The sequence below is a fragment of the Muntiacus reevesi genome, chromosome 2 (genome assembly GCF_963930625.1).
Source record: "Muntiacus reevesi chromosome 2, mMunRee1.1, whole genome shotgun sequence".
In the NCBI taxonomy this organism is placed as follows: Eukaryota; Metazoa; Chordata; class Mammalia; order Artiodactyla; family Cervidae; genus Muntiacus; species Muntiacus reevesi.
Genome location: NC_089250.1, coordinates 143688718 through 143797629, shown reverse-complemented (window position 1 = coordinate 143797629; position 108912 = coordinate 143688718). Strand labels below are relative to the sequence as shown.

The 108912-nt window shown below is 38.4% G+C and overlaps 3 protein-coding genes and 2 non-coding genes across 11 annotated transcripts; all 5 read left to right on the top strand.

Moving 5' to 3' along the window:
- The first annotated feature begins 1332 nt into the window (after nt 1-1332).
- CWF19L1 (CWF19 like cell cycle control factor 1) lies at nt 1333-24623 on the top strand. 4 transcript variants are annotated; one of them, XM_065923099.1, is made up of 14 exons: nt 1333-1454; nt 3664-3748; nt 5142-5204; nt 5872-5973; nt 7578-7792; nt 9691-9809; nt 11150-11234; nt 12833-12973; nt 14905-15019; nt 15716-15795; nt 19381-19590; nt 20910-21029; nt 21436-21533; nt 24194-24623. In XM_065923099.1, the coding sequence occupies exons 5-14, from the start codon at nt 7703-7705 to the stop codon at nt 24339-24341; spliced, it is 1206 nt and encodes a 401-aa protein (XP_065779171.1). In that variant the 5' UTR covers nt 1333-1454; nt 3664-3748; nt 5142-5204; nt 5872-5973; nt 7578-7702; the 3' UTR covers nt 24342-24623. The 4 variants fall into 4 exon arrangements, with proteins under 4 accessions (XP_065779171.1, XP_065779169.1, XP_065779170.1 ...); XM_065923097.1 differs by having other exon boundaries at nt 1339-1454; nt 5126-5204; XM_065923098.1 differs by lacking the exon at nt 20910-21029 and having other exon boundaries at nt 1339-1454; nt 5126-5204.
- Nucleotides 20558-20705, top strand: LOC136162319 (small nucleolar RNA SNORA12). Its single transcript, XR_010662121.1, has one exon. It is a non-coding gene; the product is annotated as a small nucleolar RNA SNORA12 (small nucleolar RNA).
- A 2858-nt stretch (nt 24624-27481) lies between the features above and the next one.
- On the top strand, nt 27482-66253 carry CHUK (component of inhibitor of nuclear factor kappa B kinase complex). 2 transcript variants are annotated; one of them, XM_065923096.1, is made up of 21 exons: nt 27482-27644; nt 32171-32265; nt 33842-33956; nt 34804-34873; nt 35702-35790; nt 37709-37798; nt 37944-38068; nt 38234-38341; nt 38954-39089; nt 41250-41444; nt 42398-42500; nt 45074-45197; nt 45598-45749; nt 47478-47539; nt 48730-48839; nt 49624-49673; nt 61096-61192; nt 61484-61631; nt 62155-62253; nt 64228-64327; nt 65066-66253. In XM_065923096.1, the coding sequence occupies exons 1-20, from the start codon at nt 27540-27542 to the stop codon at nt 64294-64296; spliced, it is 2142 nt and encodes a 713-aa protein (XP_065779168.1). In that variant the 5' UTR covers nt 27482-27539; the 3' UTR covers nt 64297-64327; nt 65066-66253. The 2 variants fall into 2 exon arrangements, with proteins under 2 accessions (XP_065779168.1, XP_065779167.1); XM_065923095.1 differs by having other exon boundaries at nt 62155-62270.
- LOC136162009 (U6 spliceosomal RNA) lies at nt 36133-36239 on the top strand. The gene has a single exon (XR_010661861.1). It is a non-coding gene; the product is annotated as a U6 spliceosomal RNA (small nuclear RNA).
- Nucleotides 66254-71107: 4854 nt separating the features above from the next.
- Nucleotides 71108-108616, top strand: ERLIN1 (ER lipid raft associated 1). 3 transcript variants are annotated; one of them, XM_065923093.1, is made up of 12 exons: nt 71108-71239; nt 71473-71596; nt 73580-73661; nt 78387-78433; nt 79855-79916; nt 83474-83599; nt 85625-85698; nt 92424-92482; nt 94808-94899; nt 103763-103852; nt 104730-104809; nt 106368-108616. In XM_065923093.1, exons 2-12 carry the CDS (start codon nt 71484-71486, stop codon nt 106587-106589), a joined length of 1047 nt encoding a protein of 348 aa, XP_065779165.1. In that variant the 5' UTR covers nt 71108-71239; nt 71473-71483; the 3' UTR covers nt 106590-108616. The 3 variants fall into 3 exon arrangements, with proteins under 3 accessions (XP_065779165.1, XP_065779164.1, XP_065779166.1); XM_065923092.1 differs by having other exon boundaries at nt 71111-71596; XM_065923094.1 differs by lacking the exon at nt 103763-103852 and having other exon boundaries at nt 71111-71596.
- The last annotated feature ends 296 nt before the right edge of the window (nt 108617-108912 follow it).

The following is a 108912-nucleotide window of genomic DNA, read 5'->3' as shown; positions in this document are numbered from 1 at the left end:
GTGAGGAAAATCAGAGTTATTGTTGTTCTTTCTTAAACTTAAGTTTTAGTTAATTTTGAATTGCTTAGGTTGCCTTCGATGAGTCTTCCATGCACCTCAGTTATCAGGAGTTCTTTTGTTTCCATTTCACTAAACACTGTTGTCTCCAACCAGTAAGATTGAATTCTCAAAAAAAAAAAAAAAAAAAAGAGTCACTGTCATGAAAAACAAAACTAAAAAGGTAAGTAGGTTATTGTGGATTAAAGGAGATGAGAGAGAGAGCTGAATCCAGGTGTGAAATGTGATTGGATCATGAATGAAAACAAAGGTATAAAATAAACTTGGGAGGACACAAGAACTTTAAATATAAATGTGTGTTAGGTGGATAATTTTGAATTAAGGTTAATTTTCTTAGGTGTGTTAATGGTGGTGTGGTTTTGTAGGAGGGTGTCCATCTTCCAGACCTTCAAGCTGGAATTTTGAACTGTGGTGTTTGAACTAGATGTTTGAACTGTGGTGTTGGAGAAGACTCTTGAGAGTCTATTGGACAGCAAGGAGATCCAACCAGCCCATCCTAAAGGAAATCAGTCCTGAATACTCATTGGAAGGACTGATGCTGAAGCTGAAACTCCAGTACTTTGACCACCTGATGCGAAGAACTGACTCGTTGGAAAAGACCCTGATGCTGGGAAAGATTGAAGGCGGGAGGAGAAGGGGACGACAGAGGATGAGATGGCTGGATGGCATCACCGATTCAATGGACATGAATTTGAGTAAACTCTGGCAGTTGGTGATGGACAGGGAGGCCTGGCATACTGCAGTCCATGGTGTCGCAGAGTCGGACACGACTGAGCGACTGAACCGAACTGTCCTTAAGAAATACATGCTAAAAAAAAAAAAAAAAAAAAGAAAAGAAATACATGCTGAGGTATTCTGCTGTCTTCAATTTACTTTCAAGTGACTCTGGGAATAAAAGTATTAATACTATGCACCTTGAAGGAAAGAAGAGGGAGGGAGGAGTAAATTTGGCAACTTGTTGACACATGAATCTGGGGGATGGCCATTGTTCTTTCAACTTTTTGATAGGTTTAAAACTTACAAAACGCATGTGTGCAGGGAGTCCGTCTTCCCCACAAGAGTGACATGGTTAGGTTGGGGCCAACATTGTGCAGACAGCTTTCTAGCAGCTCACTAATTTCAACTGCCGCCAAATTAAAAAATGACAGTGGGAATGTTTTTCTTCGTTACCTCTTCTACGCTCCTTTTTCGATTCCTCGGTGAGGCGAAACCATCTGAGACAGACCTTTGTCCCTCGGCACTCTCCGTAGGTAACTGAGCTTTCATTGGTTGGGCGCGCTGTCGTCTTATCGCAGTGCAGCCGAGTTTTCCGGAGGCGCGTGGGTTCGCAGTTCCAGTTTTGCGTGGTCGGCCCAACCCAGGGTGTTAATGCAGATGGCTCAGAAACCGCTGCGTCTGTAAGTGACCTTGAGTCCGAAGCCTGTGTGTCTCTGTGTGTGTCTCTGTGTTTGTGTCTGCTGGAGAGGGTTTTTCTAAAGACGTGAAGAAAGGAGGAAAAGCCCGGGGTGGAAGCCCGGCGGCTGCTGGTGAGCTCCTATCGCGTCTTTGCCTGGCCACGGCAGGCAGGCCTCTTCTCCCGATTGTTTTCGCTTCTGAAGAGGGAGACTAGTGTCTACAGTCGCAGAGAGAAGAGGAAGCTGCCAGAGTCAGGCCTACATATTAGGCCTTCCTGGCCTCTGACATCATTTCCCCTTCGTTTCTCCTTGCAGTATGTTTATTAGCCAAAAATTGTAGGCATGGGCCCATTGATGGGCCCTGGGCAGGGTTCGACTAAAGAGAGAGATAGGGCCTTTGCCCTGGCGTGTTTTTTCAGGAGGGTGGTAAGGAGAAGCCTTCCATTTATCCATTCATTCAACAGCATTGATTGAACAGTTGCAGTGCGCCAGGCACTGGTGCTAGGCGTTGCACAGATGGAATTCCTGCCCTAATGAATCTTATAGTTTAGGGGAACAAATATTAATCAGAGAAACCAGATAAATGTTAAATTATGGTCCTGGTGAATGGCAGAAGGAAAAGGTTCACGGTTCTGGGAGGATTTATATAGGATAATTTGGGTTAATGTGAGGAGTCAAGGAAGTGAGGATTGAGCTTTGATTAATAGTCTTTTTTTTTGGTCTTTATTCCAAAAAAAGTCACTGGAATGTTTACAAACACCTTGACATGATCAAATTTTCATTTTGAAAAGCAATTCTGGCTGCAGTGTGAAGAAAAAGTTAGAGCCAAAGTAGAAGACAGCTAGGACTAGGTAAATGAAGAAAATGCAGGAATTCAAGGTCTGTTAAAGAGAGGACATCAACACGGCTTGGAGATGTTTGGTTATGAGTGTGAAGAAGTCAGCATTGTCCGGATCCTAGATTTCTGTTTTTCTTCAGTAGGATTGGAAACTGTGGCAAAGGGCCCAGATGAGGAGATGATGAGTTTTGAGGTGTCTTATGATGTACAGACTGGACGGTGGCTGTCCCCCAAACAATGGTAATCCCATGTGACAGCTGCTGTAAAAGGAAGTGCAGGGTCCTGTGGGAACACTAGGAATTGGTGACTGATAGGGACTGGAGGGCTCTGAAGATAAATGAACATGCCAAATAATTTATTACAGGGTTTGCTCTGAAAAACTGTTTGGGTTTCTAAAGTTTTGAGAAGAGGACTTTCTGAGCTGATCAGGAAGGCTTTAGAGATGTGCTCAGCCTTGAAAGATGGGAAATCTTTTAGATTCAAGATGGGTAGAGTGGGACTGTTAGGAGATGTCACCACCCCAAGGGAATGGCAGAGACAGATAGAGTGATCAGATTGACTGTAGAGAAGGTTTCTGTTTTGGAACTTGGAGAAAGCATTGGGGAAAGAGATCAGGGACTTGTGAAAAGCTGTCATCTCTCTGGCTGTGGAGTTGTCTTAATGTTTTTGAGGAAAGAACATTAAGCTGTTGGCTTTATGTAGGATGGACAGGAAGAAGGGAAGGTATTAGAGGAAATATAAGTATATTCCCTATGTTGTAGCCATTACCAGATTCATTATATTTTTCTCTGATTCTGCCTCTTCAGTAACTACGGGACTCTAGTTGCTCTGCCTTGTAATTGTCCTGAGGCAGAAAATATAAAGAAAATTCCTCTTCTTTATATTCCTTAACATGTCCTCAGCATAGTACTTGGCATACTGCACTTAGCAAAGCATATTGTAGGTGCTCAGCGTGTGTTTGTTGAATGGATGACTGAAATCCTGTGCTAAGATAGTGGCAGTGGAAATGAAAAGTAAAGAGGATCACAAAAGATACTTGTAAAAGGAATTGAAGAGATTGGATGGGGGATTTTTGCCTCTTGGTAATCAAGTTGGCAGTAGACTTATGCACAAAACTTGGCAAGTGAGAAGAAACTGGTTCAATTTTGGAGGAAATGATAAGCTGAATTTTAGATATGGTGAAGATAACTGGTGAGACCTTCAGGTGGAGCCACCCAGCAGTCACTAATAGTTCACATGCCTTGAACCCCTCAGGTAACCTCAGAGAGACTGGAACCCAAATCTCCCTGATCCAGGAAGACTAGTATATATACCAAACCCAGCAGGCCCATTTGTGTGTCCTGAACTGCTTTAACATTTATATATTATTTGCAGCTTGGCATGTGGAGATGTCGAAGGAAAGTTTGATGCTTTATTCAATAGAGTTCGAGCAATTCAGAAGAAAAGTGGAAACTTTGATGTAAGATGTTTCTTTCTACTGCATTTAAAAATTTGATTGTTGTAATCAAACATATTAAAATTTGGGCTTCTTTATACATTTCTGGAACACCTACTCTCTTGTTAGACTGAGTTTCTTTTGTGAGCATGGAAATTTAGTAACTGAAGAGTGGTATGGGAAAGGGGATGTGTTTACTGTAGACTTTTTTTATACTCTTGAATTTGAGTTTTGTTACTTTATTACTTTACACAAAACTGAAAACAGACTAGCAAAACCTTCCTTCAGTTCAGTTTAATTCAGTCCCTCAGTAGTGTCTGACTCTTTGCGACCTGATGAACTGCAGCACTCCAGGCCTCCCTGTCCATCACCAACCCCCGGAGCCTACCCAAACTCCTGTCCATCGAGTCGGTGATGCTATCCAACCACTTCATCCTCTCATCCCCTTCTGCTTCTGCCTTCAATCTTTCCCAGCATCAGGGTCTTTTCAAATGAGTCAGCTCTTCGCATCAGGTGGCCAAAGTATTGGGAGATTCAGCTTCAACATCAGTCCTTCCAATGAACACCCAGGACTGATCTCCTTTAGGATGGACTGGTTATCAGTCCTTCCAATGAACACCCAGGACTGATCTCCTTTAGGATGGACTGGTTAGATCTCCTTGGAGTCCAAGGGACTCTCAAGAATCTTCTCCAACACCACAGTTCAAAAGCATCAATTCTTTGGCACTCAGCTTTCTTTATAGTCCCAACTCTCACATCCATACATGACCACTGGAAAAACCTCCCTTAGTGATTCTGATTACTGGGTTTGGGAAGCACAGATCTATTTCATGGGTGTATGGTGTGGATGAAGTCAGACAAAATATGTGCAAATGCTTCACAAACTAAAGAGCCCTGATTGTTATGTATTGTTGACTACTGGACTCTAAATTCTTAGAGTACAGAAGAGTATTGTAGGTATGGGAATTATTTGTTCATTGGGCTAAAGGTTGAGTAAGACAACAAGCAGGAAATGTGTCCTTTTTTTTTTTTTAATTTTTTTTTTTTTAATGTGTCCTTTATTTCCTATATCTCTCAGGGTACCTAATACCTGAGGGATACCTGAGTTTTGTATTTCACAGAGAGATTCTTCAAAGTTGATTTCTCCATTTTTTCCCTGACCCTCTCATCCCCTTCCCCAGCTTGTATTTGACAGCTAGAGAGCCAAAATTTAGTAATTGGTAGAATCAAAGTAACTACTACAATTGTTAAAGAATTGTTTAGAAATTCTATAAATTAAGGAAAAAAATGGTTAGAGATAATTAAATGGGGTAATTAGCCAAATAATGTTACTGTCAATTAATTATGTACTATTTGATAGTTTTTTAAAAATCTCATATCTGTTTAAAAAACTCATTTTAGCTGCTGTTGTGTGTAGGAAATTTCTTTGGCTCCACTCCAGATGCTGAATGGGAGGAATATAAAACTGGCATCAAGAAAGGTATAGAACTTATTTTTCTTTTTAATATTTTATTTATTTGGCTGTGCCAGGTTTTAGTTGCAGCTTGTGGGATCTAGTTCCCCAACCAGGCAATCAACCCAGGCCCTCCACATTGGGAGTGTGGAGTCTTGGCCACTGGACCACGAGGGAAGTCCCCAGAACTTGTTTTTAACATGGTTTTTAACAAAGTTTTAAGGCTCCCTGGTTCTTGCCAAGTTGTTTTTTACATGTTAGTGATTTAAAAGTTTGCCTTTGAGTTTTGCGTTGATCTGGGAAGAATTTCTATGCATCCAAATGTTCAAATTTTTAATTTGGCTGGATTTAGTTCCAGGAAAAGAATTGTCTTCTCAGTGGGAAAGAATTGAATAATGCAACTGTATGTGTTCTTTCCCTTTTTTCAGTTTTGATGTTTTTTTATGAAGCTCTTTTGGGTCTGCCTTCCTAATTGTACATCGACCATTCGTTCTAAGATGTGATAAGCCTAGTGATGCCATTTAATAATCAAGCCACAAGGTTGGCTGTAGGATGTCCTCTGTGGTGAGCGTGTTCCACGTGGAGGATTGCAGGCTTTACCTTCACTACGAATGTTTTTCCTGCGGGGAAGCAGTTCTCAGGTCCCCAAGCAGATCTGCTAACTAGTGAGTGTCATGTCTGTTTCTCTCATTAGCTCCTATTCAGACATATGTGCTGGGAGCCAATAACCAAGAAACAGTAAAATATTTCCAAGATGTTGATGGGTGTGAGTTAGCTGAGAACATTACTTATCTGGGTAAGTGCATATTTTTTATGTGTTTGTAATGAAGATAATGTGTCTCCGGAATTAGTCTCCCAGGAAATTTGTGGCTGGATTCATCTGCCATTACTGCCGGAGAGAATGGGGATCAGGGGGTTCTTTTCTAAAGTCAGTGTCCATATGCTTAAGACTATGTCGTTTTTCCTCTGTTGTCTCTGGTGTCTCACACCTCTCCCCAATCTCCTTGTACTCCCACAACCCAATATATACTGTTTCAGCCAACTAGAGGAGTAAACTGTTTGACCACAATGTTTGGAGTACCTAAGGTATAAATTGTGTTTTGTTTTGTTTTTTTAATTCCATGTATGTGGTCTCACCGTGTAACATTGCTAGATATATACAGCTTATTTGTTAATAAGACTTCTAATTTTCTATAGCTCTAGGTTTCACTGAGGTTTTAAAAAACTCAAGTTTTTAATGCTGGTTCTTGGGTTTTTCACTACTTTTTTGTCCTTTTTCCAATTCAAGGTCCACTTTTCAATGCCAGGTTAAAGTTGTTCCTCTGCAACCCCCTGAAACTCTTATTTCAGTGTCGGGCTGTTTTTTTGTTTTGTTTTTTAAAAAAAAAAACAACTCAGATTTTGCTTTTCTTCTTCCCGTGCTCCGCTCCTTCTACCATTACTGCTTCTTGCATCATTCAACTCAGTTTTTTCCTGGAGAAGGAAATGGTAACCCACTCCAGTATTCTTGCCTGGAAAAGTCCATGGACAGAAGAGCCTGGCGGGCTGCAGTCCGTGGGATTACATGACTGAGCATGTGTGCACGAGGGTGGAGGGAGATGGGTTGGTAGCAGTAAAGTGGTAGAACTAAAAAAAAACACCTGTTTTTTCTAAAATGGCTCGACTACTCTTCACATTTCCTCTCTCTTGGTCTCTGTTTTCTTTAGAAAGCTTCCACATTTCCTTTGCTATAAATGCTCCTTTATAGTTTTTTTTTTATTAGTATGTGTGTTCTTTATTACCTCGTTATTCTTGTTGGTCAGTATATATGTTCCATAATGAGTCAGTATGTGGAAAGAGCCATGTGAGACTCAGTAGATGAAAGGGAGGTGAAAGCTGATGGAACAAGGTTCCGGAGGCAACACAAAGGAAGAGAATCAAGGGCAGAAGCCAGGAATGAATTGAGAAGATGGCAGAGCCTCTTAACTTTTTCTAAATAATTGCTCTTTCCTAATGTTTTCCTTCATTTGGAAGTGTCTGCCTTCATAAAGTGGACATCTATTCTAGACTATAGTTTACTCAAACCTGCAATTTTTTTTTTCTTCTCAGTGCCACTCCAGATGTCTAAACTTCTTTTATTCCCTATGGAGTCTCTAGAAGGCAGAAAGCCTTTTTCTTAATCAGTGCTTCCAAAGTTTTTTCAGTTGTGAGGCACCTAGAGCAGTCAGCCTGTGGGCTCCAGCAGCTTCCACATAAGGACAGCTCTTATGTACTGAACAGGAATACTGTTGTAACCATCCAGCGTTGAGATCTGGGAGCCAGAAGTGGGCTTTAAAAGAGTTGGGGCATGAAAGAGATTCATCACCAGCATATTACCTTCTGCAGTGTGACTAAAACTTTTCCATTTTTCTCTGAACCCAGGTCGTAAAGGTGTCTTCACTGGAAGTTCAGGACTGCAGATTGTGTACCTCAGCGGGACAGAGTCCTTAAATGAGCCTGTCCCAGGTTACAGTTTCAGTCCCAAGGATGTGTCTTCCCTGAGGACAATGCTGTGTTCAACACCCCAGTTTAAGGGTGTTGATATCTTGCTCACATCCCCGTGGCCCAAGTATGTGGGGAACTTTGGGAATTCTTCTGTGAGTAGTGTTTGTTCAGTTGGAATTTCTAAAAACAAATTGCAGTGGCTTAATTTGAGCTTTTTTGTTTTTTTTTTGCTCTTTGAGTGTTTCAGTTCTTAGTTCCTTTCAGTAGAAATCTTGTGTGAATTTTTTCGGGATACTTAAAGCCTATTGGTTGATGAAAGCAAGTTGATCTTGTGAAAACACAGCTCACGAATGAAATTGCTGAAGTCTTAGTTATAAATGAAAGTTTTTTAAGAATTGTAGTCTCTGCCTCAAGTATCCTTTCTTAGCCTTCTTAAGATGTTTTGAGGAGTCACTAATATTCAGTGAAATATTCATAGCTAGTGGCAGCTCTGCAGTTTTATTTTTCCCTTTCCATTCCAGATTATATCTTTTTGGCTATTAAAATATTTTAAAAGATGGAATCATTATGGGAGTGAAGATAGCAATCTAAAGTTGGGACACAGTATGTTCAAAACTTAGTACGTCTTTAATGGGAATGCTTTAATGTTGGAATGTATTGGACTGTGTCGTTGGATTTGATCTAAATACTTTTTATAAGAAGAGGATGTACACCAGGTTGGTGAGTGACAGCTACGCTGGTGGAAAAGAAGCCTAAGGAAGACCTTGAAAGATTGTCTGTGAGGGCAGAAAGCATCCACTGAGTTTCAGTGAAGGAAAATGTAAAGAGTATATTTAGGGGAAAATCAGTTCCTAGATGCAGAGTTATCAGTGATGATCCAGAAAAGGGCCTTGTAGACTACTCTGTCAGCTTTAGCACAATATGTCTGTGACCAAAAAGGCCAACAAAACACCAGCCATTGTCAGGATATTGAAGGTAGAAGGGACATGCTCTTCCCCTTCCAAAAACCCGTGGTCATTCTGCCACTAGAACATAAGGGGCAGTAGATTCAGAGAAAGACTACTAAAGTGATGATGGGAGGAAGACAAGTGATACTCTATAAGGAAGAATGAAAAGGAGCTAAAAAAAGTTTATAATTTTTGATTAAGGTTAACGTTAGTGAAAATGAATAAATAATCACACAAGATATTTATAGGGGAAAAAACACCAGTCCCTAAGATACTAGCCTCAAGGCCAGTTCCCTGCCCTTCAGCAGATACCTGAAGGAGGCAGGCATAAGACAAAAGGAAAGTGTTGCTTTACTTAGTGGAAAATTAACTCTGATAATTTCTCTCTTTCCAGTTCATACTTTCTCTTAGAATGAAGTTCTAAAAGAAAGTATGAAAAAAAATAAATAAATAAATAAATAAAAGAAAGTATGAACTGGTTATGGGTGAGAGGTCACATAATTTGTTGTTAATGGAAGCTCTGGGAATAAGCCTAACTTTTGACAGACTGAACCAGGGACATGGTTGTGCCCTTCTGCAAGCCATGCCTTCCTTGACTGAAGCAAAATAGAGGGCTGTTTGCTTATGTGATGAAGTCCCTGAATGTTCTAAGGCAAATATTCTGTGGATCCTAGGGGCCCTGATCCTAGGGGCTTTTGATTTTTATCTTCTGTAGTGACTATTACTGCCTGCATTATCAGAAGTACAGGAGCACAGCAAAGCAAATTATAGACACACAGTCTGTGGGCTCCAGAGAGAGAACATTTACCTTCCCAAATGAGATTTTCATAAATCTTATTTTGGGTGTTTATATGGAGGAGTAACCTTCCTCCTTAACTTCTGGCTTCTAATTGTTGTTCCTATTTCTGCATTTGTAATTGGCCCATTTCCCCTTATGTGTTTAGTTTCTCTGATTGCCATAGAGTGGAATTCATGATGCAAATTCTACTGCCACATTGTAGCCACATAAAAATTCCAAAGACATTTCAAAGTGTCTTGTTATATCTCTGCATTTCATGATAACTCCTAGATCTGTTAATGATAACTAAATTTCTGTTTACTAGGGAGAAGTGGATACCAAAAAATGTGGCTCTGCTTTGATCTCCAGTCTTGCCACAGGCTTGAAACCAAGATATCATTTTGCTGCTTTGGAAAAGACCTATTATGAGAGGCTTCCATATCGGTGAGTAGCATTCCATTCTTTTTGGTTTTTTGAAGAATTTGCTTGAATTTTCTGTGTAAACTTCTCTCTTTCATTTCAGCCATATTACATCTTGGTTTCTTTTAGTTTCTCAGGCATGAAATAAGTGACCCTCAAACCATTCCACTTCTCTGAGTTAAGTTTCCTAATTTGAAATACAAAGGATTGGCCAATACAGAGCCCCTTGTTAGGCGTAAGGGTCTGACATTACAGTGCTGTTTAATCATCATAGCTTGATGTATAGTATGTCCTATTTTGATCAGGTTAAATAGTGCTCCTTGTATAGTCTGAAACTCAGGGTAATTACCTAAGAAGCATTTCAATTTAGGAATCAAAAACTTGTATCAATTTTTTTTTCTTCTTTTTTTCAGTATAGTTTGGAAGTGGAGTTTTTAAAGGATATATTGCAGAAAAAATAAAACCAGTGTTTTATAAGTTATAGAGTTGTAAAGTTTATTGTGAATGACCATCACTGTAAAGTGCATGGATAATCCCTAAACAATTTATACTTTTTTTTTTATTCAAAAGCATTATATGTGTTGTTAAAAGTTCAAAAAATATAGGTGAGCAAAAGAAGAATATAACCTGCTCTTTGCCTATAAATCCCACAGCCTAAGGTATAAACATAGATATTACAGATTTTTGTTTTATATCTCCATATATGCCTTCTAGAAAAACCTCTTCTTCTCTGAAACCATACACTAAAAACAGAAAGGTTATTGAAACAAGCCACTCAAAGGCAGTTCAACCTTTAAGGATGCAAATATATATTTCTCTGAAGAACATAAACCAGTGGCCAATAGGTGCGTGAAAAGATGCTTTCACATCATTAGCCCTTAGTGTATTCTACTATATTATTACACAAAAGAAGAGAGAATAGTATAATGAACCCTCTTGAACCCATAACCTACATCAACAATTATCAACATTTTGCCAGTTGCCCAACTCTTTTAAAATCAAGACTTTTTTTGTGCTTTTCAGATTTGTTATCTCGCTTTTTCCTAACAGCAGCCCTGGGAAGTAGGCATGATTATATTCTACTGAATGGGTGGGTAACATCTGAGATATTACTGGTGATGATGTAGTCATGGACTTAGGCCTATGCTCTTTTCATGGACCCATGGAATCTACATATTTTGTAATTGCACATCAAAAGTAAAGTTTGTTGTTGGAAATTCATTGGCAGTTTAGTGGTTAGGCCTCAGTGCTTCCATTGCTGGGTTCACTCCCCAGAAGGGAAGTTAAGAATGCGAAAGCCTCGAGCCACGGCCAAAAAAAGGTAAAGTTTGTTGATAACCTATTATCTTTCAAATATATTACAGAAATCACATTGTTCTACAGGAAAATGCACAGCATGCCACCAGGTTTATAGCTCTGGCAAATGTTGGAAATCCAGAAAAGAAAAAGGTAAATGTTGAGTGTTCGGTGGTTGGTGAGTATTCATTGTTTGCCTGATAAATGTTCCTCTTGCCCAGTTTAGGATTCAGATCTCCTCTTCTTCCCAACTGTAATGTCCCAGTACTTCAGTGACTTTACTCTTTGTAATAATATGGTAATGAAAGGTCCGTTTCCTTGGGTCCTTTGTAGGAGATTTTAGGGAAGGGTTTGGGAAAATAGGCCCAGTGGAACAAAGGCAGATTTTCAAATGAGTTATGTTCTTTCTTCCCACATCCATGTGGTTGTCTCCATGGGTATTTTTCAAGAGTTTGATATCAGATGGTACTATTGCTTTGCTTCTTTTAGCAACTTCATTAGCTCTCCTTGGCTTTGGGCAGTCTTAGTGACACCTGGAATCTGGTTTTATGCTGGAAAACTGTGCAAGTGAATGAAAGAAAATATACCAGAAAAGTATATATATTGGTTTTCTCACTTTCTTGAGAGCATTTCTGATTCTTTAAGGCCAAAAGCCAGGATATTGTGGATTGGGACAGCTAAAAATTAGAACAGTCAGTCAAGTGGGAAAACAGATAAATTATCTGAAGATTTTCTCACTTTAATAGGCCATGAAAAGTGTATATGCAAAAGATAAGCAAATAACTATTTTGTTTTTTCCATAATAGCTTAAGCTTTGGGGCCCAGGGCATTCTTAGCAAGTTTTGATTTGTAATTTCTTTTTTATTAATAACTTATCTGCCTTTCCTCCCCTCTTCCTTCCTTCCTTTTTTAAAATTGCCCTTTTAAGACTGAGTATCTCAGTATTTTTAGTCTGTTGTTTTACTTTGAGGGACCTGTTAGCCTTAGCACTAAGTAATGCATACTTCACTCAGAGTATGCAATTTTGAAATTGGCAAATATTATTAAATTCATCTCAAAATTTTGTTCCAGTCTACACCCCCACCGGCAATGTGTGAGACTGTTTTCTGTCTACATTCTCAATGGGTAGTGTCAAATTTTATTGACATTTTTGCCATCCTGATAGAAGAAGGTTGTGTGTCAGTGTTAATTGATTGTATTTCCCTGATCAGTAGTGAGGTTAAGCATCTATTCATATCTCACATAAAGTTTTCAATATTTGTGTCGTCCATCCAAGATTCTAGATATTTATATATTTAGTTCCTTGCTACTAATCCCTAAGAAAATTTATCTGCATAAATAGCAGAAATTGTATAAAATTAAAGGAAAACACTAAATTGTTTTTCATTGGGAAAAAACAAGGGCAGTACAGTGACTATTGACAAAGTACAAAAAGATAAAGGACTGAGAGACAAAAGCAATTTGTCTTCAAGGGTTATGGAGCAAATCCCTCTAGGCCTTGAAGTTTTAATTGTTTTGTGTAAGGGCTGGGCTTTGATTAGTTGCTTGTTACTTCATCAGCCCTTGGTTAGCCCCTGCAGAGATCACCGAAATGGCATTGTTATGGATTCTCTGAACCACAGATAGGCTGGTTGCTTCTCTTTAGTTTTACTCAGTTTCTGAAGATTTTTGTGCAATTTTACAATCCAAGAGGTTGGTTATATTTGCATAAATAGTATACAAATAATAATATTGTTATTCTTTTTCCAAAGTATCTGTATGCATTCAGTATTGTTCCTATGAAACTAATGGATGCAGCAGAACTGGTAAAACAGCCGCCAGATGTCACTGAAAACCCTTATAGAAAATCTGGGAAGGAAGCATCCACAGAAGAGCAAACTCCTGCCCCTGAGGTGGGTTCTGATTGAGAGGTGACATTTTCTGGGCATGATTACCCATTATAGGTGTCTTTTCCCTGGTTATAATTTAGTTCATAAGGCAACTTTAATCCCTAGAACCTTAATCTCTTATTTTCTCCTTTGGGAAATTGTGGTGGTGATTTAGAAAGCCTTAGTAGATTTCCAGTAGGATCAATGTGTGTGTGTACATTTAATTGTAGTTTGGGGTTAACAGTTTTATATTTTAAGTCTTTCAGTATCTAAAGTTGGTTCAAATATTAGGGTTACATATAGAAAATCTTTCCTGTCTAAAGTTAATTCCCTGTTCCTAACTTTTCAGGCAAGGATCCAACTGCTTGTTAGCAATGTAATTTGTTATTTTATAATGAGTGGTAGGTCAGGAAGCAACAGTTAGAACTGGACATGGAACAACAGACTGGTTCTAAATCAGGAAAGGAGTATATCAAGGCTGTATGTTGTCACCCTGCTTATTTAACTTATATGCAGAGTACATCATGAGAAACACTGGGCTGAATGAAGCATAAGTCAGAATCAAGATTGCCGGGAGAAATATCAAAAACCTCAGATATGCAGATGACACCACCCTTATGGCAGAAGCCGGGAGAAATATCAAAAACCTCAGATATGCAGATGACACCACCCTTATGGCAGAAGGCGAAGAGAAACTAAAGAGCCTCCTGATGAAAGTGAAAGAGGAAAGTGAAAAAGTTGGCTTAAAACTCAGCATTCAGGAAACTAGATCATGGCATCTGGTCCCATCACTTTGTGGCAAGTAGATGGGGAAACAATGGAAACAGTGACAGACTTTATTTTTTGGGGCTTCAAAATCACTGCAGATGGTGACTGCAGACATGAAATTAAAAGATGCTTGCTCCTTGGAAGAAAAGTTATGACCAACCTAGACAGCATATTAAAAAGCAGAGACATTACTTTGCCAACAGAGGTCTGTCTAGTTAAAACTATGGTTTTTCCAGTAGTCATGTATGGATGTGAGAGGTGGACTATAGAGAAGGCTGAGTGCAGAAGAATTGATGCTTTTGAACTGTGGTGTTGGAGAAGACTCTTGAGAGTCCCTTAGACAGCAAGGAGATCGACTAGTCTATCCTAAAGAAAATCAGTCCTGAATATTCATTGCAAGGACTGATGCTGAAGCTGAAAACTCCCAATACTTTGGCCGCCTGATGCGAAGAACTGACTCATTTGAAAAGACCCTGATGCTGGGAAAGATTGAAGGCAGGAGGAGAAGGGGACAACAGAAGATGAGATGGTTAGATGGCATCACCAACTCAATGAACATGAGTTTGAGTAAACTCTGGGAGTTGGTGATGGCCAGGGAGGCCTGGTGTGCTGCAGTCCATGGGGTCTCAAAGAGTCAGACATGACTGAGCAACTGGAACTGAATTGAACTGAATGAGTGGTAGTAGGTCAATAAGATTTACTCTGAAGAGATTTCTTAATAGCACACTTTTCTGAATTCATTTTCCCTTCACTCAAGCAAGGAATGTCAAGTTCCCTTACTAGTATGAATGGTCTGCTTTCTTAGACTTTCTTTATGAGCAGCCTTTTATTTTTTTTAAATTAAAACTCAGTTAAAGTTGTTTGATCTGTGAAATTGTAAGACTACTACAGCCCTACTTTGAGAGGGAAAGGGATTTGGATGGGGTCATGCTATTGTGTTTTAGGCAAGAATTGCTGTATAACTTACATTTTAATTCGCTTTTCCAAAGGGATGAATTTGGTGGTAGCTTAGATAAGTGTTGAGAGGTGTGACTGAGTCCAGGCATCAGGACTGGGAAACTATTTTGCTTCTCTAGATTAGGCAGAAAGGGCTGGGAGGAAGGTAGCAATGTTCCCTTGTGTGTGATGGTTGGCTACTTGCTTAAAGGTTAGTTTAATAACATTTACTCTTCTCTTGGCTGTTCCAGGAAGAATCAGCTTGCCAGTTTTTCTTTGATTTAAATGAAAAGCAGGGAAGGAAGCGTTCATCTACAGGCAGAGACAGCAAGTCTTCTCCTCACCCAAAGCAGCCTCGCAAACCTCGTAAGTACCTTGGTTCCAGAGGTCTCTTCTGTGGGCAATACTGGTTATTTTGGGTCTTGTTTGGGAAGCAGCATTGCTCAGAGGGCCTCTTCTGGCAGAAGATTAATAATAAAAACAAAAGGATGCAAAGATGGCCTGACTTTGACGCTGTCTGAGGCTATTTCTGTAAGAACTATGGAAAAAGTTCCTTTCCTTCATGTCTGTAAAACAGAAGGTTAAAAGCCTACAAACCAGTGCAGGTTTATAAAATAATAATCAAAATGTTAGCAAAGACAGCTATTAATACACTGAGATCTTCTTTTCCACCCACTTGTTTCAAAGATGAAGAAGTTGACATTGTAACTCCTGGGGTCATGTGACTAGCTGGTGGCATGACTGGAACTAGAAATGGGGCTCCAGACACCTAGTTGAATGTTCTCTTATTGCAGTCAGTTGCCAGTTACATGCTGTGGTTATCACTTGTAGATCACCTACCTGTGGACTGGTTACAAATTCAGAATGTCTGTAGACATTTAGTTTCATTGGCAATGGCGATGGGGGCGGGCGTCATGGTGGAAGCACAGCAGACCTCCTGTGGCAGTAGTGTGTGCATACAGTGTTTGCAGGACATAAAGATCAGACAAGGCTGAGTTCTGTCGGTGGTTATGTGCTGTAATGCTTGGACCATGGTAACATTTGTCTTTCTTCCACGTGAAGCTCAGCCTCCAGGACCCTGCTGGTTTTGCCTTGCCAGCCCTGAAGTGGAAAAGCATTTGGTGGTCAACATTGGCACACATGTGAGTTACTTCCATGAACCTCTTGCAGAGAGGAAGACACCTGTTTCTTTTCTGTTGACTTTATGGAGTCATGGTTTCCATATAAAATTTACCTACTTTAAGTGTGCGATTCAGTGACTTTTAGTAAGCTTCCTGATTGTACAGCCATCACATAATACAGGTTTAGAACATGTTCATCACTTCAGTAAGGTTCCTCAGGCCCATTTCCTGTTAATCCCCACAGCCACCCTCAGTTCCTGGAAACCACTTGGCTACTTTGTTTTTGTTTTTGTCTGGGTATTTCCTATAAATGGAATTGTACAACATCTTTGCATCTGGCTTCTTTTACTTAGCATAATATTCTTCTTACTCTGTTGTAGCATGTATCAGTTTTCTATTCCTCCTTGTCAAATAGTATTCCATTGTATGGATAGACTACATTTTTTCTATTTATTCATTAAATGGACATTTGAGTTGTTTCCCCTTTATGGCTGCTAGTGAATATTTGCATACATGTCTGTGTGTGAACATATATTTTTCCTCTTGGATAGCCCTAACCTAAGAAGTGGAGTTGTTTGTAATTTTATGTTTAACTTTTTAAGAAACTGCCAAACTATTTTTCAAAATAGCTGCACCATCTTGTTTTCCCATCAGCAATGTATGAGAGTTCTTGTTTTTCTACATCCTTCCCAACATTTGATATTTTCTATCTTTTTGACCATAGCAACTATAGCAATTCTTTTGTGGTTTAGTAGAATCAGTTTCAAAAGATTCCTCCTTCTTTCCCTCCTCTCTGACAAATAGGTATGGCTTTCCTAGGGTGATGCTTTTATGAAATTCTTGAACTTTATATGTTTTTATTCCATACTATTTGGGGATGATGAGTTGCTTTTTTGAATTACCATTTGAAACAAAGATTTTCTTTGTCCCTGAAAAGGAGTCCTCTGTTGCCTATACACTCATATTTGGCAAAAAATGTTGATATTCTTTTTTTGTATCTTCAGATTTTAAAACTTGAGTTTATTAATTTTTATCAATAGTAACTATGTAATGTTGGGAACTGATTTACACTAATTATAAAAGACTAAAGTGATAAATTCTCATTTTTGCCTAGTAGTAGAGGATATAGCTTTCTGATGACAGGAAGACTCACATCCACATTTCTGGTCTGGGTATATGGGAACCCAAGATGATAATTATAAGATTGCTGGGTAAGCACTGAATCAGACCATGACAACTGGATGATCTTGAGGATTTTATTCAGGCTGTGGAAAGTTCTGATGGACTACGTGTGTTTCACTGTAAAGTCCTCCTATTTCAGACTTCCCCAAATACTTTTCCTTGGGCATGACTTGCTTAGATATTAAATAGTACTTGTTTTTGACCCTCATTTTTCTGGGATACATATAGACCATTATCCTTCTTTTCCATTCACTTAGAATGAAAAGAAGCTTAATTTTTAGAGTTACAGTTGCACCCTAGTCACCCATGACTAGAAATGGCTATTTTCCAAGGCTCCTGAGGATAATATATACAGATCATTTCGTAGTGTGTGATGCTTTTGCAGTCAGATACTTTCATCCATTTTTCATTGATTTATTCTGATTTTGTTTCCTGGGGATGACCTTTTTTTCCTCAGCTTATCCTGATAATGAGGGCCTTTTACTATGAGCCTAGGGGAATTTCAAGGAAAACTCTTTGCTTCTTATCTTGACCTGAAGTTAGAGGGGCAAAAAGCATATCAGATTTTGATTGTGGACCAAATAGGAGGTCACATGATGATTTTAGCTTAGAGCTTACCTACCAATCAAGTTTACCCTTACCTGTACTGTCCTTTATTGGTAGAAATCTCTTGCGAATGTCTGGTGACCTTTGGGTATCTGGCTGAGGACTTGGAGTCCCCTGTCTGCAACCACTCCTTTTGATCCCCTTTCATTACTTTTTTCCCCTAACTTTTCTCTGTCGTTGCCATGCCTTCCCAGAGAAGGAAATGGCAACCCACTCCAGTATTCTTGCCTGGAGAATCCCAGGGACAGAGGATCCTGGTGGGCTGCCATCTATGGGGTCGCACGGAGTTGGACACAACTAAAGCGACTTAGCAGCAGCAGCAGCCATGTCTTCTTCAAGGGATATACATAGAAGTATGCTAATGACCCATGGGTTTACATTGGTAAAAACAGATGCAGACTGCTAAGAGTCCAGAAGAGGTACTGCAAAATCCATGCATTTATGGGAGAAATACTCATTCAGGTCCTACTTATATAGCTAAAATTAGAGATGAATTCAAGTACAGCACAGATTAGAAGTTGAGAGTTTGAAAAGCAGGGAGGAGACTGGGCAAGTTTGAAACGTTACAAAAACTAGAAGGTACTGCCTTAGGGGTGCTGTTTAGACTAGAAGCCATCAGTAGCTTCAAGGCACATCACAGTATAAAAACTGCCATTTATGGCAGTAACCCTCTGACATAAAGGCTAGAAAATGTAATTTTCTAGAGTAACCTTTTAAAACACAATCACATTGGTTACTGTACTTTTTTTTTCTTTCTTTCTTTCTTTTTTTTTTTTTTTTTTACTGTTTTAGTGCTTATGAGGTTTTGATGAACTTTAGTCATCTGGTATATTAACTCTGTAGATGTGTTCAATCCTCTCTGCCAAGGAGATCAAGGATGATAATGCTTTAGTTTGTTGCTGTTACCTATCTTGTCTTTCTGTTGGACTTTCTCAGTGTAGATGAAAAATAAATGACTCTTTCTTTCAGTCTTAACTTTGAACGCACCACACTAAAAGTATACTTTGGATTGTTTTTCTACAGCTCTGGTACCTTCATTTGCCTGGCCCTTTCTCTGCTCTCTTTCCTTCAAAGTATGTCTGAGTGGCAGAACAGTCTTGTGTGTTTGGGTTTTGACAGAAATATTTTTAGTTGCTGTTTAGCTGTCGACAGCCATTGCTGGGAACCATAGTTTTCTTTGGATGTACCTGAGTTTGAAATTTCTTCTTCCTTCCCCGTTAGGTTATGTTTGCTTTCATTTTGTAAAGGTCAGTCAGCAGCTTAAGGCTGTAGGGACATTGGAGGCTAATCATGTCATCTTAGCCTTTTTCGTGAACCCAGGAGGTGTATTTAGGGGTGGGATTAGGTGTCACTGTAGGGGAAGTGGTTCATTTGAAATCAGAAGTGGTTCCTTTGAAATCAGAAGTGGTTCCTTTGAAATCAGAAGTGGTATCTTCCTGTAGCTGAGAGTGATAGTCACTGGAAAATTGTTAAATTGTTTCAAGTTTGGAGCCTGGGAGGAAAAAGGAAGTTTGTTGTTCTGGTCTCCTTCAGCTCTGGTGTGTCTGTAGCCAAAAGCCAGTCTTGTGTGCTGCTCATTTTTCCCCAGTTCATTTGATAGTTGCATAGAAATTTGTTGCATCTAACCTCACTCTTTAGCAGGTACTTGACAACAATGTTGTCATAACCTCTAAAATCAGATTTTTTTTAAAAGAAGTTCTGCTGGTAGGCGCTGGCGCACTTTCCCCACACCCTCACAGCTCACACTTTGTAGAGGCTTTTCTCTGAAGAATCACATATGCAGTATTGAAGTCTCACTTCTGTGTGCTTCCTCTTCAGTGCTACCTTGCCCTGGCCAAAGGAGGCTTATCTGATGACCATGTCCTCATTCTGCCCATTGGACACTACCAGTCAGTGGTGGAGCTTTCAGCAGAGGTGGTGGAAGAGGTGGAGAAGTACAAGGCTACATTGAGGAGGTTCTTTAGGAGTCGAGGCAAACGATGTGTTCTATTTGAGAGAAATTATAAGAGCCATCACCTGCAGCTACAGGTATATGATCTCTGTCCAAGAGCTTGGAAGGGCCTGGATATTGATAAATATTTAAATAATGTTAATTTTTTTGAAGTATAGTTGACTTACAATATTGTATTAGTTTCACATGTACAGCAAAGTGATTCAGTTCATGTTTATATATATATATATATAAAATATTATTTTCCATTTATAGGTTATTACAAGATATTGAATATAATTCCCTGTACTAGGTTCATCTATTTATGTTGCTGCAAATGGCAACAGTTCATTATTTTTCATGGCTGAATAATATTCCATTGTGTATATATACAACATTTTCTTAAGGCAGTCGTCTGTTGATGGACGCTTGGGTTGTACTGTAAATTGGTGCAGCTGTTATGGAAAACAGTATAGAGGTTTCTCAAAAAACTAAAGATAGATCCTTTGATCAAGCAGTCTTACTCCTGGGTATATATCCAGAAAAGAGGAAAACTCTTAATTCAAAAAAATGCATGCACCCCAATTTTCATAGCAGCACTATTACAACAGCTAAGACATAGAAACAATCCAAGTGCCCATCAACAAATGTTAATACTTAACTGTAATAAATATTTAAGTATTTGATTCTAATATAAGATTAAGTATTTAAATAGTTGATGTAATACTTAAAAAAATTTAGTATGAACTTTCATATTAATATTTAAATGATATTCATTTAAAAGGTTATAGTTTCTGGCGATAACTCCAGGGACTTCACAGGGAAGTACATAGTCAGCACAACTGAATAGCACAGGTAGTTAAGTGCCTCGTTGAGAAAAGAAATGGGTAGTTCAGGAAGGTTCCAACAAAGATTTGGGCCTTGACAGATAAGAGTTTGGGAAGAGAGTGGGTATTTTGTGTGACGCTTAGCATGAGTGACAGCTCACAGGTAGGAAGGAGTCTCAGGTCTTGCCTGGGGCTACCAGCTCAGAGATTCAGAGACTGTTATGGGTAATTTGATTGTCATTGTGGTGGTTTTCTTTCTGGCACATTTGTTAAGTTTTCAAATGGGCCTGACTCTGCCACATATATTATATAGGAGCTGGCAAAGGCTTGATGACAAAGAGATCTCTTTCTAGCCTTTTCTGCATCAGAGATGGCCTCCCACATGTGAAAGGCTGTCTCATAAGTTTAAGTCCTTACAGACAGGATGACATAGCCTGTCTGGCCTGAGGAAAATGTCTGCTGAGGGGTGTTCCTCCACCCCTGTGATGGATTTGCTACATCTCAGAGACTGTACGGGCGGCACAACCTCTCTGAGACCTGCACAAAGAATTTCTCCTGTCTCCTCCACCCCGCTCCCCTGCCTTCCCCAGGTCATTCCTGTGCCACTCAGCAGCTGTGCTACTGATGACATTAAAGACGCCTTCATCACTCAGGCACAGGAACAGCAGATAGAGCTCCTGGAAATCCCAGAGCACTCAGACATCAAGCAGGTAAAACAGGAGAGGAAGATGATATTCCAGGAGAGATATTGGGTTTCTAGCCTGTAGAGCCTGAGGTACTCAGAGGCATTCAACAAATGTTAAATAGGCAGGTGACAATTTGGTACTCGAGCATGGGGTATTGATTAGACTAGAGATGAAGATTATATTATAGCAGTTCCTTGGTGCTTTCCCGGGAAGGGCAAGAAATTGGAAATTTCCTACGGCAGGATCTTAGGGAGGTAGGTGCCACTGGGAGGATCTTTGTAATATCTGCCAGTGGCTTTTTAAACTTTAGTTGTATTAAAGTTCTTGTACTTCTAAATTCTTTACTAAATTAAAGCTCTTAAGAGATGGGCTGGGATTTTCGATGTTTAAAGTACTATTACATGTCCTCATATGACTCTGTTTACTGTAGATTGCACAGCCAGGAGCAGCATATTTTTATGTTGAACTTGACACAGGAGAGAAACTTTTCCACAGAATTAAAAAGAATTTTCCTTTGCAGTTTGGAAGGTTTGTATAGTTTTCTTATTTTAAATGTGTTTTCTTTTTTTTTTTTTTTAATTTGTTTTCACTAGACCTACTCTGAATAAAGTAGTGGACTGCATTACGAGTTAAATAAAAAGCCAAACAAGAAATAGTCCTTTCCCTAAGAAACAAATAGTCTTAGGGCAAGTCAGGTACTTACGTATATGACAGTAATGTAATGTAGAATGTGGAAAGTACCATAAAAAAGTTTTGAGGAACAATGTACTTTAGAAATCCAGAGAAGGGAGAGCCCATTTCTGCTTGATGGAAGGCATCATGAAAGGGCTGAAGTTGAGCCTGGGAGAGAGATTTAGAGGGTAAACTCTGGTGCATGGGCATTCTAGCCCAAGGGAGGAAAATGCTACCATGAACATGTGCTCTGTGCCAGGCACTGTGCCAAGAACTTTCCATGCATTACCTCATTTAATCTTCTAAACTCTGTATGGTAGATACTGTCATCGCAGTTTACCAGTCTGGAGAATGAGACTCGGGAGGAGTGCCCAATAGAACTTTTCATGATGATAGACATAGTCTATAAATCTACACTGTCCTACACAGTAATCCCCAGCCCCATTACTAGTGATTACCGAGCACTTGAAATGTGGCTAATGTGACTGAGAAACTCCATTTCATTTAATTAATTATGATTAAATTTAAATGTATTAGGCTACTGGCTTCATTGGGCTTCCCAGCTGGCTCAGTGGTAAAGAATCTGCCTATGCAGGAGTTGCAGGAGATGTGGGGTTTGATCCCCTGGAGGCGGAAAAGGCAACCCACTCCAGTATTCTTACCTGGGAAATCCCATGGACGGAAGAGTCTGGTGTACTACAGTCCATGAGGTTGCAAAGAGTTGGACATGACCGAGCATGCAGTCACACTGCACGGTGGCTTTAGTAATGGACAGTGTGGCTCTAGAGTGGTGAGGTAGCTTGTCCATGGTCACAGTGACCTGGCCTGCTGGACCCCAAAATTGAGGTCTTAACTCATTGCTCTGCAGTGTCCTAAAGATTTGGATGAGGCTTCATTTCTGTTCCTCACATCATGGAGAACATGACTGCAGAACTGTACAGGGAGTGGTATAAATTAGGCAGAGACTGAAGGCAGGAATTTGCTGGCAAGAAGAGATTATGGAGGGTAATTGGAAGAATGTGCAGGATAGATTATCTGGTGCTGGAGTCTGTGTTTTGCAGTGGTTTTTTTCCCCCTAGTAGAACTGAGGTTTGAATCAACCTTGAACCATTCTTGGGTCGATTTGGAAAGCCTCTAAGAGACTGCCACCTGTAGATAAGTCTAGTAAATGTAGTAGTCTACATTTTCAAAGAAGATAATAAATGAGAAAAAATGTATTAGGAGCTTCAGACATCTGACATTATCTTTTGTGTTGTTGATTCAGCAGCAGACACAGGTTTAGATACTGATGGCACACGCATGTAAGCTTACAAAGGAGAGATTCTTTGAATGATTTTCTGTTCCTGATAGTTGTATTTTCAACACTGAGTATTTTCAAAGTAGTAACTTACAGGTGATAGTGAAAGTGTTAGTCACTCAGTCATGTTCGACTCTTTGCCACCCCATGGACTGTAGCCTGCCAGGTTCCTCTGTCTATGGGATTTTCCAGGCAAGAACAGATCAAACCTGCGTCTCCTGTGTCTCCTGCATTAGCAGGCAGATTTTTTACCATCTGAACCACCAGGGAACATAGCATTTTATAGTTAACAAAATACTTGAGAAGACATCTTTTTTTTTTCCTGCTGTATAAGAAGGGTGGGTCTATCTTCATTCTACAGATGAAGAGATAGGCTCATAGTCTACCCAGAGAATAAGAACTTGAGCTTAGGTCCTTTGACTTTTGGAAGACTCTGTGATTTGTTTTTAGCCTTTCTATTTACTGTAGCTTCAAGGTGGAAAATGAACCACACAAATGTACAAACAGGATTATTTCTAACATATCAAAATAAATAAAAATAGAAAGCAGTGGCATTTAGAAGATAGTTTGTGTGAGAGGTGATTTTGTTGACATTGAGCATGTGGTATTGTGCCTGTATAGACTTGAGGGCACTAGAAAGAGGCAGAAAGTCAGATTGGGGTATGATACTAGATGCCTGACTTTTCACCATGCCCTCAGCACATTAATGGCCTGAGATAGCAAAACTAGAGTTTAAGGCAGGATATAATTACAACTAGTTTGGTGCTTTGATTGTGTTATCTTCATACATCGGAAAACCCTTACTTTGCATGTCATAGGCGAGGAAATTAAGACACAGAGATGAAGTAATCTGTTCTTAGACAGCAAACAGCAGAGCTGGGAATGGAATCCAGTCTCTGATGTTTCTGATTGCAGGGCCTGCCCCCTTTCTACTGTGTCATGTTGATTCTCTAGGTACCAGTAATGTAGTTCCAGGTTGTTCAGAGGAGTAAATGGAATTTGAGGGGTTAGAGAAGAGCTAATACCTGGGCTGGTCAGTTTAAAACAGATGTGATTTTGATAGAATGGCAGAGATAGCCCTCAGGGAAGAGGTATGAGCAAAGTTAGAGGAATTTGCATACCTTTTTTGGGTGATCTGAGCAGAGCTGTCTGGCTGGAGAGGAATTGAAGGTTTTGGACTGATATTGTCCATTTTGATTTCTTTGTGCTCTTTTTGCAGAGAGGTCCTGGCTAGTGAAGCTATCCTTAATATTCCTGACAAGTCTGACTGGAGGAAGTGTCAGATCAGTAAGGAAGAGGAGGAGACTCTGGCTCGCCGCTTCCGGAAAGACTTTGAGCCCTTTGACTTCACTGTGGATGATGACTGAGCAAAGGGAAAAAGCACCTTGTGAACTTCACAGGATATAATAGCAGCCTATTTTTTAAGAAACAACAGTCTCCCATGGGGACTGTTTCCCTGCCTCTTTTTTGTGTATTCCCATGGAACCTGCCTGTAGCAAGAGGCCTAAGATTGAATATTTTTTGGGAAAAGTCATATTTTAGGATGAAGATCTTATGTTAAAAGCATATCTGTCATCCAGTTCCAAGTAGAGCTTATGCTTGTCAACATTTTCAAAAATATTTAAACTATTATAAAATCCAAATGCTTTTTCATGGTTGGGAAGTGTCTTGTGTTCATGTTACCTGTAACTATTGAAATGAAGTAGTGTGTGTGTGTATAATAGGAGGGGCCAGGGCTTTAGGTCCAGCTGTTATCCCAGGATCTCACAGGTGCCTTCTTACTGAGCAACCCAGGATGGAGAAGCGACCCAAAGCCTTTGCCATTTTCCCCTTATAGAATTCATCTTAGTGATAGAAAAGAACTCATTCAGTCCTTCAGCAAATACTTAACTCCTCTGTACTAGACATTTTTCTAGACTCCAGGAGTATAGACATGTCCCAACATGATTCCTGTTGTCCCCGAGTTTACAGTCTAATTGGGATTTTTAAAAAGATGAGTTCTCCTTTACCAAGATGTGAGCTTTAGTTGCTGTTTGATAGTTACAAATTCAAGGCGCTCTGGATTGCTGATAGGGTTTGGGGGCTCATCAGGATATAGGCCACACGTGAAGTTAAGAGAATGGATGAAAATAGATAGGATGAATACAGTTATAAGAAGACTGCCTGAGAAATATCAGTATTTAAGGAGTGCCTGGAAATCGAGTGATCCAAGAAGTACACGAAAAAGCAGAGAGGGAGTGATCATAAGAGAATGCCATATCTTAGAAGCCAAAGAAAAATAACTGCTCCTATATACTGGACACTTACGGCCCAGACACTCTTACTTAACCCTCATAAGATAGCTATGAGGTAGGTATTATTACCTCTGTTTTACACATGAAAAAAACAAGCTGGCAAGCTTGAAGAGGATGGAGCCTGAAGGTAACCAGCCAGGATTTTTTTTTTTTTAATTCAGAAAAACCTCAAAAAGTGAACTATGGGAAAAAACCCAGTTCCTGCAAAGATGGCCACTTAAGGGTCTTCAGCATCCCTTCATAGCTCTTCCAAGTAAGAATTATGGGATTTTGGCCCTACCTATGACTATCAGCAGAGAAGGCAATGGCACCCCACTCCGGTACTCTTGCCTGGAAACTCCCAAGGACAGAGAAGCCTGGTAGGCTGTGGTCCATGGGGTCACTAAGAGTCGGACCTGACTGAACGACTTCACTTTCACTTTTCACTTTCATGCATTGGAGAAGGAAATGGCAACCCACTCCAGTATCCTTGCCTGGAGAATCCCAGGGACGGGGGAGCCTGGTGGGCTGACGTCTATGGGGTTGCACAGAGTCAGACACGACTGAAGTGACTTAGCAGCAGCATGGCTATCAGATACACTCCAGAGCCAGATGCTGCCCACTTAGCAAATGAGGACTTCATTCTGTTTGAACAGTCTGTCAGAATCTGTGTAGTCTGCCCAGCTATAAGGGACATGATTTTAGCGGTACTGTGTACCACCTTCAAGTCTGATGCTCCAGCTCCATGGCTAGCAAGCATATATGGGAAATCAGAATTTTGGATACTACACACAGGTTACTGGTGAGCTACTATACAACATGGTTTGTGTCTTACAGTGTTTAACATCCTGGTTGCGATATTCAGGGATTTGGGGGACAACAGACAGTTGCTATAACAATGTCCATTCAATGCTTTCAAAACAGCAGCACTGCTGTGGTGCACCTACTGTATCCACCTTTAGAAGTCTCAACATGCTACATCTGTAGTGGCAGAGTCATGTCCAAAATGTTAGCTGAATTCTGAGTTCACAACCCAGGCTGCACAAATGATGGTCCAGGTGCACATAATCTCAAAGAAGGGTCAAATGACCAGGCTTAAGGTAACTCTCACTTAGAGAATTTGATTCCATGCTGATACACCTTGGAGTGATTGATGAGATCCTCAATTTCCATGAAGCATACAACCAACTCAAAGTGAAAATGTGGAGTTGGCACCCCTATTCTAAGGCAGTCTGCCACTCGGAAGCACTTACTGTTGCACCAATAGATATCGGAAGCTTGCTTCTGCAGCTCTGCCTTGCGTGTGGGAAACAATCCCCACAATGAGGAACTACCGTGCTGGCAAACCCACAACTGGAGGTACTCCTGACAGCAAGCTCCGTGAGGCTTTTAGGGAAAAGCTCCCTAAGTCAGGCGGAGCCTTCTTTACCCCGGAACAGCGTCACATCCTTGAGTTGTTTGGGGTTATAGGGAGATCCTAGAAGAGGTGCATACGAAGTCATTTAAGAGAAGAAAAAAGTGAACTATGAAGCCTATTGCATCAGCGGGCCTGTTAGCGCAGAATTCTTTCTAGTTCTTCGGCTTTCGCAATATTTAAATCCTCTGTGGCCTTTATCAGTGGCAGCTCAGCGGGTGGTGGGGCTGGAGGAAAGGACTGAAAAAAGGTGAAGCGTGGACTGGGGTGGATGCTGCTGCTGCCGCTAAGTCGCTTCAGTCGTGTCCGACTCTGTGCGACCCTATAGACGGAAGCCCACCAGGCTCCCCCGTCCCTGGGATTCTCCGGCAAGAACACTGGAGTGGGTTGCCATTTCCTTCTCCAATGCATGAAAGTGAAAAGTAAAGTCGCTCAGTCGTGTCTGACTCTTAGCGACCCCATGGACTGCAGCCCACCAGGCTCCTCCGTCCATGGGAGTTTCCAGGCAAGAGTACTGGAGTGGGGTGCCATTGACAGGGGTGGAGACAACCTTAAGTTTAGAAAAGACGAATACGGCAAAGACTGGCTTGGAAAGTGATTTTAAGGGAATGGTTTGGAGAGCTTATGTTTTTGAAGACAACACATGTGGGTTTTCTCAGCTACGAAAATGCCTAGGGAACTTTTTGAGAGAGGGGACTGAAAGTACCCACCTTCCTCCCTACCGTTTCGCCGGCGGGGCTCGGGGCGGGCTTTTTTTGCTGCCGCAGTTACCGGAAATGACGCTTACCTCTCGCGAGAAGAAAGACTCGCGAGCCTCTGCGGCCCGGAACCGGCCTCGAAACAGTGGCGGAACCTCAGGCCGCTCGCCCTCCCGCCCCATGGAGCGGCCCCCGGGGCTGCGGCCGGGCGCGGGCGGGCCCTGGGAGATGCGGGAGCGGCTGGGCACCGGCGGCTTCGGGAACGTCTGCCTGTATCAACATCGGGTGAGGCGGGGCGCGCGAGGGAGCGGCGGTGGGTGTTTGTCAGGGCGCCTGTGGAACACAGTGCCTGTCAGTACGTGAGAGATTGTCGGTGAGACCTTGGGGAGTGTTGTGGGTCTGTGAGGCTCAGTATGTATCTGTGTATGTGTGAGAGAGAGAGAGAACAGAGGACGGATTGTATTTGTGAGCCTGGCGATTGAGTCCGAGGTTTATCCGAGGTCCTGGGGCAGTGTGTGAGAGAGAGCTATTAGGGAGAACTTTTGTTATGACTGTCAAGATGTGTTTACAGAGCGTGATGGTACGTACGTGTCCCTCTGAATATAGAGTCAGGGTGTGGGAGGTACACACATATCAGAGTGTGTATTGTGAGCACAAGTGGGTGAGAAGATGGGGCTGAGGAGGGGCTGCCTGTTGGAATGTGTGTGTTTTTGTGTGTGTGCTTGCAGGCCTTGTGATGTGTGTAGGGCCTGGAGTAGACAAGGACGGTGTCATAGTGGGTCCGCAGTCAAACTTTTGGTTTCATTGGGTAGGCTTTGGAATTGGGGATGCGTTCTAAGTAGGGAACAGCTGGTGAAAATGATCGTGGATTCACAAGGGGAGGAGATAGATTGAGGGTGAGGTCCTCTAGCCAGGTGGAAGACAGTTAGCATTAGACTCGGAAATTGTGCTTCGATTTAACTGAAAATAACTGAAAATATTTAACCATTGTAGCAGCATTTAACAGTCATGTGTGAGCCAGGCTTTTCATATACCAATAAAAGTTATGAACCTTTTCCCCAGACAAATGCACAGATGCACACTCATACAGCCTTATGCATTGCCATTTGAGGGGGTCCATGCTCTTTTGAGGGCTTCCCAGGTAGTGCTAGTGGTAAAGAATGCGCCTGCCAATGCAGGAGACAGAAAAGACACGGTTTGACCACTGGGTCGGAAAGATCTCTTGGAGGAAGAAATGGCAACCCACTCCAGTGTTCTTGCCTGGAGAATCCTATGAACAGAGGAGCCTAGTGGGCTATAGTCCATAGGGGGGCAAAGAGTTGGACACAACTGAAGAGACTTAGCACAGCACATGCTCTCTTGAAGGACATTCTCAGACCCATTAGCTTTATAGACCCTGGAACAATAGTCCCTGCAGTATAGCTTTTATTTCATCATATGTAAAATGGTTATAATAATGTATATACATCATGAGTCTGAGAGTTAAATAAGATGTTTGTAAGTGCCACGCCCATGGTAAGCTCTCAGATGTTAGCTCCTGCTGCTGCTATGTTGTTGCTGTTGTCATCATCTTCATCATCATTAACTGATGTTAAAAAAAGGAAATGTCACGATAAAAGTGGTGTTCTCGAAGATTTTTTATGAAAGGTAAATCTTTGTGGAAAAACATATAAGACAAGATGAACAGTTAAGCTGTTACTAAAATGCATTGGCCTATGACCTAACAAGTGGATTCAAGAGGGGGAATCATGATTTGCTGTCCTAAGAAATAAGGATGTGAGTAGAGAGCTCACAGCATAGGGAGAGAGGTAGGGTAGATGGGAGTCTACCTGGGAGGATTAGGCTTGTTTGTGTGGCAATTACAATGACAAATGTCATTGATATAACAGGAAATTTTGTGAAGCATGTTTCTAGATAGAGCATAGGAGAGAGTCTTGGAAAGAGGGAGAAAGGAAGGTGAAGGACCAGACATTAAGTACTTTGACAGCCAGACAAGTAGTAAATTTAATAATTTTCACCCCCAGACCCAAGGCACTCAAAGAGTAAAGAGAAGGGGTCAAGTACTTCCAGCAGAATGTTGCCTGTGGCCTTGTTATCTGAACCTGCCCGTCAATCTGGTCATAAGAAAAAGAAGTTTGCGTGCTCGCATGCTTATGTGACTGCTTTGCTTGGTCCCTGGCTGGGGATGAATGAATACATCAAATTAAAAAAAAATTGTGATGGAGTATATATAACATAAAAGTTACCATTTTAATCATTTTAAAGTGTACTGTTCAGTGACATTGTATGTTTACATTGTTGTGCAACAGCCATCACTGTCTTCTTTCCAGAATTTTTTCATCTTCCCAAATTGAAACTCTGTACCCTTTAAACAATGAAAGAAAGAGCAAGTGTTAGTTGCTCAGTTCTGTCCGACTCTTTGCGATCCCAGGACTATAGCTCACCAGCCTCCTCTGTCCATGGAATTCTCCAGGCAAGAATACTGGAGTGGGTTGCCATTCCCTTCTCTAGGAGATCTTCCTCACCTAGGGATTGAACTTGGGTCTCCTACATTACAGGCAGATTCTTTACCATCTGAGCCTCCAGGACATGAGTCTTTAAATAATAATTCCTCCCTAATTTTCTCCTCCCCACATCCTCTGGCAGAGGATGTCTTTGGAATTCATCACTGTTTAAATGGAAGAGATTTAGCTTCCTCTAGAATCTTAGAAATCTCTCGGGAACTTTCCAGATGTTTACAGTGGCCCTTCCCCAGAACTGAGACATTTGACAACTGAGTCTGTAGTGAGAAGAGAAGAAATACTCTAGGTAAGACTTGGAAACAGTATCATTACTTTTCCAATTAGAGCTTTGAGTTTGGCTTTCAAGATCCTTGTGTTTTGGTGGAAGCCATATCTCAATATTTCATCTACCCCTCTTAAATCACAACGAGAAAGAGAAAAGGATGTGAGATAGTTTATTTAACTGATTATTGGGTAGCTGACTGCTGATGGTACCAGAATCAACAAAAACAGTATTTTCTGCTTTCAAAGAATTTCAAGTCTAGTGAGAGAAGTAGACACAGAAACACTTTAAGTACAATGTGGTAACCTATATAATGAAGGTATTTGCAAAGTGATGTCCAAGCATGGTGAAATAACCAAAGAACTCTTCCTAGGATATAAGGTGGCACTTCTCACAATGTGTTTGGAAAAACCAATCTTGTAAAATGCTTTGAAAAAAGGATACTGTGGTCAATACATTCTATAAATGCTGCATATAATATTTCTTCATTTGGAGAGTCATAACCCACAATAGTATATTAAAAGCTCTGTGAAGTCCTATAGTAAAGAAACTAATAGAAACTAATTTAGCTTAGTATTTTCCAATCCTTCTCCAGGGGATCTTCCCGACCCAGAAATCGAACCCAAGTTTCCCGCATTGCAGGCAGACGCTTTACCCTCTGAGCCACCAGCGAAGCCCCAAAATATACATAACATTTGCCATTTAGCCATCTTTAGGTGTACAGTTCTGTGGCATTAAGTACATTCACATTTTGTGCAGCCATCACTACCATTCATCTCCTGAATATTACTATTACTTTTTTTTTTTTTTAGCACCAAACTCTTCTTTTTTTGTTTTGCTGGACATGTATAAACTTTCCACAGAGCATTCTCTGTGAAAAGGTAGAGTGAGAAACGCCTTCAAAGAGTAGCTGAAATATAAACTGAGAGGTTGAAGGATCCTGTAGGATGAAATCTTTTTGAAATAGATAGCTTTCTGCCTTACTCTTATGAGAATTTAGGACTTACTGTTGCTCATGGTTGTACCAAATTGACTCTATAGTGATAAAAATGTACACAGGACCTAGCAGCAGCTCAGTATCTACTCATGAGAGATTGAAGGGAGGGAGGACACTGGTTAGGTTGGATTGTAGTCTGTCCTAGTTCCTTACTCTCTCTCTGCTGCTGCTGCTGCTAAGTCACTCCAGTCGTGTCTGACTCTGTGCGACCCCATAGACGGCAGCCCACCAGGCTCCCCCGTCCCTGGGATTCTCCAGGCAAGAACACTGGAGTGGGTTGCCGTTTCCTTCTCCAACTCTCTCTCTGTACATCAGTTATCTTATTTCTTGCTGTCCCCCATTTCAGACCATCCTATACAAGTTGTGTCTTGCTTCCTGTTCCTGGGCTGCATTATTACTGTTGCCAGAATGTGATGAGGTCTGGCTACTTCCTGTAATGTGCATCAGGTTGGGTTTAATTTCAGTTAGAATTGCCTAAATTACTAGTCATAGAGGCAAGAGCTGTTAGGTTTGTTTTTTAGACAGCCATTGTTAGGAGTCTTTTAATGTCATTTGAAATGCAAAAATTAGGTAATAGTTTTGGAGTTTTTTTGTATTAGATTTGGTCATATTAAAACTATTTCTTACTGTTGAGGCAGGGAGCCCTGAATTATTCTCCACATTCTCGTTATGCTGGAACCTGGGGCCCTTTTTAGCTGTCTTGACTAAATTCAGAAAGGGGTTGTTGGGGAAACGGAGTCTTTTTATATTCTAGCAGCATGTATGAGATGGTGTTCTGAAGAGATCTTTTACAGGATCAGCCTCAGTAACTTTTTGCTTGTGTGCTTTGGTGTTTGAAGGTCAGTTTAAAAGCATTAGTTTAATAGTCTCATGGCTTACTTGGCAGAAGCATTGGCTCAAGAGAACTGTGGATACATATGTTTAATTAGTAAAGCTAAGAGTTTTGTTTCCCCAAGTTGGCATTTCTTTGATAGCAAGTATATCTGCACAAGAACCTAATTTATAATCTGTTGATTTTCTATTTTGGCAGGAACTTGATCTCAAAATAGCAATTAAGTCTTGTCGCCTAGAGCTAAGTACCAAAAACAGAGAACGGTGGTGCCATGAAATCCAGATCATGAAGAAGTAAGTGTACTTGATGACTTAAGTTTCCCCAGTTTTGCAACCCAGCCAGATGTCATCATAGGGAAGGAGGCTAGGAATCCATTCTTCTTAGGATCTTTTGGGAAACTTATTTTTTTCTTTCTCATTAAATATGTGTGTTTTATTTCAAGTAATAACATCACATCATGCTTAAGTAGGTTTTGTTTAAATAGTTATCTAGGTAATGATAGTATAATACTGAAGAAAAACAAAAAGTCCTTCAGGGAACTTGGAGTTTTTTAGAGCATGAGCCACCATTTCCTTGCATGGCCCTGCTGTAAACCTTCTCTGCTCCAAAAACAAAATAAAATGTCAGCTAAGTTTTATCAGACTCAGCTTTCTGAGGGCAAAATCTGTTTCTTTTGGGTCTCGAGCAGTGCTTATCTGTTATACTTTATAGTTAAATAGCAATCACTACTCTCATTTTTAAATTTTTTTAACTCTCACCTACTTTTGTTAAACAGTATATCTATTGCTTTGTAAAAAATTATCCTTAAGCTTAGTGGGTTAAAACAACAGAAGTTTGGTGTCTCACACTTTCTGTGGTTTAGGAATTTGGGAGTGACTTAGGTGGTTTTGACTCAAGAGATCCCTCCTGAAACATCTCAAAATGTTGACTGGGGCTGCAGTTATCCAAAGGCTTGAGTGGGGCTGGAGTATCCACTTCAAAGCTCATTTAGTGTCTGTTGGCTAGAGGCATTGGTTCCCCACCACATGTGCCTCTCTCTCCATTGGGAAATTTGAATGTCTTCATAACATAGCAGCTGACTTTCCCCAGAGTCAGTGATCTGAGGGAGGGAGAGCAAGCGGACATATTTTTATGATCTTCCCTCAGAAGCTACACTTTATGCTTTCCAAATAATTTCTTATTTGTTAGAAATCAGTCACTAAATACAGCCTCTACTCCAGGGAAAGAGAATTAAGCTCTTGAAGGGAGAAGTGGCTATGTTTTAAAACCTCCACAGGTAGAGTGCTAATAAGGGTTTGCCCATATCTTCTAGTTGTCACAGCAACCCTGTGTTTAGGCATTATCTCTTTGCTAAAGAAAAAGTTGAAGCTTATAGAGTCATACTACTGACAGGTAATAGATCCTGGATTTGAAATAAGCACTTTTTGACTTCAGTGTTCTCAATGCATTTTAATGGTTCTCAAACTTGACTGTGTGGAAGAATCACTAGAAAAACTTTTTAACAATACAAATCCTCAGGCTCTACACATGGAAATGCTGTTTCTTTAGGTCCCTGGGCCCTGGGACTCTTATTCCAGTTTAGAGACCACTGTGTGATGATGATGGTGATATAATATATTCCTAAGTTTAAAAAAAGATGTTAGGAAACAATATATAATGTGATTCAATATTTATTGAAAAACATGTATTTGTACACAAGTTAAAAACTTTTAAACAAATATCAATTTTTAATTATACAAATGAGAAATTAGAATATTATAAATAAAGTCAGTCTTTCGTCCCCTCACTGCCCCCAACTAACTACAATTTAAAACTCAGTCCCTTTTCATTGGAAACAAATTTTTTATTATAATGCTTTCCCCTTGTTAGGTTGAACCACGCCAATGTTGTAAAGGCCTGTGACGTTCCTGAGGAATTGAATTTTTTGATTAACGATGTGCCTCTTCTAGCAATGGAATATTGTTCTGGAGGAGATCTCCGGAAGGTAGTGTGGATGTTTTGAGATGATGAGATAATAAATCACGAACTTTAACAGTATTTTAATCCCACTCAGTACAATAATCTAGAGTAAGAGTCAGTAAACTATGGCCTTTTTTATCTGTTTTTGTGGCTGCTTTCTTACAATAGTAGCAGAGTCGAGTAGTGGTGACAGAGATTGCATAACTTGCAGAGCCTAAAGAGCTTACTCTTTGGCCCTTTACAGGTAATGTTTGCTGACTGCTGCTTTAGAACATGAATATTTTTGTTGATGGTTGTGGTGTTTGCAGAATGGGATGGTTTTAGATCACAATATCAATGTTTAGTGTTAATGTTTCTCTGTTGCAAATCTTTCTTTCCCATCTGATTTTAAATCTACCAGTTGTTGTTGTTGTTTAGTTGCTAAGTCATGTCCAACTCTTTTGTGACCCTATGGGCTGTCCATAGGATTTACCAGGCAAGATTATGGAACAGGTTGCCATTTCCTTCTCCAGGAGGTCTTCCCCATCCAGTAATTGTAATCAAACCCATGGCTCCTGCTGTGCCACTTTGGAAGCTCTTTTTATATATTTAAAGTGACTATTATTTTAAATATCATATGACTATTTGTATATATTTATCTGTGAGATTTTTCAACCTTGTAAAATTTCAAATACCTTCTCCCATTATTTTTACTTGTATAAATTTTGTCATGAAATTTACATGTCCTCTGTGTGGATTTGGTAATTTTTCCCCCTTATATTTTCTTAATCATGACTAATTTTCTTATTCTCTCAAAGTATAATGGTTAATGTATCAGTATTACTGCCCAGCAATATTGGCAATATACATTTTTAGATTTTTTTTTCCTTTAGCTACTCAACAAACCAGAAAATTGCTGTGGACTTAAAGAAAGCCAGATACTTTCTTTACTGAGTGATATAGGTATGTAATCAGTATGAAAATTCCATCATAATTTAATGCCCATTTGGTCTGTAAGAGTGTATACTGCTTGGAAATTAGAATTGTTGATAAACTATACAAAGCATAGGTTTTTAAGTATAAGACATTTTTTATTTTTAAGAAATTATCAGAAAAAATTAAGTATTACTCTTGATGCTAATTTAAAGCTAGGATATTTTGTTTTTTATTTTTTGTGTTGTCTGTGTCCATTTGACTGATAGATACTCTAGTTGCAAAAAAAAAAAAAATGGTGTGAAGTGATCTTATTCATTCCTTCCTCCCTGATTAACATAGTAAATTTATTTACCAGGGACATTGCTTCTCATAGGCATACGTATTCTTAGGGTGAAATCTCTTTTTAATCAGAATTACTCCTGAAAAGTTTCTAAAATAACCAGGACATAGGCCCTTGGAGAGAGCTCAGAAGGCCAAATTATGTTTCTCTATATATTTTGATCTTGTTTCTTTTCTTAGATGATGGAGGCCAAAGTCTAGTTGAAGAAGGTGAGTTAGGTCAGAAGGAAAGGCTCCAATGATAATATAGGGATTTTTTTCAATTGCTTGTTCCATTTCTTTTTAATATTAATTTTCATAAGTTAAATGGGAACATATTGTAATTCTGCAGTCTTTGATTAATGTTACCATATTTTTGTGGAGAAAATTTGAGTGTCTATAAAATCGTTAATCATGTAGTTATGATGGTCCATATAAAATTGAGCATCAGACCAAATCTGTACAGAATGTGAGTTGAATTTTTTTTATTTCAGTGTTTTTTTTATTACCTCAAAATACATTTTAAACTTTATTTAGGATCTGGAATCCGATATTTGCATGAAAACAAAATTATACATCGTGACCTAAAACCTGAAAACATAGTTCTTCAGGATGTTGGTGGAAAGGTAGGTAAAACCTGAAGAAATGTTCTGTGCTAATTGAATAGAGTCTCCATGATGTAGTTAGTCTTTGAGGTTTGGTGCCTACCATAGCATTCTGTACTTCTTTATCTCAGCCCTCACTATATTGAGCTGTGGTTTTTTGTTTGTCTGTCTCCTCTGCTAACATAATAGCTCCATTAGAGAAGGAGCTACATCTGTCTTTTCATTTCATTTTTCCAGCACAGTATCTAGCAGAGCTAGTAGGCAGTAAGTAATTTGTTAATTTGGATGTTATGAAGTACATCCAAAAAACATATCCTTGGTCTTCTTTAAGAAAAAGAAAAAATATGTTTGAAGTATGTTTTCGTGCTCGCTTCGACAGCACATATACTAAAATTGGAATGATACAGAGAAGATTAGCATGGCCCCTGCGCAAGGATGACACGCAAATTTGTGAAGCATTCCATACTTTTTAATAAAAATAATTGGGGGAAAAAAAAAGAATTTACTGGAAAAACAAGGTAACATTTCAGATCAGTAAAACCAGAACAACTGTTCACTCGTGGTGTTGAATACTGATTAAAGAATACAAAATGAAAGTTAAAAAAATAATAATAATAAAGTATGTTTTCATATTTAAGAAAAACAAAACAAAGTCATTCTCCTTCCCAAAAGTCCTAACTTTATTTTTAATAAAAATTCAAAACCTTGATTTCTCAGATTCCTGAAGGAGTCATCTTGAGAAGAACTAGAAATTGTGAATTAATTCTTGGAATATTTATTTTTATCAAAGTAATTTGAGCAGTTTTCTTGCTTTTAGTGCCCAAATTCCATTCCAATAAAGCCAAGAATGTGAACCTTGAATTGGATTGTTTGGTCTTAGATAGTGAAGATAATGATCAATTGGAAGTGATGAAACCTCGGTGCTTCTTCTCTTAGGAGCTTTTTGTGTATGCTTTGCACCGACTACTTGCTTTTTGTTTGTGTGTGTATCCTGAGACTTCAGGATGTTTTTGAAGTTAGATAGGTGTTTACTCACGTTGATCCACTCTAAGATGGTATGATGCTTCTTATAAGGTTGGAAGTCACCCTGCCTGTGCCTTCCAGTTTAACAGATCAAGCTTATTCTGAATATACCAAAATAAAAATTAATAGCCAGTCTATATCAGCATATTAAAAAGCAGAGACATTACTTTGACAATAAAGGTCTGTCTAGTCAAAGCTGTGGTTTTTCCACTAGTCATGTATGGATGTGAGAGTTGGACTATAAAGATAACTGAGCATCAAAGAATTGATGCCTTTTGAATGGTGGTGTTGGAGAAGACTCTTGAGACTGCAAGAAGATCAAACCAGTTAATCTTAAAGGAAATCAGTCCTGAATATTCATTGGAAGGACTGATGCTGTACCTCCAGTCCTTTGGCCACCTGATGCGAAGGACTAACTCATTGGAAAAGACTCTGATGCTGGGAAAGATTGAAGGCAGGAGGAGAAGGGAATGACAGAGGATGAGATGATTGGATGGCATCCCGACTCATCAGACATGAGTCTGAGCAAGCTCTGGGAGTTGGTGATAGACAGGGAAGGCCAATGGCTGTAGTCCATGGGGTCGCAAAGTGTTGGACACAACTGAGCGATTGAACTGAACTGATTTAGTTTTTTACTATATGTCAGACACTGTTAAATTATTTTCATTATCATTGAATCCTAATAGCAATTCTGTGAAGTAGGGATTGTTAGGAATATCATTATATAGGAAACTGAGAGGAATATCTTGAGCAAGGTCACATAACTATTTATCTACATGGTGGAGCTTAGGCTTGAAACATGTTTGTTCTATTCCAGAGCCATGTTCTTCACCACCTCCCTCTCCAGAGCATTATAAAGACCTTGTTCCCTTTCCTTTTCAAGTTTCTCAGCCATTTAATACTTACTGTTTTGCAGATTATGCATAAAATAATTGATTTGGGATATGCCAAAGATGTTGATCAAGGAAGTCTTTGTACATCTTTTGTGGGAACTTTGCAGTATCTGGTAAGACACATATTGTTTCTTTGAGTTTAACTGTACAGGAATTATTCTTATTTCTTAAGGTTGTGAATGTAATAGTTCAAAACTCAGGTAGCTTTTCTCTTATAGTGTTGATGTTTAAAGCATTTTTTTTTTTTTCCTTTTTAAGGCCCCAGAGCTCTTTGAGAATAAGCCTTATACAGCCACTGTTGATTATTGGAGCTTTGGGACCATGGTGTTTGAGTGTATTGCTGGATATAGGCCTTTTTTGCATCATCTGCAGCCATTTACCTGGTAAGAAATGGGAGAGAACTTTGGTATGCTTAATGAGAGTGAAATTTTCAGTATCCCTCTGGCCGCCTTTCTTTAAATAGTATAATTACTTTTTAACACAATTGAATAAAATTAAAAGGCAAAAATGTCTCAGGTTGTCAACTGAAGTAGCTTTTGTTTTCATAGGCATGAGAAGATTAAGAAGAAGGATCCAAAGTGTATATTTGCATGTGAAGAAATGACAGGAGAAGTTCGGTTTAGTAGCCATTTACCTCAACCAAATAGCCTTTGTAGGTATGTATATTTTAGTTGAGGAGGTTTGTCTCATTTTCTTCAGGGATGTAAAAGAACAGTAAAGTTGTTGTCTGCTTCAAGTAGCATTATCAGTTGGAACTTTCTGTAATGATGGACATGATTTATATCTATGCTGGCCACATGAGTCTGTCTGAGCACTTGAAAGATGGGTGGTAAGACTGAAGAACTGAGTTTCAAATTTGTTAATTTTAATTAACTTAAGTATAAATGCAAATAGCCACTTGTGACTAGTGGCATCCGTATGGACAGCACCAGTCTAGTGGAAATAAGAACTGCCATTCAACTGATTGGCTTAGGAGCTAAGAACACTCTGAGAATACTGTGATGAATGGGTTCCTTAGAATGGAACTGAATTCACCCGTTGGAGTTGCCTGTAACTAACTTGCACATGTGGATTTGGGATTTTTTTTAATGGAAAAAAGTTTGTCACTTGTCATTTCATGAATTATTTGGAAGTAAGATATAATATCATACAAATAACAGACAAACGATATAGCCATCCTATACAACCACTTTTTTTTTTTTTTTTTTACAAAACTAAAAGAAAATTGGAATATAATGATTTTTATCCTATTTTTGTATGTTTTCTAGTTTAATAGTAGAACCCATGGAAAACTGGCTGCAGTTGATGCTAAACTGGGATCCTCAGCAGAGAGGAGGACCTGTTGATCTTACTTTGAAGCAGCCAAGATGTTTTACATTAATGGATCACATTCTGAATTTGAAGGTTAGTTTGAATAGGGTCTACTTCATAAGACTTACATTGAGGTTAACAAACTTATTGGAGAATGGACATAAATATATTTTAATAGTGCATTTCTATTTCTTTAGTAAGATTTCTCAGTTTTACTTCTCAGTGGTCTTATTAATCACTCCTTTGAAGTATCTTTTGGATTTTCCCCCTCTCTCATATTGGTACCATTTCACCTCATTCATTTAGATCTAATCATATTGGATTTGGTTTGGTGAGGAAGGTTCCTACCTGGCTTTTTGCCGCTATACTTATTTTCCATCCTACAGTCTGTACAGCATGAACTGCCTGTCTTATTTTTTGAAAATGCTTTTTGATTCTCCAGTCCAAGAAACTAACAGTGTTTTCTTGCCTACCAAATCAAGTCTAAACTGACCTGCTTGGGTTTATGGGGGTTTTCTTCATTTAGGTCCACCTCATCCAAGTGCTTATTTCATTTCTCTTACCCTTTACTTCACTTAGGACCAGCTTGTCATTGCACCTTATGCCATCAAGCCCATTATCCATTTTTGTGTTGACAGATACTGTTCCTCTGCTCAGACTGATATCTATCTCTATGTATCCCCTCACCTGTACTGGCACATATTCAACTCTCCTTTTCTCCAAACTGTGTCTACTGCAGTGTGTTGTTTAGCCATTTTTATTATGTTCTTTAGTTGTTTCTCATCTTCCTTTCATGCCTCTCCATATAGATTGTCTTCTTTAATGCTGAGATTGTTTTTCTTACTTTTATTAACAGTCATCTATCCTATCACCACACTGTTCCTATGCTGGCATTCTGTACAAAGCTGGACACATACCGGATTCTCAGTAAATATCCATTGATACGAACGAGAGGTTCTATTATGCTGTATACGTAGAAACAACTCATCTGTGATCTTTTCATGTTTGTTGATTGCTTGTGATAGATAGTGTTTCTAAAATGTAAATGAAAAAATAGTCGTAATGTAAGGTTTTACTCTTACCTTGGAACTTCATTAAATAGGAACTTGAGGCCATGTTGATGTCATTCTTGGCTCACGTTGGAAAGGCAGCTGGTGTTGTGATTTGGTTTTCTTCTACTGTGCTGAAGTAAATCATCCCCCAGCATGTTAGATAAGCAGGACTTGGTGACACCTTTTAGTTGTTTGTTGGTTTCAAAATTTTTTTATTTTTTTCTCATATTTTTCAGTCTTATCATGGTAATCATAACATCATTTCTACTTGTAAGGAGTCTGTGGGCATGTGCTTGTTTTACAGAGCATGAGTAAGGAGTCCTCCTTATGTGTTTTGTGTTCTGTAGACTTTAGTTCAGTTTGTAGCACTGAACTGTATATCTGTGAATCTAGGCAAAATATATATATATTTACATTTATTTGTAGTTTAGGTACAGTAACATCTTCTTTAAAGGATCAGTATTATTGTGAGGTTTCAGAATAAGGTGTGTATAGGGTACTAGTCATAGTAGTTCAGGGTTGCTTCCCAGGCATAATAATAGGACTGAGTTTTGAAGGATAAGGAAGTGTTAATCTGGGGAATGGGTAGGGGGAAAGATTTGCAAGCAGAGGAATGTCATGAGCACAGAAGCATGAACTACAGAATAGGTTGCTGTTATTATAGGACATTTTTCTAAGGTGTTTATTATATTGTTGAAGGAGGGAATGACATCTGTTTTATTTTCATTTAAAGAAGAAATCAGCATAGCTAGTGGGAAACTGCTGTATAACATGGGGAACTCCACTTGGTGCTCTGTGATCTAGGGGTGGGGTGGGAGGGAAACCGAAGAGGGCCGGGGTATATGTGTACTTACAGCTGATTCACAGTGTTAACACAGCAGAAACCAACCCAACATAAAGCAGTTATCTTCCAGTTAAAAATAAATTTAAAAAGTAAGTTCATCCTATATTTCTGGGGGGAAAAGAAAGAAGAAATCAGTAAAACAATTACTGAATTACTTCCTTTCCTTAAGAAAAGTTTGTAGATTCTGATTACATATTTTTCTAAATATTTATTATGAAAAACTTTAAATATGCACATAATAATTTTGGAAATGATTGAATCTTGTTTAATGTAGAGATAATGCCCTTAAGTAGCTAGCACTGAATCTTTTATGTAGCAAATGATCAAAGTTATTTCTCTTTTTTCTTATTTAAACAGATTGTACATATACTAAATATGACTTCTGCCAAGATAATTTCTTTTCTGTTACCACCTGATGAAAGTCTTCATTCACTACAGTCTCGTATTGAGCGGGAAACTGGAATAAATGCTGGTTCTCAAGAGCTTCTTTCAGAGATGGGAATTTCTCTGGATCCTCGGAAACCAGCCTCTCAGTGTGTTCTGGATGGAGTTGTAAGACAATTCTAATATACCTAGAGTATAAGAAATCTCTTTGCATAGAGGAATTGCATGCCCTGTAGTTTTTATGTCTATTTGGAATCATTTGGGGAGTGGTCCACATCTTATAATTCTTCTTTTAGTTTTATCCTACTCATTATGCTTATTGCTTTGCAAGGTGAAAAAATAGAAATGAAACATTGATTATTTTAAACTGTATATGACATTCTCTTTGGTGCCACTTCCATCCTTTTTTTCCCCCCTTTTTGTCCTGAAGCCTATAAACCTTGAAATTATAGGTCTCATAGGTCCTGTCAGAGGATGGACGGATGGTAATATATGATTCTGGTCATGACTCGTTTCATTTTCCATTTTTAGCTTTGTTGAGGCATATTTTATATATCATATAATTTAACCATTTCAAGTGTACAATTCAGTTTTGTTTTGTTTTTTTTTAGCAAACCACCCTAATTGCACAGCCATCATCATAAATCAGTTTTTAAACATTTTAAACATGTCTTCATGTTCTTTAACTACTAGTATCCATTCTGCCTAGCCCAGAAAATCACTAATTTACTTACTACCTCTATAGATTTGCCTTTTCTGAACATTTCATACAAATGGAATCATATAACCTCTTTGTCTGATTTCTTTCACTTACCGTTATGTTTTTGAGATTCATTCATGCCATAGCATATATCATTACTTCATTCCTTTTGATTACTGAAAAAATATTCCCATTGTATGTTGTAACTTTTTGCTTTTGTCCTTTTGGGTCTGGTGACTGTTTTTCACTTTAGTTCATACTATAGTTAGTTATTTTTCTTAAATAAAAATTTAGACCTTAAGTCTGTGAAATGCATGCTAATTTCACTGTTGGCATTTCAAAGTAGGAAATCTGGTGCTTAGCTACTTAGAGAATCTAGAATTTTCAAGGATCTTTTCTTCTTAATTTGTTTTTTTTTCAGAGAGGCTGTGATAGCTATATGGTTTATTTGTTTGATAAAAGTAAGACTGTATATGAAGGACCATTTGCTTCCAGAAGTTTATCTGACTGTGTAAATTATATTGGTAAGTATAGTTCATTTACTGACTGAGCTGCAAACCTGAAGTAATATAATTTTGACAGGACATTATTAGTAGAAATGGTTCTTTGGTGTTTCTGTTCTGTATCATACTTCAGGTTTCTATGTGTGCTAAAAGATGGGTTTATATGGTTTGGAAGGTGAAAAGGTAGATTTTAAATCACCACCAGACCCCTCATTTGGCAGTAGACTTTCCTGTGAATATGACTTTCACATGAAAAACTGAATCTTCACTATTAAGCCCACTTTTTAGTTTCTCCTTCACTACTTACGCATGTTCAGATACTTCATTTTATCCTATGAATACTACTTAATGTTCAAATGATTTCATTTTTCCTCAGAGAATTAATGTTTTCTACTAAAGAAGTGAAGTGGTTAATTTCTATCTACCCAAAACTAAAAACAAGCACATCATAAAATCAAGAACAAAATTGGTCACAAGGGCTGAAATTATGTGATCTTTCCTTTTCATTAGTTCTTTTTTTAAGTTCTAGATTTATAGAAAAATTGAGCAGATAGGACAGAGTTCTTATGTTATTCCCCTACACATATAGTTTCCCCTGTTGTTAACATCTTATGTTATTATGATACTTTGTTACAACTAATGAACCAATATATTGTTATTAACTAAAGTTCATACTTTATTCAGATTTCTTTTAGTTTTTATCTGGTGTCCTTTTTCTGTTCCAGAATCCCGTGCAGAATACCACGTTACGTTTAGTTGTCATGTCTGCGTAGGCTCTTCTTGGATGTGCTAGTTTTTCAGATTTTCCTTGTTTTTGATGACCTTGAAAGTGCTGATCAAATATGTTGTAGGATGCCCCTCTGTTGCAATTTGCCTGATTTTTTTTCTCATGATTAGGCTAGGATAATGGGTTTTTGAGAGAAAGATCAAAGAATTCAAATGCCATTTTGAAAACATATATAAAGGGTACATACTATCAATATGATTAATGACTGTTGCTGTTACCTTGCTCACATGGCTGAAGTAGTCAGCTTTCTTCACTGTAAAGTTTAGTCTTACCCTCTCCTCCTTTTGATACTGTGTGGAAGGAAATTACTATGCAAGAATCCACACTTAAGGAGTAGGAGTTATATGTCTCCTCCTTTAGGGTAGAATATCTATATAATTTATTGAAAATGCTTCTGCTTACATGAATTATCTCTTCTCTCCCATTTTTAAGATTATTTAATCATTTATGATATAAATTTGAATTCATGAATATTTATTTTATATTATAGATTATAATCCAATACTAGTTTATTCTGTTATTCATATTGTTGCAGCTTACCTTAGAAACTCTTTCAGTTGACTTCCTGTGCCTCTTCTTCTTGACCCATCAGTGAGGGTGTTTTTGTTTTTGCTTTTGTTTTTTTAAAGGTTTCCTTACTTTCTGGTACCATGTAGTATTTTAGGCCCATCTTTTAAATTTTCTACCATAGTCCTAGAATTGGCCATTTCTCCAGGGATCCCTGGTTCCTTTGATTGAGAACAGCATTAGAAATAAAAATTTGGATACTTGGTATGCTTCTTGCTATTGGGGTATCATTTCTGGGCACTTTCAGACTTTTTTTTTTAATGTATATAATTTTTTTCTGGACTGTCTTCCCCCAGACTATTTTTTTTAAGTGTGTGAGTTTTTATTTTGTTTTGTTTGTTTGGTCTGTCAGAGGAAGCCTCAGGATTAAGTGTGGGTGTATAAAAATAGAAGAAAAGTTGGTTGAGGCTATTTATCATTATTAGGGGAGGCAAAGATTTTTTCCAGATATACAGCTTTATTTGTTTGACATCTGTTTCAGATAATGTGCTTTCTCAATGTGAAACCTAGTGTAGCACCCTTTCTCTGAAGATTTTCATTGGAAAAGAATAACAGAATATAATCACCACCTTAAAGTACGAGATGAATCTCTCTTCAATCTTAGAGAATTATATAATGTTAAAATGAAATTTCATTGAACTTAATATCTACCTGCCATTGTTTTAGAAAGAAGCATCCCCTTTACCAAAGAAAAGACAAGAGATTATCATAAATAGATAATTTCATAAGTCTTACATTGAGAAAGGCATATCTTATTAAACTACTATTTACCCAGTGTGTTTTTCTGAAGCTGAGTTGGTAGTCCAAGAAATGAAATTTGTTATTCAGAAGCAAAAAAAAGACTGTAGCAGTTTGTGGAGTACTTGGGACTTAGTTTAGAACTTCAAAGGAATAAAGAATTTGGATTATTGAAGAGGAAAAAAAAAGATTCCAGATTGAAGAGAAACAAGGAAGAAAAAGACAGATAGAGGAATAATTGTAAGCTTTGTGATTATGTAGTAATTATGTCTTCATTTTTATTTCCCCTTGTATCTGGAGCAGGGCTCAAGTACATGTGCAGGTGTTCAATAAATTTACACTGACTGAATGGACCTATAACAAGTGGTTCTTTCTAGCATCTGGTTTCTAGCATCTATAAGAATGCTGTTTGTATGGAGAGAAAATCACAAAGAATAATAAATGAACTCTAGAATCTTAAAAAGTAATTCCCCTTTCCTTTCCCCCATCTTCTTACACATAGTACAGGACAGCAAAATACAGCTTCCAATTATCCAGCTGCGTAAAGTATGGGCTGAAGCAGTACACTATGTGTCTGGACTGAAAGAAGACTACAGCAGGCTCTTTCAGGGACAGAGAGCAGCCATGTAAGTGAATTCTCTTGTTTATAGGCACAGTGTCATGTGCATTCATGCTCAAGAATTAAATTTTGCTACTTTTCACTAGTCAATATCCCATGCAAAAATATATTACTGGGCCAATTTGCAATGTAATTTTCTGATCAGGCGTGTAGAATTCTTATTAATAGTCTGAAACCATCCAGTTGCAATAGACAGTAGTTCCTGAATGGTCCTAGTATAAGAAGATTGTTTTATCATAGAGTATCACAAGCAGAAATTCTTTAGAGATCAGATTCTAGAGATCAGCTATTTCTCATAGATTGATAATAGAAACATAGGCTTTGGGCTTATGGCAGTTTGAGTTTTTAAACTTTTGTCCAGTGTTTCTAAAATGCTTATATCTTATTTTTTTCTTGCTGTGGTTTAGGTTAAGTCTTCTTAGATATAATACTAACTTGACAAAAATGAAGAATACTTTGATCTCAGCATCTCAGCAGCTGAAAGCTAAATTGGAGTTTTTTCACAAAAGCATTCAGCTTGACTTGGAAAGATATAGTGAGCAGATGACTTACGGGATATGTAAGTGTTGGATAATGTATTTGAAACAAGTGTCTTGTCTCTTGAAGCCATCTGCTGTGTTACCTTCTTACCTGTTAGCCAGTTGTTTCACTTGCATTCATATTAGAACAAAAGATAGGACATCTCATATCATTGTAAACCGTATTTGGTTTGAATATTAGTTTGTTATTTGTTTAATCTTTAGTTGAGCAGCTTTACTCTGCCCACCCCTCACCCCCACAATTGGACTAAATTGTTTACCTTTAGAAAAATGCAAAATGATTTAAGAATTTGATTGTCAAGCCTCATTTAAAAAATAGATACAAAGTCTATATTAGGGTGACTTCTTAGCCTGGAAAGTCTTAATTTACTTATCTTTCTATAAATAATAATACAAGCAATTCCAGGTTGTTGTTTTTTTTTAATTACTAAACAACCTATTGTGGAGTCCCGCTGTTTTTTATTGTACATAGCCTCCAATTTTTTGGTATTTAATTCTGAGCTTATCTCCCTTCAGATGTACTAAGGAAATGTAAAAAGCAGAGTTAAAATTCAAATAATAAACCAAAAGAGTTGCCTTGAGCATTTCTGTTTGTATACTTATCTTCAGCAAGGTGTGTGTATTTCAGAATTAAATGATCAACGGTGTCCAGCTGGGTAAATAAGTTTTCTCACCACAGCTGGTTCTATGATTGATGTTTTATTCCTGTTTGTGTATTATAGGCATTCTGATGAATGGCAAAACATAGTTATTTCATCAGATTATCTTTGACTTATCTTGTTAAGTTGTATATCTTAGAAAGTGAAGTTGCTCAGTCGTGCCCGACTCTTTGCGACCCCATGGACTGTAGCGCACCAGGCTCTTCTGTCCGTGGGATTCTCCAGGCAAGAGTACTGGAGTGGGTTGCCATTTCCTTACACTACTGTTTAAAAAGAGTGAGGTAGACCTATGTGTGCTGATATTAAAAACTCAGTTGATCTTTAAGGCAGCAATGTTTTAAGTTGGAGAAAAAAACAAGGAAGGAAAAGTATATATAGATGATTCTATTTATGAGAGAAAAGGAGATGTGTCTCTGTAAGAAATGATTAACACTGGGATCGCAGAAGGTGGAGAGTGAAGGGGAGGAGACTTTTTATATCTCTATATAGTGTTTGATTTTTAAAAAAATATCATGTTTGTGTATTACTTTAAATTTTTTTTCTTTTTTTTTTTTAAAGAGAAAGTCATCTGTATTAGTTTCCCAGGGTTGCCATAACAAATTGCTATGAACTGGATGGCTTAAAACAATAGAACTTTATTATCTCACAGTTTCAGAGGCTTAAGGTCCAAAATCGATGTGTTGTCAGGGCGTTGCTCTCTCTGAAACCTATGGAGAAGAATACTTCCTTAGATTCTTCTGGTACTTTGCCAGCAATCCTTGGCATTCCTTGGCTTGCGGCTGTAGCACTTTAGTCTCTGCCTCTGTTGTGAAATGGAGCTTTACTGTTCATATGTCTGTTGCTGTGTTTCTTCTTCTTTTCTTAAAAGGACACTAGTCATACTGGATTAAGACTCAACCTTAATTTAGCTAATTACACCTGACACTATTTCCAAATAAGGTCAAATTCTGAAGTTAGGGCTTCACCATCTTTTGGGGGAACAGTTCAACTCATAACTCTGCTTTGATGTTGATATGGCAAGGAGATGGGTAGGTCAGTAATTAAACCTATGGCTATTTCTGAGATAACCAATTAAGACTTTTTTTTTAGCCTCAGAAAAAATGTTAAAAGCATGGAAAGAAATGGAAGAAAAGGCTATCCACTATGCTGAGGTAAAAATCACTGAGCTTATTCTGTGTGCTTATTAACTCCTGAGGGCCCCCTTAGAAATTCTTTGGTTTTGGTCTGTAGAGTATTTCTCATATCATTCCTGAATATCAGACAGATATCTAGTATGTATATTTAGAGGGAAGTACCACAGTGGATAAAAACAAGAGCTTTGGGTAAATGAGACTAAAATGAAGCCTCGCTATGCTTCAGTTTCCATATTATATTATGGGAACTGTACCTTTTTTAGTGGGGTTATACAGATTTAAGTGGGAGTGACTAATAAATGGTAGTTATCATGTTATTTTTAAGACTGGTTTTGATAGGACGGCTGGACATCCTGGTTTACCCAGGACAGTTTCAGTTTACCTCTCTTGCCTTAATTATCAATTAGTTAAGTTAGTTAAGTGAAAAATGCTCTGTCGTGTCCAACTCTTTGTGACCCCTGGGCCATACAGTCCATGGAATTCTCCAGGCCAGAATACTGGAGTGGGTAGCCTTTCCCTTCTCCAGGGGATCTTCCCAACCCAGGGATTGAACCCAGGTCTCCCACATTGCAGGAGGATTCTCTACCAGCTGAGTCACAAGGGAAGTCCAACAATACTGGAGTGGGTAACCTATCCCTTCTCCAAGGGATTTTCCCGACCCAGGAATTGAACCAGGGTCTCCTGCATTGCAGGTGGATTCTTTACCAACTGAGCTATCAGGGAAGCCCTTATTATCAATAATACTCTCAAAATTATGCTGGTTTGGACAATTTATGGTCACACTCTAGGTGGCAGATTCCTTCTTTACCTTGTACATCTGAGTGTGGCAGTTGGTATCTTGGGTTGATAAATCCAGTGTTTATCTTTCTGCATCCTTATTCAAGTTGGGAACAAGACACACTGAAAATCGTAGAACTGAGATGCAGTGGTATTGATGGTCACTTTTACTTATTAGTGACACTTCTGTCTTTTTCCTTCTCAGGAGGAGAAAGAAAATGCTAGTAGTCTTCTGTTGTCAGGAGAGAAGCCTGAAATAAGTTGGTTTTCATGTGAAAGTTACATGTCATAATCTGAGAGACAAAAAGGCTTGAACAAAATCAGTGTTTTACATTAAATCACTTTGTTCTCTTACTGTAAGAAGTCATTCTCTGAGTTCCTCATGTGTGGTGGTGAGCTTGTCATTTCTTTTGTGTTTCATCATATTTTAGGTGGGTGTTATTGGATACCTGGAGGATCAGATCATGTCCCTGCACACTGAAATCATGGAGCTACAGAAGAGCCCCTACGGACGACGTCAGGGAGACTTGATGGAATCTCTGTAAGGGTGAAGTCATGTTGTTAGTGTTGGTGTCTGTAATTTTTGGTAGCAGATTATTCTTTCATTGTATTTCTGGAAGATTAAATGTGGTTCTTTTCTACAGTTTTTCTTTCTACAAATACATTGGCATCATAGTTAAAAAGAAAGTTCTTTCCTAATCACAGGGAATTTTGGCAATAACTCTTTGGGTTGACGTTTGCTATTTATTTATTTTTTAAAAACTTTTAATTTTATATTGGGGTTATATTATAGTTGATTAACAATGTTGTGATAGTTTCAAGTGTATAGTGAAGAGACTCAGCCACATATATATACACCTGTTCTTTTTCAAATTCTTTTCCATGACCTTTGCTTTTTAAATCGAAGCATCTTTTCATGTGAGTGTTAATAATTTTTCAAGTATTTTAAGTTGCAAACTATTTCCCTACTTACCACACTTCTGGTTTAAGGAAGGTATTATTTATTAAATTCCCTAAATAAGGTTAACTTCCTAAGTGTTTGGATTAGAAACTTCAGATTTTTTTCTTTAATCACAGGACATAATGGTGCAGAAATACTATATAAGTGATGGTGGATCAGAGCATATACTTAGTATATTAAACTTTGCATCTTAAGATCTTGCTTATTACCCAGTGAAACACCCTGTAAAATATTCATTGGCAATATGTAATTACTTGAAAATGGGGTCATTACTCTATTCAAATAATATTGTTCATTTCAGGTTGGAAATTATTAAAGTCATTAAACTGTCTTCACATTTAGAAACATGTTTTCTCTTTCATAGGGAACAGCGTGCAATTGATCTATATAAGCAGTTAAAGCACAGACCTTCAGGTAAGACACTTTCACAGTACACAAAGGCATTTTAGGAAACCATCACTAGCTTAACAAATCTGTGAAACAGGATTTTAAGCAAGCTGCAGAATGAATTCCAGTTTTGATATTGCCATTTAGATGTTTAGGGGCTTACCTTGTGGCTCATTTGGCAAAGAATGTGCCTGCAATGCAGGAGACTTGGGTTCAGTCCCCGGGTCACAAAGTTCCCCTGGGGAAGAGAATGGCAAACTACTCTAGTATTCTTGCCTGGAGAATTCCATGGACAGAGGAGCCTGGCAGGCTATAGTCCATGGGGTGGCAAAGAGTCGGACATGATTGAGCGACTAACACTTCAACTTCACATTGAGATGTTTATGGTACAACAGCATTTAAGTCTGTGAGAATTAAGAAATTAGGAAGGCAAAGTAATAATGTTTGAAATAGACCAAAAAAAAATTTAATATATTTATTTTTAATTGAAGGATAATTGCTTTACAGTATTGCATTGGTTTCTACCAAACATTAACATGAAGCAGCCATAGGCTTACCCATGCCCCCTCCCACTTGAACACCCCTCCCACCTCCCTCCCCATCTCACCCCTCTAGGTTGTTACTGAGCTCTGGTTTGAGTTCCTGAGTCATACAGCAAATTCCCATTGGTTATCTGTTTTACATATGGTAATGTATGTTTCCATGTCACTGTCTCCATACCTCCCACCCACTCCTCCGCACCACCCCCGCACCCTAGCCATGTCCATAAGTCTGTTCATAATGTCTGTGTCTCCATTGCTGCTTTGCAAATAGGTTTTTCAGTACCATCTTTCTAGATTCCGTATATATGTGTTCAGTTCAGTTCAGTCGTTCAGTCGTGTCTGACTCTTTCTGACCCCACAGACTGCAGCACGCCAGGCCTCCCTGTCCATCACCAACTCCTGGAGTTTACTCAAACTCATGTCCATTGAGTCAGTGATGCCATCCAACCATCTCGTCCTCTGTTGTCCCCTTCTCCTCCTACCCTCAATCTTTCCCAGCATCAGGGTCTTTTCAAATGAGTCAGTTCTTCACATCAGATGGCCAAAGTATTAGAGTTTCAGCTTCAGCATCAGTCCTTCCAATGAATATTCGGGACTGATTTCCTTTAGGATGAACTGGTTGGATCTCCTTGCTGTCGAAGGGACTCTCAAGAGTCTTCTCCGACACCATAGTTCAAAAGCATCAATTCTTTGGTGCTCAGCCTTCTTTATAGTCCAACTCTCACATCTGTACATGACTACTGGAAAAACCATAGCTTTGACTAGATGGACCTTTGTTGACAACGTAATGTCTCTGCTTTTTTAATAAGCTGTCTAGGTTGGTCATAACTTTTCTTCCAGGGAGCAAGCATCTTTTAATATCATGGCTGCAGTCACCATCTGTAGTGATTTTGGAGCCCCCCAAAATAAAGTCTGTCACTATTTCCATTGTTTCCCCATCTATTTGCCACAAAGTGATGGGACCAGATGCCATGATCTTAGTTTTCCTAATGTTGAGCTTTAAGTCAACTTTTTCACTCTCCTCTTTCACTTTCATCAAGAGGCTCTTTAGTTCTTCTTCACTTTCTGCCATAAGGGTGGTGTAATCTGCACATCTGAGGTTATTGATATTTCTCCTGGCAGTCTTGATTCTAGCTTGCACTTCATCCAACCCAGCATTTCTCATGATGTACTCTGCACATAAGTTAAATAAGTAGGGTGACAATATACAGCCTTGATGTACTCCTTTCCTGATTTGGAACCAGTCTGTTGTTCTATGTACAGTTCTAACTGTTGCTTCTTGACCTGCATACAGATTTCTCAAGAGGCAGGTCAGGTGGTCTAGTATTCCCATCTCTTGAAGAATTTTCTATAGTTTGTTGTGATCCACACAGTCAAAGGCTTTAGCATAGTCAATAAAGCAGAAGTAGATATATGTGTTAGTGTATGATAATTGTTTTTTTCTTTCTGACTTAATTCACTCTGCATAATGGGCTCTAGGTTCATCTACCTCATTGGGACTGACTCAAATGTGTTCCTTTTTATAGCTGAATAATATTCCATTGTATATATATACCACAGCTTCTTTATCCATTTATCTGTCAATGGACGTTGGGTTGCTTCCATGTCCTAGCTATTATAAATAGAGCCACAATGAACATGGGTTACATTTGTCTTTTTCAATTTTGATTTCCTCAGAGTACATGCCTAGTAGTAGAATTGTGGGTCATATGGTGGTTTTACGGAGAAGGCAATGGCACCCCACTCCAGTACTCTTGTCTGGAAAATCCCATGGATGGAGGAGCCTGGTAGGCTGTAGTCCATGGGGTCGCTAAGAGTCGGACATGACTGAGTGACTTCCCTTTCACTTTTCACTTTCGTGCATTGGAGAAGGAAATGGTAACCCACTCCAGTGTTCTTGCCTGGAGAATCCCAGGGACTGGAGAGCCTGATGGGCTTCCGCCTGTGGGGTCGCACAGAGTCGGAAACGACTGAAGCGACTTAGCAGCAGCAGCAGCATGGTGGTTTTATTCCTAGTTTTATAAGGAATCTCCATACTGTTCTCCATAGGGGCTGTATCAATTTGCATTCCCACCAGCAGTGCAAGGGAGTTCCCTTTTCTCCTTACCCTGTCCGGCATTTATTGTTTGTTGATTTTTTGATGATGGTCATTCTGACTAGTGTGAGGTGATATCTCATTGAAGTTTTGATTTGCATTTCTCTAATAATGAGCGATGTTGAGCATCTTTTCATATGTTTATTAGCCATCTGTGTGTCTTCTTTGGAGAAATGTCTCTGTAGGTCTTTTGCCCATCTTTTTATTAGGTTGTTTGTTTTTCTAGTATTGACTTGTATGAGCTGCTTACATATTTTTGAAATTAGTCCTTTGTCAGTTGTTTCATTTGCTATTACTTTTTCCCATTCTGAGGGTTGTCTTTTCACCTTGTTTATAGTTTCACCTTGTTTATGTTTATAGCTTATAACTTATGTTTTTGCTATGCAAAAACTTTTAAGTTTAATTAGGTCCCACTTGTTTATTTTGAAATAGAGAAAATTTTAAAGGGAAGTGAAAGGAAGGAATGAAAGAGATAAAAGGAACCCGGAATAAGGGAAAGAGGAAGCAAGAAAATGTGCAGAAGATGTAAAAAAAAAAAAAAAGAAATGCTGCTTAAAATTAAAGAGATTGGGGGGACTTCCCTGGTGGCCCAGTGGCTAGGACTCTGTGCTCCCAAAGCAGGGAGCCCTGGGTTCAATCCCTGGTCAGGGAACTAGATCCCACATGCTGCAACTAAGATCTGGTGCAGCTGAAAAAAAAAAAAATAGAGATTGGGAAGAATTTGAGGCTGTGGATTCAGGTGTGGAATAGTCACAAGGATGCCCATATGGTAGGCCAAAACAGTGTATCTGAAAATGATACCTTCCTCTGCACCTGGTCACTGGTTGCTTGCTTCATTGAAAAAACTGTTCACTTCTGTTGAACATCTGCTGAATACAGAGCATGTTCTGATGGAAAGTACACTGGATTGAGAATTGCATGCATGTTCAGTTGTGTCCACGGCTTCCCTGGTGGCTCAAAGGTTAAAGCGTCTGCCTGCAATGCAGGAGACCTGGGTTTGATCCCTGGGTCAGGAAGATCCCCTGGAGAAGGAAATGGCAACCCACTCCAGTATTCTTGCCTGGAGAATCCTGTGGACGGAGGAGCCTGGTGGGCTACAGTCCATGGGGTTGCAAAGTGTTGGACACGAGTGAGCGACTTAACTTCAGTTGTGTCCAACTCTTTTTGACCCCACAGACTGTAGCCCACCATGCTCCTTTGTTCATGGGATTTTTCCAGAATGAATACTGGACTGGGTTGCCATTTCTTCCTCCAGGGAATCTTCCAACCCAGGGATTGAACCCATGTCTCCTACATCTCCTGCATTACTGAAGAATTCTTTACAGCTCAGCCACCAGGAAAGCACCCGGATTAAGAATTAGAAGGCTTTAATTGTAAATTAGGCACTTTATTGAACAAGTAACTTTTTTTCCTGGTATCTCATTTCCCTCTTCTGCAAAATGGGGTAGGAATCTAACTTTCCTAACTTAGTGACTATACATGGCATTATATTTGATAGGATGTTTGTGAAAGTGCCTGAAAACTATAGAGTATTATGTATGTGCAAGATATTATCCTTCAGTTAAAAACTGATCTGTTTTGAAGAATTAGGGAAGAACTAAAAGGTGAAGTTTGTGCCCTGATCTGTTATATACTAAAATTATAAACAAACAAAACCATAACTTTTACACCTTAAAATTTATAAACACATGCAAATATTAAATAGTATGTAACAAATAACAAAATCTCCTCTACATTGGTTTTAACTGTAGTGGAATTTGTTCAGTTAATTTCTATAAACACGTATGAGATATGTATACAATAGGCATCTAACCCTGATTGGGAGTCATGGTTGGTTAGAGGTGGTTTCCTGCAGGAGACGACATCTGAGATGAGCCTTAAAGGATAAGTAGCTGTAGCTTGGTGAAAGAAGGTAGACTTTTATATATGCAAGTATAATAGATAAAGACACATACATGTAGCAGTTAGCATGTTTGAGGAAATGTATTGTGATTATAGAGTTTATAGAAAGATTGGATTTTTTAAATATTTATATTGGATTTATATTTTTATATTGAATATTTATATTAGTTTATATTGGATTATAGAGTTTCAGAAGGAGAAATGTGACTGGATCACAAAGGATCTGGCATGTCATAGTAACAGTTTTGGATTTCATCGTGATGGCAAAGAGAAACCCTAAAAAGATAGAATCAGGAGAATGGCATGATCAGATTAGCATTTTAGAAATACTGCATTGGTAGCATTGTGGATAATGGATTAAAGTGTGGCTGGGTTAGAGACATTCATCAGTTATGAGGTTGTTGAGTAATTGTGGCACAGGATAAGGTAGGACATGAACTAAAGCAGAGAGCCTGAACTGTGGCAGTGAAGAGAAGGAGGATAAAGGCAAGAGAGATATTTAGGAAGTAGAACTGATAATATAGGGTAATGGATTGGATATGGGTGGAAGGAGATGGGATAGAGAGTCATGGATGCCTGCCAAGTTTCTGGCTAGAGCAGTTGGGTGCTCTTAGCACCCAGTTCTAGTGGGTGAGGACCACTCACCATCATAGGAAGTATAGGAAAGATGACAGGCTTAATGGGAAAAGAACATGGGTTTGTTTTTGTACATGTTGATGTTAAGGTGTCAGTGGAACATTTAAATAAGATGGACAATAGTATATATGTGTGTATGTATATATAAACACACATACATACACATATATACATGTGTATTGTATGTACATATGGATGAATGTATTGAACATGTGGATTTAGTGGACAAATCCAGACTGGATATTTAGCTGGTTTGAGAGTAATTAGCCATAGGAATAAAGTGATCATCTTGTATAAATATGTTGAATAAGAAAACCAAGGATGGACCTAGAGAATACCAGCATTCAAGAAATGGCTAGAAGCAGAAGAGTGTACAAAAAAGATTGAGGAATGACTTGAATGTATAGCAGGAATGATATGATGGGAATAGGACAGAGAATTTCAAGAAGAAAGTGATCAGGGTGAAATGCTAGAGATGTGAGTAATAAAAATGCTAATGAAAATATCCATCAGACTTGGTAGTTTGGACATCATTGGTGATCTTGGTAAAATAATGGACTTTTGGGAACAGAACTAGATTGTAGTGGGCTGAGGAGGGAGTGGGATAGGAGGAAATGGAAAAGTCAGTCTAGATCAGCAGTTCTTAAAAGTGTAGCTCATGAACCCCTGAGGATCTGCAACGGATCCTTTTAAGTGGAGTCAGTGAAGTCAAAACTGTTTCACAATACTGGAATGTTATTTGCCTCTTTTACTATGTTGACGTTTTCACTGATGCTGCAAAAACTTTGGTGGGTAAACAGCTTGCACCTTGCTTAGCATGAATGAAGGCACTAGCACCAAAGTATGCTTATAGTCACTGATTTTCACCAGTATGGGTTCATAGTTTAAAAAAAAAATGCCAGTTTCATTTAAGAGTGTCCTTGATAAGGCAGTAAAAATTCTAAAGAAATGTCAACCCTTGGGTATATGTCTTTTTAATATTCTCTGTGACAAATGGAAAGTACTCATAAAGTGCTTCTGTTACATGCTGAGGTATGAAAGTGAAAGTCACTCAGTCGTATCTGACTGTGACCCCATGGACCATACAGTCCATGGAATTCTCCAGGCCAGAATACTGGAGTGGGTAGCCTTTCCCTTCCCCAGTGGGAAGCCAACCCAGGGATCAAACATAGGTCTCCTGCACTGCAGGTGGATTCTTCACCAACTGAGCCACAAGGGAAGCCCAAGAATACTGGAGTGGGTAGCCTATCCCTTCTCCAGGGATCTTCCCGATCCAGGAATCGAACCAGGGTCTCCTGCATTGCAAGCGGATTCTTTACCAACTGAGCTATGAGGGAAGCCCTGCTGAGGTATGACGGTAGCCCTGCTGAGGTATGACGGTTGTCCTAAGGAAAACCACATCAGCAGTTGTTGACATTGCTTATGGACCAGCCTCTTTAACAGAACACCATTTTTACTTAGAACAATGATCATCAGATAAACTGTGGTTCTTCAGATTTGGGTATGTGGCAGATATTTTCTAAAAATTAATGGAGCATGACTGTCACTTGAAGGATAAAAAAACAACAATACTAGTTGTCAATGATAAAATTCCATGTTTCAAGCAAAAAATTAGAATGTAGGAAAACTTCTATCCATCATCCAAAACTTGTCAGCTTCTCAATACTTAAATACTTTTCTGATAAGATTGGTGGTGTTATTAAAAAGATTTGCAAAAATGTAATGCCAATACTCTGGCTAAATTTTTTGAGGAAAATACAGTTATTTTGGATTAAAATGTTTTAATAATGAGTTTATGTTATTTTTAATGAATAAATAAATATTTTTATATTTCTCAGTTTAATTCCTAAAAAACCCTGGGGTTCTTAAGGATTTTTTTTTTTTTTTAAATATCATTTTATTAGTTGGAGGCCAATCACTTCACAACATTTCAGTGGGTTTTGTCATACATTGACATGAATCAGCCATAGAGTTACACGTATTCCCCATCCTGATCCCCCCCTCCCACCTCCCTCTCCACCCTACTCCTCAGGGTCTTCCCAGTGCACCAGGCCCGAGCACTTGACTCATGCATCCCACCTGGGCTGGTGGTCTGTTTCATCATAGATAATATACATGCTGTTCTTTCAAAACATCCCACCCTCACCTTCTCCCTCAGAGTTCAAAAGTCTGTTCTGTACTTCTGTGTCTCTTTTTCTGTTTTGCATATAGGGTTATCATTACCATCTTTCTAAATTCCGTATATATGTGTTAGTATGCTGTAATGTTCTTTATCTTTCTGGCTTACTTCACTCTGTATAATGGGCTGTTAAGGAACGAAGAGAGATGAGCAGCTCAGAGAGGTTGAAGAATGAAGGGAAGTCAATTTTCAGAAGAAAGACTTAAGCTTGTTTATGCGCTTGGGGCCAAAAGCCTGTGGAGAGGGAAGTCTCTGAACAACTTTGAGGGGCTGACTCCAGAGAATAGTGGGAGGGGTTGGGCTTGTTGCTCCTGATCTTAGAGAGGGAGATGTGTGTGGATACAGACACTTCTGTGGGTATAGGGGGTGAAAGGTGAGAATCTTACTGCTTTACAGCCTCCTATTCCAAAGTAAGATGTTGGGCTAACTACAATAGAAGAGATGTGACATCATAGATTTAAGGAGTATGCTAAACGAGTATGCTTTTGAAAACTGATGTGTGCAGTGGCAGATGTTGCTGGTCCAGGACATTTATTAAGAATCCAGAGCAGAAGTGAAAACCTGTGAATTAGTTAGGACAGCAGAGAGAATGAAAGTATAATTGTTTTGATGGTAATGTTTAGTAGCTTGGATACAGAAAACTGTTAGAGCAGGTGGTTAGACTGATCTAGGTTTTGGATGTTGCTGACAATAAAGGGACAGAAAAGTTGAAAATAATGACCAAAAAAATGATAGAAGTTAGAGTAAAATACTGAGATTTAAGATTTCGAATAGAGCAAGGCTAACTTTTTTCCTTTAATCTGTATTCATTACTCTCCATCTCCTGACCAATGAATCAGATATTGTAGATGAAGATATATAAAATTCCATCCATTGACTCAGTCAAATTAACTTTCCACAGTCATTGATAAAATTTGTTTGGGTTATTCTTACAAATCTTTGCAGTAGTCACAGGTATCAGCATATCACAGGGCCTAGAAATAAAGTTGCTATCCAAAGAACTGATACTCACCTCAACTGACAAGTTGTGACAAGAAGTTTTGTCTATTGTTGGGGCTAATATAATCAGACTTGAGGTATATGGTCTTTGGTGCCTTTTTCCAGTTCAGAGTTGACTTGAGATTCTTGTTCAGCTGCAAATGGTGAAAACCAACTTTACCCATGCTTTATGTTGGAGTAGGTTAAAGTTCTGAGGTCGTTGACCATCTAAAAGAGCTATATGCCATATAGTTATATGGCAAAGCTGTTGGGCTTGATCTGTGGGATTTATTAATAAGTGCTGTTTGGAGAGAAGCCTTTTGGGAGTCTCTGTCTTTGGTTGTTTTTGAGGGACGGACAGAGAAGAAGATGTGTGGGGACTAAAGCTGAGTACTCAGGAAGGCCTTCACCGTGCTAACACAGGACACAACTTTTTAAAAATCTCTTTTGATATTCCTTTCATAGTAAAATATGGGTAGCATCAGTAGCCATTTTTTGGGACTCCTGTGAGTATTAAATGAGAAAACTGTAAGTAGATAATAGCATATAATAATAATATTATTTTTGCATTTGAGATTAATTATTGTCTGGGAAAATGCCAGCATGATCCATGACCAAACTTCCAATTTTTAAAAACTTAAATAGCCATTTTCTGAAACATAACAGTTAATGCTAGTTTTTGGGTTTGCTTTTTAAATGAAGTGGCATATCCTGTAATGATAGAACTCACTGTGACCACCATCCCACCACCATCCCATTTGAGGATCTTTGTCAGCGGCCAGTTTACTTTGAGATGTCATACTGCCCTCAAACGGAACTTTCAAAATGTCTGCAGGTCCTTTTATGCATCAGATTTGGCTTAAGTTGATCAGCTTTTTTCAGTGTTTTCATGGGTATAAACAGATGGATAAACATGAAATTTCAAGCATCCTAGCTGGAACTCCTTTGAGTCAGTGAAAGTTTGATGATTTGTTGTACTGCTTCTAAATACATTTTGTTAGTCATCTAAGAAAAATTGTTCTCATGTTCAGAAAACTGCATATATATCTGGGTTTTGAATTAGCCAACATAATCCTTCTCAAAACAGAGAAGATGCAGTGTCTTTGAATATACAGTGATAAATCTATGTGTACATTGTTGTTCTTTAGTCGCTAAGTCCTGTTCAACTCTTTGTGACCCCACGAAGTGCCTCACACCAGGCTTCCCTGTCTTTCACTATCTCCCGGAGTTTGCTCAAACTCATGTCCATTGAGTCAGTGATGCCATCCAACCATGTCATCCTCTGTCACCCCCTTTTCCTGCTGCCTTCAATCTTTCCCAGCATCAGGGTCTTTTCCAATGAGTCAGTTCTTCGCGTCAGATGACCAAAGTATTGGAACTTCAACATTAGTCCTTCCAATGAATATTCAGGGTTGATTTCCTTTAGGACTGCCTAGTTTCATCTCCTTGCTGTCCAAAGGATTCTCAAGAGTCTTCTCTAGCACCACAGTTCGAAAGCATCAATTCTTCAGCGCTCAGTCTTCTTTATGGTCCAACTCTCACATCCATACATGACTCCTGGAAAAACCGTAGCTTTGACTATAATGGACCTTTGTTGGCAAAAGTGATGTCTCTGATTTTTAATACTCTGTCTAGGTTTGTCATAGCTTTTCTTCCAAGGAGCAAGCATTTTTTAATTTCGTGGGTGCAGTCACCATCCACAGTGATTTTGGAGCCCATGAAAATAAAACCTGTCACTGTTTCCATTGTTTTCCCATCTATTTGCCATGAAGTGATGGTACCGGATGCCATGATCTTAGATTTTTGAATGTTGAGTTTTAAGTCAACTTTTTCACTTTTCTCTTTCACCCTCATCCAGAGGCTCTTTAATTCCTCTTTGCCACTCTTTTTTAGAGTGGCATCATCTACATATCTGAGATTGTTGATATTTTTCCTGGCAGTTTTGATTCCAGCTTGTGAGTCATCCATCCTGGCATTTTGCATGATGTACTCTCCATATAATTGAAATAAGCAGGGTGACAATATACAGCCGTGACTCCTTTCCCAGTTTGGAACCAGTTCATTGTTCCATGTCTGGTTCTAACTGTTGCTTCTTGGCCTGGAGACAGGTAATGGTCTGATGTTCCCATTTCTTGAAGAATTTTCCACAGTTGTGATCCACACTGTCAAAGGCTTTAGCATAGTCAACAAAGCAGATTTTTTTTCCGCGAATTCCCTTGCTTTTTCTGTGAATCAGTGGATGTTGCCATTTGATCCCTGATTCTCACTGCCATTTCTAAATTCAACTTTTACATCTGGGAGTTCTCGGTTCATGTATTATTGAAGCCTAGCTTGAAGGATTTTGAGTATCACCTTGCTAACATGTGAAATGAGCACAATTATACATTAGTTTGAGGCATTGCCTTTCTTTGGGATTGGAATGAAAACTGACCTATTCCAGTTTTGCAGCCACTGCTGAACTTTCCAAATTTGCTAGCATATTGATGCAGCACTTAAGCAGCAGCATCTTTTAGGATTTTAAATAGCTCAGCTGGAATTCCATCACCTCCACTAGCCTTGCTGGTAATGCTTCCTAAGGCCACTTGACTTCACACTCTAGGATGTTCTAGGTGAGTGACCACATATCATGGTTATCTGGGTCATGAAGACCTTTTTTGTATAGTCGTTCTATGTATTCTTGCCACCTGGGGCTTCCCTGATGACTCAGATGGTAAAGAATCTGCCTGTAATGCAGGACATCCGGGTTTGATCCCTGGATTGGGAAGATACCCTGGAGAAGGGAATGGCTACCCACTCCATTGTTCTTGCCTGGAGAATCCATGGACAGAGGAACCTGGCGGACTGTGGTCCATGGGGTTGCAGAGTCAGATACGACTGAGCAACTAACACTTTTTTTTTCATGTATACATATATACACACAAAGACAGACTTTGTTTTTAGTTATATGATTATTTATAGATATATAATCATAAAACCTTTTATATTAATTTAGTTTTGAAATTAAATGGAGATGTTAATTATTTAAGACTAGTTTAGGATTTTTAGGAATTTTTTGTTTAGGGCTGGTTTGTTTAATGCAGAAGAGAGGTTATACCTACTGACTGAGTCCTTTTATAGATCACTCCTACAGCGACAGCACGGAGATGGTGAAAATCATTGTGCATACTGTGCAGAGTCAGGACCGGGTTCTCAAGGAGCTGTTTGGTCATCTGAGGTAGAAATATTGTTTTGTTTCCTACTGAAAAGCCAGGGAACCTTTGCCAGGTTCCTTTTTAAATGTAATACCCCTTTCTGGTACATATACTAGACCCAGGAAGAGTACTGGCAGCATGCTGCAGAGCTTAGCCACCACTGCATGCATTTAGTGTCCTCTCGGTGTGCACTGCTTTGCAGATCAGTCACTAAATCTGTGCTGATTGTGACTCATTCCCACAGGTGGGTTTGGGAGTATGGGGTACAGTCTTGGGGGATATGTAAGTGTCTGACACAGATTTTACCTCTCCAGCAAGTTGTTGGGCTGTAAGCAGAAGATTATTGATCTACTGCCCAAGGTGGAAATGGCCCTCAGTAACATCAAAGAAGCTGACAATACTGTCATGTTTATGCAGGGAAAGAGGCAAAAAGAAATATGGCATCTCCTTAAAATTGCCTGTGTAAGTAATTTTTAATATGAATTATTTAATATGACACTAATTTGCTGTTATTCCCTACAAAAGGGTTTTTTATTAGCATGATTTCTGTCCTCTTTAAGACATATGTATTTTATGTTGGGTTGATGCTCATGTTCTTTGCTTGGTGTCTCACTAGTGATTCAGATGTAGGACTTCATGATCTTTCTCCGTTTTCTCTCTCCTTTCTAGTCTCCTGTTTTTATACTCCTCCCAACCCTAGACCACTGTGGTCACCCAACCCAACTTGGGGATAGTTGTGCCTGGTTAATTTGAAAATCCAGCCCTTGGTTCAACTGGAGTTTTTCCTCCAACTAAAGTAGAATGGAAGGATGGATACATCTGATTTTAGTCAATGAAGAAAGCGGTCCAGGAAAGGATAATTTGTAGGGTGTGTAACAGTGGAGATAGTTTTGTACTGAAATACTCTGGTTGTGCATAAAAGTAGTGATAGAAATGTGTCTTAGGAATATGAATGCTTGCCTGTAATTTTATTATTTTCCTTCAGACACAGAGTTCTGCTCGGTCTCTAGGATCCAGTCTAGAAGGTGTAACCCCTCAGCTGCCCCCAACTTCAGCAGAACGTGAACATCCTCTGTCATGCGTGGTAACTCCTCAAGATGGGTGGGTTCACTTTGTTACAATAGATAGTTGTGTGTTCAAGAGCAGTGGTGGGAATGAGACAGTAGAGTGAAGTGGTTAAGATGTAATCTTCACTGCCTTATAGACCAGGATTGAATCCTGATTGTCCCTTTGTAATAACCCCACACAATTAACTTTACTGTTTTAATGTTCACATTTCCTCACCTGCAAAATGGGAAGTGCTATGAAAATTCAGCTAGACAGTATATTTGGGAAGTGAATCCTTAGCAAATGTTACTTCTTATTAGCTCAATCCATGTTCTAAGTTCTTATTGACTTATTAAACCTTTTAGCCATACTTTATTCCTAAATTTATCATTTATCTCTAAGAATTTATGCTTTTTGCAGTTGTCATTTTAGGGCCTTTGATCACCCCTCTAATGGAATTGAGTTTAATCTACTCATTTTATAACTTAGTATTCTTTTTTTTTTTTTTAACTTAGTATTCTTAAAATCAGACTATTTTCAGTGCCTTAAATCATTTTTGGAAACAACTCAAGTTTGAAGTCCTATATTTTCTTTTAATTCCTACTCTTCTGCTAAAAGCTGAATGACTATCCATTTCTGTTATTTTTCTCAGCATGAGATGTGCCGTATCCAGAGCCAGTGGCTCTTTGCTAGCTTGTATATTGTCGCTTTTCTTACAACTCATGGAGACCTCTACAGTACCAGCATTTCCTGGAAGCTCTGCCCATAATTAGTTTTGCAGAGGTGCAGCCGTGTAACATCACTGCTCAGGAGGTCAGCAGCTGCACATTCTGTACTCTGCTTTTATGAGAGAAAAGCACATGGCAGGAAGGCAAGCTGATACCAGGTATTTTATCTTCTTAAAGAAAGCAAGTTCTAGGGTATGTTTTAGGGTCATTATACATTTGACCCAATGTAATACATCCACAACTATAGCATAGACTATAATTAGTTATATGGACTTTAGGAAATATTTCATTAATCAGAGTTGATGCAAATAAAGTTTAATATCTTTTTGCTTTCATTAGAGGCATTTGGGTTTATTAGAGAATGCAAATGGTTGCAAATGTTACCTCTATACAAGTGATTTTCAGTGTGAGGTTATGATTGTTTGCAAAAATATATTCACCAGGAATTTTAAAATATATTTTCTAAGAGGAAAACTGGTTTCAATAATAATATACCTGTGGTACTTAACCACAAGGACTGGGGACTGTTGACCTCAATTTTTCTATCTGTTGAATAAGCTGAATGAAAATTTAGTTCTAACAGTGACCATCTTCCATGGCCTGGAATTGGTTCTAGGGTAGGGACTGAGGGTTAGTAAAAGGTAAGGATGGAGGCCATATAGAGGAGGAAAGTATAGAAGATAGAAATCAGATTCAGGATTGTCTTCAAATTTCCAAGGATACTTCTTGGTTCTTGGCAGGTCCCCTGTCACAGTTTTCTTCTGCTGTCCTCAGGAATCAACTTGCTTTTCTTTTTCATTGCTGTCATCTGTATTTTCCAGTATTTTTTCACCTTCTCTAATCTTTGCAGAAAAGATAGTTTATCTTTTCTATCTCTTCCCCTACATTTGTGTCTCAGAAGTAAGCATGTTTTTACTACTTGTAAGGAAAAGGAACTGTTTCAGAAACACAAAGAGATCTGTCATCTGGCTTTGCCACACGATCTCTTTTTCCCTGAGTGAGCATTTTCAGGGGCAAAAAGTTGTATGTAAGCGCCACTTATATTTCAGAGGAAAATCAGATTGGCATCATAGTGGACTCCTCATTAGAGCTGGGCAGAGGCAGCAGCCTGGAGTAACAAACAGGCCTCTGCTTCTGGGTGGGAGGGATGAGCAAACTGAAGACAACAGGAATCAGCTGCATTTGGTTGCTGGGTTGTGGTGTTGTAGGAAGAGCAGTATCATCCTGACCCTGAAGATCGAAAGTAGAGGAAATTCATATGCCCTTTTGCTTTCATTCCACAGGGAGACTTTAGCACAAATGATAGAAGAAAATTTGAACTGTCTTGGCCATTTAAGCACTATTATTCATGAAGCAAATGAAAAACAGGGCAACAGTATGATGGTAAGTTTTATATGAATATGGATGTGTGTTTTAAGTGTGTTGGGTGCAAAGGGTTTAACTTTCCATGTTGGACTTATCTGGTGTTTGGGATTCAGTTGGGGAATAGAACTCAGAGGAAAGAGCATTTGAGGAATGCTTAACCTCAACTCCCCATCTTCTCTTACTCATGGATATACTAGGATTATGCCATCAGTAATCTTTAATAGCATTTCTGGTCAAGTTAAATGGTGAGCTTTCTTTGCAGTGTGACCACTGAAATCAAATAGTCTGTACTTTTTTGCTTCTGCAGTCAGTTTTCTCCAGTAAGATGGGACATAATTTGTACTGTAATTCAAATATAGTTAACTGTTGTGTGCAAAATGAATAATGTTAATATGGTTATTAACAGAAGTGTTTTTATGAAGATTTGATTGCTATGAATTATTGATTTGTTAAAACTTGGAGAAACTACAATAAAATATTTACTGGATTAACTTTTACTATATTTAGTCTTCATATTAATTCTTTGTTACTTCCTCTTTCATTATTTGCTTCAAATATCTGAAAACTCTGAAATTTTTTTTTTTTAAGGTAAATTAAGGTAAACTAAACTCTTTAATTGTAACTTATTTGTGCTTTTGGTTTTTCAACTTTGATTATAAAATCTCCAAAGAAACAGAAAACTTGCGAAAATGAACACCCATATACCTATTGCTTAGAGTCAACATCTAATGGTAACTTTTTCATGCCTGGTTTTAGAGTCTTGATTGGAGTTGGTTAACAGAATGACTTGCCACTTAGTGACTCTTCTGAAACCTATGAAGTTGTTGCTGCACAGGTTGGACATTTGTTTTTCTCCTATGAAACCATTCTTCAAATACCAGTCAATGGAAGAAATGACTATGATCAGAAACGCCACACGATTTTACAGCATAATATTTGACTCTGGGTAATTTTAACCTCTGAACAGATAGAATTTTATGAGTCAGTGGACTTAAATCCATTTGTCTTCAAACCTGGTAAAACATTACTTACTTAACTGATTCTTTCAACATTTAACTTTTGGGCATAAGGCCAAAATAATGTATACAGAGAAGAAAATCTCAACATGTGTTCTAAGTAAAAAGCGTTTGCCTGTGTTTCTGTGGAAGAGATTGCTTGTGTTGCACTTGTGTTGCACTTAACAGTGCTCTTCCCAGCATCATAAGAGTTTGATCCCATTTTCCATTTTACTGCACATTTGATTGTATCCCTTTCCTATGAAAGGGACTGTGCATTTGTGCCTTTAATACCAATTGATTCTTCCAAATCTTGTTAAGTGTGCTATGTGTATATGTATTTAAGATGTACATTTAATAATATCAAAAAGAAGATACCTGTTAATTTATAATGTATTTGAAAGCTTATGTTTTCATTTGTAAAAATGGGTCTTTTAAGGAATCTTTCATGTCTTGTCATACAAATTTATAAAGATCTGCATTCCTTATCTGTAATTCCAAAATCCAAAAATCTTTGCAAACAAGATTTTTCATAAGATTGATGACAAAATTCATCTGCTTGCACATCCGACGAGAACTGACATTGAGTCTACTTATCCCATTTAGTGTGAATATTCTTTTCTTTTGCTGCAGAAATATTACTGTATTTGATTGTTTGGGGGAGGGTGCTGCCACAGACCCTGCCTGACGTTTATGTAGTCTGGTATACGCACTGAATTACCTTTCTAAAATCTGAAAATTTCATAATTCTAAGCATCTGGCCCCAAGGGTTTCAAGACGAGATTGGGTGCCTTCAAGATGGTATGGCTGCAGACAGGGTTTCAGATAAAGGATTGTGGATCTATCGTCTGTTAAATAATTTAGAAGGTATTACTTGTTTAAAAAAATGTGAAATGTTTTTGTATTCTAGACGGTTTTTCACTTTGTGTATTAAACAGTTTTTAAATTACTTTTTGAATCTCTATTCATTAAAGTCGGATTGTAGCAGAATAATTGAATATGCTTTGAGAAAATGTGAAGGTTCAAAGAAGCAGACTTGGAGCACAGAGTAACAAAACAGGCTTTTAGTGTACTTAGGAATAAAACAGACTTACGGTAAAGGCAGTATTGGGTAGCTTCTTTAATACAGTCTTTCCTCCTGAGATGGTCTGTCATGGCTATCTGTTTCTAAAAACTTATACCGTGTCCTAAAAACTGCTGTCTTAGTTAAACCATCCCCATTTTTGTTAACTGTCATTTTCCCAGTCATCTCAGTTTGAGACCTTGGGATTGTCTTCGCCTAACTTTTTAGTCAACTGCTACTACTGTTTCTCTGAATATGGACATTCTGACTACCAGCCGTTAAAACTGGCTGTCTCTCTCTTGCTTCTTCCAGTTCTAGATGGTTTTAATCAGTAAACATTTATTGGGTACCTGTTGCTTGGAAGATATTGAGCAAAATGGGAAGATCAGAAAAATTAACACAGGCAGTACAGTAAGAGTGTTTATTTGGAATGAAATTATTGTTAAAGGCTTTTTGAAATGAGAATTTTCTAAATATCATTATAATAAGTGATAAAAGATCTGGTATCCAGTTCAGTTCAGTCGCTCAGTCGTGTCCGACTCTTTGAGACCCCATGAATCGCAGCACGCCAGACCTCCCTGTCCATCACCAACACCCGGAGTCTACTCAAACCCATGTCCATTGAGTTGGTGATGCCATCCAACCATCTCATCCTCTGTCGTCCCCTTCTCCTCCTGCCCCCAATCCCACCCTGCATCAGGGTCTTTTCCAATGAGTCAACTCTTCGCATGAGGTGGCCAAAGTACTGGAGTTTCAGCTTCAGCATCAGTCCTTCCAATGAACACCTAGGACTGATCTCCTTTAGGATGGACTGGTTGGATCTCCTTGCAGTCCAAAGGACTCTCAAGAGTCTTCTCCAACACCATAGTTCAAAAGCATCAATTTTTCGGTGCTCAGCTTTCTTCACAGTCTAACTCTCACATCCATACATGACCACTGGAAGAACCATAGCCTTGACCAGATGGACCCTTGTTGGCAAAGTAAAATTTCTCTGCTTTTTAATATTGCTGTATCTAGGTTGGTCATAACTTTTCCTTCCAAGGAGTAAGCGTCTTTTAATTTCATGGCTGCAATCACCATCTGCAGTGATTTTGGAGCCCCCAAAAATAAAGTCTGACACTGTTTCCACTGTCACCCCATCTATTTCCCATGAAGTTATGGGACCAGATGCCATGATCTTAGTTTTCTGAATGTTGAGCTTTAAGCCAACTTTTTCACTCTCCTCTTTCACTTTCATCAAGAGGCTCTTCAGTTTCTCTTCGCTTTCTGCCATAAGGGTGGTGTCATCTGCATATCTGAGGTTATTGATATTTCTCCCAGCAACCTTGATTCCAGCTTGTGTTTCTTCCAGCCGAGCGCTTCTCATGATGTACTTTGCATATAAGTTAAATAAGCAGGGTGACAATATATAGCCTTGACGTACTCCTTTTCCTATTTGGAATCAGTCTGTTGTTCCATGTCCAGTTCTAACTGTTGCTTCCTGACCTGCATACAGGTTTCTCAAGAGGCAGGTCAGGTGGTCTGGTATTCCCATCTGTTGAAGAATTTTCCACAGTTTATGGAAGGCTTTGGCGTAGTCAATAAAGCAGAAATAGATGTTTTTCTCGAACTCTCTTGCTTTTTTGATGATCCAGTGGATGTTGGCAATTTGATCTCTGGTTCCTATGCCTTTTCTAAAACCAGCTTGAACATCTGGAAGTTCATAGTTCACGTATTGCTGAAGCCTGGCTTGGAGAATTTTGAGCATTACTTTACTAGCGTGTGAGATGAGTGCAGTTGTGGGGTAGTTTGAGCATTCTTTGGGATTGGAATGAAAACTGACCTTTTCTAGTCCTGTGGCCACTGCTGAGTTTTCCAAATTTGCTGGCATATTGAGTGCAGCACTTTCACAGCATCATCTTTCAGGATTTGAAATAACTCAACTGGAATTCCATCACCTCCACTAGCTTTGTTCAAAGTGATGCTTTCCAAGGCCCACTTGACTTCACATTCCAGGATGTCTGGCTCTAGGTGAGTGATCACACCATTGTGATTATCTGGGTCATGAAGATCTTTTTTGTACAGTTCTGTGTATTCTTGCCACCTCTTCTTAATATCTTCTGCTTCTGTTAGGTCCATACCATTTCTGTCCTTTATCGAACCCATCTTTGCATGAAATGTTCCCTTGGTAGCTCTAATTTTCTTGAAGAGATCTCTAGTCTTTCCCATTCTGTTGTTTTCCTCTATTTCTTTGCATTGATTGCTGAGGAAGGCTTTCTTATCTCTCCTGTCTATTATTTGGAACTCTGCATTCAAATGGGAATATCTTTCCTTTTCTCCTTTGCTTTTTGCTTCTCTTCTTTTCACAGCTATTTGTAAGGCCTCCTCAGACAACCATTTTGCCTTTTTGCATTTCTTTTCCATGGGGATGGTCTTGATCCCTGTCTCCTGTACAATGCCTTGAACCTCTGTCCATAGTTCATCAGGCTCTCTGTCTATCAGATCTAGTCCCTTAAATCTATTTCTCATTTCTACTGTATAGTCATAAGGGATTTGATTTAGGTCATACCTGAATGGCCTAGTGGTTTTCCCAATTTCTTCAGTTTAAGTCTGAATTTGGCAATAAGGAGTTCATGATCTGAGCCACAGTCAGGTCCCCGTCTTGTTTTTGCTGACTGTATAGAGCTTCTCCATCTTTGGCTGCAAAGAATATCTGATTTCGGTGTTGACCATCTGGTGATGTCCATGTGTAGAGTCTTCTCTTGTGTTGTTGGAAGAGAGTGTTTGCTATGACCAGTAAGTTCTCTTGGCAAAACTGTATTAGCCTTTGCCCTGCTTCATTCCTTACTCCAAGGCCAAATGTGCCTGTTATTCCAGGTGTTTCTTGATTTCCTACTTTTGCATTCCAGATCATTATAATAAGTGATAGAAGATCTGGTATAGGGCAGGACTGTTTTTATGGTTTGTGGCTGATGTGACCTCAGGAGAGCTTGATCTGTGTGATATAGGCAAGTGGTATGAATCAGAATACCCTATTACAGTGAAATCACCTCAGATATGCTTTTGATACATGAGTTGACCACTCTTATTTGTTATTTGCTGATAAGTTTTAAGAGTTGAATTTCAATTGTGGATTATATCTTATTTCATTCAAGCAATACTATGGAAAGCTACAATAATTCATCCAAAAAACAGAAGCAGACAAGTTATTTTTCATTTGTTTTGCTTTTTGTCAGTCAAAATAGCTAAGCTCTGCAATTAACATTTATCTAGTACAGACAAGGTCCCATACATTCCTAGGTGTAAAAGTCAAAGGGATGATTCAATAAGTGCATTTATTGAAGGGAAAAGGTACAGTTGTCTGGAAGGGCTTGCTTTAACGAAGATCTGAATTGATTCTATTACCTCTTTCCATTTCCACCAGTTACAACTAGTGAAACCTTGGGCCTGCAGTTTACTAACCACTTGGCTTCCCTGTCTCCTGTCTCCACTCTGAGCCATTCTGTAGACTCACTGACCCAGAAGCATTGCGTTCTCATACTTCCCTACCCAAGAGGTTACAGAGAGCCCTCCAACTTTAGTCTATTTGGTCTATTTGTGGTTCCACTGCTAGTCTTTCAAAGCTTACATGATTAATGCCCAACCTCTTCTAATACGCTGCCCTTATTTCCCTTATACTCATTTATCTCACTCCTATCTTTACTCTTTCACTAAAAGCAGAGACATCACTTTGCTGACAAAGGTCCATGTAGTCAAAGCTATGGTTTTTTCAGTAGTCTTGTATGGATGTGAGAGTTGGACCATAAAGATGAGCATCAAAGAACTGATAATCTCAATTACAGTACTGGAGGACACTCTTGAGAGTCTCTTGGACAACAAGGAGAGCAAATCAGTCTAATCCTAAAGGAAATCAACCCTGAATACTTATTGGAAAGACTGATGCTGAAGGTGAAGGTCCAATACTTTGGCCACCTGATGTGAAGAGCTGGCTCACTGGAAAAGACCTGATGATGGGAAAGATTGAGGGTAGGAGAAGGGGGAGACAGAGGATGAGATGGTTGGATAGTATCACGGACTCAATGAATAAGAGTTTGAGCAAGCTCTGGGAGATAGTGAAGGACAGGGAAGTCTGGCATCCTGCAGTCCATGGGGTCGCAGAGTCAGACACTACTTAGTGACTAAATAACAATGAATAACTTAAAAGGGCAGAAAAGTAGTGAAAAGAAAGTTTGTCTTTATTCTCTAGCCAATCCAATTTCCCCTCCCTGCAGAAAAGCACATTTGAGCCTTTCAAAATCGGGGCCTAGCCTAATATCTCACTCCTTTCCATCAAAGAGGCTTCAAGAAAGTTCAAATACTCACTGTTTCTAAGTCTTCCTGAAGGACCCTCCCAACACACACCCACGTTTGCGTGCTTATTAGTTCATTCCGTTCTTACTGCTTGGATGGTCTTCTTGAAGCCCTCACTGGATCAGCATTCTGGCACCTTAATAGATGTCTTTGCACAAGGACAAACTGACCACTCCCTTGTCTCAGATGCCTTCTTTCCTCTGCCCCTTTGCTTACTCCTAATAGCCCACTTCCCTTTTCTTCCGGAGCAGGAAACCAACAGCACACAGAGAAGACCCTACGCACCTTCGCGCGAAATCTCTCGGCGAGCGGCTTGGAGAATTTTGTCCCATTCGCTCCCCGTCTCTAGTCGCAGGGCGCGGCGTCGGCGTGCGTGTCCGCGCAGCCGCATTGCCCCGCGGGTGGGCGGGGCCGGCTGTTGGCGGCGGTTGGTCAGGCCTTGGTGGCGGCTCCACGTGCGGGCGGGGACGATGCGTCACTGATTAGTGAGGCCCGGCCGAGGGGTCGGCCTCCGTCCGGAGTCTTCGGCTGGCTCCCCTCTCAGTTAGTGCCTACCGCTGGGCGGGGAGGAGCGGTCGTCTGGAGGGGTTGTCAGGCCCGAGCCGTGTCGACTCACGGGCCAGCTCGGGCGGAGGGGGTTGGCGAGGAGGAAAAGGGGGCATAGGACTCCTCAGCTCGGCCTGCGGCACGGCGCCAGGTCGCGAGGGGGAAGGTGGAAACCAGAGGTGGTGGGCCTGTCACTCAAGTGGCTGGGGCTGCGTTCCATCCGCATGCAGGAGGAATTAGGATGAATATGACTCAAGCCCGAGTTCTGGTGGCTGGAGTGGTGGGTCTGGTGGTGGTCCTCCTCTACGCCTCCATCCACAAGATCGAGGAAGGACACCTGGCCGTGTACTACAGGTGAGCGGCACGTGCAGTCAGCTCAGGTTCTAGAACAGGTAGAAGGGAGACTTTTATTCGAGTCTAGGAAATTGTTCTCAGGAAACTTTTTCTAGTCCTAGAAAGTGATTTTTGTCGCATCCCTAGGAGGTTTGGGGGTTGTGGCAGGCTTTTGTAGACAGTTGGACAGTTTCGGTGCTATGCAGAGATTAAGACTCCCTACAGTTGTTCCTAATAGTCAGTAAACCCACTTATTTGTAGGAAATAAATGAAGGGTGGAAGGCAGTGGTCACTCCACCTGTAGCTGAGGAGGTGGATAAATCATTGTTAAATTGCATACAGCTTTACTGCCTGTTTGTTTGCAGCTGTAGATGCTATTTAGAAACTTGGGTCCTGTCTGTGGTTGTTTCTTAGATTTTTGTTGTTTTCTTTAAAAGGTTCTGGCGTCTGACTTGGGCTTGTAAGGCCGTGAAGACCATGACAGTTGCTAAATTCCTGGACCTTGAGAGACAAGCACAGGATGTGACAGACACATCCTCCCATCCTTTCCCTTTCTTTTCACGTGGAAAGGAATGGTGTGAAGTGTTAGTTGCTCTCTAGCTGAGATGAATAGCTGTTCCTTCAACGTAGTTACCACCAGTTTTGTTTTGTTTATTATAGACAGATGATAGTTTGGGGAAATTTGAAATGGTGTGTTTGAAAGAACTTCAACTTTTTGCTGGCTTCCACCCATCCTCCCTTAAAACTGATATTTTCCGCTTTTAGATCCACCGTGAGTCTTAGAAATAGTAAGTGGGGGTGGGAGTCTAGCATTTTTAAAATGACAGATTAGTCTGTATTTCCATCTAGTTCAGCATATAACTTTGTTTCAATGAATTTGAAATTTGAAAATTTGGAATAATGGAAAAAAGTGATAGTAAAGGCAAAGAAAACATTTCAAGGTGTGGGTTTCAAAGAGTTAGGGATGGACCTCAAGCAACTAATCTTTTCTTAGTTATTTGTTATGAATTCTTTGCAAATCTGTTTATATTTTCAAGATAGAAAGCTAAGTTCTATGAATTTACTATTCACTATATAAAACAGGATTTCTTTTTTATAGTTGCGTCCAAATTGCCTCCTTTTTATAACTTCCAGGATGTGGTGTCATGTTTCTTACATTTCAGAATTTGGTGATCATGTCTATGCTTATAACATATTGATTTATAGTTTTATCTCTTTATTCTTCATTTTTCTATGCTAATTTTTTGTTGTTGATTTTATAGAGGCTTTATGGCCCCAGTATTTTTTTTTTGTTTCAAAAAAGACATTTTGAAGTATAGTTAATTTGCAATGTTGTGTTTTAAGTGTTCAGCAAAGTGATTGTTATACATATATATGTTTATATATTTTCCAGATTCTTTTATGTTATAGATTATTACAAGATACTGAGTATAGTTCCTTGTACTATACAATAGGTCCTTGTTGTTTACCTTTTTTATATATAGTGTTGTGTATATGTTAATTGCCCCCAATATTTTAATTGCTTTCTAGGTAGATTAAAAGAATCGTGAGCATCAGAAATTTTCTCCTTACTTGGAAGTTTGTGTTATCTTTTTTTTTTCCAGCCCGGTGATTAAATGTATTATGTTTTGATCTGGCTTGTGTTTTGTACAATTAAAGTACATCAACCGAGAGCCAGCTAAATTTTTTTTCCACAAGTATTTCTCAAAAGGTTAAAGACCAGAGAGAATCTTTATACCTGAGAGTATGCTGGAGACCCGGAGGTGTGGTTGGTAGAGCTTATGAAACAAGGTGTAATGTTAACAGTTTAATTTTATCTTTTCACTTTTGTAGGTGTGACAGATACTCTAGGAACCAGCAGTTGTTCATCACGAGTAACTCATACTAGTGAGGCTTTAGTAGATCAATAGCATGAGTAAGAGTGAATATATATTACAGCATTTTAGATTTGAAAAGAGAATTTCTCTTTTTATAATCTTGTCAAATTGAAACATCTTTTTGCAGGGGAGGAGCTTTACTAACTAGCCCCAGTGGACCGGGCTATCATATCATGTTGCCTTTCATTACTACCTTCAGATCTGTGCAGGTGAGTGATTCCTAGGGAAGCCCTGACACTGGAAAGACAAGTGTGACAGGAACAGTTACCACATTCATGGGTGGAGATAGATTTCCTTATTGCTTAAGCAAATGGTAGTATGCTACCAATGTAGGAGCTAAAGTTCAGGGTACAGTTGTCACAGTATAAGTTATGAGTTTGAACGACGTCACTCTCTTGAAGTATGAGCTAGGCAGCTTTTAAGGACTGTCTTCTCCCATCTACATAGTGGAATACAGCAGGTTTTCTGTTGCTGCTATCAGAGTAGAAGCAAGATTTTGAAACACAGCTAGAGACATAAACCAGTGATTTCTTGGTTTAGAATGGTGTTTGGTTTCCATAGAGGCAATCTCCTGGGCTACTGTTAACATGGAGGACCTCAATTTTTATACAGTTTCTGTGCCTCATATTTTTGCCTGGACCATTAAGCACAACTTTATGTGGAACCTTACTGAATGTTCTAGTTTGACAACATCCCAGAATATCTGAAATAAGCATCTGGTTCTTGAGAATACTGTCTTGGCCGTAGGAGACACTTAGTAAATATCTTTTGACATGACAAGATGACGAAGCAGGATTAAATTGTTACTACTTTTGCAAGCACTGTGTGATTATAAATCTTTGGATTCAGAAGTTTGTCTACTATCTGCTGCTAATTTTTTAGGACTCGGGGAAATTTAATGTGTTTAGTATTGTAATTTAAAGTCTAGGCTTTCTGCTAAATGAGATTTTCATTATGAATACTTAAATCCTCCAGATTTCCTTCCAATTTCCTTTTAGATGGCCTGGGATAAGAATCATGTCTATTGAAATGAAATATTGTGTTCTCCTAGTCAGACTGATTTCCATACTGTTTTCCCATATTTTAGTCACTCTTGCTTTGGCTGATGGCATCTCACCATCTCTCTCTTTATTCCTTATTTCCTGTCTAAATCTTGCCAGCCTTTTTAAAGCTCATCACAAATTCTACTCTTGTTCCATAGCTCTTAAAGTCTATATTGTAAATTTTGGCCCTTGGTCTTATTTCCTTTAGTAATGTTGTCTTGTTATTAATCTCATAAGTTTTTGTGTGAGTTTTTCTCCAGAAAGTCTCCAAACTTCTTGAAGGCAGGGGTTGTAACACAATACATATTTCTGGCCTTTCTACTTTTGGTGAAAGTTGTTAAATTGAAGTGATTTCTCAGGAAGCAGTTTGGTGTAGTGAACATGGGGCCAGAAACCTGGAGAAGAGGTTCTGACCCTGGCTCCTCCACCAGTTGGTTACATGACTTTGCAGAAAGTACCTAACCATTCTAGACTCCAGCTAGTTCTCTGAAGCAAGAGGTTTTAACTGCATGAACCTACCAACAGCTTAAAGCTCAACATTTGAAAAACTAAAATCATAGCATCTGGTCCCATAACTTCATGGCAAATAGAAGGGGAAAAAGTGGAAATGTGACAGATTTTGTTTTCTTGGGTTCCAAAATCACTGTGGATAGTGACTGCAGCCATGAAGTTAAAAGACACTTGCTGTTTGAAAGGAAAGCTGACAAACCTAGACAGTATGCTAAAAAGCAAAGACCTCATTTGGCCAACAAAGGTTCATATAGTCAAAGCTGTGGTTTTTCCATTAGTCATGTATGGATGTGAGAATTGGACCATATGGAAGGCTGAGTGCTGAAGAATTGATGCTTTCGAATTATGGTGCTGGGGAAGATTCTTGAGAGTTCTTTGGACTGCAAGGAGATCAAACCAGTCAATCCTAAAAGAAATCTACCCTGAATATTCATTGGAAGGGCTGATGCTGAAACTTTGATACATGGGCCTCGTGATGTGAAGAGACAACTCATTTGAAAAGACCCTGATACTGGGAAAGACTGAAGGCCACACAAGAAGAGGGCGACAGGATGAGATGGTTAAATAGCATTACTGACTCAACTTGAGCAAACTCCGGGAGATAGTAAAGGACAGGGAAGCCTGGCATCTGCAGTCCATGGAGTCGCAAAGAGTCGCATATGACTTAGCGATTGAACAATAACAGCCACAACCAATAACTTAAGTGGTCTATAGTGATATTGTCAATGGTGTCATCAGATGCTTAGAGATCAGGGGCTTTTTTTTAGATCTTGTTCAGTGCCAGGCATTTCTGTCTTTGTCTTCTTGGAGGTTAGTATGTTGAGTCATACTGATGACTCTTATATAAAAGAGAGAAATACAGGATGTGTCTATATTTACATATAAATATTTTATATATACACATACACATATAGAGTGATAAACTGTCATAAGAAATGAAAATGAAATTTGTAAAAAGATTTTTGTGAACTAATGTACTTTGTATCTACAAAATATTAAATGTTGGAGTCAGTTTGACTAAATGGAAATGGTCTTTATATGTGAAACAGCAATGTTCTAGGAAAGAATTATATTAATAAAGTCCTCTTAAGAAGTTGTTTTCATAGGAATGAGATGCAGAAACTTATTTTTAGGAATTTTTGGAACACATTAGAGGACATAATATAAACAAATGGCTTAACAGATTTGGCATTTGATAGGAATATTTAAGAAGCATCTTGGGGAAATGTGAGATCCCCATATATGATGTAAGAAAAAAAAATGTTTAGAAAAATATGAACACTTTTAGCCTTTAAAATACATATAACAAAGCCAAAGACTTTAAAGTATTTATACTGGGAAAATGATTTTTGAGATAATATAAAAGAAGTAAAAAAGTACATGAAAATAGGATGTCAAATTGAAGATTTAACCTTTGAACTCTTGCTGGTTCTTGGTTTGACAATTGAAGACTATCCTTTAGGTTTAGATAGAAATGTATATGTAAAGTTCATCTGGCAGTTGAATTTGGTTAATGTTTTGAAAGGAATAAACTGAGCTCACCTTTCATATCAACTTCTCTCTCCCTACTCAGGACCTGTCACTAATGTTTATTATCACCCTTTTAACCCTAGAGTTCATAGTCTATTCTTTTCTGTCCTGGAATTTTGTATGCAATTAGTTGTCAAATTCCTGTTATGTCTCCTGGGTTGACAACTTTCCGTTTCCATGGCGTTTTCTATGTTAATCTAAATAAATCACTACTTTAGCTTCCCAGCTGGTGGTCTTGCCTGCAGATGTGATAGATAATGAGAGCCACATCACACAAAAGCAAAGGAATGAAGAAAAAGTCATCTTTTTGAAAGGTTCATTTTGTGGCTATTTATAGGATGAATTAGGGAGAGCACAAGCCCCCCAGCCAATATTCAAGGCCCTCTCCCTAACATCATCATCATGTTCTCTTCTCAGAGCCTCACCTCATCTATATTGCCTTTCCTAAGCTAACTGCTTCCTGACACTTATACACACAGTTGTGTGGCTGGTTATTTAACTCTACCAGTTAATACCTAATTTGTATCTGTTATGAATTGCTTCATAAGGATTTTCTCTCCTGTGTTGGATTGTGAGTTCTTTGGAAACAGGGGCCATGCTTCCTTTCTTCTTTGTATTCTGTCAAGTACTCTGTTGCTGTACTTAATACAACAGGCTTAATACAGTGCCTTGTGTCCAGGATACACTCATTATGTGTTCACCTATTGGATGCCTTCCAGTGCAATAGGGAGTCATTCCGGATCCAAATCAAGTTATGACAGGGGTAGAGTAATTAAGTACCACATTGTTGGTTACTAGGAGGAAGCACTGCTGATGGTGGCAGTTCTATTAAAAAGGAAATTGAATAGGCTATCTGAGAGATAATTAGGACCTGACCTAAAATATTGCCTACAGCTTCAGAGGAAGAGGTTGCTGTTGAGTTCAAAGGGCTACTTGTATGCATGTAATAGTTATCTTTTACCTTCATTGTAAGCATTAATATTAGCAGTGGAATCAGAGTTCAGAATACAAGTCCTAGCAATAGTATCCTTGTGGGTATTCCATGTAGTTTGCAATCCTAGGCCAACCCCAGGCAAATAAAGGACTCTGATTGAGAGAACATTGAAACTTTTCCTGGTGCATCTTGACTCAAACATTAACTATAAAATATTTTGTCTCTGGTCTTTTATGTATGTTCAGATACAAAAATCTATGATAAACCTAGGCAGCATGTTAGAAAGCAGAGACATCACTTTGCCAGCAGACATCCATATAGTCAGTTATGGTTTTTCTAGTCACATACAGATGTGAGAGTTGGACCATAAAGAAGGCTGAATGCTGAAGAATTAATGGTTTTGAACTGTGGCGCTGGAAAACACTCTTGAGAGTCCTTGGACAGCAAAGAGATCAAACCAATCCTGTAGGAAACCAACCCTGAATATTCATTGGAAGGACTGATGCTGAAGCTCCAATACTTTGGCCACCTGATGCGAAGAGCTGACTCATTGAAAAAGACCCTGATGCTGGGAACGATTGAGGGCAGGTGGAAAAGGGGATGACAGGATGAAACGGTTGGATGGCGTCACTAACTCAATGGACATGAGTTTGAGCAAACTCCGAGAGAGAGTGTAGAACAGGAAAGCCTTGCATGCTGAGGTCCATGGGGTTGCAACGAATCAGACACAACTTAGCAACTGAACAACAAGGATACATAAAGAAATTACCCTGATAGCTAATATTTGGGGGGCTAAAATTGTAATGGAGTTCTCTTGTACTTATCTCTTAGCAGTTCTGTAGAGATTTTCCTTTAGCACTAGTGGTTCCTTGATGATATGTGTGCTGAGCATTGATGAGATATTTTTTCCTCCCCAGACAACACTACAAACTGATGAAGTTAAAAATGTGCCTTGTGGAACAAGGTAAGCGTTCCCCTTGCTTACCAACATCCCTTTGATTCAGATGTAGTTTCTGTTCATAAACTGTAGTCGCTTAAGCATCTTTCATATAGGCGTGATAGTAACCCAGGGGAATTTCTCTTCTGAGCGTTATTTGAGAAAAGCCCTGCCTCCAAATAGGAGCTTTCCATCTTAGGAGTCATTTTTAACTGATAGTAACAGTTTAAAATGGAATTAGCTCACCATATCAAGTGTAGTATTAAATGCCATCTAATTTAGAGTTTCTGATTCAGTAGGTCTGGAATGAGATCCAAGAATTTGCATTGCTAGCAAGAGTTCCCAGGTGATGCTAATACTGCTGGTCCAAAGACCATATTTAGAAAATCACTGCCCTAAAGAGTTGTGGGGCAGGAAAGGCAGGCAAGGCCCAAAGAGTATAATCAGTACATTGCGTTGTATCAAAGGAAGAGTATAAAGCTCAAAGTGTGTTTTAAATTCTGTATTTTAAATGACTAATATATCACTTTTAAAGCCTGTAAAAGAGGCTTTGACATCTGTGGAAGGACAGGAATGCTCTTAAAAAGGGAGCAGATTCTCTCTGTTTTAAGTTAAGGTATTTGATACCAAGTTCTCTCTAGGTCTATCTGTAACTCTCTTTTATGGATTCCCTTCAGAGATGACTCAAAATTGGCAGCTGATGAGATGTTGGGTAAATTTTATTTTTATCTTCATGCTTTCCTATGTTTGTCAGATTTTTTGCCTGTGAGCAGGTATTATGCTTTTTTTTATCAGAAAAAAATGTTATTGTAAGTTGATAGAAGGGCTTAATTGTATATTTTCAAAATCTCTTTAACTTCATATATCTTAAACTGAGGTTTACATGTCCTTCAGGATGTGTGCTGGTAGGCCAGGAACTATAGGAAACCATTAAATTAACAAGAGCTATCTTTCTGGAGTGTCAATTTTACTTCACGTTTTGGGGGAAAGTTCTTTTTTTCATATTAGAATAAATACAGATGAAAAGTAGATGAAGATAAAGCAGGAAATCAAAAAAATTTCAGTTCATGGCTGACCTCTGTACCTCTTGGGAAACTATTTTATCTGGTTCCTTGTTGGAGAAGTTTGGGGAATGAATGCACTGCTTTAGCTGTTGGCTTCAGTTAATAAGGCCAGAGTACTAAGCAGCTCTAGGTTTTAGGTCTAGTCTTCCTGTGAGCTCACGTGATAACAGCATTTACAAAGGAGAGCCTTTGGTTATGAGAGGAGCCAGGTGAGTGTGTATAGGGTTATTTGAGTAGTGATTAATGAGGTAGTTTTAATCAGTAGTATATCTTTAGATTTTACTTCTAAATTTCTATCACGTGGGGTTGTTGGATGATGTGGGATTAATCTGGGAATCTATTAGTTTGTATTTGGCTTACATTTTTCCATTTCTCTGTTTTTAGTGGTGGGGTCATGATCTATATTGACCGAATAGAAGTGGTTAATATGTTGGCCCCTTGTGCAGGTATGGTACCCATCTATTCTGTTAGAGCTATAATCAGAGTATCTGTAACTGAGAGAGTCCTTGAAGAATAGGAAGAGATTCCCTAAGGAAAGTTTTATGACCTGATTCATTTCTGTTCTCTCTCTATATAAAATAATCATTGGAATATTTTCCATTCTTAGGGAATGGTGATAGTGATAGGTCACAAATCCTAGACAAAGTTGACTTTCTGCAACTGTATGGGATACTCCTCTCTGAGCTGAGTGTATTTAGCAAGATAGTCATTGATTATTTCTAGAATTCCTTGAAAGTGACATTTCATCCAGTCAGGATGAGAAATAATTTCCTTACATATTGAAAGTCTAACTGATCAGTTCCTTGACCACATTGATTTGCGACCACCGAAAAAGCTTTTTTAGCTGAGATTTGCTATAACTTGCAATCTGAAAGTCCTCAGTGTGGGGAAAACATTTTCTTGGTAATAGATGAAAACCCCCCGAAATGGAGTACTGTTCAAATTAAAAACTGAATGAGAACTTCTGAAGTAAGATTGGCCTTCTTTTTAATGTTTGATTTTTTTCCCAGTTTTTTTTATTTTGATAAAATACATATAACAGAATTTGCCATCTTAACCACTTTTAAATATTCAGTGGGCATTAAATACATTCACATTGTTTTACAGTCATCACCAACATCCATCTCTATAACTCATTTTCATCTTTCATCTTGCAAAACTGAAAGTCTCTACCCATTAAACAGTAACTTCCCATCCACCCCCTCTCCCAGCCCCTGGCAACCACCCTTTCTGTCATTTCTGTGTACATTTCTGTGTACTTTCTGTCTCTATGAGGTACTCTTAGGTACCTCATAAATGGAATCATACAATGTTTGTCTTTTTGTACTGGCTTATTTAACACTTAATATAATGTCCTCAGGGTTCATCTGTGTTGCAGCATGTCAGAATTTCCTTTCTTTTTAAGACTGAATAATAATCCACTGTATGTCTATACCACATCTTGTTTATCCATTCATCCGTTGATGGACATTTAGGTTACTTCATTTTTTAGCTATTATGAATAATGCTGCTATGACCATGGGTATACATGGGTCTCTTTGAGATCTTACTTTGAATCAAAAGATCTGCTATTTTCAGAAAACCTATATAGGTATTTCTCCAAAAAAAGACATGCAGATGCTCAATAGGCACATGAAAAGATGCTCAACATCACTAATTATTAGAGAACTGCAAATCAAAACTACAATGAGGTACCACCTCACACTGATCAGAATGGCCATCGTTTAAAAGTCTTATAAATAACAAATGCTGAAGAGGGTGTAGAGAAAAGGAAACCCTCCTATGCTGTCAGTAGGAATGTAAATTGATGCAGCCACTATGAAAAACAATATGGAGATTCCTCAAAAGACCAGAAATAAAGCCCTGTCATATGATCCTACTCCTGGGCATGTACCTAGACAGATTATAATTTGAAAAGATACATGCCCCAGTTCATTGTAGCACTGTTTACATGGAAACAACCTAAATTGTCCATCGACAGATGAATGGATTAAAAAGGATGTGGTACATACATATAATGGAATGTATGCAGCATAAAAAAGAATGATATAATGCTAATTTGAAGCAGCATGAATAGATGGATTAGAGATTATCATACTAAGTAAAGTCAGAAAGACAAATAATGGTATGATACCAATTGCATGTGAAATCTAAAATATGACACATATTATGAAACAACAGATTTATGGTTGCCTTGGGGGAGGGTGGGTTGGGAGTTTGGAATTAGCAGATGCAAACTGTTATATAAAAGATGGATAAGTAGTATGACCCCACTGTATAGCATAGGGAACTATATTCACTATCATGTGGTAAATCATAATGAAAGAGAACATGAAAAAGAATGTGTATATATGTATAACTGAATCACTTTGCTTTACAGTAGAAATTAATACATTATAAATCAACTATACTGTAATAAAATAAAATTTTTTAAACGATCTGCCATTTTATTATCCTTATTACTTATTACTAAGTAGTAATGCTTTTCCTTATTAAGTATTATTTATTAATAATTATCCTTATTACTAAAATTTGCACACATGCAATGTCAGGATACTGTGTTCAGCAAAAACAATTCAAAAACATGAAGTTAGACCTTTGCCTTAAGGGTTTGTTTTTTTTTTTTCCTCTTGAGAAGGCATGATACTGACCTAAGAATACATATATATTGGAATATAAGGTCTAGCTGAATTTCATGTCACTGGTACAGGCACAAATAGCAAAAGAATTTCAGAACAGAGAGCAAGCTGTGTTACTATCAAGTGGATTTGGATTATATTTTTCAGCAACTAAGTATTTTCCTGTCTTTTATCATCTAGTTTCCCTGGTCACAGGGGTGTTCCTGGAGGCTCAGATGGTAAAGAATCTGCCTGCAATGCACGAGACTCGGGTTCAATTCCTGGGTCGGGAATATCCCCTGTAGAAGGGAATGGCACCCCACTCCAGTATTCTTGCTTGGAAAATTCCATGAACAGAGGAGTCTGGAGGGCTATCTTAGTCCATGGGGTCGCAAAGAGTCAGACATGACTAAGCAAATTAACACTTTCACTTGACTTCACTTTCTCACTTGCCCTGGTCACAGATCAGTGGGATGGACTGTGATTGAAAAACAACAGAAGAAGGGGAGATATTGCTTGTTGTCTGGCGAGAGGTAAAGAGGAAACTATTGGATCACTGACTCATTTGTAAATGACCAAGAGAATGAATTAGCCACCGAGTGTTTTTTGATGACCTGTTTGTGATCTGCAGTCTAGTAACTTCTAGTTTCCTCCATAGGAAGGCCAGGAGAGCATGTCTTGGGTTTGAAGGGAGAAAGCAGCATGTTTTAATAAGTAGGGCTTAGGTTCTGGCACGGTATAGTATATACCCTTAGCACATTTCTGAAATTCTGTTTCTCAGTTTCATATTATGAAAAATTAGATTTTTTTGTGAGGATTGTGTGTTAAGGAAGTATATAAATTGCTAGACATAAAGCCTGGCCCAGAAATGTTAGCTTCCTTCCCTTCTAGCCTAGCATCTTTTTTTTTCCCCCAACCTTTGAAAACTGCCTTTTTGAAAGTGGCCTTTTGGAGCTACTTCCCTCTTTCATTTCCACTGTTCCTCAATTAGTTCAGGTTCTCTTCATCTAAACTTTTGCTTTTCAATCATAGCTTCTTTATACTTTCCCCACTTCTGATTTCTATGCCTTAGAGTTCATTTTTCACTCTGCTGCCAAAGTACAGTCTGATAGTGCCATGGCCTTGCTCAAAAACTTTGCCAGTTCCTTATTACCTTCAAGATAATATATATTCTTCTTAGTATGGAGCTCAAAGTTTGCTTATTAGAGTTGCAAATGCAGTAATATGTGGAATATTAAGCACGTTAAGAAACACATCAAGGCTTGGAGTTGTGTTCCATGTTTTCACTGTTTAATTGGCACTTCTTATGTGTGTTTTATAACTAACTTTTACCTTGGCTGAATTGGAGGATACACAGGTTAACATGAATTGTACCTTTCTTCCAGTGTTCGATATCGTGAGGAACTACACTGCAGATTATGACAAGACCTTAATCTTCAATAAAATCCACCATGAACTGAACCAGTTTTGCAGTGCCCATACACTTCAAGAAGTTTACATTGAATTGTTTGGTGAGTCTTATTTGTTTTAAATATATGAATAACCAATTAGAAATCTTGTTCAACTTGTTTGTGAAGGCTATAATAATAACAGTAATGCGTTATTTGTGCATTTCTTCCGAATTTATAATAGAGCAGTTGTGTTTAAAATATTCTTTATCTTAAGTTTAAAATTTCTTTGCTTAAAATTGCTTAAATTAAGCAAATTGTTACTTAAGATACTTTAAGAATGATAACCATTTTCTGAAATGTATAGTGTATAACTTGGTACTGATTGGAAAAAGATTCATTTCTTACAATATTCTATTTGTGCCATGATAATTTACTAAAAATTAGCTTTGCTTGTGCGCTCTCAGTCTCTTTAGTTGCATCCGACTGTATGGGACCCCATGAAGCCTGCCAGGCTTCTCTGTCCATGGGATTCTCCACACAAGAATACTGGAGTGGGTTGCCATGCCCTCCTCCAGGGGCTCTTCCCAACCCGGGGATCAAACTTGTGTTTCCTACAGTGCAAGCAGATTCTTTACCATCTGAACCACCAGGGAAGCCTAAGAATACTGCTGTGGGTAGCCTATCCCTTCTCCAGAGGATCTTCCTGGCCCAGAAATCGAAACAGGGTCTCCTGCATTGCAGGCGGGTTCTTTACCAGCTGAGCTACCAGGGAAGCCCAGTTTTGTTGCTATTTTAATAGATAATTTGGGGAATTTAGAACCTGTGTCTTGCAGTTTCCCAAGACTCACCTCCACGTTTGATGAGGACTGGCAGGACTCCATATAATTATACTCACAGCTGAGATGTACTACAGCAAAAAAAATACAGAGTAAAATCGCAAAAGGAAAAGACTCATGGTGAAGTCTGAAGAAAATCAGGCACAATCTTGCAAGAGTCTTCTCCAGTGGAGTCATGCAGGATACACTGGATTACTCCAGCCTTGAAATGTGACAACACATGTGAGATGTTGTCTGCTGGAGAAGCTCATTAGAGACTTTCTGCCCAGAATTTTTCCTGGAAGTTGTTCATGTAGGTACCCTCTGCCTAGCATGTATCAATACCAATATTCCAGATTTCCAGAAGGAAAGTAGATACTCAGCGTAAAATACATTGTTTGAATAAACAATTTAGGCACAGTGAAGTCATTCTTCCCAGTTCTGGAGATTGTGGAAATGAAATGCTCTCCAAATCCACAACCCCAGGTGACAGACAGAGACCAAATTGCAAATAGGCCTTTCTAGGATAGTAGTTTTCAAGCTTGCTATGTTAATTCTTTTATGTACAAGTTACTTTTCATTTGTGATACTGAAAGTTCTGGCCAGGGGTTAGGTTGCTGCTATTGGCTGCCTACTTCTGTCTTCTGGAATTATTAATGAATTTCTTAGAGGCAGATATAGGAATGCTTTATCAGTGTAGAAATCTATCAGTTGATTCCTCCTTGTTGGTTACGAGCTATTGGAATGATGTTTGAGAAAATTTGGCCTTTTCTTATTTGTCACATTACTGGTTATTTAGTAATGGGGGAAGTACTGAAGAGGTGGATAGAAAAATTTGTGAATTGTGAAGTCAAGTGAAATGACATCATTATTCTCGTATGCTTTAAGAACTTTCCCGTGAGGCTTTCTCCTTCTCTCTCTCTAAATCTAAAATAATCAGCTGAGTTCCATAGAAATGAAATTTAGTTATTTGAGAATTTGAATAAAGATTGACTAAAGGTAGAAATTTGTTTTTTTAGAGAATCAAGACACATATAAGTCACAATACTGATTAAGACATTAGAAACCTAGATCCTCCATTTATTGGATAAACGTCAGTGACTGCTTGTTGTCTTTCCTCAATTTCTTTGTCCAATAATTGCTCACACTTTTTCTCATTTGTATATATATTTATTTGTTTTCATATGTGTGTGACATGGCTCAAGCTCTATAAAAGAATACCATGGAAACTTTAGATCTAATAATAATTAGTTTTGTTTTAGTGCTAGCACGGTGTTAAGACTGTTTTTCTGAGTGTCGTGAGAGCTCTTGTTCTTGGCTTCAAAAACAGATCAAATAGACGAAAACCTCAAGCAAGCTCTGCAGAAAGATTTAAACGTCATGGCCCCAGGCCTCACCATACAGGTAAGCCCTTCTCCTAGGAAAATTCTTTGGGAATTTTGAGAGCTTTGAATTTGATTATCCTCTAATAGGACTGTTTATTAAGCAGTTATTTAACTGAAGTGCTTTGGTAAATTATAGTCTGTCTTTCTCAGTTTAACTTTAGGTTATGGGTAGCATTTTTTTCTGAACTCTTGGAACATATAAGCTGAGGTTCATGCAGGAAATAAAATCCATATACCCCTATGTTTGAGGCGTTATTAAGTTACAGTAATGGTGTTAAGTCAGTGTAAGACTGATCCTTGACATCAGTAAGATTATGAAAAAGAATTTCAAGTATAAAATTCAAACAATAGTTCCAGACAAAGTAGATATCACAAAGTATTCATTGACAGATGAATTGACTGGATGACTTTTGCTCTAAGTTAAAAGAACATTTCAAGAAAGTCTGCCTGGAAATGACTGGCTTGGAATTTTGATAGGTCTAGAAGAATTAATAGGGTTTATATGGGGGAAAGGAGTAAGGAAGATATTTCAAGTGGATGGAATGACCTAAGTAAAAGCAAGGTAACAGATGAATTTAGTGGTGGTATGATGGTAGCAGTGGCATTGGGAGATAGAATAGTGAGAAAAACTGCTTTTTGGGGTCAGTATTTTTTCAGAGTGGGTTGAAATCCATTATTAGGTTCTAAAATCAGTTTTAGTGGGTCATGACTAGCCTTTAAATAAAATGGAATTGAATAGGAAAAGAAACCTGGGCACACGGCTTGTAGTAAGTTTTAAGTACCATTCTGTGAAACTTGTTTGTATAATGTAAGTGTGTGGTGTAGGTGTTATTGTTGGGTGTCACTGTAAGATGCCTTTTCTACTGTAGTCATGCTCAGTAACATTGGAAAGCAGTGACTGTGGATCTGGATTATCCGAGAAGTGGTGAATATGACTTCTCTAATATGCTTCCTCAGTTTCTAGGTCATACTGCTTCTGAGAAGTGTGCATTCACTCTGAGTGATCAGGCGCAATCTCATAAGTCCTAGGGTATTTCCCTGTCCTCCCCCTTGGTGTGCCATTATCTCTGCTGGCTTCCTGAGGGGAAGCTGCCCAAGTTACAGGGTCTCTTGAAATGTCCAGAGGTAACTTTGTAAAACCCTTTTGGTTGTTCTGGAGTAGCTTTTCAATTTTAAAGATAAAGTGAATGTCACAGATTCTTATATTCTGCTCAAGTTGTTACTTGGAGATTGAGCTCATTCTTCTTTACAACCCTGTATAGTTCCTTGCCTTATATTACATAACTATTTACCTATTGTTTCCAATTTGCCTTTAATAAACAATAGTGTCGTGAATATTCCTGACACATCTCCTTGTATGTACAATTTATCTTTCAAAGTGACTGTATAAATCTACATTCTCACCAGCAGTATTTGTGAATACTTGTTTCTCCACAACCTTGTCAACATGTGAAGCAATCAGACATACTGATTTTTGACACATGGATACATGTGAAGTTATTGAATATCTCTTTGATTTGCATTTCATTAGTTGTTAATGAGGTTGACATCTTTTTATTTAATTTTTGTCCATTTGCATTCTTGTGTCAATTGCCTATTCATATTCTTTGCCCTAATGTTGGACTAAAATGGAATCATACCCTAACCATTTTTTTCACCAATAATATGTGTCTTTTCAAGTCAGAAATAAGATTGGCTACATCATCACTTTTAACGTTTTCATTTAATCCCTGTGGCTTCCAGTTTTTACTGTTATGTACATGTTGTGATGACTAAGCTGTGCTGGGTCTTCATTTCTTTGCAAGGACTTTCTCAAGTTGCAGTGAGCCAGGACTGCTCTTTGTTGCGGCGTGTGGGCTTCTCATTGCAGTGGCGACTCTTGTTGTGGAGCACAGGCCATAGGGCTTGCAGGCTCAATAGCTGTGGCCCACAGGCCTAATTGCTCTGCAGCATGGGGAATCTTCCCAGACCAGAGATCCAACCAGTGTTCCCTGCATTGACAGGCGGTTTCTTTCCCACTGTGCCACCAGGGAAGTACAGGATAAATTCTCAATTGTAGGATTGATGAGTCAAAGTGTTTGCCCTGTATGGGGACTTTTTGTTCCATATTGCCAAACTGCATTTCGGAAAAATTTTAGCATCTTGCGCTCTCTCATCAGCAGCGTTCATGAGCTGTTGTTTTCTGCACATTTGATTGTGTGATTGTACCCAAATAATTAACAGATGCGTGTCTCTAAATCCTTTTGGAGAAAATGTGTCTGGTATTTTGTGTTAATTATTGAATATCCTCGGGTGTATGTTTGCTCATTTTTTGGTTTTTATCTGTTTTTCTCATTGACTTAAACTATTTTTGATATGTTAATTATGGCAACTCAAATGCATAGGAAACATTTTCTCCTAGTTTTCTTTTTTGCTGTTGAACTTTTTTCCGCTTGGCAGTTCTGAAGTTTAATTTTAGTATTTTTAGAGTAATTTTAATATTTTTTCTTTATGAATTTTGCTGTGCCAGCATGCTTTTAAGAGCCTTTCACCAACTTTAAAATATAAAAATCTAAATAAAATCAGAAATTATATTTTTTCTCTACTTTTATAGTTGTATTTTTAGGTTTAAATTTTTAATTCATCTGGAATTCATTTTTAGTTGTGAGGTTGGACTCCAGTCCCTCTCCCAATTATTAACAGTAATTATTGAATAATTTATGCCCTTCTGTCTTCCTTGTTTGAAATGCCAATGGTATTGTATGCTAAATTTTGTTATACGGTAAAGTCATTTTTTTTGGACTTTGTTCTGTTCCATTGCTTTTTCTATTTCCTATTCTTCCATTAGTTACTGAGCCTTTCATCTTTTCCCATCCAATCTGCTTCTCTCCTGTTTTTTTCTTCTAGTTAGTAAATGATTCCCTCTTAGCCTCAGGCCAGTCTAAATATGTGGGAGGCATCTTTGACAACCCTCTTGCCCTTAACATCCAGTCCCTGGATCCTGCTGATTCTACTGAATCCATCTAAAACATCTCTGCCACCTCCTTAAACCAAATACTGTCTTTTGCCTGAATTTCTGCAATAGTCTCTTGTCTTGTTTTCTCACTTTTACTTGTCTACTGCATGGCAGGAAAAAGGATCTTTTAAACTTAACTATATTTACTTGTTTTTATTAAAAGTTGTTGAATGAAAAAATATCACTATATTCATTTTTTTAAGCTGATCAAGATCTCCATTTTTTGGTTGCTTTAGTCTTGTTATAAAATAGCTTCTTATAGTTGAAATGCATTTTTAAAACTTAAAGGCTATTTTTCAGTGTTCCTATCTTTAACATGTTACCTCATGGTTATGATAATTCAACTTTTTAGTCACTTTTAAAATTCTGGTAAGATATATTTTGTCTTTTCAAAAATAATGGCCTTTAATATTTATGTCCAATTAACTCTCCATGATGAGTTTTCACTACTGATATTTTCAAGGCATACCAGGTACCTAAATTGGCTTGTACATTTTAAAATTAGGAATATAGTCTATGACTTTACTTATATTATCATTTTTGTTTCTTTTAGAATTTCTGACTTCGGTGAGAAACCCGTATACCAAGTTAAATTAATATTCATAAACTTAATGAACTTTAATGCAATTAAATATGTAGTCTATTTTTAAGCATTGAGGAATGCAAACAATTCTTGATGACTTTATTGTATCTCTACAGATTTGCTGAATAAACTATTGTTAGTAATTTTTTCAGTTAATTTCCTTAGATTTCTGTGTGTGTGTATGGTAAAAATATTTAACTTGAGATCTACCCTCTTAAATTTTAAGTGTACAAAAAGAATTTTAAGTGTACATTTTATTGACTGTAGGTACAATGTTGTACAGTAGATCTCTGGAACTATTTATTTTACTTGATGAAAACTTTATGAGTTTCTCTAGAATTTTTTTAGCTATGTAATTATGCCAAAATAAAAATGTTGACTTTCCTCCCAATCTAATATTTTAATTTTCCACATAACTCTAATAACTATCTGAAATTCTTTTGTTTATTTATATGCTTTATGTTGTTATTTACTGTCTTTTTGTCCTTTTAAAATCTTAAAGTCCATGAGTGCAGTCTTGTCTTGTTTATTGCTGTATCCACAGTGGTTGAAACAAACAGTACTTGGTTCGACTAGGCACCCAATTAATACTTGTTGAGTGAACCTTCTCTGTAACACTCAGTGTTTTAATTTTTCCCTTCTCTGTATTTGTACCCCATTTTTTCTTTTCTTTTTTAAAAATTTTATTTTTTTTTACTTTGCTAGGTCTTCGTTGCTGTGAGGGCCTTACTCTAGCTGTGGTAAGCAGGGGCTTCTCTCTAGTTGCAGTGCACAGGCTTCTCGTTGCCATGGCTTGTCTTGTTGTGGATTAAGGGCTCTAGAGCACGCAGGCTTCAGCGTTGCAGCATGTGGGCTCAGGAATTGTGACTCACGGGCTTAGTTGCTCTGTGACATGTGAAATCTTCCCAAGGGATCGAACCTGTGTCTCCTGCATTGTCAGGCAGATTCTTCACCACTGAGCCACTAGGGAAGCCCTGCATTTTTTCTTCTTTAACAACTACTGTGGCAAATTGAAGTGGTGAAAAAATTCTTGATTTTTTTTTCCTATGCTATTTAAGGCAGTGATTATATTATATGCTGGCTTTTGGTTTAAAGTATGTGCTTATGACCCAGGGTTCAGTTTCAACAGACACATTCATTTCATCAGCCTTTTTCCCTTTCTTCACTCACTGTGTGTGTTTGTGTATTTGACCATTGCTTTGGGGTATTTTGTTTCTTAAATCTCTTTATGAAGCAAATTATTCATATCAATAGGTGCTTATGTTTCACATATTTGAAAATTATGAGATTTCCCAAGATTGCCAAGTGTGTAGTATATTCTTCAGCCTCACACAGCAAGATAGAAGTCTTCAGAAGACAGTTCTATTTCATGCTACTTTTTAAGACTAGGAAAACACGTGACCATTGCTTCCCTCTGAATCATATTGGAGGTCACCTGTCTTTCACATAGGGAAATCGGGCATCTGTTACCAGTTTTGGTTCTGAATTTTTCTTTGTCTTCTGGATATGTCCTTGAGTTCTTCTTCATAACCTCACATGCTACAACCTTCAGCATGAAAATTGAGGTTTTTTTACCATGGTCCCCAGCATCTTATTCCATTTCACTGTAATTATTATATTTAGTTATGATAATCCTCAGTTATGCACAGATCTAGCTTTTTTATGGAGGGTAGGCTGTGTTGCTTAAAAGTTTTAAAAGCTTTCTTTCAAAAGCCCTAAATGAAGTCTTTCTGCCTAAAAGCCTTGTTGCTTAAAAGTTCAACCAATTTTCAGAGGGAAATTAAAAGTTCCTTTAGATCAGCAAGATGTTGTGTGTGTGTGTGTGTGTGCGCGTGTGCGTGTGTATGCGCGCGCGCACGTGCAGTCACGTGGAGGGTGGTACAGGACATTTAGCTAGTAAAATCAAACACTTCTGAGAGGTCAGGTCCTTAATACGGAAAAATCAGCCTTCGGAACCTGGATTTCCCACAAAGATGTAACCGTGTAAGCGCTTGTGTGTCCACAGCACAGAAAGCCAAACTCTTGACAGTTGTTGTTTGCACCAAAGTAAATGTTTATTTGCAGGATCCAGCAAAGAGAGTGGGCAACTGATGCTCAGAGGACCCAAACTCCTCAATAGCTTTAAGGGAAGTTTTTAAAGGCAACATTTGGAGTGAAGGTTGTAGAAGGCATGACTTTCTTCTGGTTAATGTTCCAGAAATATTAATCATCAGTCTTCTTGTGCCAACCAGTCGGGGGTCTGTGTGCTCATGCTTAGCGTGTAGTCACCATCCTCCACCTGGGTGAGGGCCTTAGTTCCTGCACGATGAGTCAGAGACATGCATCAGGTTGTTAGATATATCCCTTGACCCTGTTTTATAAATTGTTTCTTGACTGCTTGAGTTTGTTCTTTTGACCTCAGGAAAGGCCCAGGAAACTAAAGTCCTTTTCTACAAAAAAGAAACAGGGAACACACAGGGGCTTTTATACTGGCTCTTGCACCCCAAAATTATCCTGTTTCATAGATAATTATGCCAAGGTACACTATGATTAGGGAATCTGTATAATAAAAAATGTTTGCAGAGACATGTAGACTTTGTTCTAAGCAAGATTCTAGGGAGAAAGAATGTAACCTGCTAATTGGTGTTTGTTAATTATTAATTGGTGTTTGTTTTTCCTCAGTGTTGGGCTGTTTATTTGTAATCAATACTGAATTTTAGGAAGGTTTAGGAAGTGATATATTCATTTACTGTCCACTATATTAAGTTGCATATACCCATGAGGGTTTGTTTCTGTTTTTGACTATTTTCTACTTTACAGTTTAAATCTTGAAATTTTGCCTTTCTTCTATTTCTTTGACTTTCAGGTTTGAAATGAAACAAAAGTATTCAATTTAAGAGCTTTGTGAAAGATCTTTTAAGGAAGAATCTTTTCTCTAAAAGTTTATTTCCTCAATGGATAGAGGAAATCCATTAGCCAACCATTTTTTTAAGGAAACAAGAAGCAGTTTATCTTTGACTTTGGTGTGGTGGCAGGAAAAATAGATTTTCTACTGGATCCCTACATGTGTTTGTAGGCAGCTATGTCATAGCTCTTTAATATTAGTTTCATTTGAGGCACTCTTTTGTACAAGATTTAAAGATTTATTTTTCAAATATACTTTGGCTTTTTCACTTCTGTTTTTTAGGCTGTGCGTGTTACAAAACCCAAAATCCCAGAAGCCATAAGAAGAAATTTTGAGTTAATGTGAGTAATATGCATGGGATCTCAATATTTTTATTTTGGGTTGTCTACATATGTATCCTACCTGTCTAGAGAAAAAAATTATGTTTGAGATAATTACACTGAGGAGGGGTATATGTCTATATCCTCCATACCTTAATTCTAATAATACTATCTATTCTGGTGTCTTAGTTCCCACTAGACTTTTATTAGTTTTCTCTTTATATATGGACATTTCAGGAGCAGCTTCAGTGGCTCAAGATGCAGTTTGCTGTAGAACTGTTGTTGGAAGCCTAAGAAGCTATAATTTGGATGTGAATAATAGCTTGAATTAAATATTAATAGAGGAGAGGAAGAGTCCTAGCTATTAAGGTTGAAGAGAGTGCCTATATTTTGTTACTGTGTTATAAATGGTAAGAATAAACACATTGGTATCAAGTTTGCTTTTCCATTGTGTGTGATTGTGTATCTAAAATTAGATCTGATCTTTATAATTTGCCTTTGGGGAAGCTTTGCTTGCCTTGACTCCTGGTAGTTTTCTCTTTTATGTGTCCAGGGATGACTGGGAATGAAGAAGTTACTTGCTTGACATAAAGTTAGTTTCTGAGAGCTTTAGACAATTCCTTTTAAAGGACTACCTATTGTAGTCAAAATGTTTTTGTGTGTGTGCAGTCAGGTGTGGGGTTGTGTACTGGATGTTTAACTAGTGAAGTCAAACACTTCTGAGAGATACAGTCCTTGATACAGAAAAGTCAGCCTTCGGAATCTGAATTTCCCAAGTAGATATAACTATGTAAGGGCTTATGTGTCCACAGCCCAGAAAGCCAGATTCTGACAATGGGTATCATGACAGGTACTGAAAAGAAGAAACTGAAGTCTTGGAAACTAAAGTATTATTATTCTGTCTTCCTAAAAGTCTTTAGGAAACTTGGAAGATATGTTAAGAGGCAAAATATGAAATGTTAGAAAACTAACTTTGCAAAAGTCAAGAATACGAAAGATGTATAAATACAGGGCGTCCAAAAAGTAATAATAATACTTTACAGAGTGATATACTTCTGAGTCCTTATTGTTCCCAAGTCTATACCTTCTATTATGCATAATTTTGTTTTCCCTTTTTTATTGTAGAAAAAAGAACTCTTTTAAAACTATAAAGCACGGAGTGCTAGACTGAGTAGATCATGGGTCTGATCCATTTATAGAAGAAAAAAATTTCTTGAAGGCTCAGGATGTCTTAGACTTTAAATATAATAGTTTCTGGTGATAGAAAGATGAATACTATGTGTTCTCTGCCCTCAAATAACTCATAGTATCCAGAATGTCATTTTATATCTTTTAGCTGCTAATAGGAGGAAAGGAAAGAGGTTGGGGAGAGTGATATTTGAGGAAACTATTAGAGTGTCTGGATTTTGGATCTTTCCTGAGTTTAAAGACTGTTGGAATTCCACAATTAAAGGCTATCTTGGAATAATGCAGTCTAACCTCCCTCCTAATATATATATATATTTTTAATACCCTACATTCCGTGTGGTCCCCCAGTAGCCATTTGTCCATGCTTAGTGACGGGACACCTATTTCCATTATTAGGAAGCTCAAATTCTTAGAGTGTTCTTTTGTACATTGAGCCCCAGTTCGCCACCTAATTAAGAACTGCCATCTAGTTTTATCTTCTGTACAACAAATAGGGACACTACATGAGAGTGTCTGCCGGAAGAGGGCCTGAAATCCAGCCCCCTTCTGCTTGCCAAACCATGCACCTGAGGGGCTGCAAAAGGCACTAACCTTTTGCTAGTTGGTCCAGTTTAGCTGGAGGCCTAATAGCAAAGGAAGCATTTATATACTTCAGACACTTCCAGATCACAGGCCTTTTCTTGATACATTTAGTGGAAAAGGTCAGCTTAAGGGCTTCCCAGGTGGTTCAGTGGTAGAGAGTCTGCCTGCCATTGCAGGAGACACAGGAAGCTTGGATTCAGTACCTGAGTTGGGAAGATCCCCTGGAGTAGGAAATGGCAACCCACTCTAGTAATCTTGCCAGGATAATTTCATGGACGGAGGAGTCTGACAGGCTACAGTCCATAAGGTCAGAAAGAGTTGGACATGACTGAGCAACTGAACATGTCAGACTGAAATATATTAAACTTGATTCCTGTTTCTGGGTGACTTCGGACAAATCATTTAACCTTTCAACCTCAGACTTATTATCAGTAAAATAGGATAACACCTCTCTTGCCTACTTTAGCGAGTCAGAAAATTCTTATTGAAAATGATGCTCTGAACCACTGTAGTGTCAGAATTACTGTCTATGGCTATAGATCATTTCTTATTTTTTGTAATTTTTTTTCCCCACAGGGAGGCTGAGAAGACGAAACTTCTTATAGCTGCACAGAAACAAAAGGTTGTGGAGAAAGAAGCTGAGACAGAGAGGAAAAAGGCTGTTATAGGTACTTGGATTTCTTTCTGAAATGGAAATCTCTAAGTACATGTGCTATGAGTTTGTCATGTTCTTTATCAGCCTCATGTTGGATATTGATGGGACTCAAATAAGATTGCATCATACATGATGGAGAATCCTGGAAATTCCTTTGTATGTTCAGATGTCCTAAAGCCTTTAAACGTAGATGAGGCCAGTACTTGATGAAGTGCTTTGGCTCTCCACTCTGTTGTTGACCCCCTCTGTTGTCTTTCGAGGACAGGGACAGTGGATAGGGTTTGGGAACAGTTCTAGCCTCTGGTGGAATAGGGGTTTTGTGTACACAGATTCAGAATAAGGGAGGGATTTTTGCCAAAGCTCAGGATTATAGTATGCATCCTTACTGTTGACATACAACCTAGTTTTATCTGCAGGGATAGATATTGCCATCTCTGGAAGTACAGCAGGATTGCTTATAGCTAATTTTAAGTCACAGGGGCTTCCCTAAAACCCTAGCATACTATTAGTCAACTGCTGCCTTAGGTTCTTACTTGTTTCTTCTTTGGCTTGCTGAAAGTTTATTTTATGTTAAAATATTTCAAAAAAATAGGAACATACAGAGAACAATATAATGAAGGCTTAACATTTTGCCATATTTCTTTCAGATTGCATTTTCTTTTAGGAAAATGTTTATATATCTGTTTGAAGCCTCCCTTCGTACCCATCCCTGGTCTTATTTCTTGACCTGTCTTCTCAGAGTAGCTTCTGTTCTGAAGTTGACATAAATCTTTTCTGTCCATATTACTTTAAGTATGTAACAATTCACAGAATTGTTTTACTACAGAAGTGGTATCAAACCCCACCTTTTATTTACAACTTTTTTTTTCTAACACTGAGTTTTATTCATATTGATACATATAGATCTAGTTTCTGTTTTAATTGCTGTGTATACATTTCATTCTGTGAGTGATCCTTTGATGGATTACTAATGAAGAGCTAGTTTCTGATTTTTCCTTATATTACAGACTGTTCTGCAATAGTACCCTTATCCATATCTCTCTGTGCACACATGCAAGAGTTTTTCTAGAGAAGTGCTACTTAACATGTGATGTGGGTCAGTGCCCTGTCTATTATATTTTATTAAATATTAAAATACAAAAAAATTCTTCCCCACAGCTGGTTTGAGAAGCACTGCTCTAGAATACGTATCTCGAAGTAGAATTCGAGTCATAGTGTACACACATCTTCAAGTTACAAAAACACTGCCAAGTTGCTCTTCAAAGTGACTCCTCCGTTTTACCCTTTCTTCGGCAGTGTTTGAGTTTCCATTTCTTTGCTGCCTTATTCAGTTCTAATTTCCTCACATCCTCCTCTACCCATGGAGTTATCAGATTTTTAAAAATTTGTGCCATTTTGATGATGGACATGAAACCACACAGTTTTGAGGAGTTTCCCCAGTTACTGGTGAAGTTGAGTATTGTTTATGGGACATTCAAGTTTCCCTTTTTTTGATGTGTAAATTGCCTGTTAATGTCTTTGGCCATTATTTGATTACTTTTTAAAACTGATTTGTAAAAATTCTTTATATCTTCTAGATACTAATCCCTTCCCAGGTTTATACATTGCGGATATCTTCTCTCAATTTATGGCATGTCTTTGAACTTTGTGATGTCTTTGACATACGTATATATTTGATTTTCATGTAATCAGATTCATCAATCTTTTCCTTTCCAGTTTGTGCTTTTCCTATCTTGTTTAAGAATTCTTTCCCAACCCCAAAATAATAATTTTATTCTAAAAATTATAAAGTTTTCTTCTCATATTTAGATCTTGAGCTCATCTGAAATTTATTTTAATGTTTAGTGTGGTATAGAAATTCAGTTCAGTTCAGTCGCTCAGTGAGTCTGCCCCTTTGCAACCCAATGAACTACAGCAAGAGAGGCTTCCCTGTCCATCACCAACTCCCAGAGATTGACAAACTCATGTCCATCGAGTCAGTGATGCCATCCAACCATCTCATCCTCTGTCGTCCCCTTCTCCTCCTTTTTTCACTCTTTCCTTGCATCAGGATCTTTTCTCAGAAGTCAGTTCTTCACATCAGGTGGCTGAAGTATTGGAGCTTCAGCATCAGCCCTTCCAATAAATATTCAGGACTGATTTCCTTTAGAATTGACTGGCTTGATCTCCTTGGAGTCCAAGGGACTCTCAAGTGTCTTCTCCAACACCATAGTTCAAAAGCGTCAATTCTTTGGCACTCAGTTTTCTTTATGGTCCAACTCTTACATCCATACATTACTACTGGAAAAACCATAGCTTTGAGTAGACAGACGTTTGTTGGCAAAGTAATGTCTCCACTTTTTAATATGTTGTCTAGGTTGGTCATAACTTTCCTTCCAAGGAGCAAGCTGTCTTTTAATTTCATGGCTGCAGTCATCATCTGCAGTGATTTTGGAGCTCAAGAAAATAAAGTCTATCACTGTTTCCACTGTTTCCCCATCTATTTGCCATGAAGTGATGGGACCAGATGCCATGATCTTAGTTTTCTGACTGTTGAGCTTTAAACCAGCTTTTTCACTCTCCTCTTTTACTTTCATCAAGAGGCTCTTTACTTCTTCACTTTCTGCCATAAGGGTGGTGTCATCTGCATATCTGAAGTTATTGATATTTCTCCTGGCAATATTGATTCCAGCTTGTGCTTCATCCAAGCCCAGCATTTTGCGTGATGTACTTTGCATGTAAGTTAAATAAGCAGGGTGACAATATACAGCCTTGATGTTCTCCTTTCCCAATTTGGAACCAGTCTGTTCTTCCATGTCCGGTTCTAACTGTTGCTTCTTGACCTGCATATAGATTTTTCTGGAGGCAGGTAGGTGGTCTGGTAGTCCTATCGCTTTTTCCACAGTTTGTTTTGATCCACACAGTCAAAGGCTCTAGCTTAGTCATTAAAGCAGAAGTATATGTTTTTCTGGAACTCTCGCTTTTCGATGATCCAGCGGATGTTGGCAGTTTGATCTCTGGTTCCTCTGCCTTTTCTAAATCTAGCTTGAACATGGAAGCTCTTGGTTCATGTACTGTTGAAGCCTAGCTTGGAGAATTTTGAGCATTACTTTGCTAGCATGTGAGATGAATGCAATTGTGCAGTAGTTAGAACATTCTTTGGCATTGCCTTTCTTTGGGATTGGAATGAAAACTGACCTTTTCCAGTCCTATGGCCACTGCTGAGTTTTCCAAATTTGCTAGCATATTGAGTGCAGCACTTTCACAGCATCATCTTTTAGGATTTGAAATAGTTCAACTGAAATTCCATCACCTCCACTAGCTTTGTTCGTAATGATGCTTCCCTAAGGCCCACTTGACTTCAGATTCCAGGAAGTGTGGCCCTAGGTGAGTGATCACACCATCATGATTATCTGGGTCATGAAGATCTTTTTTGTATAGTTGTTCTGTGTATTCTTGCCACCTCTTCTTAATATCTTCTGCTTCTGTTAGGTCCGTACCATTTCTGTCCTTTATTGTGCCCATCTTTGCATGAAATGTTCCCTTGGTATCTCTAATTTTCTTGAAGAGATCCCTAATCTTTTTCATCCTATTGTTTTCCTCTGTTTCTTTGCATTGATCACTGAGGAAGGCTTTCTTATCTCTCCCTGCTATTCTTTGAAACTCTGCATTCAAATGGGTGTATCTTTCATTTTCTCCTTTGCCTTTAACTTCTCTTCTTTTCTCAGCTATTTCTAAGGCCTCCTCAGACAACCATTTGTCCTTCTTGCATTTCTTTTTCTTAGGGATGGTCTTGATCACTGCTTTCTGTACAATGCCTCAAACCTCTGTCCATAGTTCTTCAGGCACTGTCAAATCTAATCCGTTTAACTTTTTCCAAATGTCAAACTATCTTAGACAATTGAGTAGTTCCTTATTCCCTTTATTTCTAATGCCACATCTGACATATATTAAGATCCTATATATAATTTGTTTTGTTGCTTGGGTTTCTGTTTTCTTTCAATTTCTTTGTCTTTCGTTTTCCAGTAATACCTTGCTTTAATTACTATAGCTTTTAATTTAATTCTTGCTATCTGGTAGAGCAAGTTTTGTTTCTTCTTCACTATTCCTCTTAACCATTCCTATTTCTAAAATTGTATTGGACTATTCTAAGCCCTAATTCCTCCATATAAATTTTAGAAACAGTTCAAGTCTATAAAATACTGTTGAGTTTTTATTGTAGTCACGTTACTTGTATATGGTATATCAATTTGAAGAGAATTATAATGTTTATGATATTGAATTTTATAAATCTGTTGCATTTCTCCATTTATGAGAATGAAAAATGAAAGAATGACCTTTCAGAAAAAGGTATCATAATCTTCTTCTCATAGTTCCTAAACCCTGTTTGTTAGAGACTTATTTCTATATATTCCTCAAATATTTTGCTAGTACAGGTAGGCTCTTTTTGCAAGACACATTTTTGAACTGCTTTTTACTTCTGTAGGTATGCTGTTGATTTTTCATTTAGCAGTCTTCCTGAAAATGATGTTGTTTGTAATATTATCTTGGAATTCTCAAGTAATCATACTGTCTTCAGATCAGGACAGTTCTGGTTTTTTGCTGTACTCTGCACTTTTTAGTTCTTATCTTAACTGCCTTAGGCTATGACTTCCAGTGCTGAAAAGAAAGATGGTAAACAGGCATTCTTGTCTTGTTCTAACTTTAAAAACAGTCTCAGTGATGTTTGCTATACTTAACTTTTATCGGGTTGATGAAGTTTCCTTGTGTTTCTTGCTTGCCAAGGGTTTTTATTGTGAATGACTGCTAAAACTTCTACAATTTTTTTTCTAAATCTGTTAAGATGACCATATGGTTTTTCTTTTTAGAGCAGTTAATATGATGATTATATTAATAGATTTTTCTCTTAAAAGTTATTTTGTCTTCATGGGATAAATTCATTTGCTCATAAATTAGAAGGTTAATTTACCCTAATACATTTTATATGACTTGCTTTAATTTCTCTTATTTTTTTACTTTTATTTTCATAAATGGTCAGCTACTTTTTTTTTTCTTATTTTCTTACTCTTAGGTTTTTGGGGCATGTTGTTTGTTTTTGTTTGTCTGGTGTATCCTGGTTACACTAGCCTCAAGATGAGTTAGAGGGCATTTCTTCTTTTTTCCATGTTCTGAGCATTTTGTATAAGATATAAATTATCTTCTCTTTGTAGATTTGCTGGAACTCAGTTATAAAAACCATCTTGGTAAAGTGGAGTTTGTGCTTTTTTGTATGCTCATTTGATTTTTATGGCAACATTTAATCTACAGATTTAATTTCTGTATTGTGTAAGGTGTTTGTTTCTTTTTTAAGTCAGTTTTGGTAGTTATGTTTTCATCTGCTGTTTCAAATTTGAGGGCATAAATTCATTTGTAAAGTTCTCATGATTTTTTAAAAATAAACCCTCTATGAAATCTGTGGGCCCCTTTTCATTCCTGATGTTGTTTATTTGTGCCTTCTATTTTGCTGGATCAGAGATTGGTTTTTTTCATCTTTTCAGAAAACGAAATGTTGATTTGGTTGATTCTTTTGTCACTTTCTTTTTAAATTATTATTTTACACTTTTAAATTTTCTACCTAAAGTTTACTTATTCGTTCTTTTCTAATTTCTTGACTGACTTAATTCTTTAGTTTTTAATGTTTTCTAATGGAAAAGTGTAAAATTTAGACATTTTCTTCCAAGTTCTGCTTTTAGGTGCATGCATCTCACCAGTTTTGAATGTAATTTAATTTCTTTGTGTTTGGTTTTTGTTTTGTTTTTAATTTCCATCATTTCTGCTTTGACTCATGAATTATTAATAGTATATTTTCAATTTCTAATTGAGTGGATTCTCAGGGGGCTATTTTTTTTATTGTTGATTTCTGCATTGTAATCAGAAAAATATGACCTGTTATATGGATTCTTAAGTATTTGTTGAAGTTTGTTTTGTGGACTATCAAGTACATGGTCCTTTTTTGGTAAATGTTCTGTGTGTGCTCAAAGAGATTGAATGTCTATTCACTATTTGTTGGATGCAGGTTCTCTTTATATTCATTATGTCAGGGTTATGAATTGTATTGTTGTTGTGCACTCTTGTAGTACACATCTTGTGTACTCTTCTAGTTTTTGTCTTCTTGAGCTATCAGTTACTGAGATGGTGTGTTAAAATTTCCAACTATGACCATGAATTTGTTGACTTGTAACTTTTTCTTGATGTAATCTAGGGCTATATCTTTAAAAGTGTTCAGTTTCAGAATTGCATTATTACATCTCTGGAGAATTGGTGCTGTTATGTAATAACCCTCTTTTATAGCCAGACATGCTTGTTGGCTTAAGGTCTATTTTGTCTGATGATGATATAGCTATGACAGATTTTTCTTGGTTAGTTATTTTCTTAATGTATATTTTCACATCCTTTTACTTTCAACTTTTCTATGTCATTATGTTTTAGGTGTGTCTCTTGTAAACAGCATATAGCTGGATTTTGTTATCTTATCCAATGTGAGAATCTGTCTTTTAACTGGTGAGTTTAGTCTTTTTATATTTATTGTGGTTACTGCTATATTTGGACTTGTTTTTATCATTTAATTTTGTGCCATTTACCATGCTTCCTTTCCCCCCTTTTTTGACTGATATTGAATTGATTATCTTTTTTCTTTTCCTCCTTTGACTTGATTGGAAGTTTTATGTTCTATTCCTTGAATGTATAAGCATTGCCTGTAAAATGCTACAAGCATACCTGACTTGAGAGACTTTAAATTTAATCATTCTTTTCATACTCTTCTTGAATAATACCTTAGGATGCTTTAGCTCTTATCACTGTGCTCCAGTTTTACATATTATTGTTGCCTGATATTTTAGTTTGTGTTGTTTTCATTCCCCCATTATTATCATCGATTCTTACAGTAAAATATTTTTATTTAAATGTATTGTGTAATTTTTTTACTCTCCATTGCTTCTGGCAATTCATTTCTTTTTTCCTGCTAGCTTTTTTTCAGTGAAGGTTGAGAAGTGGAAAACTTACTCAATCTTCCTTGATCTGAAATAGTTTTACTTCATTCTTGAATGGTAATTTAACCTATAGTTCTAAGCCCAACTCAACTTCCTTTTCTATGTCACTTTGGCAGTAATATTTTGGTTTTGTTTGGCCTCTTCCCCTCGCTTTACTTTTAAGAATTTTCTGTCTTGGGGTTGTCTCTAATTTCACTATGATATGTCACTGAGCCAACAGGTAGAGTATTTTAGTTTCACTGGAGTTGGAGCCCTTTAGAAGTTTTATATGGGGATTTCAGTTCTACCATCTCAAGATGTCCTCTCCCAGCCCTGCATGGGCAGTAACCCAAGACCCTCCCTCTTACTTGTCTGATATCCACTCCCAGGGCTGCTGTCATACAGGCTTCAGCTCTCTCTACTTGTGTCTCTTGAAGATCTCAGTTACAGATTAGGAAACAATTTTATTCTGTTTTATCTAGCATTTTAAGATGTTGATCGCTGAAGGGTTTCTCATTAGCCTGCTCCACCAGTTTTCGTAACTAGAGGTTTGGTCATGCTGTTTGTTGGTTTATGCCCATATGTCAGAGAATAGTGTGAAATGGGATTACTGCATCATTTTCCCATGTTAAGACACCATTCTCTGGGTTCTAGCTGGAGGCTCTAGATTCCTCACCTTTTATTTGAATTTTATCAAGTCTCTGCTTATTGCTAAGTTTTTAGCAGAGCTGAACTTAGTAGTTTTTCTAAAAACTACTGAACTTAGTAGTTTTTCTAAAAACTACTAAGTCTGTTTTTAGGATGGTATGATGATAGATTGATTTAATGTTGATGGGGATATAGGGAAGTATGCCTTGGAGTAGTTCGTAAAGGATCCTTCCTTTTGGAAAGAAGAAACCACTTCGAAGTGTTCTTTCCATTATGTACTTCCTCCAGAGGCCAAAGAGAAAATATGTTAAAATACTCAACTTCTTTGTCTGAAAAGGAGAATTGAGAATGTTCTTTAAGAATTGTAGTGGTTACATTGAAAGTGTAAAATTAGAGTCTTTCTTCTCTGGTTCTGGATCCTTTGGTTAGACCAGAGAGTTCCTTAGGATGTTTTGTTTTCCCTGTCTGTAATTACCCGCTGCAGCTACCTTGTTCACTCCCAACACATTTTCACATGCTCAGATGAATTATCCTGCTTTTTCTCTTTTATGTCTATAGCAGTCAGAATACTCCTCTGGTAACCCTTCATCACATCATTTCCCTGATAGTTACTTAACAGTTGATCTTGAGTGTATATTAAAGCTAAATTCCTTAGCTCCAAGCAGGGTTCTTTTAGCCCTCTCTGTAGTCTTTTTATTATCTTCTCTTGTCAACTGGCTCTTTTATCACCTCTTCACTGTGACTTGCTAATTTGTTTCTTCTTGTTTTCATTACACTTTCTTCCAGGTCCTCTTAAGTTCTATGTATTATTTTCTTTAAGATTTCTTCTAGAAGACCTTCCTTGGCTTATCTTTCATATTCTTTCTTTCTCACAGTATATAAATGTCCTTTGTTGCCATACATTTGTGTTGCTCTGTTTTTGTTTTGAGTACTTTCATGAAGTATCTTGTTTTCCTCATTAACTTGTGGATCACTGCCATTTAATCCCATGAAGGACTGAAACTGTTACCTTTTGTATTCCTCCTTCCCACAAAACAAACACTGTCAAAATAAAACAGTGAAGTAGGAAATAAATGTCCTTTTTTCCAATAAGTTGTTTATAGTTTGGATAGATAAAACAGTGAAACAATTAGGCTATAAAGTGTTATATAATTAAATGTAAGCTATGTGCTGCTGTTTTCTAAGTAGCTCCTGAACTAGAGAAATGTTTTTGAAGGCATCTTGTTTTGTATATAATTATAGAAGCAGAGAAGATTGCACAAGTGGCAAAAATTCGGTTTCAGCAGAAGGTGATGGAGAAAGAAACCGAAAAGCGCATTTCTGAAATTGAAGGTACCATAGGGAGAAAAGAAACTCTGACCATCCTGAACTGCTTCGCTGTCTCAGGGACTGGGTCTGGGTTATGGTGGGTGGGCCATAGAGAGAATAATCCGGTCTGGAGGAAGTAGCTAGTTTGATATTCTAGACAAATATTTTTTAAATTGCCATTGCATATTTAGTTCTTTGGTTTGTAACTATGGTAAACTCAACCTTTTATTTTCCATCCTTAAATTAGGATTTATTTCTTCTCAGGCAAAGTAATCAGTTTTAAAGAATATACCACCAGTTTCTTTTCTGTCTGTCAACCAAAAAAATAACCAGACAATTAGTTGGGGAAAAAAGAAGCCCCAGTTTTTATTTTCCAAACTCTTAATTACACATAGTGAGAAGTCGATGTTCTTAGTTCACAATCTTAAAGAGAAATATTCAGCCTCTTTGCTTATATGATGCTGCTGCTGATCATTCTGCATTAACTGATCCTGGATCCAGTTTGAAGGGGATGGAGACAGTGCAATAAATAGAGCCAAGCGCTCATGTCTGAACTTACTTAGTTAAAGCCTAGAGCCTGGGTGGGGTATGAGGCTTTCGGTGATGAGGGGTGGTGAAAAGAAGGTTCAGCTTCAGGTGGAAAATGAAGTGGGTTCAGATGAACTGAGTTATTTAACTTGACATTGTCAAGAGTATCCCCCCTTTAAGAAGGAGTTGTCTGGGGACTGGGGTTTGAAAACTGCTAACACTGTTACATGCCTTTGAAGTAAAGTAAATGCTTGTAATATCAGGCAGTGGATAAATGGGCTTCTTCAGGTAGAGTCTGAACTCTTGTCCAGAGCTGAGGAAACGGGTTGCGCCTTTTCTCTGTTTTAAACACCCTGACTGTTTTGCTTACTAGATGCTGCATTCCTGGCCCGAGAGAAGGCGAAAGCAGATGCTGAGTATTATGCCGCACACAAATATGCCACCTCAAACAAGGTGACTGGCTCTCTGTGCCACTGTCCTAGTAATAGAGTTTGGGTATTTCGTTTCCCTTGTGGGGAGTTCTGACATGATAGAGGTGATTTTATCCAGTGTCAAGAAAGGATGGTTACTATCACACCCTCTAGAATCAGCCATTCACTTCCAAAGGCACATAATGCACATTCTATGAGTAGAGAACTTTGGTTCCTTATAAAAGTGAGGAACTAGGAAAAAGGCAAGCAGATATATAAACCCAGGTTAAGTGCCATAAATTTCTTTCATTTGTACTGCTGCATAAGAGTTCAGTAATCAGGAAAGTTAAAGGTCTTCTGAAATGACAAAAGTGACAGAAGAGGAGTAAAGTTCATTTAAAATTGCCTTCCAGATAAGGTAGCCCTGGCGGGTAGATGCTGAGCTTGTTCAAAGCAGCGTTTCTCATCAGAGAGAAATTCCTAGCATTTTGGGGTGAGATACTTTTTCATTGTTGAAGACTTATCTTATACATTATGGTGTGTTTTGCTTTGCTGTCCCTTTCCTACTAAACTATCAGTTTTGCTCACCAATTATTTTAACAATACACACACAGCGCACACATATACACACATTTCCAGATACACAGCGTGCGCGCACACACACACACACTTCCAGATACACACACACACACACACACACACACTCTTCCAGATACCCCTAACTTCCAGATACACACACACACACACACACACACACACTCTTCCAGATACCCCTAATTGAGTAATGCTTGTTTGTTGGATTTAAAAATTGCTGTAGTCATGAGGAATTTCATATGTGTACCTTGAGAAAGGAGGTTGGGTGATGTATGGGTGAACAATTTTTGTATAGAGACTGGGGTGAGTTTAGATCTAGAGAGTACAGACCTGTTAGTAGGATTTATTTAATTAAAAGTCAACTAGAACCCCTAGTATTCTGAGAAGGAAAGAATATGACCAAGGTTTAGAACATATTAATTATACAGTAGAGTGTAACAGAGAAAAAGTTGAGAAGGAGGTTGCTAAAGTATATGATACAGTTTGAAGGGTTAGATTTAAAGTATAGACAGGGCTTCAACTTTTTCTCTTTAGAAAGGAACAACATAATCTATTCAGAAGAAATTTTGAGATATGATAGGTTGTCAGAACAGAGTTGTTAGTACTTTGAAATCCATATAAATTTAGAAATAAACTTAATATATTGGAGTGGAGGATGCAGCTGTATAGAAACATAATAGAATTTGGTCAAGATGAAGGCAAGATGAGAAATTTCAGTTTCCAAACCAGTGATCCAAATCTGTCTTGGGAAGAGCTGGCCAGAAACAAGTGTTAAGACTTTGTCATTGAGGTCAGCCTTAGGCTGAAAGGGGCAGTAATTTATGTCATTGTGAAAAATGCTGTTAATGTGATAGCCACACTTCAATATGAGAGAGGGTCATTGGTAATAATTCAGAGTTGAGGAGTGATATTCAGGAAAGCAATCAGGAAAATCCGTGTTAGGAAAGAGAGAGATGAATATTGCACCAAAGTGTCCTGATGCCTGTGCTCTTGTTTGCCTCTCACAGCACAAATTGACCCCGGAATATCTGGAGCTCAAAAGGTACCAGGCCATTGCTTCTAACAGTAAGATCTACTTTGGCAACAGCATCCCTAGCATGTTCGTGGACTCTTCTTGTGCTTTGAAATATTCAGATGCTAGGACTGGAAGAAAAGGTTCTCTCCCCTCTAAGGAGGCTCTTGAACCCTCTGGAGAGAGCCCCGTCCAAAACAAGGAGAATACAGGTTGATGCAACAGATGGAAATGTTCTCCAGTATCAAGATGTGGCCCAAGGGGTTAAATGGGAACAATGGTTATACAACTCTTGAGATTTACGGAGAACTCACGCTCTGTTCTGCCTCTCCTGTGGTCGTCCTGGTTTATCAGCTGATTGCAGGATAGAACTAACTGTCTGCACCCAGATGGTCTTTTCAGCTGCAGTTTTATCAACTATCCTGAATGTGTTCCTTTCTTAACTGGTACTCATGAATGAGAGAAAGTCTGATGCTAAGATACTGCCTGCACTGGAATGTTAAACACTAGATATATAATAAGCTGTGTTTTTCTAAGCTGAGATCTGTTGAATAATGTTTACATTGGTCCCTGTGGAAATGTGTGTTCAGCCATTCAAGAGATTGGAGGCCAGAGAGAAGATGGCCAGAATGTGGTAAGTGTAATGAAGACTGATTGCTTCGGGACCCAGGCCCTCTCTTTGGGGTCCAGTCCTGGCATTCATCCCTGTGATTAGCATCTAGTCCACAAAAGTTCTTCAGGAAATGATCTTCCACTTGAGCAACCATTTACTTGATAAGATTCTCACCTGTTTGATTTCCTGTAGTCAAGATGGTGGGCTGCTGGGATGTGCACCATGCCACCCAATCAGAGATTCTTCAGAGAGATTCCTAATCATTAGTTTATTGCTTTAGTAAGCTCAGAGATAGAGCTTGGTTTGAAGTTTGAGGTGAGATGAAACCTTTGCTTTGAACCAAAGCTCAGGGGGACATGCATTCTCCATTAGGTGATGGATGTCTGTGTCACTGCCTCAGGCCATGTGTGACAAGTTGCCTGGTTTTTAGCCACAGACAACTCCTTATATGTCACCTCTCAGCTCTGACCAAGAGTGGAACAAAGACTTTAACCAGAAATAGGAGCAGTATCCAGTTCCTAGCTGTTCACTGCACAGTATTGTATCATAACTGCAGGAAGTTTTTATTTTTAAAACTGGATTTGGGGTGCTTTCATTTGCCCCAGTACCTCTGCCTAAAGGTCAAATCCTGGGGCTGCCATGGTTACTAGCCCACAGATTCTCCTTCTGAAATTGTTCAGGAGTCCACATAGGGTGAAACAAGGAGTAACCTAGAAAGCATCCTTGGTCATCTTTTTCTCCGTCCCCCCGGCCCAGAGATGCTAAAATCGAAGTTGTTCCCCAGCTTTTACCTCACCTAGCAGATCAGGATTATTCCAGTGACTTCCTAGGCAGCCAGTGGATTTTAATTTCCATGGGAGGCTGGTAAAAGTTAGCCTGTGGCTATGGGAGATGTATTTTCATCTGGACCTTTTTTACCTTAAGTTTCCTGAATCAGTGAGCCCTGTAATTAGGCCAGAATTTATGCAGTTTTAAGACACCTTTTATGTACGCTACTTTCAAGCCAGACAGAAAACTCATGGGACCACTTCCAGAAACGTTTAAGCTAACTATCAGTCTCATGACAGCCTGTGGGTTGTGCCAAACACTTAATATGGGAAAGGAATCCCAGATTCAGGGTCTTTTCCCTAGGCCTTATTCTATAAAGGCATCCGTAATATGAAAAGGATTTTTGTTTTTGCTCATTTAATTATATACATTCTCTTTATGAATGAATTTTGCATTCTCTAGCCCTCTTTAAAAGGTCTTTGGAACTATATAATAAACTGTCATATATGTTGCTGCATATAAATAATGATTGTTGTGGGAAGTCTGGATCGTTGACCTTTGTGCTTTCATTCCTAGAGATGTTTCCTATTCCTTTGAGCTAAAAGCTGTTGCCCCAAAGTGGTGGATGTGGGTTCTTACAAGCCACAGCCCTGGTGGCAGAGTTGAGGAACAGGGAAGTAGCACTGTGAAGTTTTCGAGGAAGGACTTTTGTTCAAACTCTCCATGGAGTGTGCTTCCCTGTGCTCACTGGAGCTCTCAGTCTGTCCCCCATTCAGGGATGTTCCTTTTGGTAATCTTGAAGTCTAAATTTATATGTGAAATGCTACCTTTTTAAAAAAAGACACTAAATAAAATTATTTTACTATCAGTGATTTGTGTTTTTCCCATGTGTCTCCATTCTTCTCTGTTGCTTATCTTGCTCCTCAAACTGTCCTTCCTGTTTCAGCTCAGGAGCCAGTTTATTTATTAGTTTATCTTAGTGTAGACACTCTTCTTACACTCTTCACAGAAACCTCATGTAAGAATTTTGAAAGCAGGGTTTCCATTCTTTGCTGACTCATGGAATTTAACAAGGGATGTTCCGATTCTTTGTGGGATGCAGCCAGCAGCAGAGAAGGGAAGGGGGAGGATGGAGCATTATGCCCTTCAGGGACGGCCC

What these genes read in the sequence shown, in the direction of transcription:
- ERLIN1 (XM_065923093.1), top strand. Translation starts at nt 71,484, where the DNA reads ATGAATATGACTCAAGCCCGAGTTCTGGTGGCTGGAGTGGTGGGTCTG. An exon ending in AATGTGCCTTGTGGAACAAG is followed by an intron (nt 78,434 to 79,854) that starts GTAAGCGTTCCC and finishes CTCTGTTTTTAG; the next exon opens with TGGTGGGGTCATGATCTATA. An exon ending in AATATGCCACCTCAAACAAG is followed by an intron (nt 104,810 to 106,367) that starts GTGACTGGCTCT and finishes TGCCTCTCACAG; the next exon opens with CACAAATTGACCCCGGAATA.
- CWF19L1 (XM_065923097.1), top strand. Translation starts at nt 1,426, where the DNA reads ATGCAGATGGCTCAGAAACCGCTGCGTCT. An exon ending in TAAAACTGGCATCAAGAAAG is followed by an intron (nt 5,205 to 5,871) that starts GTATAGAACTTA and finishes TTCTCTCATTAG; the next exon opens with CTCCTATTCAGACATATGTG. An exon ending in TATGAGAGGCTTCCATATCG is followed by an intron (nt 9,810 to 11,149) that starts GTGAGTAGCATT and finishes AATATATTACAG; the next exon opens with AAATCACATTGTTCTACAGG.
- CHUK (XM_065923095.1), top strand. Translation starts at nt 27,540, where the DNA reads ATGGAGCGGCCCCCGGGGCTGCGGCCGGGCGCGGGCGGGCCCTGGGAG. An exon ending in CTGGAGGAGATCTCCGGAAG is followed by an intron (nt 33,957 to 34,803) that starts GTAGTGTGGATG and finishes TTTTTCCTTTAG; the next exon opens with CTACTCAACAAACCAGAAAA. An exon ending in GAGCTGTTTGGTCATCTGAG is followed by an intron (nt 61,193 to 61,483) that starts GTAGAAATATTG and finishes TTACCTCTCCAG; the next exon opens with CAAGTTGTTGGGCTGTAAGC.